The sequence below is a fragment of the Sphaeramia orbicularis genome, chromosome 1, assembly GCF_902148855.1.
Source record: "Sphaeramia orbicularis chromosome 1, fSphaOr1.1, whole genome shotgun sequence".
NCBI classification, from domain to species: Eukaryota; Metazoa; Chordata; class Actinopteri; order Kurtiformes; family Apogonidae; genus Sphaeramia; species Sphaeramia orbicularis.
The window spans coordinates 27126178-27241645 of record NC_043957.1 but is presented as its reverse complement, the minus strand read 5'-3'; the positions used below and the strand labels follow the sequence as shown (position 1 = coordinate 27241645).

At 37.2% G+C, this 115468-nt stretch overlaps 1 protein-coding gene across 1 annotated transcript; it reads left to right on the top strand.

Annotated features, from left to right (window-relative positions):
• The first annotated feature begins 27369 nt into the window (after positions 1–27369).
• Positions 27370–97051, top strand: mtnr1aa (melatonin receptor 1A a). Its single transcript, XM_030133709.1, has 2 exons — positions 27370–27852; positions 95324–97051. Exons 1-2 carry the CDS (start codon positions 27669–27671, stop codon positions 96190–96192), a joined length of 1053 nt encoding a protein of 350 aa, XP_029989569.1. The 5' UTR covers positions 27370–27668; the 3' UTR covers positions 96193–97051.
• Positions 97052–115468: the final 18417 nt, after the last annotated feature.

Sequence of the window (115468 nt, the reverse complement as noted above, 5' to 3'; positions counted from 1 at the left end):
TTCTTGAAAAACCTGATCTGCAGTGACATGTTTTAGTAGAAATCAGTTCCTAATTGTTATTAGACTGTATTTTTTTTTTTTTTTTTACAAAAAGTTGTTGTTTTTTTGCATACTATCACCATGAAGTGAATAATAATTAGCATTAGAGTATGTTAAAATGTGAGAAAACATCTGATTAGCAGCATTAAAAATGTTTTTATTGCATAGTTTTCCATATCACTTTCTGATATTAGGTTTTAAATACATGTTTCTTTGCTTCAAAAATTAAATGCATGGTGGGTAGCTAAGTGGACATTTTTGTAACTCCTTAAAAAAAAACTCAATCGCATTGGTTTTTTTGTGCCTACAGAAGAAGAAAAACACTCAGGAAAAATATACTGACTAAGGTTCTGATAATTCATGCATGAAAAGGTTAAAATGGGGTCACAAGCCAAAAAAGTTGGGAACCACAGCTGTATAATGTTCAAACCTTTATGACAAGGCTCATGAAAACTGACGGATCCACCACCCTGCAGCTGTTTGTGTCAATAAACTCTGGTTTCTTTTGACAGGCTGAAAAACTGACCTGACCCTGATCCATGAGGGCCCGGTCCTGTAGCGCCGTCCCACCGCCTCCTCATTGTTTGGCTCTGTTCGCTGTTTCTGACTCGGTCATGACTCCACACAGCGTTTGACTGCTCGTCCTTCTGGGCTTCATAGCAGTACAGTGACCTTTTGACCCGCAGAGACGACAACAAAACCAAAACCCGGTCTGTTGTTAGAGTCGGAGCGCTGCCAAGACACCTCACATGTCAGACCCAGACCTCCTGTTGAAATTATTTTATGGTGTGGTGCACAGTGCAAGTCAGTTTTCTGATGCGCTGTAACCACGGATCACCACTAGGATACACCAATGCACCTGCAAAACTATTTTTAAATAATACTTTAAATTCAAACACAATCACACAGTGTTTACAGTCATTTATTTTTTATGTGTAAATCTGTCTATCCTTCAAACAAGCACATTTTTCCATGACTCTATTGTTAAGTGTCTTTTCCACTGATAGTATGGGCGGTGCATTTAGACCAGAGGTGAAGGTAGTACAGGTGGATCCTACATAGCATTAAAACATCAGAAACTCTGTCACAGCAACAATGGATCAGTTATTTTCTAGATATAGTTATGATGGTGAGATGCATGCAGCCAGTGGAAAAACCCTTAGTGTGTGGGATGGTGTTTACATTCTGGTTAAAGAAAGAGTGCTACATAATTTGGGATGGGAACTGATAAGAATTTAATGATTCTGATTCCATTATCAGTTTTGCTTGTTGATCTGATTCCTTGTGGATTCTCATTGGGTGAGGGAATAAAAGAGTACAAACAGGTGTGTTTGCATTAACTGTCTTTTATATTTCCATCTCTGCACAGAAAATATAACATACACAGTATGGACAAATAATAATAACAGATGACACTGGGTCCAGTTCGAGGGGGGGGGGGGGGGGCACCGTACAGTGAAAGTGAAACTTAAGAAGCTTTACTAATTCCTCTATGTCTCCTGTTGTTGTGCACCTAATATCCTTTCCCCTACCTTCGGAAACTTTTATTTGAGGGGGGAGGACATTTGTTGCCTGCACTGGAGCCGGCCTGGTGTTCACTCTGGTGTTAGATACATAAGCGTCGCTAAAGAGCGTATTAAATACGTGACATTCCTGTAAATGAATCCCATGCTGTGGACAAATGTTTGAGCATATTGGAGGGATTCCACCATTTTGAAGAAATGGAAGCTCTGACAGTGTTCCAGTGGACCTGGTGTCTTCTTTTTGGACTATTTCTGCCTCAACGCCATGTTGGCTACATTCTGACCAAAACAATGCAGTGTGTGCATGATGTCATAACTCATTACGCATGCGCAACAAAGGCGGAATCGGTAAGCAGAATCATTAAGCAGGCAGGCAAATAATTCCAAGGAATCAAACTACTGGGAACTGGTTCTCAAAAAGAATTGGTTCTCGATTCCCATCCCTAAACATCACTGTGTATGACTATCCTGATCACCTATCTGTTTATATCTGTAAATGATATTCTCTTTCATCCATATACATGCATTTGGTTTTATTAGTGGTTTTCATATTCCAGTATTCCAGGTTGGGTTGGCATGGGGGTCACCATTAGTTCCGAGGGGGCGGGGTTTATACTTTGTGTGTCACAAAATCTTGTATCATAAAATGTGAATTTCTATCTTTTTTTTGTGTTGTACTTTTGGAGAATCACAATGAAAATAAATGTTAAAAATTGATGGAAAAAAAAAAAAAAAATCAGAAACTCGATGTAAGATTTCAATGTTACCACTCATGCCTGGATTCAAACTCTGGTTTCCTACAGAGAAGTTAGTCATGTTACCCACTGAACTATTCAGACACATTTAAGAACCTCAGTACCGGAAGGGAAGCTGAACTTCCTCTAACATTTCAGGAAATAAATGGGCAGAATCGATCTGGTGAACATATAATGAAGATACACTTCGGGCTTGGTCCCTAAAAAAACAGAAGAAAAGATGAAAATTTGTGTTGTGTGGTCCTGGATATTCAATTAAGATTCCTAATTTAACCCATAAAGACCCAAACATCCACTGTTGACCAAACCCGTCTGGGTGCTTCTATGAAGCTGCATTTACATTTATGCATTTGGCAGACGTTTTTTTCCAAAGCGACTCACAGGGGAAAAAACAAAAATGACAGAAAAATACAACAATAGATTAACAACATAAAACAGCTGTACAATTAAAACAGTGTCGTACAGAAGAATAAAAAGCAAAATAATACACTTAAATACAAGAATAGATTAAAAAGACATAAAAGCAGCTGTACACTTAAAAACAGTGAAATAAAAATACCAAGTAAAACCAACAGAATAGGCATGATAGTCCATTTAAAATGGAATGTTTGAAAGTGCTAGGACAGGAGGTGCTCTCTGACTGGGTTCATTTTGGTACCTGGCACTTTACCAGCTTTTTAGACCCAATAATAAAAGAGAAGTTTAGACCTATTTCCCCCCAGGATGTACCTAATGATGACCTTAGATTAAAAAAAATAAATAAATAAATTGAAAAAAATAAAATTAAATTAAATTAAAAAAAAAAAAAAAAAAAAAAAAAATATATATATATATATATATATATATATATATATATGTATGTATGTGTGTATATATATATATATATATATATATATGTATGTATGGTATGTATGTGTGTATATATATATATATATATATATATATATATATATATACTTTTGCTCTGAGCCATCCCAAAATTAATGAATTTTTAATAAAATATTGGGGGCAAAAAAAGGGCCAAAATTGGGATAGGAAGAACTACCTAAGTGTCGGTCCATTTGATCTGGAAAAATGGCTGTAAATGTATATAGCACTATAAATAAAGAAACTGTATTAAATTTGATGATCCTTGTGTTTTTTCTAATCCAGACATGTGGGTTTTTCATGAATTGGCACCCTCATTCCAGGTTTTGTATGTAACTCATTGCGTCCACTTGTGTTACATGCGTAACCTTCCCAGTTAAACACATATAAATCGCTTTGTCATCAGATAGGACCATTTGGACGTTCAGAGGCTCCTTAGTTACCGTGGAAACACCATCATCTTCTACAGCATTGATTCACCAGTAAAACCCATGGAGTTGGATAAATGACAGTGGTTTAAGAGACTCATTTTTTATGTTCGGTTATTAACATCTTTGCTGAGAAAGTAACTTTTTCTTCAGTTCTTCAACTTTTGACATAAAGTAAAAATTCTGCATGGACAATGAATTAATACGGAAAAATTTTGACTTTTATACATGGTCTAGGCAAAAAAAACCCATAAAACTCCCATGTTTCAATATTTTGTTGTACGTCCTTCATCTTTGCATTCACCATGGTGTCATTTATGTAACATCACATTCCTTTCCTTGACTTGACCGACTGAAGCAACCCCAGATCATAGCCCCGGCCCCAGAGGCTTGTCCTGTAGGCACTATGCATGATGGGTAATCACTTCATCTGTCTCGTGTCTCACCCTGATGTGATCTGGAGTCATCAGACCGCATGACCTTGTCTTCCACTGAAACACAAGCCGATCTTCAGATGATGCTCTCTGGCAAATCGAAGCCTTTTTCCCCCAGTTATCCTCACTGATAAGCAGATTTTCTTAAGGTCACAGCTGTTTAGTCCCAGTGCCTTGAGTTGTCTTTGTGTTGTGCATGTGCAAATGCTCTTACTTTCACTATTAAAGATACCTGAGTTCATGTAATCATCATCACAGTCATGGAAGATTTGGCTTATGATTCAACACTATCCTTTCAGCTTTTAACCCAATATTAGTAGTTTTAGTTATCTAATTTTTACCCTGCCCCCGAAAGGAAAGGCAAGGGGCATTGTTTTTGGTTCAGTTTGTTTGTTAACAGTCTAGCAGCAAAACTATTGGTTGAATTCATACCAAATTTGGTTTATACATTACCAGTGACCAAGAAAAGATCCCATTACATTTTGGGAACAGTAGGTCAAAGTTCAAATTTTAGTTTTAATTTTTAAAAAGCCCCCCCCCCCTTTACTTATAATGGGCGAAAATTCAAATGTCTGTAGCAGCAAAACTATTGGTTGAATTTATACCAAAATGGGTTTATAGATTGCCGGTGAAGCAGGTCAAAGTTCAAATTTTTAATGAATTTTTAAAATATTTTTTCTTCTCCCATTTACTTATAATAGGGCAACATTTCAAATGTCTTTAAAAACATTGATTGATTGACTGATGTATTTATTTTGAATATGAATCTCAAAACAGAAGAAAATAAATAAACTAAACACTTAAACATAAGACATATAATACATATTCCAAAAGGAGTGAGAAGAAATACAACTTAGAACAGTGTTTTTCAACCTTGGGGTCGGGACCCCACGTGGGGTCACCTGGAATTCAAATGGGGTTGCCTGGAATTTCTAGTAACTGATAAAAATAAAATAAAAACTTACTAATAAAAATATATGGTGAGTTGACAGAGACAATCTCAATCCATAAAAGACATGACAAACTGTGAAGCTGAAACTGAAGCACTGTGGTTCTGTTTATCTGTCAAATGTTCATTGTGGTCAGTTTCAGATGCTGCAGCTCTTTCATAATTCATAGTTTGAATTATTGTTTATTCAGTATTAATTGTCAGCCTTGTAAATCCAAGCTGGACTGACTGTATGTATCCTGACCAAGGAAAATGAAATTCTCACTTTGTGCAGTAATCTACACCTGGCTTTTCTGCCTCCATCCATAATAATATACATTATATAGACTAAATGTCGTCTAAAATTAATGTTTACTTGCAACATAGTATAGCAAACTATTACATGATCAGAAACAAATTTTGGCAAAAAACAAAAAAAAAAAGTCTCCATTTTGAATGTCTGGGGTCGCCAGAAACTTCGCAAAAATGGGGTCACAAGCCAAAAAAAGGTTGGGAACCACTGACTTATAAACTCCCACCCCTTCTCCTTATATAATTAGTAACAATAATAACCTTCCTAGTCTAAGCATATCTATACTATATACTATAATATGACTGATACTTATTAAATCATTTGGTTTCAGCTTAATATTATTATGAACAAATATAATATGATTTATATTAATTTTGTTTCCATTTACTACAAACTTATATAAACATATATAGAGGCAATTGATATGCAGACATCAGCACACGCATAGACATGAGGACATCAGATGGATCAATGCTGGTGTCCTGTCGAAACACCCTACCTGTCGAGTTGAGCTACCTAGCGCTACTGAGCATGTGCATGCCCCTAAGCGTTTTCACAGTTTAAATGCCCATCGATTTCTGCTACCCCCGGCAGAAATGAGTCATATTTTGTAAGTATATTTCTTTAATAGTGTCTTTTGAGCAGTAAGCATGGAAGCAATTATGTGCACAAAAGATAGGCGTAGAATATTGACGTTAGATGATAATAGCGTACGGAAGTTCTCATTGTATGATATAGCGTTAAGTATGTGGGTCAGGTGGGTGTTAATGGCGTTTAGATTATTGTTTAAGTTAGTTCAACAGACGCCAATAATGGTAGCCTGCCATTTAACTGAGTAAATCTATGTTAACAATTCCTGTAAGCAACTACATGTGCACGAAGGATAGACGTAGAATATCGAAGTGAGATGATAATATCGTAAATTATGGTGTTTCTATAGTAGGAGCTTTATTTGATAGATGTTATAAGCCTTTCGAAATGAGCTTCCTCTACCCATATTCAGATGAATAAGTAAATACTGGTGTTTTTCTACAGTCGAAGCAGTATTTCATTTTCAAATAGGCGTGTCGAAATGTAAGGTAGCATGTTTTGATGGGGTAGCGTCGATCGATAGATGTCGCTGTTGATATAAGCTACTGGTAGCTTATATCAACAGAGCAGCTCAACTCAACAGAACACCGGAATAAGTTACAATACGTGTGAGGGGCGGGGTTTGTTGTGCCTGGCACCACTTGTTTTCCTTTGCTTGATGCAGACCACTAATTTAACCCTTTAAATGAGTTACATCTTTTCCAACACCATGAGATGTGTGTTCTGACATGGTAAGAGGCTCCTCTTTTACTTCAGTTAGGGTTAAACAACTTGTTGCAGCTGAAACATATCAATCACTCCAGTAATTCTCCGATGGAAGGGTCTGAAATGTTTGCCTGGCTCTGTATTTTAGACAGAAAACAAAAACAGAATAGGAGTAGACTTTTCTTCATACCCTGCACACTTCATTTAACATCTGAACCACAACTATTGATTGACCACAGTACGGATTCCCATGCAGGATTCTTCTTCTAATTCTTTTGATTATTGCAGACACACCAGCTTCAACATGCATAACTGCACACATTTTGCACACATTAAAAAAAAGCATCCATAGTTGTCCTTATCAACTAAAACAAATGCATTATGCTGCAAAAGAATCAGAACAAAGATCAAATCATTCCTCGGTTGACCCTTCCAGTCTCTGTGGACTTTTCTTTCTCAGCTGCTGTGTGGAACAAAACCTCATTCAGGTTCCACAAGGTCTCTGAGGTCTAATGCAGAGAAACATATATCCTAAACTTTAGCAGCGGTGTATAATCGAACCTCTTTGCTGTCACTCGTGTGCTGTTTAATCTCATGCTTGATGGATCCAATTAACTCTGGAAAAGGCACCAGGTGTTTCTGTTAAATCAATTAAGAATTTCATACGTATTAATGCATTATTCATATTATGGACTCTGGAGCAGTACTGTGTAAAAGGAGATGTTCTGCTTCGAAGGCTGTGCTCATTAACTTAAGGTTTGGAAGCCGACAGGGTGTAGTACAAGATGATGACCACAAGATGGCAGCATGTGTCAACACAGGAGGAGTCTGAGAGGAAACAAACATGCACAGGGTTTCAGAGGCTTATGATGGATGGATGGATGGATGGATGGATGGATGGATGGATGGATAGATAGATAGATAGATAGATAGATAGATAGATAGATAGATAGATAGATAGATAGATAGATAGATAGATAGATAGATAGATAGATAGATAGATAGATAGATAGATAGATAGATAGATAGATAGATGTACAAGTTACATTTAATCATTCTAGTGCTTTCTAATTTGCAGTAAGTGACTCTTATTTTATACAACATGAAACATTTATATAAAAAGGTGCAATATGGGAAACATTTCACATTCTAGCTTTATACACGTAATATAAAATGCTCTTTAAAGGTGTCATTTGATAAAATGAACATTGTGTAATAATATAGTTTCATGTAATATATATAATTCACAAGTCAAAGTTACAATGTGTGACATATGCAAATAATTATCATTCTAGCTTTAAAGGTGCAATATATAATATTCTGTAATGTTTTGTCCAATATCCTACCATGTAACTATGTTGTTTTAAATCATCTGGCAAACCAATATAGGCTAGTTCATATTTAAGTTTTCACTATTTTAGTACAAAAAGTGTTGTATTTCAGGTTGTCCATTTGGCGCAAGTATTTTTGCACAAAATGTAAGATACCAAATTTTGCCCATATATATATATATATATATATATATATATATATATATATATATATATATATATATATATATATATATATATATATATATATACTGAACAAAAATATAAATGCACGACTTTTGTTTTTGCTCCCATTTTTCATGAGCTGAATTCAAAGATCGAAAACTTTTTCTGTGTACACACAAGGTTTATTTCTCTCAAATATTGTTCACAAATCTGTCTAAATTTGTGTTAGCGAACACTTCTTCTTTGCTGAGATAATCCATCCACCTCACAGGTGTGGCATATCAAGATGCTGATTAGACAGCATGATTTTTGCACAGGTGTGACTTAGGCTGGCCACAATAAAAGGCCACTCTAAAATGTGCAGTTTTATCACACAGCACAATACCACAGATGTCACAAGTTTTGAGGGAATATGCAATTGGCATGCTGACTTCAGGAATCTCCAGCAGAGCTTTTGCCTGTGAATTGAATGTTCATTTCTCTACCATAAGCCATCTCCAAAGGTGTTTCAGAGAATTCATGAAGAAGACTGTGTGAGGAACATGGTGGTCACACCAAATACTGACTGGTTTTCTGACCCCCCTGGACCACCCAATAGAGTAAAAGTGCACATTTTAGAGTGGCCTTTTATTGTGGCCAGCCTAAGTCACACCTGTGCAATAATCCTGCTGTCTAATCAGCATCTTGATATGCCACACCTGTGAGGTGGATGGATTATCTCAGCAAAGGACAAAGGAGAAGTGCTCACTAACACAGATTTAGACAAATTTATGAACAATATTTGAGAGAAATAGGCCTTTTGTGTACATAGAAAAAGTTTTAGATCTTTGAGTTCAGCTCATGAAAAATGGGAGCAAAAACAAAAGTCGTGCATTAATATTTTTGTTCAGTGTATATATATATATATATACATATATATATATATATATATATATATATATATATATATATATATATATATATATATATATATATATATATATATATATATATAATTTTTTTTTTTTTTTTTTTCCTGGAAACAAGCTTTGTTTTTGTTTTATTTTGGGTTTTTTGTTTTGATTTGTTTTTTTTCTGCTCATTAAACTGGAATTGTGTAGTGACTTTTTCTTTGAGTTTGATGTAAAGATTGAAATAATGTAGGTTCAAATTTGCACTATATTGCATAGTTGTAGAAATAACTAAATAGATAATGTTCTGTAAAAGTAACAAGATAGATAGATAGATAGATAGATAGATAGATAGATAGATAGATAGATAGATAGATAGATAGATAGATAGATGTACTACAGAAGCAAAAAAAAAAGCAGTAATTATGTATTTATTCACTGTATTTTACTGTCAGATTCATATATTTTGAATTGCTTATATGTATTAAAATGAACAATAGATAATGTTATTTCTATATGATCCCAAAACATGGCAATATGACTCATAGTGATGTCTATATTTTCACATTTTGGAATGAGAAGCATTGTACAACATTTTAGGCCACAAGTAGATTTGCTGTTTCAGCAAGAGTGTAAAGCAGTCATTCCCAACCTTTTTGTTTTGATTGACCCTTTTTTCATGACCCTTTTTTAAAATCACAAATTTCTGGCAACCCCAGATATTCAAAACAGAGGCTTTTTTTTGCTAAAATTTATTTGTTTTTGATCATGTAATAGTTTACTATACTATGTTGCAAATAAACATTAATTGTAGATGACATTTAGTCTATATAATGTATATTATTATGGATGGAGGCAGAAAAGCCAGGTGTAGATTACTGCACAAAGTGAGAATTTGATTTTCCTTGGTCAGGATATGTACAGTCAGTCCAGCTTGGATTTACAAGGCTGACAGTTAATACTGAAAAAACAATAATTCAAACTATGAATTATGAAAGAGCTGCAGCATCTGAAACTGACCACAATGAACATTTGACAGATAAACAGTACCACAGTGATTCAGTTTCAGCCTCACAGTTTGTCATGTCTTTTATGGATTGGGATTGTCTCTGTCTGCTCATCATATATTTTTTTATTAGTAAGTGTTTTATTTTTATCAATTACTAGAAATTTCATTTGAATTCCAGGTGACCCCACGTGGGCTCCCGACCCTAAGGTTGAAAAACACTGGTATAATGATATATTATAATGTAGGTATGCCTCTGTAACAAGATACAAATGAAACATAGAACAAAATTAAAAAGAAGAATTTCAGAGAAAAAATGACTTATGAATTATCCAGGATTTAGTGTGACCTTCCACTGCACTTGACATGTCTCGATCTCTTCTGCCTCTCAGACATTATTAGATTTACTGAACTAATCTTCTAGTGTTCTCCACTAGGTTTCATTCCACACATGTCCAATGTTTCTTCATGCTTGGACAACTTTTAGATCAAATTAAATACTGACTATTTCCTGTAGAAGTGCAGTTTTTATTTTTTGTGAGTATTTAATGCTGTGTGCTATTTCCATCTTTTATTGTTGTTGTATTTTAATAAACAGACTGATAAAAATGATGTTCAGTACAGCTGTGTAACAACAACATAGCTAAAAATAGGTAAAGGCTCCTGCACAGTACTGTATATTTTTTCTTTTCTTTAACTGAGTTACCAAAGGATGATAATCATTGTCGATAACATGGGATGTATTATACAGGGTGGGGAAGCAAAATTTACAATGAACATTTAGTTGTTTTTTCTCAGCAGGCACTACATCAATTGTTTTGAAACCAAACATATATTGATGTCATAATCATACCTAACACTATTATCCATACCTTTTCAGAAACTTTTGCCCATATGAGTAATCAGGAAAGCAAACGTCAAAGAGTGTGTGATTTGCTGAATGCACTCGTCACACCAAAGGAGATTTCAAAAATAGTTGGAGTGTCCATAAAGACTGTTTATAATGGAAAGAAGAGAATGACTATGAGCAAAACTATTACGAGAAAGTCTGGAAGTGGAGGAAGCAACAAAAAACGTACCAAAGCTTTTATTAAAGCTCTCAAATCCCAAATCCTAAAGGATCCAACCAAATCCATGAGAAAAATGGCAATTGAACTTGAGGTAGACAACAAGACCATTAGAAATGCAGTAAAATATGATTTGAAGTTAAAATCTTACACAAGAACACCAAAACACTTGTTGACAACAGCAACAAATCCAACTTTAGCAATTTTTGGGAATCATGTTTATGGCCGCCTTCTAGCCCAGATCTAAACCCTCTGGATTCTGCTATTTGGGGCGTTTTAGAACATGCTACCAATAGAACATCACACAGCAATGTCCACTTTCTTAAAGATACTATTAAAGAAGAATGGGAGAAGTTGTCACCCGAATATTTGAGGAACACTTGCGCAAGTTTCAGGAAGCGTGTGAAGGCAGTTATTGAGAAAGGAGGAGGACACATAGAATAAAAACATTTTCTATTATGTACATTTTCTTGTGGCAAATAAATTCTCATGACTTTCAATAAACTAATTGGTCATACACTGTCTTTCAATCCCTGCCTCAAAATATTGTAAATTTTGCTTCCCCACCCTGTAATAAAATGCAGGTTTTTACAGTAAAATAGAGTTAAGTCCAAAATAATGAGGCATTTTTGTGGATTGTAGCATAACATTTAGTACACTGATCATATATTTTGATTGCTTAAGTATAGTTAATTTATTTTAGGCTTCATATTTTATTGGAAGGTTGCAGTTTTTTCAGTATAAGCTTCATATCATGTGGCCACGTGATCCTGGATCTAAGCCAGATCATGGTGTAGTATGACACTAGACAAATAAGACATCCTAGTTTGTTGGATTTTAAAGCTTCTTCTGTTTTATATAAAAATTTATTATGCAAAAAAAAATCATCATTCTTTCAGTACATTCCATCTCATGTGAGCTCAAAATCACAGTATCAGGATTTCATCATCACAGTCTAAGGTGTTTAATTGTGTTTCCTTCTATGTACTGCGTATCCAATGTACTTGGATTAAAGGAGCTCTTAGAAAAACTTGGAAATCGTGTTAATTAGAGTTTCTGACAATGAGATTAGAGACTCATCAATCACACCTAGAGATTAGATTTGGTCTTTGCACTGGAGGTGTGTAAAAGACTGGATAAATATCAAATATGTGAGTTATGAAATCCACTCAAACAGAAGTGTTTGAGGAAAGAGGACAGTGAGGAGCAGGTTGTTTAACGAGGGAACAGCCTGGTATTTTAAGACGTCGACATGGTGTCAAATAGTGATGGTAAAACTGGGCTTTTTGAACCACTGTGTCAAAAAGTGGTTCTCGACTCAAAGTTTCATTCAGTTCACTTGGGTGACATCCACTAGCAGCCGTGGGTGTTGTAAAACCAAATGAAGCCCTGCAAATGTGACGCACCTTTCATGTGTATAATTAGACTTTTTAACATTTGTTGGGACAATCACTCAAAAGACCTGGCAATCCAACTGTGTTTTATGTATTTGGTGTTTGTGTCCCATATTAAAAAAGTATCTGAGTAAATCTATCTAGGAAATAATACAGGGTGGTGGTGCAGGACATCAGCAGCTCTTCCTGGGGTCCTCCCATAACAAGCAGACATAACAGTATACATTTACAAGCACAGAAACAATGTGATCCATACTGATATTACCTGCTTAAGTACACTTAACAGTCAAATGAAATAGCATTAACAATAATAATGCAAAATAAAACTTAAAATAATAATAATAATATAAAATAAACATAATGATAGGTATGTGTGTGCACGTGTTTGATAGTATCCTATATGTATGTCTATATGCACAGAATTGTTTACAGGGTTTATAGGGCTATTTGATGTTACTGCAGTTGTCTTTTAAAGTTTGCTTTTGTTTGCGCTTTACTGATCTGTTCTGGAAGAGAGTTCCATTCCACCATGGCTCCATATATAACTGTTCTTTGCATTGATTGTGTTCTTGCTTTAGGAACTGTATACCAGCCTCTGGTGGCATGTATGTATGTCAGAGCTACATGTCAGTTAGTTATATAAGCAATTCAGGCTCTTTAACACATTAATATTTCTAACAAAAACAAGCAGTGATGCTGTCAGCCTCTCAGTGACTTTCCTCCAGGAGAACTTGACATACATTTTATTTACATTAGATCTTAGTGCACGTCGAAGGGCCAGAAGAGCTGCTTTATTCTGAGCTAGCTGCGGCTTTCCTATCTCCTTCTTGTTTGCACCTGACCACACCACTGAGCAATAGCCTTGATGATCCCAGTCATCCCCTGTATGATGAGTTCAGGTTGCTTCCATCAGGTCGCAGATACAGTGTTCCTAAATGTAGGACCAATAGAATGAGGAATTCTTTGGTTCCGGCAGCCATTGTTCTGCTGAATAACTCTTTGTAATGTTGGCGCTATTGTCTTTAATGGACTATTTATTGTATTTATTGTTGGTTTGTTGTCCATGTGATACTGCTGGCTGTAGAACAAATTGCCTCTCAGGGATAATAAAGACAACACAAGAGTTTAAAGAACTTGCTTGGTCAGTTGTGGTGTCAGAAAAGCTGAGCACCTTTTAATAACAGATATGTTCCTTCTCATCTTCTCAACAACAGCATCTATTTGTCTCATCCATGACAAATTACTGGGTGGGGAAGCAAAATTTACAATGAACATTTAGTTGTTTTTTTCTCAGCAGGCATTACGTCAATTGTTTTGAAACCAAACATATATTGATGTCATAATCATACCTAACACTATTATCCATACCTTTTCAGAAACTTTTGCCCATATGAGTAATCAGGAAAGCAAACGTCAAAGAGTGTGTGATTTGCTGAATGCACTCGTCACACCAAAGGAGATTTCAAAAATAGTTGGAGTGTCCATAAAGACTGTTTATAATGGAAAGAAGAGAATGACTATGAGCAAAACTATTACGAGAAAGTCTGGAAGTGGAGGAAGGAACAAAAAACGTACCAAAGCTTTTATTAAAGCTCTCAAATCCCAAATCCTAAAGGATCCAACCAAATCCATGAGAAAAATGGCAATTGAACTTGAGGTAGACAACAAGACCATTAGAAATGCAGTAAAATATGATTTGAAGTTAAAATCTTACACAAGAACACCAAAACACTTGTTGACAACAGCTATGAAGGAAAAGAGATTGGAAAGGTGCAAGAAAATTATTACATGGTTCAAGAAAAAGTCCTCCATTGTAACGATCTTTTCAGATGAAAAGATCTTCACTGTCGATGCTGTTCTGAACCGCAGAAATGACAGATTTATCGCAAAATCTCCTTTGGTGTGACGAGTGCATTCGGCAAATCACACACTCTTTGCCGTTTGCTTTCCTGATTACTCATATGGGCAAAAGTTTCTGAAAAGGTATGGATAATAGTGTTAGGTATGATTATGACATCAATATACGTTTGGTTTCAAAACAATTGACGTAGTGCCTGCTGAGAAAAAACAACTAAATGTTCATTGTAAATTTTGCTTCCCCACCCTGTACAATCTGCAATAACACCCTTTAAATGGTTTCTCTTTGTTAAGACATCTCCCCCAGCCTTTGAGAACACTCTTTCACAAGAATCAATCAATCAATCAACCAACCAACCAATCAATCAATCAATCAATCAAATTTTATCAATATAGCATTACATCATACCAAAACTTATCTCATGACACTTCACATTTAGAGCTGGTCTAATCCAGACTCTTAGGTCAGTTCACAGCCATCCAACAGAATCCTGCAGGAGCAAACACTTGGTGACAGTGGTGAGGACAAACTTCCTTTGAACAGGCACAAACCTGGAGCAGACCCTGACTCAAACAGAAGAAGCTGGTGTCACCAGGAACTGTTTGGCCAACTGATACAAGGGTGGATCCACAGTTTTGTGCATTCCCTAGTATTTGACTGGATCTTCTGCTCTTTCCAGTTGAGCAGCAGCTAGATATCCCTGAACCTCGACTACAGTCATCTGCATTTTTGGATCTTCTAGAATCCTCTGCATCATCGTCAAGAAGCTTCCACTGATTAATACCTGGGATAAAAAAACACATTATAAAACATGTATATTCGATGACGTTAGCGATGTAATTTGGGCTTACTTGTGGAAGCTGCAACAAGCTGTGGCTTTGGTGGTGCTGATGAAGTAGATGGTTCTCTGATAGGCAGCGAAGGCAGCGAAGGCAGCGAAGGCAGCGCTCAACCTTCCGCCATGTCAGCATTTGCAGGATTATGAAGACCAAGTGAACCATGGATCAAGCAAATTTGCCAGTGAAATCACACTTGTGAATTCTCAAGTCTCAGCACCAGACAGTTTATCATTGAGTATTCCTCTTAGTTCTGTCCCTGTTGTTTTGCCAGGTCATGAATGGACTGACTTAAGATTTCATTCAGTTATGTCGGAGCATGTGGATCAGTAGTTCAGCAGTGGAGGCTTAAAATGGTGACAACATTTTTCTAAATTGTGCTGTGGCCTCATATTCATTGACTGTCAGAGGAGCCAAATGGGTATTAAATGTTGCCAGAGCTGCTGCCTCTGCTCCTCTCTGCTCATGGAGATGATTTAGCATCTCATAAGTGCTGTTCCACTGTGTTTCCACCTCTAGTATCAATTTCATGACCCGGCGGCCCATTTGCACCTGCATCTGCTGAAGTCTCTCCTTTGCTGTGGTGCTTGTTTTAAACTAGGCTACAATTTTCTGCACCCTTGACCCAATGTCATCAAGACCATGAGTTGAATCAATGGATTTTTTTTTTTCTAACAATCAGGTTTAGAGTGCTTAAGAGTCTGCTTTAGAGGGTTATGCAGACAGCATGCCCAACTTTTAGAATTTTGGCAGTGGCTATCATATTTTGGCTGCATCTGTCACCAAGCTGCTCACATTTACACAAATTCCCTTTTCCTCCATCAGCTCCAGCACAACAGCTGCGATATTTTCAACTTTGTGACAATTGGTGACAGGATGAACCCTCAATAGGCTGGCTGAAAGTTGTTAATCAGGGCCAACAAAATGCAGGTAAAACCCAGATATGTATCCATGTGAACGGAGGTCCACATATCTGCTGAAATGCTGACACTGTCAGTGGTCACTAATTCAGCCCAAACCTTCTCTTTTTCCTCCATATATCCAGGGGGCTTGCACAGGTCTTGAAAGTCTTAAAAAGTATGGAATTTTGAAACACTATTTTCCAGACCTTGAAAAATCTGGAATTTTGTGTGAAAGTCTTAGAGTATGGAAAAATGTTTCTCATATTTGACTTTTAGAGTATGCTCACAGTCTCATAATCTTATAAGATAAGAAATACATGAGGAAAGAATATAAAAAACTTGATATTTCACTAACCGGTTAGTACTGGAATGATTCTAGTGTGATATCCATGGACTTTTGTGATTTTCATTTGTTTTGAAAACGCTTCTGTCAGTAAACATAATTTACTGTGAATTATGCATTCATTCATTCATTAACATTAACGCTTCTGCTACACACAACAGATACAATCTCAACCAAAAAAGTAGGCACACAAGTATAAAAGTGCATAAAGTCAAGGTCTTGGGGAAAAAATAGCATAGTTTTGAAAAAGTCTGGAATTTTTATTTGGATAAATAGCAAGCACCCTGTATATCTCCTCGCCACCATGGATTTAACAGTATTCCTAAATGGGATCCAGTTTTGCCACAAATGCTCTGAATCTAAGATCACTTGCCACAGTGAAAGGCTGAGAATCCTTCACTATAAAGTCCACAAGTACCTCATGAAGCTCTTTTTTCCTGGTTCCTAAAATAATATATAGATAAATAGAATAAATCAACTTTCATTTTAAATAAACTGCATTTCATTGAAATAGTTAGCTGAAACAAATGATACAAACAGCATGTTAGTGCTATAATGCTTCAGTCAGTCACTATTTACATGTTGGCTAGAAGCATAAATGGTGCTTACCTTGATTGGTGGTATGAGGCTGAGTGTTCTCATGTTTGGCTCTGTAATGCATCAGCATTGACGACATGTTGTTATTGTACATCAGCTGCTGACGGCAAAGTAAACACTGCACCTGTAAAAGCAACATGACGTGTTGTTCAAAACATACTTCACCTTACCTTCGATTTAGTTGCTGTCAGTAAAAAAGGCACCTTTTGAATGACAAGGCACTATGAGTATTATATTTGAACACTGAGACTGAACTTATTTCACTTTCCTTGATGGCTCCATTACTGAAAAACCCGAAATTCGCACAAATGGCTATTAGTAACGCACAGTACATTTGGTCCAAAACGTGAAAAGGTGTTTCAAAGCTCCGCCTGTCAAATCAAACCAGTCAGCTGAACCAGTCTGAAGGAAGCAATGAAGTGGTTTAAACATCATCAGTGACTTCAACTGAAGCAAGCTCTGACCCACTGCTTCTCAATAAATCATCTATCGAGTTCGAGTTTGTTTCAAAGCCTCAGTGTTGGAAGTAACATCACTAGCACTAAACATCTGAGAGAAAATTCTCCTCCTGGGTCTGAAAATCTGCCCAGTCATTCATGTAAAATTATGGACAGAGCCACCCCCCAACCCCACCTCCAAGTCCCAGAAATGTCTGATCTATTAAAAAAAAGAAGACTGAGAGCTGTTATTAACATTGACCCACCTTGGTTATCTGCCCTAAAAAATTATCCTCGACAGAAAAATGCAGACACCGTGACCTGCTGTGAGACAATAAAGCCCTTGTTAAGTTGGCCGGCTCTAACAGAAGCAGCAGGTGTAAAAACAGAGCGAGCAAAGATAGCTGCCATGTCAGTTTGAGCTGCATTAGACAGCTTGATGACATGATGTTTTAGTGGAGGAACCAATTTAGCAGACGTCTGTTTGTTTGTAATAATATAGTCAGTCAGTCATTTCACAAAGAACTGGAGGAAGGAGAGAATGCTTTGTTTAAATACATTCATCCAGAATAAGTCCAAAGAAATGTACATCATCTGTAATAAAAAACAACAGATGAGGTCATTATTAGGAGCTTAGGGACAAATATTTAACTTAGTAATGGTGGTTTTGTTTTTAAAAGTTAGAATATATTGGACTCAGCTGCTTCAAATGTCATCATTTTTAAAGGGGCAATTTGTAACATTGGAACAACCTGCTGGTATAGTGGTTAGTACTTCCACCTTACAGTAAGAAGGATGTAGGTTTGATTTTTTGTTGGACCTGAAACTTTTTGTGCTGCATTTGCCTGACTTCACCATGTTACACAAGTTTAATCTGGGCCTTCCACTTTCCCCTGCCATTAAAAAGTTGTACACAGGTTCATTCTTCTATCAGTGACCTTTAACCTCTGTGCCAATGAAGATCTGGAGTAGATCCGGAAGTGCCTTCGATGGCAGCTAACTGCTCCTGATGTGTATGCTATGCGCTAATGCTAACGCTGCGTACTGTGTATGTGTTAGAATGGGTAAAATGCAGAGACTGAATAATCCTACAGGGACAATATGATCAGTTAACCTTTATCGACATAATAAACAGCTAATTGTGTTTATACTGCAAAGGTATCAGCATCGTCAAGTAGTACTAAATCATTTGCTAAGCTATCACTATTTAACAAACTTACAAGTCTAGAATAAACATTGTGAGTATATTATCAACTCCATTCCTTTATTCACTTAGAACTGTATTATTTTTAGTGGTGGAAAGCAATACCAATGTTGATGGTCTTCTTGAGTTTTGTAAGCTTTTCAGCCATTGTTGCATTTACTCTTTACTGCTGTGTTTACTGTCACCTCTCAGGGACTACCTGTCTTTACAAGCTATTGAAAAGAGACTAGAAAAGCCACCTCTTTCTTCTTCGTATGAAGGCTGAGGGCAGACTGGATAAAACGGTGACTCACTACACCTCTTGAAATGTGGGATGACTCAGGGACTTGAATGAAGAGCTACATCCTGACATACCACTTGTGGCGTGGCAGCCAAATAGCAACCTGTGGTCCAATAAATTTGGCCCAAATTCATACTGATATAAAACAAACCCTTTGGTGCATTAATGCATGATTACCACAAAGCCTGCCCATCTGTCATTTTCCATTAGGCTATGTTAAAACACAGTATCTTCAGGAATGACTTGACAGGATTTCTTAAAGTTTGGAACAAACAACATGTTCTGGTTCCGAGTGCTACTAATTGACAGAACTGCCTCAGATCATAATGAAAGCATAGTGAATGCATCTGATTGAACGTATAGGTGTTGTCTGGTGTATTTAACGGTTTTAAACTGGAAAGCATGGGCACCATTATGGAGTCCAATGATCACTTCTAATAATAAATCCATGACTGCAGCTAGCTAATTAGCATAACTTCAACAGATACTATCTATGCGACACAGTACATTGATGTCTTTGACATAACATTAAAGGTGTGATTTCTTCACACTTTGTTGGCTATTTTCTTTGAAGACAAAGTATGTAACATTTCCCAACACTATATAGATTTTTACAAAAATAACCCCTCTCAGTCTTCACTTTGGACCCTCTGTCAGTGTGCAGTGGTGAATTTACCTGCAGAGACCCTGTCCTCTTCTAGTATTTTCTATTTTCCTCTTATTTAGCTGGACATGGGGAGTGTCTGGGTGGTACATAATGGAACATGCATGGACAGAACAAAATAAAAACAGTGACTGGTCATCCAGCTCCCTCTTCATATTGCTTCTCACTTCCTTTCACTTGCCCCTTTTACACAGCACTTCTGTTACAGGAATATTTCGCCTTTATTCTGAAACGACGTCTGTGTAAACAAAATGGTGGGATCATTTGTTCCCACCTCTGTCATGGCTTTGTAACACCTCTGAAGGTAGTAACAGAGCTGTGATAAAGGTGGAACCATGATTCTGGAATGCTATGTAAAAGGAACACCTGTCGTTCCACAACCAAGGCATAATGTTTTGATGGCATATTGCATGAGCGACCCCCGTGCCAGGGGGTTTAAAAATGAACATGGGCTGTGTACAGAAAACAAACACATCAGTGTCACCAGAAAGATGTCAAACTGGGGAGACGCTGAGATCTACGAGCTGTTGTCACTTCGGGTGGAGGACTCTATCCATGCTAACATTTGTGGAACGGTTAAAGACTCTGGAGAGGTAAGCAACACCGCTATGCTCGGGGTATTTCCAACGCACAAGTTATACGTCACACTAAACGCTGTGCTGCGTCACTGCCCTTTGATTCCAGAATGCAGGTCTACTGTATAAAAGTCCAGCCTGTCTCACCTCTGTTACTCCTTTGGCTTGGCTGTGGAAATCACTCAGTGGTGGAAAAAAGGCGGGATCACCATCTCACCTTTTTTTCCAGGATCAAGTGGCTACTGTCTTAGGAGACAAATCTGTGGGAAAAGCACACACAGACTTTACATCCAATCACCTCTAACAGACCTGTCAGCAACAAGCACAGCAGAAATGTGCTTTGCCTACATATCACCCCTGGAATATTAGGATACAGTAGAGGTGTAGGGATATTTGTTTATGTTTGTACAAGGCAACCACTGTTCCAGAATCAGGAAACAACCTTTTGTTTTTCTATTACATGTGTTTTTTATTTCTTGCTCTGTCTTTTCAGATTATTGCTCCCGCAACCACCACCTTGTCTCCCTTGTTCACTGAGCTGAGAGGAAGTTTTAAAATTCTTTTTTAAAAACACAAGCAACCAATATTAGGTTCATTGCCTTTAACTTCTGTAATGTTTTAAAATAAAAGTGTAAGACTTTGGTCCTTTAACTTATAGAGTTCAGTATGTCTTGTGGTGCCCCAGGTCTGATTTTTGCTGATGTGTTTAAGGTATTTAAAGTATGTGGCTGAGCTTTAGAGGGATCATGGTTCCGGTTAAACACTGAGGAACTGAGCAGTTGGTTAAAGCAAGTGGCATGAGGTGTTCATTCTATGAACATTTAACTTGTATACCATTTCTTATACCTATTGTATGTAAGACTAACAATCACATCTCTATGAGCAGTGATCACAATAAAACTGAATCCCAATGCTTTTAAAAGCACAAATACTCATTGAAAAACAGTATTGTCACAACACCGTCAGCAGACACAATTGAATTCTCCAGTTCAACTCTCAAGGTTAATATCAACACAAACAAACACACCTCGTTCACATTTGCATTGGTTACTGTATTGTTATGTGTTTCTGCATAATCATATACTGTGAGAAAATGTGCGTGAGCGTGAGAGAGAGAAAGACACACACATGCAGAGATCACTGACCCCAATAATCCTCTTTCTCCCAGCATACACATCTCTTTCCTGGGTGGAGCTCCGCTGTTGTCATGGCAATGCTCCGAGAAGGAGGGAGGGGGGGCAGCAGATAAAAGCAAACACTCCTCTTTCTCTGTGGGATGTTGTGATGACCAGTGAAGCGGCAGAGACATGCCAGGGCTGTGTCAAGACCGTACTCATTACATTACTTCTGTCTCCTCTCCTTCATTTTGCTGACAGCTCACTCAAATGAGAGATGCATGAGGCGGGAGCATGTGCATGTGTGTCGGGGGTCTTCCGTGCTCCCTGTCCTCATCATCCCTGCATGTGCCCTTTCCCTCCCCCACATACGCCACTTCTCTCCCACTCTTTCCCTTTCACCCTTCCCCTTTTCGTCCCCCTGCTTCCCCCGCAAAACTCATAACAGCTCTCATGAACCTATTGCTCTGCTCATTGTATGCTGATGACGAACTATAGCCTAATGTATCTCCCCACCCTCACTCTGTGTCCTCTTTTTTTATCATTTATGAAATGATGTGAAGGAGGAACTTTAAAGGTACAAAATGTAGCACGAGCAATGACACACACGAATGAACTGTTTTTATATCCATGATTAAAAAGTGAGCTCAGTTAGAAATATCTTCATAAGAACCTGTAACCTGATTTCTGTGTAGGGGACTCGGATAGGATTTTCTGCAAATCCTTATGCTTATGTTGCCTGTCTGGCTGTTAGCTTAGAGTTTTAGTCTGCTAACATGAACAAATGAATGGTTCCCAGAACACAGACTCCAAAACCAACTTTGTGTTAACAAATGAACATGTGCAAATCTTACCTTTAAACCTTTAAATGAAATGTTATATAGTATACCTATTAGATTTTCATATTTAATAAACAGTTATGTATGGCATTAAACTTTACAGAATCTTACATTTTGCACTTTTATAGTTAGTCTAATGAACCCTAACATTTGGGACATAAGGTAACATAAACTTTTGAATATTTGTATTATGTTTCATAGAATTACACAATTACTTGTTACATATTCCATCCATCATTACAGGACAAAATGTTGCACCTTTAAGCTAGACTGAAGAAAAGTAATAGAACATACTATAAACGTTACCCATTTTATAAAATTACATGAACTGTTTCAGAATATTACAGATTTCACCTTTAAAGGTGCTGGAGACTTTCGTTGACCAATTTTTCATCAGATCTGTAAAACCTCAGTCATAGCCGAAGTATCACGAATCTGTAAGTCTTTCTGTGATTACTCACCTGAATCTCTTGCATTATGGTGAACATTTTCGAAGTGCCATCCACCGTAAACAAAACTCATGTGTTTACATTCAGACCGGGCTTGCACTGCGCGAACCTCCCAGCTGCCTGCAGCGGTAGCGGCAGCAGCAGCGCAAGCCTCAGTTTCCCACAATGCACATCACGACAAAAAATTCAGAAGATGTCCGAGTGACTTCCCGGTCTGAATGTAAACACATGGGTTTTGTTTACGGAGGATGGCACTTCAAAATTGTTCACCATAATGCAAGAGATTCAGGTGAGTAATCACAGAAAGACTAACAGATTTGTGATACTTAGGCTATGACTGAGGTTTTACAGATTTTATGAAAAATTGGTCAACCAAAGTCTCCAGCACCTTTAACCCTAGAATGAAAATGATAATGTTACTTTTACAGAGCATTATCTATATAGTTATTTCTACAACTATGTAATGTAGTGCAAATTTGAACCTACATTATTTCAATCTTTACATCAAACTCAAAGAAAAAGTCACTACACAATTCCAGTTTAATGAGCAGAAGATGACCCCCCATAAAAAAAACAAAACAAAACAAAACAAAAAACCCAAAATAAAACAAAAACAAAGCTTGTTTCCAGGAAAAAAAAAAAAAAATAAAATAATAAATAAATAAATTTTATATATATATATATATATATATATATATATATATATATATATATATATGTATATATATATATATATATATATATATATATATATATATATATATATATACACACACACACACATATATATATATATATATGGGCAAAATTTGGTATCTTACATTTTGTGCAAAAATACTTGCGCCAAATGGACAACCTGAAATACAACACTTTTTGTACTAAAATAGTGAAAACTTAAATATGAACTACCCTATATTGGTTTGCCAGATGATTTAAAACAACATAGTTACATGGTAGGATATTGGACAAAACATTACAGAATATTATATATTGCACCTTTAAAGCTAGAATGATAATTATTTGCATATGTCACACATTGTAACTTTGACTTGTGAATTATATATATTACATGAAACTACATTATTACACAATGTTTATTTTATCAAATGACACCTTTAAAGAGCATTTTATATTATGTGTTTAAAGCTAGAATGTGAAATGTTTCCCATATTGCACCTTTTTATATAAATGTTTCATGTTGTATAAAATAAGAGTCACTTACTGCAAATTAGAAAGCACTAGAATGATTAAATGTAACTTGTACATCTATCTATCTATCTATCTATCTATCTATCTATCTATCTATCTATCTATCTATCTATCTATCTATCTATCTATCTATCTATCTATCTATCTATCTATCTATCTATCTATCTATCTATCTATCTATCTATCTATCTAGTACCTTAATGTTAGAAATGCTTCATATCATGTAAAGTTACATAATTTCACTTTCTATACATTACATAACACATTAAAGAATATTATATTTTGCACGTTTAAGTGTCTAACCTTGTTCCATTTTCTGAAGTCTCTGTTCTGTTCAGTCTCCACTTAAAAGAGACTTTTTATCATAAAACACAAAAGGAATTCTGTCTCATCTCTTTACTTCTGCTGTTTTTCTGAAAATGACAATGTGGCACAAATCATTACACAAATTGACTCTTTCAGAACACTTTAATAAAAGTAAACCCTTGTAGTTGCAGGATGTATTCCTAAAAGCATGAGAGTCGAAACAAAACACAGTATCCCCTGCAGAAATGTCTCTCTTCCTCTTAGATGCTTGTTTTGTTACTTGTCGAGGATTGCGTTACATGTGCTTTGCCTGCTCCTTCACCACTGAAATTACTGATTTATAAACCATTCCATTATCCATTAGATCCTCATTCCTCTGCATGGTTACATATGCACAATGGAGACATGTGTAAATGACGGTTTCCAATAGGGAAAATGAGCATAAGAAGCACATACAGACAATAATTAGAAATATTGCTGCATGCATCATTACTTAAACTGCGTAAAACTAAAGTTAAGACGACACATCAGTGTGACACTTCAGACTAACAGGCATCTCTTCTCTATTGTATTCATGTGCAAATGGTATGTCTAAAATGATCTGACTGTAATGACTTAAACTGGGTTAGGCACAATGATGAAACACAATAAAAAGAACGGTACTTTTCCCATAAACTATATAATGTTGCACATGGTTCTATTGAAGTTTCAGACGTTCTACTCTGCTGATAGTGCTAAAGCCTCTTTTATCATCACAGGAAATGAGGATGATTGAGTGTTAGAAATTGACACATGAAAGATTTGCTCGTCCTCTCTCCTCTCCCATCCTGTCACCCTTTGCTGTTCATGGCAGTGTGTTTTCTGTACCCTCACTACGGTCTATAATTATTAAATTAATCATTATTGCTGCTTTAGTTATCTCCTACCATTTATTCTTTCCATCATTATGATACAGTGCTTGTGTCTGCAGTGTGATGATCAGTGATCAGTGGAGGAAAATATCGTGTATGCTGGCCTAAAGTATGAAATACAGACGGAAAAGAAAAGGCACAAATAATGATCATGATTTCCTTTCATGCAATCCACAGCACTTATATGATAAAGAGCCATTTTTATTTTAAAATGACAAAATGCAATAAGATGGAGGATAAAAGAGGAGTTTGGAGTGCAGCTTCTGATAATTATGGTCTCTCATTTTGGGATCTGGTGATAATGATGTTGAATATTGTATGAATGATAAAAAGAGAAATCAAAAAAAAATGGTAGCATCATCTTTACATTCGATTGTAAAGTTGCATTACTGACAGCATAATTTCTTCTTGGCAGATAAAGTGAGATGGATTTTTTGACAATAATGAGTTTGTCGTTGACATTTAGGGCGTTTAAAGCCAAATAGGACTGAGCTTCACATTTTCATCTCATTATATATCGAGTAAATGCAGATAGGAATATACTGCCCATACAGTGACACAGTACTAATGATCTCTATTAAAATGTGCTTTAGTGATGACCATTAGTGTGTAGACAGACAAGACAATACAAGACAGTATGGAAAATGGTGTCTTATTTGTACATAACACAAAGTATTTGTGTGCATAACAGTAAAAATGAGTTTCATGGATGATCTATTGATATATATCAGGGTCAAGTATACAACATTAACTTATTTAAAGTCAGGTTTTTTTCCCCAGGATTTGTGAATGGCTTATATGAGATGGCTGTTTATTTAGTTAGTTAGTTAAACATTTCTACTCTGCATTTCTACATAATTTCAAACTGATATTAATACTGTACCACTTCTGTTGATATATGCGCCTGGCCCAGCGAAAGTGGACATCAGTTTCAGTTTCTTTTTTCTCTAAATCAATATTTTTGATTACTTAGCATGAAAGACATATATCTCTAGTTTCTAAAACTTTGTTTATTTAATTTGTGCCTGAATTACAACTGGATATGTAATAAAATATATGAGAATACATAAATACATAAATTCATACATAATACATAAATATATAAATTCAGAATGTAAATAGCAATGTGCAAATAAATATGTTCAAAATATATGCCTGTGTCTAATCTTATATTTCTCAATAATCAAATACAATAATGATTTTGAATGTTATTTTTTATATAGAAAAAAAAAACAGTAGAAAGATGTGTATTAAATATAGTAATAAAACCTATGAGGTCAAAGACTGATAATTTTATCAGTATCTTAATAAAATCTTTGATTACAATTATGGTGCATCACACTGAACAAAAACCTCTCTCCGTTACTTTTTTGGATTCTCACTGTTACCATGAATTAATGTCTTTTAAAACTAAAATAAAAATGATGTCAGATTCATTTTTGGATATAATGTACTCTCATATATGAAGAAAAGTGTGGTATGCTAAATATTTGCACTTTCCTTGAGGAACAGCACTTTTGGGTATCTTTTCGAAATCTTGAATAACTGCTGTATATTTTTCCTCACTTCGTTGCTTTGTAAATGATGATAAATTCACGACTTTCTTAAATATTTGGTTATTATTCCTTAATGGCATGTTAAAGTACTTGCTTAGACCTACAATTGGAGCCATTATGGCTGCTGCTAAATTAATTTTTAAAAACAGATATGGAGTGATTATAATGCTGCACAGTGCTTTGTCACTCCGTTACTCACTTGGCCAGGCCCAGATATCTATCTATCTATCTATCTATCTATCTATCTATCTATCTATCTATCTATCTATCTATCTATCTATCTATCTATCTATCTATCTATCTATCTATCTATTTATATTAAGTCATTTTTTGCATGTATATTCTTACAAAAGTGTGTATCAGACTGAACCCTTGCATGACAGGTTTCTTCTGTTATTATGACAAACTGTTATTGTTCTAAATAGGTTACAGTGTGTGGAATGGGGGTGGGGGCCGACACCCATTTATTGTGAACTGCATTAACTCACAATACAAATCTGTCCATGCTCGTGAAGCCCATCCGTTCTCATATCTGTCAGGAGCTCTCCAAATGCTTACTTTAGTGGGTTGTGTCATTTGTAAGTTATCATAATTGTGATGATTTATCAGTGGTGTGCGTTCCAATAAAACATAAAAACACGGGCTGTTTTAAGGAAAATGGTTAAACACGAACGGTTGTAAATAATAATGAATGGGCAGCTGAAATAAGGCAACGGCAAAAGCCATGAATGAAAGGCGCATCTGCCTGGGTGGAAAAAGTAGGGCGCTGTGCGAGTCGTTGCTTTTCCTCCACTTCACCACCGAGCGCCAGTGTTTCTCCCTCGGAATAAAACCGCTCCTCTCCGGACTGTTTGATCACATGCTGGGAAGGTTTGAAGTTGCGGCTTCATGTCACACGCGCACCGACAAAGTGAATGGAACACCGGCGCAGAAGTGACACCGAGGCGACACAGAGCGCACGAGACGGCCGAAGCTGACCCACGGGGAAAAGAAATACACTCATAGGAAAAGAAGAAGAAGTAGTAGAAGAAGAAGCGGTGAGAGGATGAAAGCCGCGGGGGACAACAGTATCCCACCACCGGCGTCTCCGAAATCCGCGCTCTAGACCCCGTCGATTCGGCTCAGTTGAGAAAGTTCCGCGTGTGTGTACAATGGTTATAAATGGGTCTCACCTGAACAGCTCCACACCAGACCCCACCGACACAGTCCTGAACCGCCCGCCCTGGGTTACCACAACTTTGGGCTGCTTCCTCATCTTCACCATAGTTGTTGACATTCTGGGCAACCTCCTGGTCATCTTCTCCGTGTATCGCAACAAGAAGCTCAGGAACGCAGGTGAGTGGAGTCAGAGGCGCGCGTGACGGCGGACCGCTGCGCGCGCTATAGAACAGCTGTTTCCCAAAAACAAAAACAAAAAAAAGAAAAATATATAAAGTGAGTTGGGTTAAAGTATGTCACCGATTCTGTATTCTGTTTCCACCTCACGGCTTTATTATAAATGTTTTTATTTATTTATTTATTTTTTGTCATTAGTTGTCCATCTTTGCTCGCGAGCGTTAAAAACCCAGCGCGTGCTCACACCGGGGTATTAGACAATAATATCAAAACAAACCACAGCATCCCAGAGGGGAACGGTATTTTTAGTCTGATTTTTTTTTTTTTTTTTTTTTTTTTTGCCTGCTAGGGCTCAGCGTTCTATAACACGGCTGTCATTTCAGACATATTTCAGAAGTATAATGGGCTCGAATCGACGCGAACTCTCTATAGCCTACTTTTGGAGCGGATGTAATTTCAGTGACCTACTCCAAGCAGGCTATAGGAGCCGCTAAGCAGGCTCAGAGGAAAGGAAACACTATAGTTATTGACATAGTCCGAAGCCATGGGGAAAGCCCTGGCCCGGCACGGCACGGCTCAGACTAAATGCTCCCAGGCTTCCCCATCATCATTGGCAGATTAAATTTAATAATAACAAAAATAATGACAAGAGAATTCTGAAATCATTCCCAGCCCCTTTGGTGGAACTCGTATATTTCATACACTTAATGTGGATTTAATTGAATGATACAGGCTAGTGGAATTAAATTGTGCACCCCACCCCCTCCGCTTTGTCTAAGATTGACATAAGAGTGTTTGTCTCCCTCAGTGAAGGTAGTAAAACACTCTTAATTTAATAGTCAGAAGTCAGAGCGCTGCTGAGAAAACCCAAGGGGCTCCTGTCCTGTAGTGCTCAGGTCTGCCCACACTAACTGGCAGATACACATATCAAGGCTGTCATCATTTGGAGGTTGCAGTGGGATGATTTGTTAAATACACTCTTGACATCACCATTTCACTCACTGCAGAAATGTTAGGGGCACATTAGACTTCCATCATGTGGATAGAGAGTGGCAGAGAATATCTAGGATGGACAAGGATATGATTGCATATCACAGCGGTTCCTGCAGCCTCCCCATCATCAGCATTTGAGAGTTCACTGAGCAGTCGCATCCTCACAGAGCTGCACGCTACAGACTTAGTTGCTGAAGAAATACATCTATGGAATTTTCTGTGTCATGCTATCGCACCCCTAAATTGTGGAACAAAGTATGAGACAAATGCAAGATAAATTTAGGAAACAACATCTTTGAAGTTGTTCCATTAATTATAACTAATTACATGTAAGGAGGTCATAATGCAGCAGCAGCAAGAATTTAATCAAGCATGCATTTAACTTATGGTAGAATCCATATTCAACACTTTAATGTTATATATAGTTGAGTAATACCAGCTGGAATTGTGCGGGTTGGATTGGACAATTCAATTTTCTTTTTACGCAAGCTCATTTCCATCTCGGAGATAAGTCCAATCCAATGCCCGGGGATCAAAAGGAGCTGATGAAAAATCCCTCCATTTAATGTTTTCCAAAACTGTCAGTGAATACTAACTATGCAGGCTTGTGACGTCACTACTCAAGTTCAGGCTCTTTTAAACCCATTTGCTGCTTTTCATTCAAGTTCTGAAGATGTGTGTGCCTAACTCAAGGCTGTTAAAATTTGCACTCGGAGAAAAGCAAAATGTATGCAAATTGACAGACTATTGATTGATGTAAAAACTTTTCAAGGCATACTTTCTGGCTCTTAGAATGTTATGACGCCAGTAGGGCTGATACAGTTTGTTTTATCAGACTATCTCTATGAGAATTTGATGCCACAGATGATTGTTTGAAAAATGTGGCTTGGACTCAGTATCGGCCGGGTCTGTCAGGAATGTGTTTTAACAGCCATATTTTCCATCAAACAAGGATTCAGTTTTATGTTATTTGATAGATCAAATCTTCTTTACACAGGAAAGAAGTGGGCATAAATTTTCTTGGCATGAACTGAGTGCTTTTAGAGATTACACAGCAGTCTAAAAACTAGGTGATAAATTCAATAATAACGAGTAATGAAATCTACACAGTAGAGAACCTGGCAGGCGTTTGTGGTCACATATTGCAGGCAGCAGCACTGCTGTTTCTGCATGTCCAGACCCTCTGTCAGTGCATGAAATGGCCAGTGAGCGAGTAAGCGTGAATCTAACAACACATGGTGAGCTGTCTGAGCTGCATGGCTGGGTGCAGAATCAGTGCTGTGAGATCAGCTCAAAGCCAATAAATCATTTTAAATGTACCTGTTCTGTTGTAGATAAGGTTTTTGGAATTAATAGAAAGGAAAAGAAGCAAACGTCTGATCATTAGGAGCAAACATAGCCATGCAATGTTTTGTTTTGTTGGTGTGTTGTTATGTGTTGGGTGAGCTGTTCACATGTTGAATGTCAAAGAGGGCAATGAACTGATTCGACACGCTGTGAAAAGCGGTTAATGTTGAGTTTTCAGTGCCAAAGCAGAAATCTGTGCAGTCCGTTGTATTTGTCAACACTGCTGGATGTGGTGTCAGCAGTCCTAATTGGAAAACAGTGACTTGGCGTCAACCCTTTTTTCCCCTCATTATGTGTTAACAGAGTGAAAGACGGCACTTGTGTGAGCTATGATTTCATGACATATTTGTAATTAGTATCACGTCTCGTTGATACTGCTGTTATTTGGGCACCGAGTTCAACAGCTGAGCAAACTTTAAACGGTGTCTCTCCTACTGTACAAGTCACAGTGACACGTGTCAGATAAAAAGAAGATGTCTCAGTGTTCTGACACCTTCAGTTCTGCAGCTGCAAACAGTTCCACATTGCAGCAGGTCTGTCTGTTTTGGAGTGTGACAGAGTTTGTCTTTTTCCAGCATTGCTTGGCTTGGCTGTGTGCCGGCAGAATGTTATTTCCTATTGTTCACCTTCATTAACGCTGCTAGTATCTGCTCCAATGTTACTGCTCGCTTAGTATAATGAATATTTTGGTGCATTAATGCAGAATTAAATGCCATTTGCGTGTATCTCCAATTAAAATGGATATTTTAGGTTTTCTAAACATCCATTGGCTTTGTTGGGAGATTGTAAGCGGAAATTGGCTCAGTAATATGGAGCTTAATAAAGAGATGACTGTGAAAGGAAAACAAATACCCCTCTGTAGATGTTATACAGTAGATGTTGATTTCACAGCATCCTGTTTTATTTTCATCATGAGGAAGCTATTTGAAAGACTTGTTTTGTGAGAAACTGTAATCCGTCAGTGTGGGTTTTATCAGCAGTGTACGAAACTAGATCTAGATTGCAAGAGAGGAATTAACCTGGGGAATGCTGAGTTTCTAGAGTTGATTATGTTTAACTGGAATAGAAGTAAATGAAAGAGTGTGCCCGTGTATCATAGTGATGAAAACAGAGTTTTTATTTAATTAAAACTGTACTACAGTTGTTTTTGCATTTGTTTGGCTGATACTGCCTGGCAAGTGTTTTCTTTTTCTTTGCTGCAGTGTTTCACTTGGTTGTAAACCCAAGTGTGTTTCCAAACTGTCAACATGCATGAAGCTGCTCTAACTGTTGAAACGTTCTGGCTGAATGTAGGACTCTTAGGCATAGGTTTCAGGGAGATACAGGCACGAATAAGAACACAGTAATTAGAAGATGCACATTGTATTCCACTAATACAAGCCTAACAATAGTTTTTTTTAGATACAGATGCACATAATCCTGAAACATTATCTAAATGCATCATTGATCACAGCTTCACTAATAAGAACATAAGCAGAAATCTGGCTTTAACACACATGATCTGATAATGTCCAGAGATTTCTGAATGAATTAAGATGAAATGATTTAACATTGATGTGACGATGTGGCACATGCACATTTAAAGATGTTACTTCCCCAAACAAAAGACACAAAGAGGGGAGAAGAGTAGACTGTACCTACAGAATGTGCATAGAGGGGATTTTTATTAATGAGAAAAGCTGATCAACAGGAGAATAAATATCTGAAAGCAGTACTAAATGCCTGAGAGAGATACTGTATTATATTCCATTATATGTGATTCAGGACAATGGCAAGAGTGTAGACTGCCCTTACACTTAGACGTACCCCCCCCCCCCCCATTCCTGTTATAGCCTTTCACTTTCATATCTATGAATAAATCACTGTACTTGGCTTAATCATGCACTTCTTTTTTTCATTTTAATCTCTGTCTATTAAGTAATTACAGAATTAAGATGCAGTTTTTTGAGCTTATAACAGGGATTTTGAAGTTATGGTCAAAAATATTATGGTAAAACTTTTCATATAGCAAATGGTTATTGGTAGGTCTTATACTAGGGCTCTGGAACATCGCCACTACTCTGGTTGGGTGGGGCATTTCTTAGGAATCAAAAATACTAATGCAGTACTATTTACCATTTTTGTAAAACACTGTGAATTGCCCTGTGTATGAATTGTGCCATACAAATAAATCTGCCTTGCCTTGCCTTACTAGGGATAAATATTTTTTCCCATTGCGCTGAGTGGGGCATCACTATTGATATTTACACACTCATTTTAACTTGCAGTGTCATGGGTTTAATAATCCTATATCTTTTTATTCATAAAAGACTTAACATGATGAATTTAAGTAGCAAAGATCATAAAACAGAATGTAAAATAAGTTAACGTTGTAAAACTAGTGCTGTAATCGTGATGCATGAATTGGAACTAGGGATGTAAATAATTGACTATAAATTAATTGTCAATAAGAATTTGCTCGATTAAATTGCAATAACTGTCGGTTAATTGCCCTTTTCCACGACAGTATTTGTGGTGTCGACAGTAGGGGGCGCCACTGCCTAAACTAGGCTTCATCGCTGAGGTTGAATATCGGGGGGAGTCATCCTGTCCACCTGTCCCACACCTGTCCAACGGCTGTGGGACAGGTCGGGATCACCAGTTATCGAACTGGATCATGGCGTTGAGGAGTTGGAATTGTTTTAGAGGCGTGGTGCAGCGAAACACAGACTGACCCGTCTGTTTGTCCCACATGCTGCGGGTGGCCTGGTTGTGGGAGCGGTACACCCCCACCGGCAGGAGGAGGCCCAGATACAGGGTTGGTATTGCTCCAGTCCTAGACGGAGTGTTTTCCCTGGAGGTTGGAATAGTCCACGGTCATCTGGACTATCTGGTCAGTGAGACGGCATCTCCCTGCTCCTGGAAGATCGTCCCCTGCGTGAACCTCCTCGGTACTGAAATCTCACTCCACTGTGTCAGGTAGTGATGCAAAGTCAGAAATGCCCATTTCTTCTAAACTGCCCCTCTTCAGATCCTTTTATTTTATTGAATTTCTCTGCAGAACTTATTTAGTTATATTACATAAATGTCATTGCCTGTACTGTATCCAATGGTACATTAAATCAATCACTAAGGACTATGACATGCTTTTTTTTTAATCAAGTATATAAACAGTATTTAGCTTTTATTCTTATAGACCCTATTAAAAGAGAAATTCAGGTTCTCAGGAAAATCGCTGCTTATCAATTCATTGTTAATCGATCAACAAGGTCAGCCAACTAATAATTAATGATTTAATTGATAATTTGCATCCCTAACTGGAACCCACTGAACACTGTCCAAACTAGGTTAAAGTCTAACATTGTAAATTTACTGCAGAAAAAACACCTTATGCAAAGTTCTGCAGCTTAAAACAAAATAACCCAACCTTAAATGCTGACTCTAGAGACTCAGTACACAGACATATATGTAGTCATTTGTCTTACATGCATTACAGCAGCCCATGGTGCAGTGCTCTATGTACTGTGTCATCATAATGTTCAGAGATGTGAATACAGAAAACTTGCTGTGCTAAAATAAAAAAGGCCAGCGTTAGAACAGCAACATGCAAAACTGACTGATAACTCGTTAAATGAATACTTGAATAGACAAACATTTGAGTCCAGCACTATTCAGCATCTGAAAAACACTTGAAACTAGGGATGTCCGATATTGTCTTTTTTGCCAAAAACTGATATGCCGATATTGTCCAACGCTTTCCGATTCCGATATCTACCGATACTGCTGCTGATATTTGTGGGATATTAAACTAATTTTAGGTAACATCACATATCTCCTGTCATGGAATGAATACATCATGCCTAATTATAATGTGATGCCCCACTGGATGCATTCTCAAATGCAACAAGGCTTTCAAAATGTAAACACTGTCTGTGCAAAGAATACATACTTCAATTTAAGTTGTGGAAAAAATGCCATATTTATTTATTTTCTCTCCCTCCCTTCATGAGTCTATTACAGTGTGGCAACTCTACAGTACAATTTTGAAAACTTCACATTTCTTTCAGCTACAAACAATGCTTCATTTACGTGTTGGTAAATGCCGGCGAAATCAAGGCATTATTTTATCAGTTTTAATGATAGGCAAAAAAAACGATAACAATATTCACCGATATTACATTTTTATGCCAATATCGGTGGGCTGATATTATCGGACATCCCTACTTGAAACGTAAAATTGCTGAACATTTCAGAAACCATAACAGTTGATGATGATAAAAAGTTTGCTCACCACCGAGTAAAATTTACAACAAAACATTTTTTTTTTTTCGCTGACAGTATTAAAACAAAAAGACAACAGAAAATGCAGTATAGTTGACATTTTGTGCATGAATCATGTATCATTGTCATTTTATTGCCTAGCCCCGGGGTCAGCAACCCTGGTCCTAGAGAGCCACTAACCTGCATGTTTTAGATGTATCCCTCCTCCAACACACCTGATTCAAATGATAAGCCTATCATCAAGCTCTGCAGAAGCCTGGTAACGACCATCAGGTGTGCTGGAAGAAGGAAACATCTAAAACATGCAGGATAGTGGCTCTCTAGAACCAGGGTTGCTGACCCCTGGCCTAGCCCTTCCATAAACTATGCAAATATATGTTTGTCTGGCAGATGTATAAAACATCATATCTAACTTATGAATTTTGACTATTTCATGGTGTCTGGTGGCCGAATTTTGTATTTACCTTTTCATAGATCAAAGCAGAAAAGGCACAAACTGATGCATAAAAATGCACCAGAAAGCATGAACTCCCAGCCCCCCTTTAATATACCCCCCATGTTAAAATGAAACCTATGCATATTGTAGTACTGAAACAAGGACGTGATTTGGAAGCATGTACACCACCACCTGCTCGGTTTGGTTTTACTGGCTGTTAGAGTCTGTTTGTACTTGCTTAGAACAAACAGTCTCAAAGAGCCACCACCTGCCTGAGTGGTTGATTTAGTGGCTGTTACAGATGGTTTGGTCCCTGCATGCACAGAAAAATGTTTAGTATACACTTTACATAAGATTTGTGTCCTTAAAAATGTGGCAGATCTTGTTAAGGTACACTGCATCATGTATCCTGGGTGAGCAGTTTCAGTATCATATGGCTGTATCATGTGTTCCTGCTGTGCCCCCGCTGTGCCCCCCCTTGGACTCACACTGCTACAGTTTCAGCAGCGACTGAACAACTGGAGTGTAGAGTACAGCTTCCACCACAAACCTGACAGGATATTATTAGATCAAAAATTCAGTTAAAAAACCCAACCTGTTTTAATTATATTTCCTCATGAAAACCTATTGAATTGCAGTATCAATAAGAACAATGGTAATTAAAAGCAGCATTTTGCAAGTGTGTCACTGTGTATTATGTGTTAAAAGTAGCACTGGTAGGCAATTACAGGAGAATGATATTCACAATGAATATGGGTCTGATCAAGCGGTAACACGTGGACACATTTGGTGTTCAACAGTCTTTGTCATGTAAGCAGAGTAACTTATATGCATGTATTATACATATTTGAGTAGGTATCTATAAGCACTTTAACATTATGTAGAACAAAATTTGGGGGGATAACATTTTTAGGTGAAAAATGTCGAAGTACTGCTCGGTAACACGAGGACATCAATTTTTTAAGCTTTACACAAACATTTAAAACATGGCAGTTCTCGACAGAAATTGATATCAAGTAGGACAAAACCTTTTAGGTATTATGTTCAACGACGCTGAAAATACATTTTGGAGTAAAATATTGAAAAGTCTCTGTTTTATTGACATGAGAATGTGGTAGCACGTGGAAAGGATGCCACAGTAACACGTGGACGACTCTTTACCATTGTATGCATCACCCAAACTGTTGACTTATTTTTTAAAACAACAAACCACATATAATCACAATGCTTTATTTAATGTATTTAATACTAACACAGTGTTATTTACAACTTGTGGTGGTCCATACTGATACAGGTAAATTACAAATAAAGAGTAATTTTTCGTTAACAGTTCACAGGTAATCTTTTTACATGTGACTAATTGAATAAACGTTCAAATTTTTTTGATATTTTTAGCGTCAAATTCAAGCTACTTTTTTGTTGTCTGAGGCATGGCTGTGATATAAAAAGTACAATCAATAAAATCGTTGGTAACGTTTTCTACAAGTGGTATTTTAAACAGGATGACAGTTCCATAAAATAGAGATCTTTAGCCAAAAAATGACATCTCTTGATAAATAACGTGTGCAAATTTACTATTTCATGTTGATGTTCAATTTCGCTTCATCGGACCCTTATGCTCATTCACAAATCTAACACCAAACAACTTGTGATACATAAACCAATACTGAAGTGTGTGTATCAGCTAAAGCGACTAATGTTTTCTTGCTCACATTTCTTCTACTCATCAAAACATCTCTTAAAAGAAAAAAAGAAAAACAGACACGTTTGTGTCTCAGTGAAGTCAGTGTAATGAAATGTGCACTAATATAACAATGCACATAAAAATTGACAAATTTGTAGAATTCTGCCTTTGATCAGTGATCGCTGCTCAGCTCTCCAATTCCTGTTGGGAAATCGTTTTCTTGCTTAACACCAATTTTGTGATGTAGAGTTTTAATTTTAGTGTTGTTTTAGTACAACTCTATATCAAATTACTAAATAAATTTGTATTTAAACTAAAAAAAATCAGTTACCACCTTTAATCCAGTTAATCTGTTCCTTAGTCAGATTCTAACAAGCTTAATTCATTTTCCCACGGGTCAAACTCAAGCTGTTGTGTGAGTCTTTACGAGGTCAGTAATTTTTCCTTGTAAAACTGCTGCCTCAAGTGGTTCAGTTATCAGTTTTAATTGTAAATACTCTATAAAAACACTGCTGTGACACAACAACAGGCTACAGAATGGCTCCTTTTTAAGGGACATTTGGTTGGTTTAAGAGGCTTCAGTTTCCTGTAGGAAGGACCTATATGACACTAAGAAAAAAAACTGTAAAAACATTCCAAATATAACATATAAGTAAAATGATAGTTAAAGGAGGGACTTCATTTGGTGATAAACGCACCACAAAGACTCAAAATAACCCTCTCAGAGCTGCATATGATTATCTATCATATCGATGTGCCTGAACTCCTCCTGTCTCACATCCACACCTGAACATTCACACTAATCAACTTTATTTCAGCCTGTTTACGACTTTGCAGCCATTTGATGGAGTTAGACTCACTAATATACATTTCCTTAAGTAAACTGAGTGAATATAAACTGTCAACAGGTCCTTTTCTCTTCCATTATGCTCACACTGCAAAAACGCTGAGAAGTGAAATGTTGGTATCTGTAAATAAAATACAGTGTGTTCATTGCACATATTTATATTTATATATTTATAACCAGAGGTGTGCTTTGGGCTCCTGTGGCCACTAGAGGGCTCCTGAGAACCTTTGAATCTTCCCGTTACTTCTTTTTCGATGCAAGGAGTATCAGCTGGGTCATCAGTTTGTCCCCACTACACTGAAAACACTAGGGTCATTTCTCAATATCAAGTTTACCGAGTACGGTCTTGCAACTCGGCGAGTGCGGTCTTAGTAAGAACAATCCCAGAGAACGGACTTCCTAAGAACGCAAGTCTCTTTGTAATTGGAACGGTTCCATACTTGTGAACTTTGCTGTATTTCTACCATTGGCTCCATAACGTGTTTCCCTGAACCGAACACAAGGTCATTCAATTTGATTTCAAAACATTCGTACTATTTACATGTCATTTATATTTTTTACACATTTTGTATACTTAGCACCATTAAAAACGCACAGTCCAAACATGTGGTGTAATTTCCAGAAAATTATTTGCTCAGGTGCCTATTTTGTATATGTTGCTCACGAGATGTTAACAGTTAACAGCTGTATTTTTTTCATTCCTGACATGTGCGACGTCGGCGTTTGGACTAATCCCTTAATGTCGGACATTGAGTTGAATCTCTCGTACAGAGTCACGCTTGACTGGTAACTTTAGGTGTGGTCAATAGCCGATATAAAGGCAGCAAAGGAAACGCCAAAATCTTTTTGCCACGACTTATGATACAACAGAGAGAACATAGCATTGACATGTTACAAGCAGGTCTGAGACGTAGTGAAGTCGCTCGCCGTCTGCGCTGTCATTGCAGTACAATCAGTCGTCTGAGTGCCAGATCGGTGCCAGATCGGATCGGATCCCTCAGGACAGGATCATGAGACTGAGTTCCATGTGTTGTTGCGGCACTGCTTGTTTGGAAGCCAGAGGTGGACACACCCCCTATTGAATGATGACACTTTCAGTTTCTGAGTACCTGTATTCAGTGACTGAATAAGCGTGTTAAGTTGATCAGAATTTGTCCACAATCCATTCTCTAATCACCAATGCTTCTCTCTGTAATTTGAAGGTAACCCCAAACCAATTAATTTAATATACCTCCAGATATACATATTATTCTGACCTGTGCATTTTGAATGGCACTAAGTATGTATTTTTCTAAACTGGAACAATTTTCGTTGAATGCTATATCATGATAATAAAGACGTATCTTTTCGCTATTCTGCCTCTTGTACATGTTCCAATATTGTATCACATCATCTAGTTACAGTTATCTACTCAATAAAACATTTCTAAATTAAGTTTGTTGCATTTGAGAGTGGCACGAAACGCATCTGGGGATATTTTCCAGTCAAATTACCAACTAGTGCATCCTTGGTTTAAGCTAGCAGTTCAGAACAACATCCGGGTATTCCATCTGATCTTGGTGTATGTGAACTTTTAAATGGAACAGTACTTGGGCTGTGACTGATGATGTTTCACAAGATCACAAGAACAGACAAGAACAAGTATTGAGAAACCTATATCTAAGGAACAGTTTGACAGAAGGTTGCAAAATTGGGCACAAATATTTAACTGAACTCTAGGATGAACTAATCAGATTTCTGTGGTCAAAGGTCAAGGCCGATGTGACCTCGTGTCTGTCTGTTCTTATGCATGTGATGTCTCAGGAACACTCGGAGGGATTGTTTTGTACTTAAAATCACTCTGAGTCAAGGTTGGACTAAATGTTGGTAGCTAAAGGTCAAGGTTTTTTTGACCTTGAAAAACACAGGTTTTGGTCATAACTGCAAATAACTGACAGAACTGGATGAATATATGATGATCCAAGAATAGAGTTCAATTCAATTTCATTCAGTTTTATCTGTAGAGCCCTATGTCATGACAAGGATGCCTCACAGGGCTTTACAGAATTAGTTGGATATGAAACAACAGTCAAATAAACAGCAGATGAAGGAAATGGATTAATATCCCAGACATCCCCCATCTTTAGTATAGAGGATGCATCTGACTGAACAAACTGAAAGTCTTGTCTTGGTATGTCAATATAATTGTTCATATATGTAATGTATGTCAATATAATGTCTCTGTTACTAGTTCAGATGCTTCTGTCACATTTGACGTCACTATCATTGCGCACTGTAATTAGGGCTGTGTATTGGCAAAAATCTGTTGATATGATACAAATCACAATACTAGGATCATGATATGATTTATCACGATATATCATGATACTGTTAAATAGGCAACTTTTTGTTTGTTTCTTTTTTTAAAGTGATTATTTCCTGGAAGAATTGAATTACACCCGAAATATGCACAAATACTAAACACATATTTATTTGATCACAACAGGATCTAATGCTATATCACAAAATGTTCCTGTGTTAAAACTTAAATTGTGTTTTAATAACATCACAGTTTAAGATCCTGTTCAAATGTTCATATTCTATTAGTTCAACAAATGAACTACCATCTGCCTCTCAGACAGTAAAAAGTGCTTTTAGGATGATTGAAATAACCATTATTTAATAAAACAGTGTTAAATAATAATAAATATGACATAAACAATAAAGAAAAACAAAAAACAAAAATAAACCTCCGCCATATCTGCATTTGAATAAATACTTAAAAAATATCAATACAGTAGTTTTTAATACTGACACAGTATTATGAAATGAAATATCACGATATATTGCAGAACCAATATTTTCTAACATTGCCAAATGTAATGGACAACACACACAAAAACACATTGTATTTGGAATTGATCAAGAAAGCTCTCCAGAGGATGCACAAATCTCCATTTTTTGATTTCTCCCATAAATAAGAAATGGATTTTATTAAAGCCTAAATTATTGGAGAGGCTCCCAATAACAGTAAAAACAAAGTAAATAATATCCCTGTAAGCCAGAGTCAACATATAAGTAGAGCTATACTGTGCTTTTGTCAAGACTTCATCATATTTTACTTTTTTAATAAAATAAACAGAGTCCCAGAGCAGTCATATATTTCATAGAGCTCCACATGGTTGAAATATTGGTTTAAAACTCGATACCATCATCCAGTTTTTCACGATCTCAAGAAAAGTAAACAATGAAGAACTTTATTTATTTAAGCCCACATTTGCCTCACGGTGTCGGGTCATTTGTTCCTTCTGCTCTCATGCAGACGTACAAAGGTGCAGGAGTCATAGCCACTCACTGGACTGGCTTTGTCACTTTCTGTGGTGATTGCTGTGATAAGCATCAGAGCAGCTCAGTATGGTGGAGCAGCTTAACAATAATAAGTGAAAGCAAAAGGCTCAGTGGGTGAAAAATACAGACTAATTGGGGACCTGCAACAGCCAGCAGGTCAAGGCTCTGCAAATAATTTATAGTTTGCCCAAGCTGAAGAAATGAACATGGAGTGAGAACGGATAAGGATCTCTGCTCTTACTCATGAGACAAGTAAATCCGTGCTATAGATTAGTTAATGTCTCTGCTATCAGCCGGGACATACACACTCAAAAAAAAAAAAAAAAAGGAAGTGGAAGCTAGCATACCCCGAGGCCGCCGTGCACCTGATAAGTTAGGAGTCTGCATTAACAGTTCCTATGTCTCCTGAAATATGCGAAAGACTTTATATATTTTCATTAATTACAGCCTGCCTACAGATTTACTTTGTACAGATTTCCTGTCAGAGGGCTTCTTGACTCTCATAAGGATTAAAATTCAAGCATTAGATCACACAGAGATCTAATTAGGTAGCAAATATATGCGCGGTTAGCTCCACCACTGGGACTGTGTGCATGATGTTATCGTTGTCTGTGTTTCCAACCTTGTCCTGCTTGTTGCTGCTTCTCAGTCTTAGTGAGTGCGCAAGAGAGAGAGAGGTAGAGAGAAAGGTTCACGACTGTGTGAGAGCAAGAAGATAAACAAGACAACAAAAGGAAGCCCTGTCGTGCAGCGAGATAGAAAGAGAACTTATTTATTATTTTGAGAAAGACATTGAATCTCGATGTTAGTTTGTTGCATTCACCGCAGACGAGTGAATGTTTTCGTAACATTAGCCCTATTCATGAGAAAATTGCTTATTTTATTTACCCAATTGCACTGTTTAAGCCACAGTGACGGTGTTTACATGCAGAAAATGTCTCAGTGTTGCCTTTATTCTGAAGATGTTTAATGAATATTCCGCTAGTATTTGGCAAGGATGTGCATGGGTGTGTATGTACACTTAACTTGGGCTCTGTTTTTTTTATTTTTGTGGTTTACATGTTGTGATGTGGTGCATTACGTAACTGGGTCTTGGGAATGTGAATACAAAAAAAAAGTTCTAATTATTTATGAAGTATAGAGATTAAATAGATATACCAACAACTTTAATTTGGCTTCCTTTTAATAATCAAATGTTAATTATAGCAATTTATGTGTTATGAAGTTGGAACTGTTGGTAAAGATGTGCACACTCAATACATTCCACACAGCACTCTGTAGCATCTCTAGCTGCAAACAGTGTTACATAATTCGTTGCCTATTGAAGTATCGTAGCTGTTATTTCAGCAATGCTCAAGTATAACAGTATATGAAAAATCTAGACTGTGTGGGAGATTAAGACTGGTTTATCACCCAGTTTTGTGAAATACTGTTCTTAAACATAGATTTCAGTGTACTGCTTTATTCAGTAGAAAGCATAAAAAGCATATTTTATATTATGTATGTATTTTTTTTATTTTTTTATTCTTTTTTATGTCAGTGCCTAAGGTGCTTTTTACTGTAGTTCTGTTTTTCTTCTGGCAGCGGTGACTTCATTGTCTGCATTTAAAAATAGCGTTTTTGCTGCCACACTGTTTTGTTTCCACTGGTTTTGAACTCCTTCTTTCATGCTTTTGATCCATGTTGTGATATTTACACAACCTGTTGATACCAAAGTCTTCTCGCATTTCTACCACAGCCTCTCAAACTGTTGCTGGTTTGTGTACAACACATAACTGACGGTAAACAAGGAAGAGGCAATGTGTCGTGAAGAAGCCCAACTGAGATGTGTATTTTTAACATGCTGTGAACATGTCCAAAGAAGGCTCCAAAAACCTGAATAATATCAGCGTATCCCACATGTCTTATGTGGAAAACGCTGCTCATACCAAATCAGAATACAGTCGTACTCTGAATAATAGTAGATTATTAGCGTGCATGTAAACATAGTCATCCTCATCAGTCCTGCTGGGTTTAGGCTTCTTTCCAGGATCATTTGCAAAAGCCAGTAGTCATTTATTCTCATTTTTTACAGGGCAATATTTAAAGGATTAGCTATACACACAAAGCCTGCCAACAGTAATCCATTCTGTATATATGATCTTCATCTACTGTTTAAGAACGTAGGCTGCATTTTCCCAGAATGCTCTTCTGAGACAACACCCTTCTGTTCCTGTCTTTTTCTGTTCGGTGCAGTGCTGTGCCTTCAACTCGGCAAGTTTTGCTCCTCATCTTCCACCTTCTTTGTACTCTGTACCCGAGCTTACTCACCCTCACACACGCATGCTGCATTTTTTTTTTCTTCCTTTCACTTAAATTTGACCTTCCAGGCTTCATATTCCATGACACCCTGTCTGTTTGCATCACTCTGATCCAACACCCCCACCGTTCTCTAAGGACGCTATGTTGTCAGACTGCATACCTGTAGAGGAATTCTGCCAATAGCGCTTTGCATCAAGCCAGTCAGGCAATAAGACGGGTTATCACACAAACCCCGTGGATTACAAATTATATAATAGCTAAGTGGGCAAAAATGTATTAAACCTGTTATTTTGATAAGTGTTAAACAATGACCAGCCTGACACAGCCGACTTTAACAAGAACAGGCATTTGGCATCTGGTTTTCTCTTGCGACCCCCTACCCCTCACCCCCCCACCTCCATGCACACTTTCTTTCCTTTGCTCTCATTCTGTCTCTCGGTCTTGTGCACCCGCACACACAGAGATGTTATAACTTCAAAAGGAACATGTAACGAGCCTATAAATACGAATACATACAAGAAAACATATTTGCAACCATTTAAGACACCCTTTCCCCCCCACTCCAGGCAAACCCTTCCTCCCACTCTCCATGTTTCCCTGTGCTATTTTTAATCATTTACAATATTATACAGTGCAAACTTGTTTCTGCTTGATGGAAGCTCGGGATGACGCACATGGGAAGCTTAGGGCAGTGAGATCAAGTAAAACCTAATGCTCATCCAAGGGGAACTATGCATAACACATGCATACTGTAAAGTGCATACTGTAGAGCAGAATTTACACAAGGCAGCTGAAGCTCAGAGGTTAGAGAAGCTGGCTGGTGATGAGAAGGATGCCAGTGTGAGTCCCAGTTGGAAAACAGAGAGCGAAAGCTGCGAGAGGGAGATGCTCACTTCCATGTTCAAGGTGCCCTTGAATGAAGCACTTAGTCCACCATTGCTACTCAGCGGCCAACAGTGGAAGACTGTGGTTGGACTCAGCAGCTTCCAGCTGTGAATGCGTCACATTGTATGACTGTTAAAGCGGCTCTGATAAAAACAAGAAAAAAACGTAGCCCCAGTCAATCCTCTTCAGATATGGTCTGTAAAAAGGGCAGACACTCCAAACCACCTCCTTAGTGTCCATATTACAGCTCATTTTCCTCTTTTTTGCTAAATTTCTCTTTTTATCACTGTTGTGTTTCTGTTCATTGGGTGGTTCACCCAGTGGTGTAACAAGCCAACAGCTCTATCAAAGAGCCCCACGATGCTTAATGTGCCAATGGGATGATTCAGTTGAATGGCATTTAATGATGATTATTATGGCAGACACATGAATGCCACTTGATGTAGCCCTTTGAACACTGCCCTATTCAGCTTAAAGGCCCATTTATGCTTGCTTTACATACGTCAATAGGTACGTACGTCTCTAACATTGTCAAGCGTCACTGCCGTCATACTTTCGTGTGTCCATTGTGTTGGAATGCACGTTTCTCAATCAATCCACCAGATGGCACTGTTCCTTACATGCTGGCCGAATACCACAAAGAAGAGTAAAGTTTTATGAGAAGAAGAAGAAAGTCAATAATAATAACAATAATAATAATAATAATAATAATAATAATAATAATAATAATAATAATAATAATGATAATAATAATAATAACAATAATAATAATAATAATAATAATAATAATGATAATAATAATAATAATGAACATGGCGAGGACAGAGGAGGTTTTACTAATGTGGATACTAATGTTAATATTTATGGAACATCTCCTGTGGGACAACGGATAGAAACTAGCCTTTGGCTAAAATCTGGAGTGTTTACATTCGTGTGAATACATGTGTGTTCATTAATGCTCACTGTCCCATTCAAATAAATAAATTGAAATTGAAATTGAAAGATATTGAGAGGGCTAGTTGTCATAAAGATGTCGGTAGTTTTCCACTAAGTCACACAGTTTCTCTTCGAAAAGTTCCACTATTTCTGCAAATTATTCTCTTCTAATCTCAACACTGCCTTCATGGTTCCCGGTGGTACTGTTCCATATTCTCTGTTGGGTTATGCATCTGCAAGCTCCTAGAAAACGAATTACAGAATTACACATATAATGAACACAGAGGACTGACAGAATGCTCCGTCTGTATCTGTCTGCGTGTTTATTGTAGACCATGAATGATACTTTATCAGGCTGTTGTCTGTAGGTTCAGCATCATAATTTATAACTAAGATGCAGCTGTTTCATGCACACCAAATCAGCAACACTCTTTTAAACAGATAATAACACTGCCAATCAAAGAAGTGAGATTTCTAAGAATAATCCTAGGGTTACAGAGGCACATGTCTTTTTTGTTGAATCAGCTACGGAGTTCAAACAAAGTCAAATCTGAAATAGCAAAACATTTTTTTCTTCTGTTTGACTAACTCCTAAATTTGGAGCAACTATATTTATATTTCCAGAAAGTTTTTGCCCCCATTACAAAATACTGGATTACACAGTGAATATGATATGTTCATTAATGCAGCAGACACATATGTGACTTCTGTTTTTTGTGTTTTTGGGATCATTGTTTCCTCTTTTACACATTCACTGTGAAGTGTCATAAATGTTTGTCTTTTACTGCAATTTAATCCTTATCATGGGCAAATTATTATGATGGTATTGTATTGTGAATTACTCTGATTCCCAGTCCTTGTATTGCGAAGTAATGTGTCATTATGTTGAATGGTATTGTTTCAGAAAACCCAAGTATTTTATTCCTGTTTCATCTTTTATTTTTCCCTACAATGCTTCTCATTCCAAAATATGAAAATATAGATATCACTGAGTCATATTGCCATGTTTTGGGATCATATGGAAATAACATCTAATGTTCATTGTAATAACCGATTCAAAATATATGAATCTGACAGTAAAATACAGTGAATAAATACATAATTACTGCATTTTTTTTGCTTCTTTAGTACAGACATCTATCTATCTATCTATCTATCTATCTATCTATCTATCTATCTATCTATCTATCTATCTATCTATCTATCTATCTGTCTGTCTGTCTGTCTGTCTGTCTGTCTGTCTGTCTGTCTGTCTGTCTAAAGTGAATAATTATCACACATTGTATTAAGTGTTGCAGAATCCTTGTATTGTGATATTATACTGTAATAGTATTGTGACTAAATTCATAAGTTTATGTGGCTAATGAAATTAACATTCTTCTAATGCTTCCGTTGAAATGCAGATATGCATACTCTAAAGATTTTCTCAAAGTTTTCCACTCATGGTAGACTCATGTGAATGAATGAAAACAACCTTCTTTTTTTCATTCCACTGTGACTTTTGTATATATCCAAACATCTTTCACAGTGTTTACAAGTACTTGTTTCTCTGTCCGATCAGGATTGTGAGCTTTTCTTTGGCCATGCATCTCCACTTGACCTGAAAAAAACAAACAAACAACAACAACAAAAATTTGGTTCTAGTAATCTTGAATTACACATATAATTGACTGTATTACCAGAGAAAAGGCAAACTGAAAAATACTGCATTCAGAATAATGCCTAATTTGGACTATCAAAATGGAACATTAATGTGCACGTAAGTCCAATTTACTTACTAACATGTGCAGATTATGTCGGCAAAAAACAAAAAAAAACAAAAACAAAAATACAGGATGTGTATTAATCAAGAGAAAACAGATGGACAGATAATTTTGTGACAGTGAAAAAGCACATCTGTCAATTAAAATATGTTTACTATGATATCTCTTGGAGAAATAAAGTTTTCTTATTAGTCTGCAGCAGAAAAGATTCACAACAAATTTCTTCTACAACCGTCTTTGTAATACCCCAAAGCAGTTTGTTTTAGTGTATTCCATAATGGATCTAGGTAACCCTGCTGATGTCAAGGCTGGAACCTGGACCCTGAAAATAAAGATATAAATAAAAGGTTTCAACTGGGACACATGGGTAACAGGGTGACTGTTCAGACAATAAGGAAGCTTCAGGGGAGGCTGGAAACCATTACATGCCATGAATGGTGACATACCTGAGGGGGAGCTGCCCAGGGGTCTGTGGGTGTACTCAATCCATGGGAGGGGGGTAGACCAGGAGGCAGGGTGATGGGCAGCAAAGAGCCGATCGCAAATCCTGGTTATGCATCTGGCCATTGGTCTGGGGACGATAGCCAGATATGCCAGGTAAACTGAGGGCCTCTGTATGATACTGTCAATAGATATGCCATGCAGTCTGAAAACATGTCGGACTAGGTGGATGGGAGGTTCTAGGGCTGAAAGTAACTTGGGCAAGGGACAGAGTGCACGGCCTTGGAAAATCTATTAACAATGGTAAGTGTAACTGTTAGCTAGAGATGAGGATAATTGGAGGAAGGTGTTGCATGTCAGCACACCTCCTCACACACACCTGCAGGGGAGCGAAAACAGAAAAGAAGGGGGAGGAAGAGAAAACACCAACACAAAAACAGCACAGCTAATGTGTTTTAAGAAGGGACTTTTTAAGCAGTTCACAAAAGTAAAAGTATAAGACTTCATAGCCAGTAGTTCTTCAGTAATTGCTTGTTTTCAGGAAGAGAAATAATTGGCAATGTGCTTGGTGGGAGTAAAAGTGAAACCGCTGGTTGTTAAAATGCCAAAATGGTTTCTTTTTAAATTACCATCATTGTTGACTGATATGTTTCTAGTTTTAAGCAGTTTATGGTTATCATGCTGAGGATCAGCCATAATAGCAAAAAGCCTGACTGAGGTTTTACAGTTAAAATAGTTTATTTAGTAGTCCTTGATTTAATTATTAAAAACATTTCTGTGAATAGATCAAATTAATGCTTATTATGTAAGCCACCATAACTGATTGTTTTACCAAAAGCTGGTGTAGCTGGCAGCATAGGTTTTGTTCTTGCCTGGTGTTTTTTTTTTTTTTTTTTGGGAGTCAAAAGTGACCATATCTGGACACAGGGTCAAAGCTTGGAAAGAGCAGGGAGTTAAACACACCAAGCTAATGTTGACACACTGAAAACACAGACCATACTGCTAACCAGCGAACGGTTAAACATTGAAAAACTATTTCAGACATTTGTTAACATATAACACATTTGGTTGTGTTTTATAACAGTTATATCAACCTCTCATAATGTGTAAAAACACAATGAACAGTAATTCAGTAATTAATCTACTTATCATCTAGGCCACTAAATAAATACAAATATTTGTTCATGTAGTTAAGTAATACTAACAAGATGAGTTGTAATTATGACTTATTATGACTTAATTATGACCAAAATGAAGTTCCTGTATTAAAGTTAAGTAGTAAAATGAGTAAAGTTAAGTAAAACCTCTGACAGTTGCAGAATGCTGGTTCCACAAAGCTCTGGCTCCCATTGACTTACACTGAACTCCTCTTTAATAGTGCTCACTGTGTTTTTTTTCTCCCATTATTATTATTGTTATTATTATTATTATTATTATTATTATTATTATTATTATTATTATTATTATTATTATTAGCATTTTATTTATTTATTTATTTATTTATTTTCAGGAGTCACTTGGGTGTCATTGATTTTTAATTGGACCCATTAAGTGTACTGGTGGTTCTTCACCTGCCAAGTCAGACCTTTAGGGCTTTTGTTTATTAATACAGCTTTTTTTTCCTGAGCAGCAGGTCAAATGTAGTTCTGAGGTAATAGATTACACCGACAGCTACTGTCATTTACGAAACGACACAGAGTAGAATGATGCAAACTTAACTTCGTGCTATTGAAAGTATTTCTCTAGAGAACTCTGGGAGAAGTCAGTTGCAGCCATGCCTGTTTGGAGTCAACTGTCCTTGTTTAAATATACTCCTGCATTGGTTTTTGGTTGTACAGGGTGTCTGCAGATCCATGAAAAGTCTTAAATGTCCTAAATTAGCACCTTCATTATCTTTAAAATTGACAACTGATCCTCAAGTCTGATGCTCCAAGGTCTTAAAAATTCCACACACAATAAACAGTATTGCTATATTTACTTTGGAAATCTTTTGGAAAGCATTTGTCAAATTTATGATTTGATTAGTATTTAGCCACTAAGAATCATTCATGGGTGGAAGGGTCCTGGAATGAGCTTTGGCAGCTTCAACATCAGCAGCAGGAACATTACTAATGGAAATTTTTGTGAATGTAAGGTCTTAATCCATAAAGACCCAAACAGCAACTGGCGACCAAAATCATCTACTGATCTAAACTGTTTAATACCTGTTGATCCACTAATCCTATCAACACATGTAAATAATTGGTGTAAAATACAGTTTATCATCTTTTTATGGTCATCAGATATGACCCATTTGAACATTCAGAGACTCCATAGTTACCGTGGAAACACCATCATCTTCTACAACATTGACACACCAGTAAAACCCATGGAGTCGGATCAGTGATTTGTAGTTTCTTATTTTTGTATTCAGTTGTTGATATTGTTGCTTAAAAAGTCCTTTTTTTCCCACTTTTCTTTGATTTTTAACACAATAACTCTCAACTTTAATCTGACCTTTTATGAACATCTGCATGATCAGTGTAATCAAATATAAGAAAATGCATGAGTTTCACTGAAAAACAAGCAAAAATACAGAGGATAATATTAGAATAAATGGTGATAAATCATGTAAGGTTAAATCTAGAGGAAAATTGATTTGGGAACTGACACAAAAGTAGCTCTGGGTCTTTATAGGTTAAACTGGATCGAAGATGCCTTGATGACTGTTTTAAAAAGTCAAAAATTACCCCGGTTGTAATCACAGCTATAAACTGCCACTCCTCAGGTGGACAGAAACATGATTAAAATGGATAATACCAACCCATCAAGACTGAGTATGTAACTAAGAACCAGTGCACGTTATGGCCATTATCGGTACTTCGTGGAGGCTAGAAAAATAATTAGTAAACCACTATTGGGTTCTTCTAATGAGCACAAGGTCAGTATGTAAGATTTGTTCATCAGAGTCCACTGTTCATAAAACATTGTCCTTGTAATCATCGACTTAATGAGGTACTTTTAAGCCACGACTCCCTGCTTGAGTTTGTTCCATCATTATTGGCAAAAGTGTAAAAATAATGTGTCTAAAATGGCGTTAAAAAAGTGCTTCAAACATTTCTTTGGCATTTGTCTCTTGAAATTTCTGTCACAGATTGTCCTGATGCTTGTGTATTTTTGGAAAGCTATAATTGCCTAATGGTATGCAGACATATCAGTCGAGCTCTAGACAGAAAACAGTCACTGGTCTATTTAATTTAGTCTAATCAACCATGAATATTTTGATGTCATGTATAATATGCAGCCAGTCCAATTCAACGTCTCTTTGTGTCTGCTTTGTGCCATTGAATATCACTTCAATCCACTTTATTTAACTCAATTCCCTCCCAAGACTGTCGCTATTAAGGGCTGTTGTTGTGCATGTAGAGGAGGAGGGTTCTGAAATAGCTTTCCAATGTGTCCGTTCTGCTAAAACAAGTCATAGAAAGAGGTGCAGAGGTGCAGACTAATTCTCAAGAGGCAGATTATCACACATTCTTCGTGGCCCGTCACGTTTGTAAAGTAATTAGTCGAGTCCTACGCGTCCCTCTAATGAGCAGGAGCTTAGTGTGTGAGATTTCCTCATCACAGTATGCTTTCCTTTAATGACCCATAAACATGCTCCCTGTGATTATTGTCTAAAAGTGTGTGTTTTGTCACACTTTCAGACGCATTCACACATCGCTTGAGTTCCTTTCAGCGTTCTTTGGGTACCATCCAAAAGCAACAGGGAATTATGCAAGTAGGAAGTTAGATACTCTAAGCCTTGCCTTCTCTGAGAATATAAGAAGGAACTGTTGTGGCATGTGGTATTACAAAGAAATAATCTGATATAGTTTATGGAAAATATTGTACTGTGATAAAGTAAATACACGAGTATGATATGATCTGTATGATATCCCCGCTGCTCTGGGATACTTATTAAAACACTCCTGGCTGACTCTGCCATAGTAATCGGACAAATATCTTAGAATTTCTATTTCAACCAAAAGGACTGTGTGTGATTCAATGTCTGATCAGTTTTGACAGATTTGTTTTGCTGTTGGAGCTCTTTACTAATGGGGGTATAATATAAGGAGGAGTAATGGGTGAAGGTCAGAATTTGGTAATGCATTTAAAGGAGTCATATTTTGCTAAACCCACATTTTATTAGTCTTTGGAACATTTATTTGTGTATTTGGACCCTAACCCTCCAGGTAACTTTATATTAATTTTGGCAAAAATCAAGTGGATTAAGTCCTTCTTAATTTGTTACGTCTATAACTAGTTACGTCACGACATTTGCACATATAAGGTCAAGATTTACGACAAACATTTCTCCAAGTACGCCATAATTGTTTGTCAGCTGTAGCAGTTGTAGTCCATACTGAAAATATGTCCAAACTTCAAGTCGATTACCTAAAATGTTCAGTTGTTGGTTGAACGGAACAGAGCAGCACAGCCAACAACCTAGAGGGGGTGGGCTGTGAAGTGGCTCATGTGCATTTAAAGGGCCAGCGCTCCAAACGACCTTTCTGGTGTCGTTACTCAGAAATAGGGTTGAAGATGGACCTGTGGAGGTGAATTATTGAAGAATTCAGACCCAAGCAGAGCAATTACAATTTATGTAGACCACAGGGAAGTGTTTTAAAATGCATAATTCCATTTAAAAATAGCAAAATATCACTCCTTTAATACTTGATACAATATTCAAGATGGGCTTTTGATACAAGAAAATACAGTATTTATAGAGTAGGGCTGTGCAGCACATTCAGTGAAGCCGATGTGATACACATTTTAATGTAAAGCTAACCATTCTGTCCTTACAAAACACAATGCAATGCAAAAAAAAAAAAAAGTGATGCTGTGCAATACGATAAATTAATTTAATTTCTGTTCTTCTGAAGATGGTAACAATGATAAATGAACCATAAGAAAGCTCCGTTTCTACCTCATGCATTAGCTCCTTGTCAAACTCCTTTTGAACTTTATTGCAATTAAACTGACACAAATATTTAATGCATATCCAGGATTCACTAACCCATAAAGACCCAAACACCAACCATCAACCAAAACCATCAATTGATCTAAAATATTTAATTCCTGTTGATCCACTAATTCTATCAATCCATGTAAATAATTGCCGTAAAATGCAGTTTGTCATCTTTTCAAGGTCATCAGATATGACCCATTTGGACGTTCAGAGGCTCTGTAGTTACTGTGGAAACACCATCATCTTCTACAACATTGATTCACCAGTAAAACCCATGGAGTTGATCAATGACAGTTGTTGGAGATTTTTGATTTCATGATTAGTTTATGATATTTTTGCTGAAAAATTCACTTTTCCCTCGTGTTTTTTTTCCTATTTAATATAATAACCTTTAAATTTCCTCTGAGCTTTAATGATCATCTGTATGATCAGTGAATCAAATATAGGAAAATACATGATTTACACTGAGAAAATTTAAAAAGAAGAGGATCATATTACAGTACATGGTGATAAATTATTTGGGAACTGCTACAAAAGTACCACTGGACCTTTATGGGTTAAACTGGAGTAAAACATGTTCTCTGAGATGGAATGATTTTGTATATTAGTGACGTACTGAACTAACGATGATGATGCTGAAATAGAATATTGTGTAGCCCTATAATGTGCATGCATCGATTACAGACTGTACATTGATGGTATATAAATAGTGGATAAACCCCCCGTAACGTAACAGTCAATTTTTGAACTGTAATTTTCTGAAACATGAAAATTCTCAACCTTCCTTGGGAACTTATTGAAAAAATCATGTAAACTAACACCAACAAGTCATTTCAGTGATTTAATGTTAACAGACACAGTTGTGTTTCAAGGTCATGGAATGTACACTCACACAAATTACAGCTATTTCAGCTAATTAGCAGCTATCTGAAAGACGATAGTGTAGTTCAATACGTATTAATGCTAACATCAGCTAATGTAGCTAAACTGTCAGTTAGGGATGCACTGATACCACTTTTTTCCAGACCGAGTACGAGTACTTCCATTTGAGTACTTGCCGATACCGAGTACCAATACGAGTACTTAATAATCCCATTCCAGTTCTTAGTTCCTTTTGTAAATGTGCTTTATTGTCGTTGTTATTAGTCTGACTGGAAAAAAGTGCTGCTACTGAGATTTAATGTGTTGGAATGAGCGTTTCTCAATTAATCCACCAGGGGGCGCCGCTCTGAATTAACCATACTGGATAAATACCACGAAGAAGAGTAAAGTTTTTTGAGAAGAAGAAAGTCAATAATAACAAACATGGAGACGACAGAGGTAACACTACTGTGATACTAATGTTGCAGTGTTTTCGCTGGTAAGGTTTAACAGCTTAGCTTCAGCAGGAAGAGAAAAGAGAAACGAGCCATAAGTTTCGTTTTCACTTCCGCTGGCAGCAGTCTGCACTGCTCCGTACTCCTGGTGGTATTCTCCGTCTGGGTACACATCTGCCAGCACCTGGAAAACGGATGGAATGTACGCAAAGGATGGACAGAACGCTGCGTCCGTATCTGTCTGTGTCTGTAACGTTACTTGCAGTCAGCGTTACTTTTGTCACCGTCATTTATTTTTGAAAAATCTCCATAACTCTTCTCACTCCCCACACATTATTCCTCCTCCTCGTACCTGCTGCACTGAACTGTGAATGTCACATGGCCGTAAGTGGTATCGGTGCATTTGTATTGGATTACTTTTATGAGTATGAATACGAGTACACATACTGAGTATCGGAGCCGATGCCCAATACTCGTATCGGTATCGGTGCATCCCTACTGTCAGTTATTGCAATAAGCAACAGTAAGATTCATGACAGAATCTGCTGATGGTTTTGTTTGTGTAACTCCTTAAACACAATTCAACAGAACTGGTCAAGGTTTGGTCAAGTTTAAACAGCCAACACACTTGAAATCTTCAGTCAAAACATCTCAAAAGCTGAATAGCCTTGTTATTTGTACTCACATGTGTGGCCGTTTCCCTGGTGAACTGGAATGAGCTAAACCTCATTTACTCCTGAACATATAGGAGCCTGAGATTATGTACATAATGAGGCACCTTAAACTCTGAGATGGACCATGTTATTTACACTGATTGACCTACATAAGACCGTATAATTGTACTCTTTAATGTTGAGGTGGTCTGTTTTGTTTTTTGTTGAGGTTGTTTTACTTTACTTTTATATATTGCTGTCACCTAGGTTACTGATTCTATAGCTTTTCATATATATGAAGGCGTGTTGTGTACATGTAACCTGTGACTGAAAAAAAAAAAAAAAAGAAATAAGTTGAGGAAAAAAAAAACATCTCAATCACCCTGTGGCTGCACTGTAAGTCATAAATCCCACCCCTCCATATTATTCCAGCCAAACTAAAATATCAAAATACACATCCAATATTTTTTTGGACTAGATTTCATCAGGTTAATTAATGTTCAAACTGTCACCTCTCTGATTAGTTTGTTTTAATAAGTTGTTTGATGTTATAAAATTGGGTAATTCTTGATCTTGAACCACAGTTCTAAATTTGTCAGATGTTTCCATGAGAACCAATTGACTCTCCACTAGCACTGTTACAACATCCACATTTTATACAGTTTATGGTGCAGATAAATAATAAATTGTAGTGAAAGTCATTTTAGAGTTACTAAAATATCTCAGCTGTGAACATCGATGAGGGGATTGGTATGTTTTGTTCAGAGTAGAGCACAATGAGAGCAAGTCAAGAATGAGATCATTAGGGATGGAACTGATCTCAAACTGTCTTAGAAACTGTCATCTCTTAAGGTCTGCAGCTAAAACTCATTCTGAGGAACTTTCATTGATTGATTGGAAAGAAATACTAATAAGAAACAGAGGATAAAACAGTGCCTGAGCTCATAATGATGGCAAACAAATAACTGCTTGGACATCTGTCAAACAAAAAATCAACATATTTATGTGAAATAATTGGAGTTTTGTTGCTGCGTCCACCCACTCTCGAGAAAAATATAGTTTACGGTTTTTGCCCCCGACTTTTGTATGTTTACTCAGGATAAACTGAATATAATCATAGTGGGATTCTAAGAACTGCTGAGCATTTTCCACTGTGTAAACATCAACCTAATAAACTATAACATTAAACTAAATATGACAAAAGCTGCTTTCTGCTGCATTTGTTCTTGGAGGGTTCAGCGGTATTAACAACTTTCACTTGTGATATAAAGTAGTTTAATTTTATTGTCCAATTTAAAAGCTTCAGTAAATGGAGCTTTAATGTTTGGCCTTGAGACATGACAGAAAGAATAAAATATTCAAGACACTGGATACTTTATTTATTTAGCAGGGACAGTGCACATTAATCAAGTTTTCAGTTTAACACATCAGCGTGCCAGACTTAGTTAATGAGTTAACTTTCATCTGTAGTCCCTGGGCATGTTACAACAGAGTGGTGCCTAATGCTATCACTTCAGGACTTCCTAAAATACTACAAAACAGTACAGTATGACACATAACTATATTAGAGAAGTGAGTATGATGTTTACAAGTGATGTAATTAGTGCTGCTTCTTAAAAAATAGTATTTATTTTAGCATGTTTATTTGCAATGTGTGGAATGACTGTAATGTTTTGTCATTTTCAACATCATCTAACTGTATTTCTAAGTTATGTTTACCTCCTGAAAAATGAAGCCAACACAAAATTGTTAAAACTTGTATTTCTTATAATAGCCACTGGAAGGTGCTTCAAAAGCCAGTCAATCCTAGACCCACGGACGGATTAAAGTGCCAGACTGTACAGCAGAAATAAGTGTTGTTTACAGTTGTCTGTTAAAATACTAATACCCGTAGGTTTACTATGTAGGATTAACTCCTTTGCTTATATGAAGTTTACACCAGAGTCATGGGATGAGGACTGCCGCGTCAAAGTGTTGCTAGCATCAAAAAGCCTCATCTCCCATTTATAAAATTCAAATAAATTTTCTTTTCAAAATAATAGATCACACATTTTTTCCCAGCAGTCTCTCTGGCGTCATTTGTTTTATTTGGGCCCTCTAATGCATGCTCGGGGGCTCTAACTGTCTGTTGCTTAGTGAATAGAAAGCTTTGTCATCATAATAAGTTACACTAACAAAACTGTCAAATGATATGATGATGTTTACAGTTTTACCATGTCTATAAGCTAGTATTTATCAGTAGCCCACCCATCATCCACTGCCCTCATACAGCTCTGCCTTTTCTGTTTGTTACGCTGTGATGTCATTTATTGTGTCCAAATCCACTTCTGTTCATTTCTCTGCATTTCATCTGCTGTAGTTTTATCTCCTTCCGTAAAATATACCCAACGGTCATTCAGTCACTTTCCATGTGAAAATAAAGAGCACAGAAAGATTATGAAGTTGATAAGTATAGATATAAGTAAATATACAGCTCTGGAAAAAATTCAGAGACCACTGCAATTTCCTCTGAAATCAGCATGTCTGCTTGTATGACAGCCATTCCATTCCTGTGTCTGTTGAATTCCAACACAAACACACCTTATTCTACTGAATAAACACCTGATCCATGTCTTATTTAAGACTGAGAAGTATAAAAACCACTATTGTGGCCATCACTATCTCCTTACAATAGTGAAAAACAGTGCTATTAGTGCTATTAGTACTAGCAAAAGTAATTGGAATCCAAAAAATAACTATTGAAAACTATTGGACTTCTGCTCTGACAATGTTCCAAAACTCTGAGGACTGGTTTTTCTATCAGGACAATGCTCCTGACCTCAGCTAGGTCCATAAAGGTGTGGGTGATGGACCATCAGATGAAGACCCTGTCATGTTCAGCCCAATCTCCAGACCTGAACTCACTTTGAAAACTTCTGGAGGAAGATGGATGGTCACAAGCCATGGAACATTGCTGAGCTTCTTGAATTTCTATGTCAGGAGCTGCATAAAGTCATCCAACAGCAATGGAGGAGAGCCAAGACACGTGAAAGCTGTCATTGATGTCTGAACTTTTCCCAAGTTACAACATTAGTACTGTGTTGTTTAGAAAGGAATAGGAACTGGATTTCTTTCTTTTCTTTTTTAGTTCTGAGAACATCTGCATCTTTCTGTTATTTTGACCATGTTTTATGTTTCACAAATACATGCTTAAAATAACAATGTATTTATTAGAAATTTTGGAGAAATGTTGTCAATAGTTCAGAGAATAAAACACAAATGTTCATTTTACTCAAACACATACCTATAAATGGGAAAATCAGAGAAAGTGATCATTTTGCAGTGGTCTCTTATTTTTTCCAGAGCTGTATATACTGATATAGAATATGGCTTGTATAAGGTGTTTCACATCTTCATGCTTGTCAGTCCTTCAGCTGTGCTGTCCAGTTCAGGTGAAGGTGAATAATATAATGATTTATGTCCACACACAACTGAGCATTAAGTGAAGAGATGCACTGTTCTAAACACACCAAGGGCTTTAACAATGTTTAACACACTTAAATTGTGATCTACTGCAGGTGAAACACTGACTATGGAAAGGAGGAAAAGAAAGAAGTTGGAGTAAACAAGCATATTAATCACATTGTTGGATCAGAAAGTGTTACAGCACCATGACATCAAACTTGACAACAGTTTGTCTAAATATAGTCACTCCTGGCTCCAAACAGCCAAAATGATGATGAACAAAATCACAAATTCCTATCTTCAAACTGCACCCCAAAAGCACAGTCACTCCAACAGTATTAGCTACCATTAGCTTAGAAAGGGAATTAGCCAATGTCAACAAATGCGCGCAACACACGTGGTAACGCAAACTTCATGTGAGCACACGGGCATGAGAAAATGTTACTCTGTAACAGGGTTTTTTTAACTGTCAAATGCAAGCCTACAATCAGCCTACAGTCTTTGCTCTTGCTATGGATGTAATGTGAAGTATTTCTCATTGAATCAGGCCACATCTGCACTTTTCCATGTATATATGGAAAAGAACAGCTCCATATCAAGTGGAGGATATAAACCACTTTTTAATCTGTTTGGACAGACACTGCCCAGCAGTTTTATAATGAAAGCGTACTACCAAAGTGTTTATACAACAGCATAAAATTATCCTCAGCTTTGGGGTCAAGGTTATGTTAAAAAAATCCCCTGGTCTGGATTTGATGTAACCAAAGAGGAGACTTGGGTTACATCAAATGGTTACATCAGAATGCATTTTAGCCCACAGTGTTTTGGCCCACTCTCGAGAAGGGTAAGTTGAACTGGTGTGGAGAGATGAATAGTTGGCAATAGACCCACAGGGGAGAGGGTGACGATGTTGCCAGAGAATCTGAACAGCTTCCCCGCTGAGAGTGAAAAATGTTTAGAGAGCTGTGTGTCAAACTGTGGTGGAAGCACAATATGAGAATCTGTCCACGGCAGCTTTTGTAATTCAATTAGGCTTCACAAAGGATGCAGCAGATACTGCAAATTATTTTGTGATGACTGTTAAATACAGTATCACCACATCCAAAATGAGTAATTGATCATCATTCATCACACGTGTCTATTAATCTCACATATGCTAAATCATCCTGTCATGAGTCCAAATTACTGCCCTGCAAATACCTTCAGGCCAGGTAATTGTGTGTGCATGTACGTGTGTTTTTGTGGATATATGTGTGCTTGGACTTAAAAAGTGAGGTCATTTTGACCTGTTCTCATTTTTTTCCACGGTTAAAGTTGTTCTAATATAAGAATTCTGTTTGAATTTCTCGTAAATGTATAGTAAGGTTAGGTTAAGGTTGTGCTGAGGCTTGGTTTGGGGTAAAGTGTGTTTTTTGTGAGCTTGTGTCATGCATACTCAATTATACATGTATGTGTTAAAATTTTCAAGAGGCAGGAAATGATATTTGTCGGGGTAAATCGTTTTTACTATTTTCAGCACTCTCACTGAAAAATATTGGCTTTATGTAGTTTACATACATGAACTGGGTTATATATACATTTTTTTCCCCAAGGTATTTTCACAGATACAAGTTTCTTTACATCATATCTGATCAACACAGACAGTTATTTGAAGAACTGGAAAAACAAAACAAAACAAAACACATTGTTAATTAATCAAAAAGAATTAATTACAGACATTGTCAAGTCAACAAACATGTAAAAGTCACTTGAATATCAGTCAAATGACAGAAAAAACACTACAGGTGTTGAACCATACAAACTGATTTTTCACCAATCCAGTGCAAAATGTATAAATTCAGTTATTTAGTGTTACCAATGATGATGCCAATTCACACCTTGAAAACTTCAAGGTACAAAATGTGAGACTTGTTTACTGATGTTAAGCTTGCGTAGGTGTCATGTTTGTGCTGAAAGTTTGTTGTTTGCTGATGTTAGCTAAATCCATTTCAAAGAAAATACCAACAGTATATCCATCATAACAGCCTCCACAATTATATTCATGTAGAGGACTCTGATTATTATTATTGCAAGAGTCGCTGAGTTTGCTCCTGACTTCTTTAATACTTTCTGTCTTATTACAGCTGCAACAGTGTGCAACACTAGCTACTGTTAGGACAGAAACAGTCTTGGTTCCCTAAATCACTAATAACGGTCTGTACAGTGATTTCTATCTAGAGGACTGGAGTGGGTTTTCTGTGAAAATCTTGATGATCACCACCAAGTTTTAATGCTTTTTTTTCTGCTGCACCACAGTGGAAACAGTGTGCGACTCTAGTTACTGGTAGGGCCGTTTCATAGTCAACACAAGGGCATGTAGACGGGAACGCATTGTGACACATTGAGATGCATTGGCTGCCATAATACGTGCTTGCATCTAAAAATGTGTTGTCCATTTTTTTATATGCAACTCAGCAACACGTGTAATACCATAAGTCATCGGTGGGGGCAATATGCAAGTGATGTAGTTTAATTTAACAGAAAGTGAGCTAGTCGAGCCAGCAGGTCGGAGACAGACATTCAGAAACACTGGAAATCCCTCTCCCCATCTAGAACTCACATAGGCCAAATAAGAGATTGGAGATCCCCATCCTGATTCCATCTCTGCTGCAGTTCAGAGGCCGGACATACCACCATGGGACCCGTGGCATGAAGAGAGACAGCGGGTGCATATCGAGGCACTGGCATGGATTTCGCAGCACCCTGGGTGGCTGCTGTCTCTCCAGTTCAAAATCAACATTGTTATGTATTGCAATCTGTTGTGTGTTCTTTGTGCTCTTAAACTGAAGGGTCAAACAGGATGTTCACTAATAAAAAGTGACACGGGCTCAGTGAGTTCTGATCGAACGTTACCGATGGCTGTGTATGTGATTATTCTCCTGTGAATTGGGCGAGTTTCCACGGTATTCCGACCTTTAAAATGTCCGGTGCAACAAACACCAGAATACATTCTTCTTCAGTAGCCATTTTGACCTGAATATCACCCAGTCTGACACCTGAACTGCACCTGAGTCAGAGCTACCCCCTACTGCACGAGTGATGTATTACATTTTACACGTCACCCAGCTTGCTCGTGTTTAATGTGTTGGCTATGAAAGGAAATGTGTCGCATGCGTTGACTATGTAGGCAGCCTTAGATTAGAAATGGAGTCAGCTAACACGAACAAATGGCTAACACAAAATCTTATGTATTGCATCTTGAAAGGATGGGTACAGTTTGTAATGACTTGATGTTTATTATTTATCCTCTTTATAATGGCCTTGGGGAGATCTTTAATAAAAGTAGATTTCAAAAGATGTCCCATACTTCAGTCACAGCTAATCCATAGCTTATATAAATCAAAGCTATTGTCCTGGGTGTTCCATGTATTTTATTGCTCACTAAAGACAATAAATACTTCAAAATTAAATCAATTGGGTTTTTTTTTAAGTGTGAAGTATTCACATAAAGGCACAGTGAGATTATTCTTACTTCCTTGTCGGCAATTGATGGCAGGAATTCATGATATATCTCAACTTAATTTGAGCATTAAATCATCACGCATCATGCAATATGTTTTTTTTTTTTGTTTTGTTTTTACCAACCTTGAGAAATGATGTCTCCTGATCTCGCTGGCTGTGTTTACTTCTTTTACTCTGACAGAGACACACAGTGGGAAATGGATGTCTTGTGTGACAAATGTGGGTGGGTGATTGATGCTAGGTCTTGCAGCTGGTGTTTATTTACACATCATGCTTATTTTTCTGTTTTTAATAGATATCCATGAAGCTTTTCAATACACACATACAGTTCCTGTGTGATTATCAACATAGACACATGCACAACTTTTCATCTCGTCATTTTACATAATTATGAGGAGAAAGGCTGCACAGGATGTGATTTGAGGTTGAAAGACGCCTGATTGTGGAAAATACTATCGATATAGAAAAGATAGTGGTTTAATATAGGGATTAGTGAAAATATGCCATTCTGGCTACTCTGTATGTGACTTTGAAGAAGAGCTGTTACACACAGTAAATAGGAAATTAGAGACTGTGTCCAAGCTTATATGCTTAGAGTGACACTCATAAAAAAAAATAGTAAGATAAGCCGTTAAGCACAGCAATAAAATACTGCTCATTTTTCCCCTGCCTATGAATTTATGGTATGTAACTGTGAAAACAGTGAAATATCGACATTGAAAATATGCAGAAAGAATCCCAACTATGGTATAAGGAGATTACATTGAGCTCTTTGAGGTCAATTGAGGTCAGACAGGATGATGGAAATAGCTGGTGCACAAACTAATCATATATAATAAAGTTCAACAGATGCTAAAGCTTCAGTCTGACCTCAATTTTCCATGGGAACAGCAAAAATATATCAAAATATACAATGGATGGTTGGCTTTAGAACAGTTACATAACCCATTACATTACAGACTGGTAGAGATAAGTGTCAAGCATTTGAACTCCAGTGTGCACTTGGGACAACAGGGTAACTAACTACATGTTGACCAGTAGGGTTAACAAATAGGTCAACAGTTTATACTTGTAAGTCTGCTTTATCAAATGTGTTTACAGTCTGTGGAAGCTTGAAAGAGATGTATAGAGCTACAGTGTCAAGAGCAGAAGTGGAACATGTTTGTTTTGGAAAATGAGTCAATGAATAAGTGTGCAACCATGGCAAATTTTCAACACTGCTGGTATGAATAGTGGCAACGGTGGTAGACGATAGGCTTCTGCACCACACCCTCACAAGGACTAAGCAGTTCAGAAAGTGGATGGATGGTATGGCATTTTTCTGTTTTCATTTCGGGAGACACATGGAGCTCAAAAAGTGGAACATGTTTGTTTAGAGCAAGGGTGTCGAACATGTGGCCCGTGGGTCAAAAGTGGCCCTCCAAAGGGTCTAATCCGACCCAGGGGAAGAACCCACGAAGTACAAAAATGACACTGTAGATATAAACAGTCGAGGGTGTCAAAGTCATTTGAATTCAGGGACCACATTTAGCCCAAATATGCTTTTTACTAAAGGTTTTGTGTCTTTGTTGGATCCACTGTAATCTGGAAGTAGTAATGCACATGTGTAAATGAGAAGGTGATACATAAAATACCTAAAATTACTTAATTTTTTTTTTTTTTGGGGGGGGGAAACAAAGAGAAAACTTTGGAGTCATTATTTATAGATTATTATGCTGTTAATGCATTTTATACTGTGTATGATTGTGCAATGACCATAAAGACGTAATATAAAAGAGCATTTTATATTACGTGTTTAAAGCTAGAATGATGAAATGTTTCCCATATTGCACCTTTTTATATAAATGTTTCATGTTGTATAAAATAAGTCACCTACTGCAAATTAGAAAGCACTAGAATGATTAAATGTGACTTGTACATCTATCTATCTATCTATCTATCTATCTATCTATCTATCTATCTATCTATCTATCTATCTATCTATCTATCTATCTATCTATCTATCTATCTATCTATCTATCTGTATACTACCACACTGGATCTGAATTTTATTACTGACCTTTATTTAACTAGGAAAAAGGCTTGTTCAGATTGAAAATCTCTTTTGTGAGAATGTCCTAGCAATGAAAGTAATGAAGTAATAAAGAGGAAGTGACGAAATGAAGACGTGATTGACGTGTGAACAGCTTTAATTCAAGAGATTTAACAGAAATATTGCATTAGCCATTTAGGAATCACAACCATTTTCTATAGCGTCTGTTTTCAGAGGTCCCAAATTAAGTGGACAGCTGACTGACCAGATGTGGCCTTTGAATTAAAGCTTAACGTCCACACTTCAATCACATCTTGATTGCTTCTCTCCAAATCCACTGTGGTGGTGGACAGAGGCAAAATTACAAACTCACTGCATAACAACATACGGCATGTGAGCTCGCCTCTTTCAGAATGACAGTGCTTTAGAAGTTTTGACAATCAGCTTGTGACTGAAAGGTTGTCAGTTAGATTCCCAGGGCTGGTAGAGAAATTGTTGGCTGATGTGCCATTGAGCAAGGCACTTAACCCCCTATTTGCTCTATGGGTTCCTGACATGGCAGCCCACTGTTCCTCGTTTACATTGTGTGCACTCTGCTAGTGATGGGTTAAATGCAGACTCAGTTTAAGTGTGTGTTGCATGAAAAATAACTTAATAAAGGTTCTTCTTTTTGTAGTGTTAGTAAGGGTTACTATTACAGAATACTTTCCCTTAAGTATAATTTGTTTGGTGTTCCTTTTTATTACTACCAGTGTTGCATAGTAACGAAATAATAATACTTCACTACTGTACTCATGTATGTTGTGGGAGAATTTGTACTTTACCGAGTATTATTTATTCTGTTTACTTTCACTTTTACTTCACAACATTTCCTAACTCAATTGAATACTTCTGTGACCACTGTGACCCACCGTTTTATAAAAAACAGATGCGGAAGTTGACAGTAAATACAGTGATAGGTTAATCCACATGATGACAGCCCGCAAAACCATACCATGGTCAGTCAAGGAGATTCAGTCTTTGGTGGCCGACGTAAAAATTCAGCATTAGTTTGACGAGACAACACGCAACGAGCGAGTTTATTAGCAACTCTCTGAGCAGACGACACGGAAGTAACGCGCCACATCGATATGACGTCCAGGTACTCTAAAGTCGGTAGTATCCTGTCATGAAAATGGTCTCCAGGAATAGTACTTGGTACCCGAGTCGAGTCGAGTCGAGTCGAGCTGGTTCCACGTAATGGAAACGTGTCATATGAGAACACCATCTGTGTAATATTAGTCTGGCCATTTTTCTGCACTTTTCATTTCCCATAAAATCAAGTGTGAAAACCACAAAGATAAAAAAAAAAACAAAAAACATGTGCGTGTACAGTTCCAAAAGTAGAACACCTTTGATTTCTGAAGTGCATTTTGTTGCTTCCTCAGATCAAAATGGTACCAGAAAATGCAGGTAATTTTGCCATTCAGTCAACTTGATTGCCTGTTTCTAGTTCCATTTTCTGTGTCATATGTCAACTTGTAGGCTACAAAGTCTTCTACAGTTGAGATTCACTTTATCTATTTGTTTCACATGAGGGGACCCTGGGAAACTAATGATCAGTCCAGGTGATCTATTGCAATTTTAAAGAATGTTACTCAAAAATAAACGGACAAAAATCAAACATATTTACAAGATTTCACATGATCCATTTACAGTATTCTATGACAGCAGAGGCATTGGAGAAAAAACGTTTTATCCAATTAATAAGCATATTAGTATATTCAACTGGTCTTTGGAAAGAGTATTTTTGCAGTAAAGAGGCCAATTTGAATTCTTTTTCAGAATAGAATGTGCTGTAGGGGCAGACAATAAAATGGATTTCGTATCACAATAATTGCAATTACAATGGAACTAATCCTTTGATAAATATGGATATTTTAACATTTCATTATTCCAGTAGTATTTTTAAGGCTCTGCCAATAAATAGTTTGCATTACTACACTGTTTAGATCAGGGGTCACCAACCTTTTTTCTTCTGTGAACTACTTTTACATAATGAAGTTGCCGGAGGGCTACTCTAATTTAGCAGTCTTTATTTACATAGCGAATTGTCATACATACACATATTTTGTATAATACATTTGTAACATTGTGTTCTTTATTTATTATTTTATTTATTTATATTTCTTTGTTTTAACATTTACAATACTTAAAAAGTGTTAATATAAGTAAAATAATAGTTTCATATTAAGGAAATCAAAAGTAGAAAAAAAGCGAATACAAGCATTTGCATGCTGTATTCCTAAATATGTTAATACTACATCAAAAATTATGAAATGGAACAATCCTGCATATTTTTATAGAATTATTAAAAACAAATAATACACACCTGTATGTGCATTTTTAATACTTAGAAACTGTGAAAAGGAACATTGTCACTCACATAGTAAAATTTCACCAGCATGTGCTGCTGTATTTCTGAAGGATTTAACCTTTTCTAAATTCACATATGCTGTCAAAACATATCAATTAAAAACAGAACAACTTTGTGCACATAAATCCACCATCCCCTGTCACATCTACAGAGTCATCACACTGGAGTAAAACACAGAGGCACCTGTTCAGGTCCAACTCCAGCTGTCTGAGCGCATGCGCAGATAGTCCACATATGTTTGCGCTTGTCCAGGATGTGAACCACTTCACTGATGCCTCTGATGAAGCGCTGGTCTTGGTCAGTTTAGTGAACATGGACTGTTGTTTTGTGGTTTAGTTTTAAGCTCTTTTACCTTCTCTTTACGGAGGCTGATTCCCACTGGAGAATCTCCAGAAAAGTTGCTGTGAACTTTGGTGAAATTCCACTCCATGTTTCATCTTTTACCGACTGCCAGGCTCGCGCCACAGATCAGACACACACACTTGTCTTTCACTTTTGTCAAACAGAAGTCCGTGTCTCATTGTTGGTGAAAATAACTCCCTGACTATACTCGGCCCACATCGTTGCGGGGCTAAACCCACTACCTGCCTGGCATCTGGCTCATCCTGCTCCACCTGGGACCCGCTCCTCTCCAATGACAGACAGCAAACCAGCGCTAAAGTTTGACTGACAGCTAGTTGATCGTTTCATCTCGGGAGAGGGGCAGGACACTTGTAATTTTGATTGGGTGGAAATTTAGACTTGTTCAACTATATGACGAATCAACTTTGTATTCTTATATTACTGACCCTTGGTGAGCCACTGGTAGATCGCAAGCAACATGTTGGAGACACCTGGACTAGTTCCTTTTTTAGAACAGGCCTGCGGGCGACTCTCGTGGTCCCTGCAGGCAACCTGGTGCCTTCGGGCACCGTGTTGGTTACCCCTGGTTTAGATTATCCCTTTTAAATTCAGCTTACATTAGTGGTAGAATGTTGCATATAAATGTGTTCAATGTCTATGAGAAAAGTGAATTGAATTTTTACAGCTTAAACGCTGGTCCTCTGAAATCTTATCTATTTACCACAGACTGTATATGAAAAGGACACATGGCCTCTGTGAAATATTCCACTGGTCTGTGTTTTCAAAGGCTCAAGTTTGGCAGTTCGGCTTTGGCTATCATAATTTTTTGGAAACAGAGGCGTCCACATTCAGACAATTCAATCCACTTTTATTTATATCGCTGTGATCACAAGTCACTATTATCTCGATACACTTTACAAAATAAAGTTGATGTTTTCATCATGGAGAACATTTTTTTTTTTTTTCAGAATAGGGTACATTTTTCAGAACTTTCAGCTGCAGATAAAGGTGTCACTGAGTCACGCTGTTTTGAACGCGTCACATCAAGAAAACAATGGCACACCTGTTGATATTTTGTGTTAGAAAAAAGACAGAAAAATGATGAAGACAATATGGAGGACAACATGTGGAGTAGCAAATTGCTAAAACAGACAGAGGAACGAGTGAGTAATGTAACGTTGTTGTACAAATGATTTGTTCTACAAATTTGTCATCTGTAGTATAGAGTTAGCTTTCGTGTATGTCAGTAGTTTTTGTAATACTTAAGTAGCATACTGTATATATATTTAATATTTTATCGTGTACATTTTTGCACATGTCTACATTTTTCAGTATTTTGTGTGATTTTGTGTGAATTTTTATACAGTCTTTTTTAGTCCAATGGCCCAAAGGTCTGATGGACTATTAGTATCAGTTGTCATTCGTCTGTCCATCCGTAAACAATTTTTCAAGAAACTTCTCCAAAACTGTCAGCCACAATCAATTGAAATTCATAGCAGATGTTTCTTGGGGCTAGGTCTACCAAGTCTGAACAAACTCTCTATTTTATTTTATTAAAAAAAGTATCTAAGAGCTACCCATGGACACTAAAGTAGACATAAATCAGATCACATGAGCAGTAGATGAGGTTGAGAAGATCAATAATCTGGTGCAACCAATGCAAATTTTTAACACTAAAGGAATGAATAGTTTTGATCCATATACAGCAAGTTTTTGGCATTTTTATGTTTTCTTTTCTCCGTCATATGGAATACTGGTAGTTTTCCCAGTGGGACGATCAGCATTGGGGCTGAATGGCCAGCCATTTTTGACTGCTGGGGACGTGTTCCAGGGATGTCCCACCGGCAGTTGAAGATGGATGGATGGATGGATGGATGGATTTTGTAACTATGGTATCCCACTCGGCCCAGCGAGATAGATATGTAACTGGCCCAGTGGTTTGTCTTTCATTTAAAGTCCACAGAGCTGCAGACTCAGCATACAGGTGACAGTTGGTCCCCTGGTTTGCCCATTTTCAGAATAACTGGTCCAATGGCCCTATGAAAGAGGGTACTTAACCCATTCCATAATAGTCCTCTACTTATCATGTCCAGAGGTGTGATGGGCCCAGTACATCATCTCCAGTGGAGATTTTCTCACTAGAGGCCCCAAGTAGTCCAGCCATAGACTATTATTAGTGAGTAAAACACTTTTGAATCTTAAAACATTTTGTCAGTATTCTTCTTAATAGCAAGTGAGCTACACACTAACTATGGACTTATTTTATTGAAGGCTTCAGAATACAAAGGGATATTGTTCAGTAAAAGTGGTGCTATTAAGGCAGTGGTTCCAAACCTTTTTTGACTCGTGACCCCATTTTAACATCACAAATTTCTGGCAACCCCAGACATTCAAAACAGAGTTGTTTGTTGTTGTTTTTTTTTGCTAAAATTAATTTGTTTTTGATCATGTAATAGTTTGCTATACTATGTTGCAAACAAACATTAATTTTAGATGACATTTAGTCTATATAATGTATATTATTATGGATGGAGGCAGAAAAGCCAGGTGTAGATTACTGCACAAAGTGAGAATTTTATTTTCCTTGGTCAGGATATGTACAGTCAGTCCAGCTTGGATTTAGAAGGCTGAAAATTAATACTGAAAAAACAATAACTCAAACTATGAATTATGAAAGAGCTGCTTATTTTTATCAATTACTCGAAATTTCAGGTGACCCCATTTGAATTCCAGGTGACCCCGCATGGGGTCCCGACCCCATGGTTGAAAAACACTGTATTAAGGGCTTGTGTGTTTGTACATTAACAGGGTGACTCGGTAGAGCACCTGTATGTGGGTTGTGGTGGGCTGGTCTGGTCCAAAAAGTCCAGGGCTGAATTTGTGTCCCAGTCCAGCCCTGGTGGTGATACAGCTGTTTCTAAAAGCAGATGTTTTGGTGTCACTACTGGCATCAGCTGGATGAGGTTGTGTCCAGGCTGAGAAAGGTATGAATGAAATATGTGACTATTTAGCTGCTAAATGCTACACAGTGTTAACCAGCTTGTCACTACATTTGTCTGTCATCAGCTCAGACAGAAACAGAGCTGATGAGAAGTGTGAAACTTAACACTGAAGACCTGGCAGTAAAGCAGAACCAGTAAAGTAAATGATGTTAAAATGACAGTGAAGCTGAGAGAGAGACACATTTGGAGCGTTTTCTCAACTTTCATCGCTACCAATGTGTTGCCACGTTGATCTGTTGTTAATGTGAAAATATTGCAGAGCCATTAAGATGCCATCATCACTCACAGTATCTGCTGTATGTATGTAGAGACATGGTGGCTAAGACCAAACACCAAATATTTCACCCCAAACAGGATCCTAAAGTCGTACAGCAGCTGTCAGGAGGAAGTGGAGCAAACAGCACACACACACACACACACACACACACACACACAGAGAATCAGCTGTGGAGAGCGATAAGCTCTAACTTCCACCATGTGTGGAACTGGCTCCACAACCACTCTCAAGTATATTAATAGATGACTAAAAATAACTCAAACTCCAGGCATAAATATTTACTCTTTATTTACATCACATTTTCACCTTAAGCACAGTCCTCTGAGCAATTTAGGGACACTCATCTGTTCTCCATAATGTCGTGTTGAGTTAATATCAAATTATACAAAATCTTTCCTTTCTTTGTCATTTTTTAGTATAGTTTTAAAAATTACATTTCTAATAGAAGAAATGGCAAACTTAAATTAAACTCATACATGGAGACATATCTCAAAGATGCCTTTTCCCCAAGTTCTTTATATTGTCAGCGGTCCAGACTTTTCAGTATTTGTACTGTTTTAATTCCACAGTACTACAGAGTAAGTCCATTACTTAAAGAGTCAGTTTGTATTATGTGAAGTAGGATTATATGATGTGTCCGTAGCAGTGTAAACACTTTTACACTATGTTTAGAATATTTGTACCACTTTCTCTCTTAGACCGTTTGTGGGGGAAAGAAAAAAAAAAAAAAAAAAAAAAAAAAAAAAAAAAAATATATATATATATATATATATATATATATATATATATATATATATATATATATATATATATACACACACACACACACACACACATATATATGTGTGTGTGTGTGTGTATATATATATATATATATATATATTGCTCTCTTTAAAAGCCATAAGCCTCCACTGCAACAAACTATTTCTTTTCCTTTTTTCTTTTTTAATTGGCCAAATAAGACTTGCAGGTCTCTGCCTTGTGTGGTTTGTTTATGTTATTGTGTGACTTTGCTGTTTTAAAGGGTTCATTCAGTTCCAAACTACCAATCAGACTAACACATCAGGGTGTTCTTTGAGATAAAATCACTGTTTGCTCTGAAGAGCACTTAAGAGTTTCAGTTCCCTGCAAAGAAACGCGTTGAAATTTTTGTTAATACAGCATTTGTATATATATATATATAAATCATGTGAAAGGGATGAAAAAAGGATGATTTCTTCGAGATTATGACATTGTTAGGGAACCACAGCACAATGTTTTATGCTGGTACTTCGATGTGTTTCTCTAAATCAGTATCACACTGAAGGCCTCATCTAAGTACATCAAATCAGTCAAGTCTGATCTAGTCCATTAATTCTAAACCCACCACAGTGACAATCATGTACTTAAATAAGTCCAAACCTTGTTAAATCTAAGTAGATGTATAATAAATGTACGCATCACCCAATGTTCTTCACATTTGAAGTGGCAGCAGAAACATGGATCCTTCTGCAGCTACAGCTTGGCTTTTTATGTACAGTGACCTGGCCAACCTTGAAGCACGATGAGTGTGCTCATTTCATAATGAGTGGCAGTGGTTCCTCATTAAAGACTTGCTTCCAAGGGACCTAAATGACATAAATGGGATCAATCCAATCTTCTGACAGGATCAAGCTGCTTGGTAATTGCAAATGGGAATCCAAGCCACCCTGTATTTCATTGCTGTGTATGTGTGTGTGTATGTGTGTGTGTGTGTGTGTGTGTGTGTGTGATGTGAGTGCTTTTACGAAGCCAGTATTTTTGTTAATGCTTACTGTGTACATTTATTTTTACTGTTGTGTAGGCAAAAGGTTGGCATTTAAATTTTTTTTTGCAAAACAAAACTTTTCAGCAGCCACCACTGTACAGCTTCAGGTCTTATTATTATCTCTTATAATAAAAGTGTCAGTGTGTGCTTCATTAGTGCATAATATGCCTTTAAATTAAAACAGTTTCTAAGAAATCACGTTTTGTTCCTTCCTTTTGGCATGATCTATGGTTCAGAGCACAACAACAGCCATGAGCCTCCACTGGCCTCGCAATGAAGAGAAGAAGCAAAGCAGAAGCAGGCATCCATGCAGCAATGAGTTCAGAACACTGAATTATCCATAACTGACCCAGAATTAAAAATGAAACGATCAGTAAACTGATTAAGCTGCAAAGTCACTAAATCTTATCAGTGTGTGCGACACAAATTTAACCTCCATCACTGGTTTTTCAAACCAATAACTGATTATATATAGTTTACATGGACAAAATATTTCCTGCTTATACTCAGATGTGCTCTTGTTAACTTGTGCTATTTTTCTTCTTTTGCTTCAAAATGTGATTTGACACATTGGTGGAGCTGCTCTGCCATGCAAGCACAGCCCTCCTCTTTTGTTTCTTCAACCACCTTGTTCATGTCTAAAACCTAAGTATTCCACTGTATATAGAAGAGGGTGTGTTTCTCCTTCTGACCAGACCTGGGGGTTTCTTAGTAGTAGTCTCTTCACATATAAAGAACGTCCAAAGAATGCTTCTCAAACCCATATATCACCTTATCCCTATTGTCTTAATAGAAAAATGCAAAAGGATAAGGCCTTATTCAGATTATCCATTTGGAATGTGCTGAAGGTTCAGACAGTAAAATGGATTTCATATCGCAATAATTGCAATTACAATAAAACTAACCCTCTGATAAATGTGGATATTTTAATATTTCATTATTCCAGTGGTATTTTCCTGACTCTGGAAATAAATAGTTTACATTACCACACTGTTTAGATTACCCCTATCAAATTCAGCATACATTAGTGGTAGAATATTACATATAAATGTGTTGAATGTCTATGAGAAAAGTGAATTGGATTTTTACAATTGAAACATTGGTCTTCTGAAATCTTGTTATCTATTTACCACAGACTGTATATGAGAAGGACACATGGCCTCAGTGAAATCTTCCATTGGTTTGTGACCATTTGAAAGGCTCAAGTGGTGTTGTGGTGCTCGACATCGGTCTTGGTCTTGAGATTGCTTTTTTAACGTCTTGGTCTCGTCTCGGTCTCAGGTGCATTATTACTCAGTCTTGTCTCGGTCTTGGACTATGCGAACTTTGGATTTTAAGATGAGACCAGTTGAGACCACCACCGTTAAGTTATTTGCTCACACCACTGATTAGAGTGGAAAGGGATCTATTTCAAAGCAAACAGTTACTGGTTGCTTGATTTGTTTTCCACGGTTCCCCAGCAACGGCTGCGTACAGAAACACCGCATGAGTGACAACATTCCCCCCACCCCCTCCCTCACATATACTGTGAGAGTGAAGGAAGACCAGGAGAAGGTGTTTACATGTGTGGCAGCAGTGATGTCAGCAAACTCGTTAGTAATAAAGTTTGGGTTCCAAAACAACAAAGAATAAATCTGTAAAATGACATGCAAAGCCAAACTAAACCAAAAACCCTGACAAAAAAATAAAATATTCATGGGTTTTTCTGGATGGTGAAGACGTTTGAGTGTTTTGTCATTGCATTTTATTCAGGCTTGATATGTTACCAACATTTTAATGCTGTAATTCTGGGAATGAAACAGCTGCTGTTCAGTGGATGGATGCTGGATTTTTTACACAGAAAACAAAAAAATAAGAATTGAGATTTCCTGCATTGTGATGCTTTGAAAAAAGTGCAGAGACTGTTTTTCATCATTACTGTTACTGTAAAACAACCCTAAAATAGAGAATTCATACTTTGTTCACTCTTCTAATAATTTTTCATTGTATGTATGGTCTTGGTCTTGTCTCGGTCTCGACCTGACTTGGTCTTGGTTTTGACTTGGTCTCGACCCTTAAAAGTCTTGGTCTTGTCTTTGTCTCGAAACCCTCTGGTCTCAGACATGTCTTGGTCTCAGATGGTACGGTCTTGAATACAACACTAGGCTCAAGTTTGGCAATTTGGCTTTCGCTATCATATTTTTTTGGAAACAGAGGCACACACATTCAGACAATTCAATTAATTTTTATTTTTATTGTTGCGATCACAATTCACTATTATCTCTTGACATTTTACAAAATAAAGTTGATATTTTCATCACGGAGGAAAAACATGTCTGGGTAGGCAGCCAAGAAGAAGAGGAAACAGGAAATAGGAAAGAAAAGACCAAGAATAACAGACAAATACTGGACAGGTTGAATACAAGTAACAACGCAACACCTACAACAACAACAATGTACAGCTCAGGAATCAGAGATACCTGCAGAAAGGTACATGAAGAAGAGGACAGAAAAAAAAACAAAAAAACAAAACACCATTTGAGAGAAAGAAAACACAATATTACTGACTTAGAATCAGAATACTGTATTAATCCCAGGGGGGAAATTATTGGGTGTTACAGTCGCTCCATTCCAGTATAATAAAAAGTAGCAGGAAAGAAATTATCAACACAACAGAAAAAGAAAAGGGAAAATATATACATATTTAAATATATACATATATATGGCTCTAAATATACAAACATATATCGCTATGAATATATACAGGGTGGGGAAGCAAAATTTACAATATTTTGAGGCAGGGATTGAAAGACAGTGTATGACCAATTAGTTTATTGAAAGTCATGAGAATTTATTTGCCACAAGAAAATTTACATAATAGAAAATGTTTTTATTCTATGTGTCCTCCTTCTTTCTCAATAACTGCCTTCACACGCTTCCTGAAACTTGCGCAAGTGTTCCTCAAATATTCAGGTGACAACTTCTCCCATTCTTCTTTAATAGTATCTTCCAGACTTTCTCGTAATAGTTTTGCTCATAGTCATTCTCTTCTTTACATTATAAACAGTCTTTATGGACACTCCAACTATTTTTGAAATCTCCTTTGGTGTGACGAGTGCATTCAGCAAATCACACACTCTTTGACGTTTGCTTTCCTGATTACTCATATGGGCAAAAGTTTCTGAAAAGGTATGGATAATAGTGTTAGGTATGGTTATGACATCAATATATGTTTGGTTTCAAAACAACTGACGTAGTGCCTGCTGAGAAAAAACAACTAAATGTTCATTGTAAATTTTGCTTCCCCACCCTGTATATAATATATAACACTCTACTAAGGCACACAATTAGAACAGCAATTTGTACAATATGTACTAGACAATATATTATCAGTATGAATAAGAAATATACATAATAAGTGTGCAAATTATAATTCTGGAGTTAAACAGTCTGATGGCCACAGGCAGGAATGATTTCCTGTGTGGTTCAGTGGTGCATTTGGGTGGAATCAGTCTGTCACTGAATGTGCTCCTGTGACTGACCAGTACATCATGGAGTGGCTGAATGGAGTCCAATACTGTCTGGATTTTGGACAGCATCCGCCTCTCTGACACCACCGTCAGAGAGTCCAGCTCCATCCCCACAACATTACCGTCCTTGCAGATCAGCTTATTGATAATGTGTTATAGTGTATATAAAGTGCATCACTGTCCCCCAGCAGCCTAGGACTAAACACACAGTCATGTAAAACACTGCTATTGTCACGTGGCAAATGTTAACAATACAGTTATGCTTGGCAACAGTAATTTTTCATACCTTTATTTAACTCGGATTTCTTATTGAGATTAAAGATCTGTTTTGCAGGAGTGTCCTGGCCAAGACAGGCTAACATGGGGATCTACAGGGATTTACTTGCCTGTGGAGTCGTCCTCATGTGACCACTTAAGGGACTGTAGAGTCTGTCGTTTCTTCGTTAGCTTCATTTGTCAGTTCTGATCGTTTCTTGTTGCTCATTACGCAACTGCACTGATCAGCTAAGCTTTCTTTGTCCGTTCATAAAACTGCCTGTCCTTTTGTCAACTTGAATCACGGTTCATGTGTGATTGCAGTTCACATTTCATTGCTATTCATTTTTGTTTGTTAGTCTCTCAGCAACACACTTGATGTGTCCTTGACGATAGATGTCCAAGTGTCAGGTCCCGTGGCAAAAATACCAGATTAGATAAAGTGCATCATAAGGTGCTAGACTTCAGCTTATCATTTTAGCTATCAGACATTGGTATCCTCAGGCTCTTTGTCAGATTTCACTAACCTGCTAGAGTTTTAGCACCACTCGGAACAGAAGTAGCAGTCTCAATCCTCTCCATGTGACCATGTACAGACAGAACCACTGTTCATGTGTACAGTAGCTCTCTGTCTTCAGAGCTGGATTTGCATGACGTTATATAACCTACATGACGCCCTTTGTATTTTTGGCTAATTTTCCTTTTTGTCTTCAGAAAACTAAGCAATATCTACATATGGACTGTCGTGGTGTGTGATTTCTTCCTGTTCCCAGTGGAGTTGATGATTAAATCCACTGAAGCATAGATTAGGAAAAATATATCGGTGGAATAGAGGCAAATCATCCCCACAGTGTACTGTAGGTGTGTTGTATGAACTGTGGACTGAATTACCTTGAAGAGGTATGTGTGACTGTGATTATGTGTGAATTTGAGGGGAAAAAGGTTGGAAGAAATGAAGAGACATAAAAGCAGTGGTCACCATAAGGCTGTATTCACAGCCATCCCACATGTCGTGTCCTGAACTGTAAATCTGTCTCCCATTATCTGGGTCAGGCCATCAGTCCCCTGCCAGGCTCAGCACTACTCTACCTTTCAGACGTCTAAACTGCTACTCAGACTGCAATCACCTGTGGAATACAGAGGCAGGATGGAAAAATCATTAAACATAATCACAGATCATTTTTCTGCTTTGTGTTTAAACAGAATGTCTGTCCATTTTGTACTTTGCAGAATTTTCACACAAAAAAAAACTAAATCACGTGGAACTGCTGCCCTTTACTTTTGATTATAAAGTCTGTCTATTTTTTTTTTTTTTTTTAACTTAGAAAATCATTAAGAAAAGATTGGACTCATTATGGACTTTGTTTAATTTGTCCATCCAACTTGACCAAAGAGCCAGCTGTAAATTTGAGTTGCTGGCTACCGTCATATAAGACAATGTCATCAACATACAAAAGTAATGCCATTTAAATGGAAGAAGTCTATACTGCACATGATATGACAATATAGGGAGCTCATAAATTCTTGTAATGAGCAAGCACAGGTGGCCTTGGTCCTTTAAATGGAAATGGCAGATCATTAAAAAAAAAAAAAATAAATGCAGGGTATCCAAAATAGCATTGCTCAATTTGCAGCTGAGCAAGAATGGTCATTTTTAGTTTGCCTCTTCAAACCAAAAATTTACACACATCCTGAATTACACAGTGGTTTATATCCCTAAATATCTATTAATTTGCAATTGGATGTAAACAAATAAAAAATGCTGCACAAGTGTACATTACAGAGGGACTCCATCTGTCTAATAAATGCTAGACAAATGCAGAATCTGAAGACGGAAGTGTACGAAGACTGGTTCCAACATGAACGAAAGAATGCAGTGGTGGATAAAGATATAGTACGTGACTGGTGTAGTTAGTAATAATATTAAATATTATAATGCTAATAAACTACGTACATTCATGCCACTGACTTTTCAAGACAAGTGGTAGCAGTGTAGAAGTAAATGCATAATTGAGTTTAATTTTCAGTAACTATAAAAACAGTAAAAAAAAATTGACATTAAATCTCATTTCTTGATTATATTCAGTACTTACTTACTCAAGTTGATTTAGTGATGCTGTAAAATAATCCTCTAAAGTCTATGAATATATAGATTTAGCATTTGTGTTGAACTGGATTGATTTGTCTTTGTTTTTTTTGTGTTCTTTTTACTGCTGGTTTGGATTTTTGCGTAAAATTGTGTTTATATTTCTTTATGTGTATCCTGCTTCCTTGTGTGGAAGGAAAGACAATTCTCAGAATAGAGGATAATAAAGTTTAATCCAACTAAATAATGCATCAAAACTGCCCTTGTATGACACTCTTGGTGAACGTAGCAGCATCGGAAAGTCATCTTTAAAGACCTTTGTCAAATTTAACTGAGCAAAAGCTCTGAATGGTTGCCTGAAAATATAACAAAACAAAAAAATCGGAATCATATAAACTAGAAAAGCACTCAGAGAGCGCAGACCTCTGCCAAGGCAGATCCTTGTTCCTTGTGCCAGTATCAGCATTTCCTGAAAATTTCATCCAAATCCATCCATAAGTTTTTGAGTTATCTTGCTAACAGACAAACAGACAAACCCCGGTGAAAACATAACCTGTGCTGTTCTTTGGCGGAGGTAATAAAACTTAGAACGCAACAAACAGCAGCTTCTATTCCATGTAGCTGACATGGCTTCATCCTCCACCAGTCGGCTCTTACGTCACTACACTGTTCTTACTGGCGGCGTGAATGCAAATGTAAAAACAGCCTTTGAAGATATGTAGTTCTTGGGGAAATCCCTGGTGGGTAGTTACCCTCAGGGAGTCCCCGCAACTAATGACTGTTTGATGGGCCAAGAACTCAGCAGCATTATTCATTCAAGGACTCTCTGTAGCTTCAGATGCAGGTTTGTGTTAGCGATGTCCTATTTTCAATCCAATTGTAAAGTTTGAATGTAAGAAGACAAATAATATCTTAAAGTGAAAAAAACATCTTCAAATATTACTCAGTGCTTTTCTCTACTTTCCAGCAGATACTACAGCTGAGTATTGCTCACTGTGGAGCAGCTGTAAAGCTGTAAATCTTAGCAGCACCAGCAGCCAGAAAAGCTGTAGCCACATGGTTCACCCAACTCAACAGCTCCTCAGGGGATCTTAAGTACAGTAACCTCCATACAATAACACAAATGGTTGTCGAAAGTGTTATGACGGAAAGACGAATGGTCAGACATGGTCAAATATGGATAAGAGGCTGATGTTAAGCAGGATGAGTAAAGATACAAAAGAGTTTATTTCCATGTAGGGACTGACAAACAGGTTAATTTTTCTACCCTGTTTTGCCACCGGTTCATGACACATGAAGACTGTGTAATCAGATTGACAACATGACATTGGACAACTTGTCTGGGGGGCTTTATCTGGAAGACGTGACTGGACCTGTCAGGCTGTGTCAGGCCACCAGCTGTGGGGGCCTGGCTGACATCCAGTGTGACACCACCCGTGGTGTTTTGTCATCTCTGCTCCCTGACTAGAGAAAGTAAGTGTGGCGGACAGGTATTTTCACAACACATAATCCTCAAAATTGCAGTAGTTGCTGTGAGAAAGATCCCCAGCAATTTGAGATTGAGAACTTTTTTTTTCCGTTGTTGTTTTAACGGGATATGCACTTAGCGAATCTGGGATCCTCAAATTTCACATGGGATCTGTTAAAATCTCACTTGGGATGTAAACCCCACAGGATATCATGACAGTGCCATGCAAAAGGAACTCATTAATTGTTCCTTAATTAAGGGAAAGACAAAATACTTACTTGAGATCTGAAGTTTGCAGCTGTTGGCAGAATTCCTATCTTATCAGAGAAAGAAAGCACCACTGTTTTAAAATTTGTGCCTGACAAAGAACAATTTGTCCAAACCTGGTAGTCTCTCGAAGGAATCTCATACCAACCAGGAAACAGTTCCATCTGATGAAAGAGCTACACAGCAGCACATGTCGAGAAACATCCCCACATGTCTTGAGTCATGAATTAATCTTGATTTCAAACAGCCCACAAAAACAGTTTTTTTTTAATTAGTATTGCTGATGTGGTGCATAACTGTCATGATTAACACTTGATTCTGACATTTAAATGGTCTTCAGGCAACTCCGAGCACTGTGGTTTATGCAATCAGCCACAGTGTGGATGGTCATATGAACACGAATCAGGTTGGCAGTGCATTCATGCTGTTTTCCCCAGTGCTGATTGTGGCTTATACTCCCTTAGTGGAGAGGGCACTTCAGGTCACTTGTAAATCCCCTCTTTCCTTCGCCACACCAGGGTGGAAATAAAGCAGCAGTAAATCCATGTCAAAAGCACTTCTTTTTTTCCTCTCCATTCTTGCAACTACTGAAAACAGATTGTCTGTACAGTAATTCAGCTGAAGTGATGGGGCCATTTAATATTGTGGACAATATTGATTCATCATGTATGTTTTAGGGGAATTGTACAGATCTCCTCCTTAAAAAAGGAACATTGTTTATACTTCTTTTTTAAATACATTCGAAGTCATTCTAAATGAATGGGAAAAGGATAAATCAGGATGTAGATGTTTTTTTCTAATTGCTTGAATCAGGTTCTGCTTTGAGACGCTTTTAAGGAACATTGTTGTTATAACTTATTGATGGTGTTTTGTATGTATGTTCATAGTTTAATGATTTATGTATGGTTTTAGAACTGACTTTTATTGTGTTTTATGTATATTTTTAGTGTGGATGTATGATGGATTTTTTTATTTATTTATTTATTCATTCATTCATTCATTAGGGACAGTACATCTACAACAATTGCAGCCATAAATATGCCAGATTGTAGCAGCAGTGCTAATTTCCATCTGTACTCCCTAGGCAGGTGACAAGAAAGACAGTTGACATGAAGGCAAAACATCATAAAAACACACAGAACAACACAGTAATGTAAGATTTAATGTATGGCTGTGATTTTTATTTTGTGTAACTTCTGCTGCTACTGTCTTGACCAGGACACTCTTGAAAGAGATTTTTAATCTCAATGCAATTTTTCCTGGTTAAATAAAGGTTGAATAAAAAATAAAATTTCTCCACTAATCCACTCCTCCACTAATATTCATATTACACCATAAATATGCTATTTTAGTGAAGGCACTGCATCCTTGGTCATTTGTAGCCTCGGTATAATCTATGGAGTGTATTTAAGTGCATTTATAGTGATACTTCACAGCAGTGATTCTCAAAGTGGGATCCAGTGGTATTCTCGAGTGCGACGAGGTCTGTGGCCCCATAAAGCACAATCTGTCAGCATGAAAAGTATTTGGTTTGTCCACTTTGTGAAATATGTATTTTTGTCTGCTGCTGAGGATTGCAAAAAAAAAGCTCAGACTGCATTCAGTTGCGAGTGGAAAGAGACATCCAACTGTGCAGTAATCCTAGTTTTGCACAGATGCTTTGCTGAAGAAAAACACAAGGTTAAAATCTTATTATGATAAGTGTAAAAAAAAATTCTCGGTTCATTATGAAACTGTGGCAGGCCAAATAATACAGCGATTCTCATTAATTACCTGACAGCCGACAAGAAATTAATGAGAAATAACAAAACAATGATCTGTGGGGGAAAGCATGGAATTATAAATGTCATACCGTGTTCAAACAAGAGAAATCCATTGAGTTTCTGGTGTGTCAATACACCGTACATTTCAAACAGATATCAGGGCTCAAAATCTGATTTCTGAAATTAAAAAAAAAAAATAATAATAATAATAATAATAACCATATGATCCTCTAGCCATGTCATCCACATGTAACAGTAACTAAGAAAGCTACTAACATTTTGTGTTTTGTCAGTGTTTTATTCTCAGTATACTAAATGTTCAGGGTGTGTTTTTACTCTTGAAATAGCTTCTGTCAGAGAAATGAAGAGATTAAACCTGCCAGAAGTCTCATCATCCATGCCTGTCACTGACTTCATTCACAAACACAATATCTGCAAATCCAATAGTGACCCAGGGACATAATCACCCTTTAAAGGGCTGCACCCATGTCTCACTCTGTCATTTTCTCTCTTTTCCTGCACCGCTCGCTGTTCTCTCTCTCTATTTTGCACTATTATTATTTTTGTTATTGCAGTTAGAGTAAAGTTCCAACCCTGCAGTTGTGCAGTGTGCATTTTGTCACATTTCTGTGTGCACACCCGGGAGCTGCCACCCTGGATGGAGCGCCTTGATAATCCGATTTTTTTTTTTTTTTTTTTTTTTTTCTCCTGTCATAGTGGTAGCTGGGAGACATTTTGAGTGAATTTCACAACATCAACACAGGCACAGATTCTCACATAAACACATTATATCCCCTCATTCATCAAGGACTAATCTTTATTCAAGACTTTTGGCACAGTTTCTGATCACTGAATCATGTATGAGCTGTCACCTGGCACTCTAATGAAAGGGAATGTTTTCTTAGAAGAGGTTTATGTTGAAATAACACAATGCCAAATATAACACGCAAAGTGCTGGGTCATGTTGGCACAGATAATGAATGTACAGGTAATGCACAAAAGTTTATCCTCGGAGGCTGGGGGCGCCGATAAGGTGTGGTAAACATGACAAATTCATGGGGCCCAGCATTTGTGGGGGGCCCATAGAGCCGTGGAGGGGGTCCAGTGGATACAGGCTAGAACAGTGTTGGGGTCGCCTGATATTTCTAGTAATTGATTAAAAAAAAAACAAAAAAAAAAACATACTAATAACAAATATATGGAGAATTGCGAGAGAGAATCACAATTCATAAAAGACATGTCAAACTGTGAAGCTGAAACTGAAGCACTGTGGTACTGTTTATCTTTCATATGTTCATTGTGGTCAGTTTCAGATGCTGCAGCTCTTTCATAATTCATAGTTTGAGTTCTTGTTTGTTCAGTATTAATTGTCAGCCTTGTAAATCCAAGCTGGACTGACTGTACATATCCTGACCAAGGAAAGTAAACTTGTCAGTTTGTGCAGTAATCTACACCTGGCTTTTCGGCCTCCATCCATAATAATATACATTATATAGACTAAATGTCATCTAAAATTAACATTTATTTGCAACATAGTATAGCAAACTATTACATGATCAGAAACAAATTAATTTTAGCAAAAATAAGTCTCTGTATTGAATGTCTGGGGTCGCCAGAAATTTGTGATGTTAAAATGGGTTCACAAGCCAAAAAACGTTGGGAACCACTGGAGTAGAAGTTGTGAAAATTTCATGTAAGATTTGCTGTATAATAGAGGCATAGAAGTCAGGAGTCGAACGTTGAAAGCATGTTAAGTTTCAGTTTCATTTTCACGTTAGCGTAAATGATGTTATGTATGGACCGCACCCCCATATAACTACCCCCCCTGCTCCGACAGATCAAAAAGATCCTGAATTTTATGAAAGGGTCCATAATGTTTACCTTTCATGGAGCCCAAAATTGGTAGCAGCGCCCCTGCTCAGAGGCACAACACTGCATTCAATAGCATTAAACAATAGCATTCATTTTTACTTTTAACAATTTTGCTAGTTTAATTCATGTGGGGTTTTTTTTTTTTCTTTTTACAGTCTGGTGTGTTTTTTTGTTGCACAGTGATTCCAAAATGACTTATGAAATTATAAAAAGAAGCAGGAGAGGATGGAAAACAGACGAGTTTAGAGTGATGTTTTTAATTGTCCTGGGATTTCTCTATGTATGAAATGTTGGGTGCGTGACAGGATGTAATGCATAAATCCGGAAAGAACGAACTGTAGAGTTTGACATGCACGGCAGCACAGACATTTTTTTATGGTTGTTGTTCTTTTTTTTTTTTTCAGCAGTGTTATGGTTTAATAAGCAAAGTCTAAATATATCTATGAATGATGACAGTGCTTTTCAGGCCTGTAATTTCTGTCCAGTTTTCTAATTTGACTTTGTTTAAATACATACAGTGGATCCTTATCTTTTATTGTTTTGTTATTTTCTCAGGGGATTTAATAATGATAATAATAATGCTAATATCATAACAATATCTTTTTCAGTTCTACACAGGCTGATTTACACACTTTATTAAAACATCTCCAGTACCAGTGTAAAGGCTTTCAAGGTGTTTTACTGTTTTACTAAAGTCATATAAGATCATATTTTTGAAAAACACTTGTGAAAAAACATGCTTGACTGCAGTTGTTTTTTTTTTTTTTTGTTTGTTTGTTTTTTCAATTATCTGCTGTCCCTTTGGCCAGTTAATTAAGCTAATTTTGAACACCGATAATAAGCTAATTGAGCCATATTTTAACTTCAGGGGTAAGTTATATTGTTTTGGTAATTTAATAGTACTTTTATTTAGTTATCAGGTTTGCTGCTGAAGTAGTAAGGTGATAAAAAAAAAATTTCAACATTATTTGTATGAAACAATGGCCTTGAGAATGTGTTTTGTGTCCAATGTCTCCACTGGTCTAAAGGCCGACCTATTTGCTATCTGATTGTCTTGCTACTTTGAGGAAGTGACATTTACATCTAAGCTTCAGGGTTCATTAAGATTAAAGTGTATATTGTGTTGTGAAATATGACCGTAATGCACAGTATGTTCTATAAACAAAGCAAGCAGACTGCTGAGCCACTGCAACAATAATTGTACTGGATGCTTTTGACACATCTGAGACTCACTGTTCAACAAATGTTTTACATGTGCATGTTTCTCCCATCATGCACTGTGAATACAAAAGCAGACAATGCACTTTTCAAGGTCAGAAAAGCACCAGGGTAGTATGTATGGCCTCTCACTTCATACTTAACTTGGACTGCTTTGAAAATATCCCGTCATTTAAAATTGAAATTCATAGTATTAGATATGCATTTCTCTTTAGTGTCATTAATATCAGATTTTACATATTCCTGACATACTGAAATCTATTCATATTCCCTGGGTGTTTTTTCACACATTAACATACATTAAAATGAAGTTCTGTAAAATGATCACCCAAGGGCAGCAGACTCCAGGGCCCTGATTGGCTATTTGTGCATATTCACGGTCTGACCTCAGTAACTCCCCTTGACAAGGTATGCAGACTTCTGACCCTGGGTAATAAAATGCCCACTTCATTAGTGCAGTCAGCACTTAAATGCATTGTGTGTTCAGGCTGACATATTCAGCTCATGCACAGTAAATCTCACATGTGGCCTCACAATCCTCTGTTCAGATATGGATCCAATGGTGAAGGCATATTATTGCTAATTATCCACCATTCACAACCTGAGATGCATATGAACGGAAATTAGACAGTCATCTGCATAGAGTGTTAGGGGAATATGTTATTAAATATACAACAAGCAATAGGTGCAGTGGGTTTAGTATGGATAAATAAGATACATTTTTTTCCTCATATTTCATTTTTCACTTGTTTGTGGTTTTTCTACCTGTCTTTTTCTCTGCACTTGCTTGTTGCATGTTGCTGCTGTTATCTGTGGAATTTCTTCATGGTGGGATAAAAAAAGTCTTATCTTATCTTATCTTGTCTTATCATGTACATTTGTAGGTGATGATCATGTAAAAGAAGTGATTTGCTAAAAATGTTTAAAGTTGTAGAATAACTCCATCTCCCTTGCCTTCTTCTCATCCAACAAGTGTATAGAAGTGTGCATTTACACTTATGTATGTATGTATACTTTACAACAAACAAATAAAATACAAGGAATAGACGGGGCATAGGCATTGGTAAGAAAAGAACAATGAAAATATAACTAATGTGAGATTAAAACACTAGGGAGAAAATATAAACAAATTACGGAACTTTAGAAAATAAAGTAAATCAAGATTTGAAATTTCAACAAAATTTCTGCAATTGTTAAGAATAAAAACAATAATAGGCACAATTAAAAAAAAAAAAAAAAAAAACCTTGAAAATTGGTTAAAAATAGAAAACCATAAAATATAATTTCAGATTAAAATGCAGTATCGATATAACCAGCCATAGATTCTGTTAGGATGATCCACAGCCTAAAGGCAAATGTTTGGTCCCAGTTAGTTTTAAGGGCGAGGTGGGAACAGTGTGGATCAGACTGTGATAATTTGTAAAACAGCCAATAGGAACAAACCTCTTCTCTATGCAAAGACAGAGCCAAGAGAGGTGTCTAGTTCCCTCTTAGACCACTTGAATTACAGTATGCTGAAAGGTTATTAGTGGATTTTATTTATTTTTTGCCCAATTGAAGCCAAAAGCCACTGCTTTCCTCAGAGGTTTTGGCAATAGACCCAGGAAGTGAGCTCTCCATAAGAATATGACTTCACACTGCAGTATAATTTCAGATCAGCCTTGAACATAAAGGTGCCATTTACACCATTTATCAAAAAAGAGGAGGAAAAAAAAGTACTGTTTCCGTTTGGCAACAGTTAGGATGGTGACAAAGAATCTAAAAGTAATGAACAGAACTGCAGGAATTGCAGATATGGCACATTTTGAAAGGCAACAGTCCCTCCTGTCAGATGACTAAAGGCTCATGTCAGTGGAACAGTGACACTGATGTTTGCATGTGGCGTCATCCTGGTAATCAGGCAAATGGAGGAGGAGCTTGTTGTGGCAACATCTGTCTCTGTGGATGCTGCTTTGATAGATACAATAAACCTCATTCTATCCATACAGAGGACGTGGGCAAGCATCCTCCAGCTGGGGGTTAAGATGAAAAAAAAGCTAAAAGTATATAAAAAAAGAGTAATGCTAGTCTATTATACAATGACAGAATGGTGAAATCTAGTCATAGAAAAAATACCCATATGCATATACATTTTCTCTCAATACACAAGTGTCTCATCCCAGTTTACTGCCAACACTTTTCTGCCAGAAATACATTTTGAAAGGCCACAAGCCCGATAAGAGTTGTTATGCAACACAATATACTACTTTGTAGCTCTAATACAAAGGATTTTAGAGTTAGTGGGCAGCAATTTAACAACATCCTTGATGTGGTGTGAAGACTGCAATTGCTTCATACCACAAGGGACAGGTTGGAGGGCAGATAAATTTAGCCAAATGTAAAGGCTTCCAACAGGATTTACAGCTAGCAGATTCAAGAGAAAGTATGTTTATGATTTCCAAAGTGTCAGTGATTAAGCATAGATTAGCTCTTGGACTTTATTTCTGCTCCCAGTTCACATCCAAGATAATTCATAATTAGGTTGGAAAAACTGCCAAACTGATCAGACCTTTGACCAGTGTTGATGCTGGTAATGAGGGTAGGGTCTTTATTTTGGGATAGACGACAGTACAGTAGGCATTTTAAACAGAGATTATGCTTTATTGCTGTTAAGAAATGTCTTTATTTTGCTATCTTAACCTTTAAATAATGAACCAAACAATGTGATGGTGGCCAAGTGCTTTTAGTGTTCAGCAATGAGCACACCGCTGTGGCTTTCATAGAACTACACATTAAAAATGGCTTATTTTAATGAAGATTTGGACTGTGGTATAAGTCATTCCTTCTTGGTTCTTCGTGGTGTTTTCTTTTGCATCATGTCAGCCATGTTAATTCCAAGTTTCCACTCTTTGCACGCTCTTTGCAGAGACAGTGTCACTGCATCCCTTAGCGCTGCCAAAGATGATTATGAATTGCTGAAATACAGGGAAATACTAATCCTTTTACTATGAATGATAGGTTCAGGAATATATATCTTCAGCCCTGGCGCAGTACTAAAACAAAGTGTGGACACAGGCTGGCTATGCAGAACTCACTAACTTTTCTTCAGCGATTACTAAATCCCACAAAGACAGGTTGTACATCTCATTCCTTCTCAAGTCATCATATCCACAGCGGTAGCTCTGCATCTGGCCAAGAAGTGGATCAATAATGTCCCTGATTCTGAGGAGCATGCCAGAGGAAAGCCACAACTTGCCCACCTTAAACAAGCTGTGGAAATAGGCTGCTAATTAGATTGTGTTTCCTGCATGGAGGTAATAAGTGGGATTTTTATTTATTTATTTTTTATTAGATAATGTGAACAAAGAGATCATAACCTCTTAAACTGTAACTTTGACCCTAAGCATAGGAGACAAAATTTGTGAATGGAGAAGAGAAGTAGCAGACCTTGAATTATTACAGTAAATGGAAGCAGTCAATGAACAAGTGAAGGCAAAAGATTTAAGGGAAAAAATAGTCCCCCTGACTGCACTTATGCAAAGCTCCATATCAAATCACAGCCCTGCCATATCACTGGAATAGCTTTGGGACAGGAAAGTGACAGTCCCTGTATGACCCAGTAAAAGCCAGGTCTTAAATCCCTTTGGAAAATATGTGGAAACACCTCACTACATCTGCTCACCGATGCTTCACATTCAGCTTGGATAACTGTACCCTGAGAATTGAGGAAAATCCTCATTTAGATGTTCCAGCCTGATGGACACACAGAGATGTTATTACAGGCAAAATTATTTAATAATATATGTATTGTTTTGGTCATTAAAAGGTAATTTGGATGTAAATTATGTATTTCATTGTTAGGGCTTCTCAAAAACCTTTCTTTAAACATTACACCTCATAATCACTTCATCCCTCGTGCTGCAACAATACAGAATGTGACAATGTCAAGGTGGCTGGAATCCATCTAAAGACACCACATCTTTTTTATTTTGGCTGTTTATATCAAAATTCTTTGCCAGCTACAGTAGCAAAAAACACCTCAGATGTGCTTCACTTGTACTTAAATCCTAACAGAAATTGGTCCAAAGTGTAGGATTGTGGAAATGGAAAAGGGACACAGCACTGGGCTATCTCTCCTCGAGCCAAATGAAAACTCAGACTGATGCGTCAATCACAGGATTAGTCACAGCGACAGAGACAGTGAGCGAGAGAGTCCAACAGTCAAAAGAGCCAGCTGCCTGTGGGTCTTTCACCACATGACCTTGTCAAGGTCAGGGCTGTTAATACTGAGTGACTGGGAGTTTAAAATCCTCTAACAGTCTTGTTACAGTAAAGAATAGCCAAGGGATGCAAAGAGAACCCAGTGAAGCTGACTGTTCACAGCTTCTCTCAGCACCTTCTCTGGAAAAACATGGAAAACATGTTCTCATTCGGTAATAGGCATGGAGCTTTGTGTTCAACTCTTTACGCTCTACCAATCAATAGTTTTATATTAATTATGGATCAAGTACATGTGACTGTTGTGCACAGTTATGTGACAAATCCATAAAGAATAATCAACTGACTCTGCCTTTTCTGTCAGCTCAGTGAAGCTTTTAACATCCTTTGTGTTATTGTTTACTTTTACTGCTTTGGTGCAGTTTTACAATTCCCATTAACCTTGTATCCAGTTGTGGCAGGCGCTGTATGCACTGTACATAAAGGTGGTAATGTGTCAGCAGTGTGTTTACCAGTGTTGTCTGCTGCCTCTGGGTACCAAAACCTTACTATCACAACTAAATGACTACAACCTCTAAATAAGTCATGTAATGTGGAATGACAATTCAAGTCTCTATGGAACTCTGCAGAGTTTTAGGGGCACTACTCAGCTACATGTTGTATCTACATTAACACTGATGTACATAAACACAACATGACATACTCATGCCAAAGCATCATGCCATGCCATGATAGGTTAATTCCCCCAAAAATGATTAGACAGATTGTTGGTTTAGTGCCTCAAATTCCACAAAATGATGGATGCAGGCAGCAGGATAGATGACAGCCTAGAAGTCCTGGTTTAACCCAATTGAATGTTGCCATGATGGCAAGAAACTACAGTAAGTGTGGTTGAAGTCTATTCATTACAGTCAGGCTTACAGGATGTACTACTGGAAAAATCCTGTCTGTGGGTCACTATTTCAATCAGCATTCTCCTTCCATCCATTAGCTACATGTGAGTTTCTGCCATTATGTGAAAGAACAACAACCCGCAGCTGCAGCAGTTATATATGTGGGTGTGCGGCCCATAACTAACATAACTAATGCTGGTGTGAAGCGAAAGTGAAACTTTACATACTTTCAATGTCCAACTCCCGGGTTCTATTCCTCTGTTATAAAGCAGATCTTACATGACGTTTTCACAACTTCTAACTTCTATCCACTGGACCCCCTCCACTGCTCTATGGACCCCCCACAAATGCTGGGCCCTATGAATTTGCCCCCCCGCGCCTTTACGGTGCCCCAGTGCATTGGGACGTTCATGAATTCTGAGACTGGCAACAGTTCAGTTCAGGTGAACATTAGTGCCAGTAATGTAGGATATGGGTGGAAGAAAACTCAGTCCCAACCTGCCTGTTATTTCAGTTGGTTGGTTGTCCCCCCCGCCCCGAGGATGAAATTCATTGAGCAGAAGTAGGGATGTAAAAACCAGAGGGGGGGTTGATCCTCCCCACCCCCACCCCCCCAACAAATTGCACCATGGACATAGACAGATTAGACAAATTTTCTCCATTATAAGTAAATGGGAAGAGAAAAAAAGATTTTAAAAGTTCATTAAAAATTTAGACTTTGACCTACTTTTCCCAAAATGCAATCACATCTATTCTGGGTCACTGGCAATCTATAAACCCAATTTGGTATGACTTCAACCAATAGTTTTGCTGCTACAGACATGTGAAATTTTGCCCATTATAAGTAAAAACAATACTCCTTGCCTCCTCTTCAGAAGGCAGGGTAAAAATGAATATTTAGAATCTGTTCAATTGTCATATTGTACATTGATGGTTTGCATCCTGCATGAAATCAATAAAAGGATGTTTTTAAAAAAAAAAAAAAAAGAATATTTACTGTTGGTTTGAAGTGGATCACAGACGCTGGTTTTCCTGTGTTAAGTCCACAGGTCTATTATTGGGGTACGTCCACCCTGACCTGTCCTCCATATACGAGGAGCGTCACATCCCAGTCTGATTTGGGTTACAACCACTAGGTGTTGGAAACAGCAGGATGCAACAGTGAGTTGTAATAAACCAGGTGTAGGAGCACAACAGGATGTAACTGGGTGTAATTAAGTGGGTGTCTAAATGACCTATAAATGTGTTTGAACCGGAGGACAGGATTGTACACGACCACATGGGAGCAAACTCCACTGAGTAAATTCAACCTTCAAAAAGCCCTCTGAATGGACATTTTTTAAAAATGTCCTTACCCTGAAGCTCTTCACAAAGACAGAGCTACATGAGTATACACGTGATCGGAAACACACAGACATACAGTTAAGCTTCCTCAAAGCCACGGGATCCTGTGACAACAGCAGGTGCACCAAATTCCTTATAGAGGGCAGCTGAATGACATAAACAAAAAAGGACAAAACTTAATTAATAGCCATGTGCAGGCCGTGGCAGTAGAGCAGTTGCTATGTTCTACAGCAGATAAGAGGAAACTGGCCTGATCAGTGGTGAGCTTCTAATGCTCAGGTGAGAGTGACAGGTCTGCAGGCAGGTCCAGGGGATTGTGTCTGATACTGACAGACAAAATGTCAGCACAGGAATGAAATTGCCTCTTGCACTGCAGTGATTGCAGAGATATACAATGCGCTTAGTTGTCATCTGACATATAATAAATGCATCTTGTCATTTGTGATAGGATGTTGTCACGTAGGCAAAAGTGAATCTCAGCTTGTCATTAGGCAGTAATGTGCTGCTTACTGCCATATATACTGCTGATGTAAGTGACAGCTGTGAAAATGCTATGTGGCTGGGAGTTGGGAGTCTCCAACGTCTTCCTAACAGACCACTCAACAGTCAATAATGCACAAATGCAGAGGTTCATATAATTAAAAAAAAAAAAGTTGAGCATTTTAGTCGCTGTTTTTCCACCTCTTCACACTATGTCTTCCATGGTATGTGTAATTATGTTGCCATTGTTTCTAGAAACAGTGCATATCAACCTTATATGCCCAGGCTCACTAACACTAGTACTAGTGCAGACCCTCTTTTGATGAAACTGTCAAGATATACTAAAAAGGCATGGACACAGTTATTTCTGGGGGTAAGCCTTATATATATGAATTTGTAGGAGATTCCGTTTGAGAGCACCAAAATTTGTGGATGTGATTTATAACAGTTTACACCACTATTTAATGGCAAAATAAAAATGTAAAAACTGCTCATGACGTATGGTTGAAGGGGAATATTTTTCTTTACAAATGTTAATTTAATGTCAGAAATTGGGCACTGTGGTTGCATTTGCACTGCCCAATACAAGTCAGATTAATTGAAAAAATTCAATTCAATTCAGCCACAAGGTTTTCTTTTTCAAATTGTTGAATGATAGTATTTACCTTTGGATGTGGTGAAGAATGTAATTAGTGAGGAAATCTCTTTAATGAAAGGGTGAAAATGTTTTTACTGGCTGTCAATAATAATAATAATAATAATAATAATAATAATAATAATGTATAGTGTAAAATAAGTCACTGTAAAAATATTCACCCCCTTGAAAGTGCCTGACCTACTTCAGCAGAGGTCTAGCACAACTAAAGCAAAAGAGATTATGATTATTATGCGATTATTAGTGATTGTATCAGCTCAGAGAAAAGATTATTGAAACATTTAGCGTGTAAGTCACTAAACATCTTCTGTAGTTCAGTTAAATCCATCTCTAAGAAATGGAAGGAGTACAACACATGTGCAAATGTGCCTAGAGCAGGATGTCCTCACAAGCTTAGGGAGGCTATGAAGAGCCCTGCTACTCTGAAGGAATCAAAAGCCTCAGGTTTTGAGACTGTACGTACGACTAGTGTTGCAAAGACTCTTCACCAGTCAAAGGTTTATAGGCAACAAAAGAAGAAACCGTTGAAGAAATTTCCACAGGAGTTCAGTAAGACACATGTGGGAGACTCCAAGTTCAGCTAGGAGAAGATTCTTTGCTCTGATGAGGCCAAAATGGCACTCTTTATCCATTAAATATTGCACATCACCACAAATGTACCATCCCTTCCATGAAGCATGCAGGTGGTAGCATTGTGCTGGTCCAGGTGGTCCAGGTTGAAGTCCATCTGGAAAGACAATGACCCGAAGCATATAGATGAAAATTCAGGAGTGGCCGAGTCAAAGTCCAAACAGTAATCCAAAAGAGAATTAGTGGCTGGGCTCAAAAAAGGCTGTTTATGCTTGAAACCTGTTCAACTTGTTGACAGAGCTTGAGCTGTTTTACCAAAAATAGAGTAAAAATATGTCCAGATGTGAATGCCTGATGGAGACCTACTTACACAGACTGTGACTGTGGCTGAACTGCCTTGGCGGAGGTCTGCGCTCTAGTGTCTAGCTTTTCTAGTTTCAGTGATGTTTTGTTCAGTATTTTATTTATTTATTTATTTATTTTAACTTTTTATGTTTGTTGAAAGCTACCTCAAAGACCAAGTGCAGTTCAGTTTTTATGTTCAAGAGTGCACTTAATCAGAGTGTTGTTTACATTTTAGTATCTTCTTAGTGTATGTTCTTAGTATGTTCTTCACATTCTTGGCAAAATTGCACAAACTATTTAAATTAAAAATCTTCTGAAAGGTTCTTTGGGCTAAATTGTCTGTTTTATTTTTTTTCTTTTAGGGCTATGTTTTACATAAGGAAATTGTTTGGTTGCACTGTTCGGAAACTTGCAAATTAGTCTCAAAGATCAATGTAAAGAATCGTGATAAAATCAAGATCATGATTTTATTTTGTAAAAATCATGATATGATATTTTTGCCATATCATCCACCACTACATGGAGGTAAATACTTTTGTATAGACATTAGGGATGTAATGATATGCAAATTTCATATCGTGGTTATTGTGACCAAAATTATCACGGTTGTCATTATTATCGTGATATTGTTGAAATTGTGCTCAAAATGTTCAAAAAGTACTTATACACACACTGAAATAATTTAACCAAGTTGTATTTTGAAAAAAATAAAATAAAATGAAATAAAATAATAGCCACAATGTACTTTCTGTTGGCAGAAACATTAAAATATTAACATGTAAACAACCAAATATACAAATGTGCATTAAAGATGTCACCTTATGGCCACTGTTTGACCATTTTCCATATGAAGTTTGAGTTGTTTTAGTTTCTTTTTCATAGACAGACGGACGGACGGACAGACAGACAGACAGACAGACAGACAGACAGACAGACAGACAGACAGACAGATAGATAGATAGATAGATAGATAGATAGATAGATAGATAGATAGATAGATAGATAGATAGATAGATGGCTAGCTAGCTAGCACCTGGAGTGCTGCTGCTTCTCCATGAAATGAGCAGTAACCATGAGTTTTCAAAGTGCGGTAATCAAACACGGTTATCGTGATAATTAGAATTTAAACGGTAATACTAACCGTTGGGAATTTTACGGCGGTTTATCGTTATACCGTAATCGTTAAATCCCTAATAGATGCTGTGTATCCATTAATGACACAGTTTTAATGTGGAGATACGAAGTCTGACTACATGAAAAAAAAAAATCTAAAAACTTTCTGGATGTGATTTCCGATGTGTGGTGGCAAAGTCCTAGATTTAGTGTACCGTCCATCCATTTCATGTACCGCCTGTCTGTTGAGGAAATGAAAAAAATAATAGTGTATCCTTCAATGACACATTATGATTTTTTTTTTTTTTTTTTTTTTACTGTGGTGTGCAATGGCAGTGTTTTATTTTCCCATCACTTTGAACAAAAAATAGATTTGAAGATCACAATTGTCACACATGGATTATTTAGTGACAAGGTCCTTTTCGTTGTTCATTAACATCAAAAGTTAACAATCCACCAAATTATCAGGGGAAACTTTCACATGTATTTATGCAAATCCATCAGTCCCTAATTATACACAATCACACAAACACACGCAGAAACATTTGCACAAACCAGACAAAAATATGCAGATGCATGCCCTCTCAACATCTAGCCTTGGGGCCTTTACCCTGTGGCTTATTTAACAAAGCAGCAACCAAAACAAATACTGCTTTGTGTCTCTAAAGGCTTATGCGGGTGTTATGCATATTTTACCATATTTACTGAAAATGTACACTTTTATTATTGCCCAGAGTTCTTCACAGTATCATCAAAGCAGTACTTCAATGGTTCTTTTTTTTGTATATATCATATTGTCACGGATAGCAGAGTAATGCTGCTGCCTAAATGATTAATATCTTTGCTTGGGTGAAGGTCTTTAGGCTTTATATCCCCTTTACATCAAGTAAAGATCCAATACATCCACACTAGCTTTTGTACTCAGAGTGAAAATGTGCAGTCAGGTACAAACATCATTCATTCTCAGTTTAAATGATGCTGTATTTGTCGCTGGTATTATGTTGACTCCAACCCCCCCCCCCCCCCCCCCCCCCCAAAAGAAAAATACATCTGGGTTCTGTTTTTTCACTCTTTTCATGCAGAACTTCCATTTCCTTTCAAGCAGAGCTCAAAAATGATTGTTTTGGCAAGGAGTTTAAAAGGAGGAACGACGTTAAAGCAATAAGACAAGCTTTTATAATGATTTGCACCCATTTGTTAAAAAAAATTTGCAACCACTGAGAAACAATTTACAACAAACCTATAAATTATGAGAGAAATATGTGTATAAGTGAACATTCCTGACCCCTTTTTTTACTGCCATGTCAACATCACGTCATCAAGTAAACCAACCATTTTGAAGAGATGTATGGTAGGATGATAAATCACAACTCGGTACTTGGCGGGATACCAGATGTTGGTAGGTTTATGGCACCGATTTCTCAAAGCCTTTTGACATTTATGTTTGTAAAAAAAAAAAAAAAAAAAAAAGTAACTCTTCATAATAAGTACATACTATGAAGCATTAGTTAAGCATTAACAAACACTGAATTCATTATTTATAAAGCATATTTCTGACATGAATAATCATTAGTATATGGTTTATAAGCACAGTTTTAAATGTTTTACTAATCATTCGTAATCATTCATCCTTCAATCATGCAGTTTGTTTTAATAATCCCATGTGCTGTGTCTTTCCTTTGATAGAATAACTGAGACTTTTGTGAGTCTTTAGGCATTGCCAACCTTTAAATCTCATTTGTAAATGCTTTATATGTCATAGATAGTGCACACTTTAGATGAGCTCACACCATATACTTAATTAATGAGTATAAGTGCTTTATAACTACCTGAAATAATGAATTCCTGTATTAATAACTGTTTATAGGACATCTATTGGAAAAGAAAAGTGTGGGTTAGTATAAACACCCACTAACATATTCACTAATCATTTGTACACGTCTGAATTGTGTATGTGCAAGCATAAATGCACATCGTAACTGGTTCGTAGGTGATGCAATACTAAATTTTTAAATGCTGAATCCATAATTTATAAAGTATGAAAATACAGTCATTAAGCACAGTGTAGATGAGCTTATGAATGATGAGTAAAACCATTATAAGTGTGCTTATAAACCATATACTAATGAGTATTCATGTCAGAAATATGCTTTATAAAGGATGAATTCAGTATTTGTTAATGCTTAACTAGTGCTTCATAGTGTGTACTTATTATAATGTGTTACCCAAAAAAAAAAAAAAAAACAGAGCACAAATGTCTGCTAGAAAGCTGGGATGAGTAGGTCTACTAAAAAGTGCAAAATCCTTAATCTGTCAGATACTTCCATCCGGTTTGTGGATGAATAATTTGCCTCACTCACCTCACTTGTCTTGTCTTATTTATTTGGATGACTCTGCTGCCTCTGCTTCTCTTGCCAATGACTCATGGTGTGTGTTCTTGTGTGATTTTGTCCACAGGGAACATCTTCGTGGTGAGCCTGGCAGTGGCGGACCTTGTTGTGGCCATCTACCCGTACCCTCTGGTCCTCACCTCCATCTTCCACAATGGCTGGAACCTGGGTTACGTCCACTGCCAGATCAGCGGTTTCCTCATGGGTGTCAGCGTCATCGGCTCCATCTTTAACATCACCGGCATCGCCATCAACCGATACTGTTACATCTGCCACAGCCTCAAGTACGATAAACTGTACAGTGACAAAAACTCAGTCTGCTATGTGATGCTGATCTGGGCCTTGACAGTAGTAGCCATCGTGCCCAACCTGTTTGTGGGTTCGCTGCAGTACGATGCACGAGTTTACTCCTGCACGTTTGAGCAGTCGGCCAGCTCGGCGTATACCATCGCCGTGGTTTTCTTTCATTTTATTTTACCCATCATGATTGTCACCTACTGCTACCTGCGCATCTGGATATTAGTCATACAGGTGAGGCGGAGGGTCAAGCCAGACAATCGGCCCAAACTGACGCCGCATGACGTGAGGAACTTCGTCACCATGTTCGTGGTGTTTGTGCTCTTCGCCGTATGCTGGGCGCCGCTCAACTTTATCGGCCTTGCTGTAGCGATCAAACCGGAGGTAGTGGTCCCCCTCATCCCAGAGTGGTTATTTGTGGCCAGCTACTTCATGGCCTACTTCAACAGCTGCCTTAATGCAATTGTGTATGGTGTGCTGAATCAGAACTTCCGGCGTGAGTACAAGCGCATCGTAGTGTCAGTGTGCACGGCGCGAATCTTTTTCCAGGACAGCTCCAACGATGCAGGAGAAAGGCTCAAGAGTAAACCGTCACCTCTCATGACCAACAATAACCAGGTTAAGGTGGACTCTGTCTGAAGCAGAACTCCAGAACACGAATGGATAAGCTGCGACTGTGAAAGTAACAAGTAAAAATACCAAATATACATATAAAACAGCAGTTTCTTTTCTGCGAGCTGTCCACAGACTTGTCATAAGGTGCTATCTGACCTCTAAACAATCACAGTAAGAAAAAAAAAAAAACAAAAAACAAAAAAACAAAAACAAGGGTGCATATTATCTTTGTCTTTTATCAAGCACTTTTGTTTGACTTTTGCAGTACCTGTAGTACAGTAAATATATGATGTCTGTTTTGTTTTCATGTTTACAGTGATGATATACTGTACATGTATCATGCATTATATGAGTATTTATTTTGTATGAAATGTCCTGTAGATATATAGTAAGATATATCAGGTTCCAGTTAAAATGAAGACAAGATTTTATGAGGCCAACAAAATAATTTCTATAAAACAGTGGTTGAAAATATGAACAGAATTTTACAAAATGAAGTTAGAAAATTTTAATGATCTTATTTGTGACACTGTAACACTAATTGAGTGCAAAAAAAAACAAAAAAACAAGTGGGTTGCTGCTGTCTTATACCTTGCAATACTGTCCCTTTCATTAGGTGGAGTATATATATTTTAGTAAAATCTCTCTCTCTCTCTCTCTCTCTCTCTCTCTCTCTCACACACACACACACACACTCTCTCTCTCTCTCTCTCTCTCTCTCTCTCTCTCTCTCTCTCTCTCTCTCTCACACACACACACACACACTCTCTCTCTCTCTCTCTCATTCTATCTTTCTCTGCCACCCTGTGAGCTCATTTTACTGTATGCATGGATATCAGGAATTGTTCATATGCAAAATAAAATCTGATATTGACGAAGGATATACTTTATTATTGAGTTTGATTTATTTTCAACGAGGGAGATTATTCTATTTCTGTGAAAGCAGGTTGCAGTTATTTAGTTTATTACAACCTGTTTCTTTCACGGGCTAAACCTCTTCAGTCGAAGGTTACACTCAAGATCACAGATTGGATGTCGGTAATAATCCATTGTTCCACAGGAGAGCTGCAGTATTTATATAGTGAGAACAGTATGTTATAGTTGAACATCAGACTCTTATATGTTAATAATTTACGTTTTCCCCTAAAATACATTTAGTATTAGTTGTGTTAAGACCATAAAATTACCAATTGTGGATTCTGATGATGATAAGTCTGAGTTTTCTTTTAAGAGATTAGTATAAACACACACACACACACACACAAAGCAAATAATTGATTGAGCTCTAAATTTGTGTTTTATTTAATGGTCAAAAAGAGTGAAAGTATTTTTTTTTAAAAACTGAAATAAAACACAAACCCAGAGACTGAATGTGGTCATTCACCCGGAGAAAGAACCTGATAAAAACAACTGCATCAGTTTGAAGCTTTGTCTTAGAAACTATTACAATGTCTTGTGTGTGTTCAGTCCTGTGACGGGCATGCAGCTCTTGGCAGGAGGACAGAACTTGGCACAACACACACCTTCATCCAGCCCAATTTTCTAGACATGTTCTTTGTTTTGATTGGTTGTTTCACCAAATATAAAATTAAGTTAAAATGTGTCTTTAAATCAGTGCTCTCCAACCTTTTTTAACTCACGACCCCATTTTAACATCACAAATTTCTGGCGACCCCAGATATTAAAAACAGAGAAATTTTTTTTTGCTAAAATGAATTTGTTTTTGATCATGTAATAGTTTGCTATACTATGTTGCAAATAAACATTAATTGTAGACGACATTTAGTCTATATAATGTATATTATTATGGATGGAGGCAGAAAAGCCAGGTGTAGATTACTGCACAAAGTGAGAATTTCATTTTCCTTGGTCAGGATATGTACAGTCAGTCCAGCTGTGATTTACAAGGCTGACAATTAATACTGAACAAACAATAACTCAAACTATGAATTATGAAAGAGCTGCAGCATCTGAAACTGACCACAATGAACATTTGAAAGATAAACAGTACCACAGTGCTTCACTTTCAGACTCACAGGTTGTCATGTCTTTTATGGATTGGGATTGTCTCTCTTAACTCACCATATATTTTTTTATATTTTATTATTATATATTTATTATATATTTTATTTATTTTTTAATTATCATTATTTTTTTATTATCAATTACTAGAAATTTTAGGTGACCCCATTTGAATACCAGGCAACCCCACATGGAGTCCCAACCCAAAGGTTGAAAAACACTGGTTTAAATTGTTTGATCATGAAAAAAAAAAAAAAAAAAAGTTTTGAAGTCATTTATTTCTTCTTTTTTGGTTCGTATTTTGTATTATTATTGTTGCGGTATTGACATTTCTGTTCTTAAAATCCTGTTCTAAACCCCCCCCCCCCCCCCCAAGAAAAAAAAACATGAACTCAATTCACTTTCAACTCAAGTTACTATTTATGCTAAAAAAGTAAGAACTTTTATGTATATGAAAACCGTAAATTACATTATGTACAGGGTGGGGAAGCAAAATTTACAATATTTTGAGGCAGGGATTGAAAGACAGTGTATGACCAATTAGTTTATTGAAAGTCATGAGAATTTATTTGCCACAAGAAAATTTACATAATAGAAAATGTTTTTATTCTATGTGTCCTCCTTCTTTCTCAATAACTGCCTTCACACGCTTCCTGAAACTTGCACAAGTGTTCCTCAAATATTCAGGTGACAACTTCTCCCATTCTTCTTTAATAGTATCTTCCAGACTTTCCCGTAATAGTTTTGCTCATAGTCATTCTCTTCTTTCCATTATAAACAGTCTTTATGGACACTCCAACTATTTTTGAAATCTCCTTTGGTGTGACGAGTGCATTCAGCAAATCACACACTCTTTGACGTTTGCTTTCCTGATTACTCATATGGGCAAAAGTTTCTGAAAAGGTATGGATAATAGTGTTAGGTATGATTATGACATCAGTATATGTTTGGTTTCAAAACAATTGACGTAGTGCCTGCTGAGAAAAAACAACTAAATGTTCATTGTAAATTTTGCTTCCCCACCCTGTATGTTGTTTTGCTCACTCACATTTGTTTCAGGTCCATAAACACATTTAACATTTTAACATCCACACTTGTCATGGAACTTTCATCCTTGAAGAACTAGAAATATTTTTGTCAGAATGTTGCACATTGGTACTTTAGACGTCTTTTTCTCTGTCTCGCCTTTTCTTAGTGATTTGTTAGCATTTATTGTAATATTATTTTCTGTGTTCAATGAAAAGCAGATGCTTTCTTAAGTTCAATTTACTAATTATAGTGCAACACAGTAAATTCAAAGATCGTTAGAACAGAAATTCATTAATTCAGTGTTAAACAACCACTGCCATTTGTCAAATGACATGGGTTTTATTGAAAAAAAAGTCTCTGAATATCCCAATAAGACATGAGATACTGTTGATATTACACATTCTGATGAGTTAAAGTTACTAATTATTTTGGAGCTCTAGTTGTTTTTAATCACCAGTGAGTGTTTAGGCCTTAGGCTTGCAAAAGGAAATTGCTGAACCTTAAATCACAACCTAAACGGACGATATGAGAATGCATCAGCTGGAGGGTGGGCCTGATCAACTGTGATAGATTGATAGATTATTAATTATTGTTAATCCTGCCAGTACACTATATGTTAAAGGTGATTCATATCTTCACCTTAATACCTATACACAAACGCATTTAACTTTCTCAGGTTCTGGGTCAATTACTGATGGGTAAAATCTTAGTATTATTTTAGTATTAAGGAGGGTAATAATACATCAGTGAAGAGTTATGGACTTGACGCTTTACTTTAATTGCTGAAATGGATTGATTGATTAATTGATGTATTTATTTCGAATATGAAGGTTAAAACAGAAGAAAGTAAATAAACAAAAAACACTTAAACATAAGACATATAATACATATTCCAAAAGGAGTGAGAAGAAGTATGACTGATAAACTCCCACCCCTTCTCCTTATATAATTAATAACAATAATAACCTCCCTAGTCTAAGCATATCTATACTATATACTATAATATGACTGATACTTATTATTAAATAGTTTGGTTTCTGGCTTTATATTATTATGAACAAATATAATATGATTTACATAAACACATAATTCAATAACATATATGTAAATACATATACATACACAGATCTATACACACATACATATTTACATACACACACACACACACATACATATATATATATATATATATATATTTATATATATATATATTTATATATATATATACACACACACACACACACACACACCTATACATACATATACCACATACTTGTACATCTTTATAACACCCACTGATACCCAACACCTCTCTCATCCCCGTACCTCTGAAAAATTGTGTCTTTGTAGCTCCTTTCATATTCTTTTCATGAAATAATCTTTGAAAACTGAAGAACGGTAATTTTACAGCCTTGACTGTACCTCACAAAAATGAAAGGTTTATGAAAATTCAGAATATATACAAATTTGTAACTCAAACTGACACCATGGCAGTCCAACAATCCAAACCTGTAATTTATAAAAAATGATGTAGATAAAACTGTGAATTGTTCAAGTATTTTAGCTCTACTTTTACAGTTTAAGAAAAGAATGAAAAACATTTCCTTGCACGTTTCATATATTTGAATGAAGTGTAGTGAAGTAAAGCATAAAAAACATTCCTCAAATGTAATGACTGTCATGTTTGCAGTAGAAAAAAAAGAAAATAACACTTCAACTACTCTGCAACAATCACAGCAAACTGTCCTTGCATTCGAGAGACAACCCCACTTAAATCAGCTCAGACATGGCTCAAATATTCCTGTAAACCCCAAAGATGAAATACTGTTGAACAAAGTTTGATAAATTGTGTCTGTTTATGCTTTTGCACCAATCAGCTGTTATATATAAGTGAAGGTAAGATGAATCCCTGTGAAATGGGACAGTCATCATCATCATCATCAAACAATATGAGATGGTAATGGTATTTCTTTCTATATCATCTTACCTATATCTAGCTACTTCTATACATTCTGCAAACCAATACCTATCAGATTCTGTAAGCAAACAAATTTCAAGGTGATCATATAAAAGGTGTTGCATGGTAAGGGTAGGTGTCCTTCATGATGTGAAGGACATTTTAGTGCATATGGAGTAGGAATGTATGGCCTACACTGTGTGTCAGCCTTTGCGTGTCTGCTGCATTGCATGCGTGGGCAACACAGTTAGTGGAACACAGACAAAAGCATCATGCAATGTAGAGGAGAATAACTCAACTATCCATTTGAAATCCACTTGGCTTACGTAACGGCCGCTGACCATCATCCTCAAAGCAAGAGCTGAAAGACCCAGCTCCCAGCGGACTCCCTGCCCCCCTTCTCTATCCGTTTAATCCCAAGAGCTGTGTGTGGTAGGAAAAGACTGAATGGGTTGGGGATGAGCAAATGTAAAAATCCCAGGGATTTACACTGCCGCCAAACAGAGTTATACAGTAATCTGGGCCCAAAGATTTTTATAGCCCAGGAAGTACAACAAAATGGAAGGGAAAGTCAGGTGTTATCAGACCAATTGCACTGATTTAAGCCCTAATTCCTTTCCTGATTCCTGATAACAACAAAAGAAAAATGAATGTACCTTTTAGTGTCACAGGAACATAGATCAAATCTCTAACACCCCCCCACCCCCCCACCCAAAAAAAAAAAAAAAAAATTACCAACCAAGAAAGTCACAGTTTGTGTTGAAAATACAAAAGGAAAATCTGCTTTTGTGTTAAACTGCTCAATAGACTGCATCTGTTGTGATACACATTACCAAACACTAAAACAGCCGCTGCTTTGGTATATTTAACCTCAAGCTTTGAGGGTGTGGAAGAGTGGAATTGAATTAAAAACAGTGAAAATCTCTACAAGTCTGGTCATGTTGAGGCTGCAGAGAAATCTTCAGCAGCTCTGAATAGATTGCGAAGAAAGGAGGCTATGATGATGTGACCCCAGCAACTTTCAGGTGTGTAGTTTTTATACTTAAGCATTTTAACAGTCTGACACTTGACTTCTAAAATTACCTTTTAAATTGACAAACATTATATGTGTAAGTGACATGAGTTAAACAGGATCACAAATATTGTAAGATTGATTATGATACAATGTTCTTCCAAAGACTGGCCCTATGGGAACTAATAGAAGGAGCAGGATTTTGTCTCTGTTTCATTCTGTCTCTACATGCTTCTCGGTTGATCAGTTCAGACTGGATCTCACTTATGGATCTGCTGTATTAAAATGTACAAACTCATCCATGGCACAATATGTTAGAGTTAGTGATGGGTGAGTCATGAAGAAATCATTCAAAAGAATCAATTCATTTAAGTGAACGAGTTGAATCAATTAATAAATGCAACTGAATCGATTCAGCAGGACCTTGCTATTAATCTGTTTATTATCACATAAACTAGTCAGAATCACTCATTAAGTCGGAAGTGCTGTGTGATGAAGAACTCTGCACTTGTCTTCACCTACAATGTGAACTTGTTCATCCTATTTCTACAATTTCTTTGTGTTTTGATCATTTGGAAAATGGAGCAGAAGAAGAGAACCTACAAAAAGCAGATGGACGACGAGGTCTGTTTGCTAAATACACTCTTTTGTGTATTTAAACTTGCTTTTTTGAGTGTATTTAAACCGCTTCTACCAGTGCATGGCAATCATCTGTCTGTCCATTACATGTTAAAGAGCATATTTGGCAAATACGCTCAAGAAAGCCTGGACTTGCTTTACATGTTTCCGTCCATTATTTGAGTTCTTTCGGAGTACATATGTACGTTATGACATAAGACGTACACTTCCTGTTATTTTCAAACCATCCGGTCTTGTCTTGGACATTCTAAAGGACAACTTTTGGAATGTGTCTCCATGACTGTATTTCCTCCCATCAACTAGATGGAGGATGTTGAGAGTTTTCATTTATTGTAGCATGAAATTTGTTTCATCTTCCCTCCAGAAGTGAGTCTTTGCCGACTTTTCACTGCAACATGCCACGTTTGTTTACCTTCTTCCTTAAGCTCATGTTGTCACTGTGTAACTTCCACTCACATACATTTTTTTTTTTTTTTTTTAAACAGACACAGATGTAAAAGAATGAAACAAATCAGATTAACCTGTATACATGCACGAAGACATCTGAGTATTGGGGAGAAATCTAGGTGTGTTAATCCGATTTCTCATAATCAGATTACTGCCGTTATCGGATAAAGCCTATTAGATTATACTGTTCTCATGATCACTTGAATAATCTGTTAACTCCAGAAATCGGATAATGATCGGAGTATTGGTGTGCATGTAAACGGGCTCAATGAGTCAAAACAACGAAGCCTGGTCTGAATCAAATTCCCTGAACTTTGAGGTATGGTGGAAACCATACAGATTACCAGGAACTATTTTACCCAGGTAAATAAATTCCTGGTACTAAAAATTCCTGGGAATCTTGGTGTAAAAAGGTCTGTCTTCATGTTTACATTGCTGAAAGAACATGGATGTGTCACCTGTGAAAATAGTCTGATCAGGTCTGAGATCACTTTGCAAACAGGGCTCGTGTTATTTCCTGGTCTGAAGAAGGACTTAACCCATAGGGACCCAGTGTTACTTCTGTGTCACTTCCCAAATAAATTTTTCTCTATATTTAACCTTCCTTAAGTGATTTATCACCATTTATTGTAATATAAGCCTCTGTATTTTGTGGTTTTCTTTGTCGAAAATCAGATATTTTCCTACATTAAATTTGCTGATCATGTAGATGTTCATAAAACCTCCAAGTAAAGTTGAGGAACATTGTATCAAAAATGGAGAAAACTGAAGAAAAAGTGCCTTTTTTTTTTTTTTTTAGCAAAGGTATCAATAACTGAACATAAAGCAAGTGTGTCCATCCACTGTCATTTATCAAACTCCATGGGTTTTACTGGTAAATCAATGTTGTAGAAGATGACGGTGTTTCCACAGTAACTATGGAGCCTCTGAATGTCCAAATGGGTCATATCTGATGACCATGAAAATATGACAAACTGCACTTGACACCATTTTTTTTTTTTAACAAGTATTGATAGGATTAATGGATCAACAGTTATTAAACATTTTACATCAGTAAATGGTTTTGGTAGGTGGTGGATGTTTGGATCTTTATGGGTTAAAGAACTGTTCAAAATCTTTATGATCATGTTTCAAGCCACTGGAACTGCTACTGGTGTGATGTGAGAACTGGAGAAAGGTTCATTGAAAAGTTTATAATAGCACTAATATTCAGTTGCCGTTGCTATGGAGGGCTTTGGAATGACAAAAGAACAACAATAGCCTCATGTGTTGGAGTGAACCAATCCAAATCCACACCAGGCTATTTTGGGGTGTCAAAACAAACACCAGAGCTCCTTATTAAATTGTGTGTGGGTGTGTTTATCAGTATGTAAAAGTGTGAATGTGCACTGTGCCGTGTGTGTGCGAGGACAAGAAGGGACGCCGGCAGTTGAGGTTGGGAAGCGAGTCAAAGGCTGAAACGTGTACAGAGAAACAGAAATACAGGACACAAACACACACTCAGACGTTAAGATGAGAATGAAAAATAGCTTGAATGCATCACAGCAGCTGACTTCATGGGTATCAGATTCATTCCACTGCTGCAGCAGTCCACATGAACTACTGACACTGCTGGCAGACTGGCACTCTTATTTTTTTTTTCCTTTTTACTCTTATAAAGAGGCGATTCAAAAAAAACAAATGAAAAAAAAAAATACCGTACCTCTGAGCTATTCCATCCAAAAATACATTAAAGCAATGATGATACAATGAGCTACTTTATCATCCAGAGAGCTCTTTTCATCTGAGGAAAGATGTGCAGTCAGTTGATGATACTTGTGTCTCCATTGCTATCGCCATATGGTCTTTCATAAAAGATGAAAATTATAGTCATACAGCAGTAGCTTAAGCAAATTATTGATTAATAGTACATTCCATAGCATTGAATGTAGAAATATATTCATTTTGATAAGAATTATTCTCATCAGAGAGAATATGAGGCAATATGAACAGAGTGGTGATGAAATTATGTGCAGGGCCTGATATTTGATGTTTCAGTCAGCTGATAATGTGTTGGCATGTCAAGAGCCTTTTGGGGATGGGAGGGGGGGGGGGTGAGAAGGGAAAAAATCCATCTCATAGCTCATAGGATTCAAGAAAACCTACCCAGTCATCCACCAACCAGCCAATATAAGTGGCATTTTACCTCGTCATCCATAACAGTAACAGTAAAACCCAGAGCTAGAACAGGCTCAACAGAGGTGCACTTTGTCACCTGTAACATTTGGAGCAGGTTAATCATATTCTTTACGTTCACTCTGGAGTCCTAAAAGCATCTGTGTCTCACTCCAGGCCACATGGAAATGAAATCATCTAGTCGTATGAGGACAAGAAAAGAATAATGGTATAGAGATATAAAGTCCAGCACCTTCTACTGTATCCCATTGGACCTTGCTTCAGAAAAACTATGAACAGTGGTCAATGGCAGGACAAAAGTGACTTTTGTCATTGACTGTTGTGATTGTGTCACCCTTTACATAGACATTTGTCAATTTAAGTGGTAATTTTACACATTCCAGTCAAATATAGTAATGAAACATCTAGTTTTGTGTTAAACAGCTGAATGAACTGCATCCTTCATCACTTGTGATAAATGTCACCAATGGCGGAGTGGCTAATCGGGAGCATCGGGAGGATTCCCGATGGGCCACCTCATGTCAATCTGGACTTTGGGCTGGTTGGATGAGAAAAATAAGTTTGACACTTATCTGTCACTTTTCTAATCTTCTTCTTGCATTCCTTCTCCATTCATCTGACAGTGCAGCCCCTACATCACAGTAGATCTGATGGGTTCTACCATCTGAGGGAATTCTTCCCTCCCAAATGTTTCAGTTGATTTGGCCGACGAGTCGTCTTTTCTGGAGCGGTAGTGCAGCGCGATTCAGTGGGTGGTGATGGAGGGCAGGAAGAGGCCAGGTGGAGCCAAAAAGACCAGGTTAAAGAAAATACAGCTACTGAAGAGTTTAGTGTAAACCTGGCGGATTTACCTACTGGCGCCCTCGGTGCCCCCCACCCCCCCACCCAATTAGATAATCTGCAGAAAAAAATTGCTGGGATTCAAACCTCAGTCTTCCACATCACAGTCTGAACCTGCTACCTGTTGAGCTAAATCTCCGTTGGCCAAAGGCTGACCTGTCTGATTGTCTTGATACTTTTCAGGCTCTGTTTATATTTAAGCTTCAGGGTTAATTAAGATTAAAGTGTATATTGTGTTGTGAAATATGACGGTACTGCACAGTATGTTCTGTAAACAAAGCAAGCAGTCCTGCTGAGCAGGAATATGACAATTAAGAGAAGGATATCATATATGTACAGTATGTATATATTTTTCTCTGAATCTGCCACTACCTAAAAATAGAGCACCTCTCTGTTGGGAAGAAAAATGCAATTTTGCTCCTGTACAAAGGTAAATACGTTTTCATCTTTATCATATTTTTTTTTTTCCTTATAAATCTTTATCTGATTTAAATTTGAATTAAACATATTGTTAAAGTGAATTGTTTTCTGTTAACTTACCAACATATTCCTGAACTTACACCCAAAAAAATGTATTCTAAGAGCTAGCTGCAGTTTCATTTATTCAAATTCCTCCTCCATGGAAAATGTGGGCCAGTTTGGGCATGAACCTCCTGGGCTGAAAAAGGGGCCCACTCCAGTCCTGCATGTCACCGACACTAAAACAGCTGCTGCCTCTGCACGAATTACTTCAATCTTTGAGTGTGAAAAAGTGCAAAAAGAAGTGAGGGTCACTTTAGTGTGGTCATATTGAAACTTTAGAGATGTCTGTGGTGGCTCAGAGAGTCTAAAACTGTATCAAACTAAAAGTGGATGGAAACCTGCCTAATGACCGGACAACGGCTGATGTGAAAAACTGTAGGAAGGTTACATAAATGTAATAAAATTATTTATTTATGTAGTTTTAAGATCTCCCACATCAACATGATTTGTGCATGGATAGAAATAATCCAGACAATAAAACCACTCATGGAAAATTCCTTTCACGCATAAATTCTTTTCTTAACACCAAGGTTTAAAGGCTTAGATACATCTTTATGGAACTGTTTTACTGAAATCAAAACTCCGTCAGGTTCTTTTTAATTCAACTCAGCTGAACCATGAATCATGAACATTTCATGGCACATGTTTATGAGAATTTCATGATTGAAGTTTTTAAATAACATATGAGAAACCTTTGTGTAGCACTTATTAATCATCTACAAATGCAATGTTTTGGAAATGATTAGTTCATCATCATCCAAATGTTTATAAATGAGTTATGATTGAACATAGAGTGCTAGCAGGAGAACTGTTTACGCACTAATTCACACAGTGGGAGGACAGTGTCTGCCAGCAAAATAATAGATACTCATTTCTTTCTTTCTTCTTTTCTTCATTTTCTATGCCTTGTCATCACCTTGTGAAAAAGTCAAGTTTTTGGTTTTTTTTTTCATTTTAATGTAAAATGTTCTTATAATGAGCTTTTCTAGGGGAAATAGATGTGTTATACATGGCCATCAGAGATAATGACAGTGGTTGAGATGCTGGCATAGTTCAGATGAACACACATAGGTTTTCTGCAAATACTATGCGAATATTATACGTGTGTACAGTCACAGCTCAGTGAAGTGCCTTGGTTGAATGTCAGACATCACCTCTAACAGGGGCCCCCAGTTTGTGTCGGAGCTTTGGTCGGCGTTGGTGCGGTCTTTGGGTGTCCAGGTACACCATATGACCACCCTCAGGCTAATGACCTGTCTGAACGTTTTCACCGGTCCCTCAAATTGACACTGCATGCTGTGCTCTCCAACGATTACTGGGTGGGCCATTTGCCTCGGGTTACATACAGTGTTGTGCAGGTTACTTACAAACTGTAATACATTACAGATTACTTGTTACTGTTATTTAAAAGTAATTCCTTAAAATAGAATATTAGAATATTATAGTCTTAGAATTGTTATGCATTACATGACTTTTGAGTTACATACAGACTCTCATGATAAATGGTGTGTACCCCCCCCCCCCCCCATACAAGTGATAGGAGAGCCTTGGGACGTATACATTTGCACCCCAAAGTGCATGTGGACGAATATTTCAGTGAGTACCATTATGTTCTATGATGTTCGAATCCCAGCAGGAACACTTTTTTTTTTTCAACATTTTACATGTTCAAACAAAGGGACAAGGCGCCGAGGACAACAGTAGATAAATCTGCACTCGATAAAGAATTCCAACTAGTCATAGAAATGTTAGCTTACTTTGTCATTACTGATCATATGGATCACGCTAAGTAGCTTCTGTAAAGCAGGGTGAGGGTTAGTAATGAGCATACGTCCATGTGGACAATGGACTGTCGTCTGCCATCTTCACCCATTGGATGAACACGAACAGGAAATAGAACTTTACAGATGCATTTTCTCACTATCACCATCAGCACCATCTTGCTGTATTTTTTTATTTTTGTTGTTTTAATTTGAGCTATTAAATTATTGGTGAAATATGTGTTGTAACGGACAGTAAAATATTAAATTTTCAGTAAAATATTACTGAAAATTGATTAGTAATGCCTTACACTAATGCGTTACAGCAAGTAATCTGTTACTGTAATGCATTACTTTGGTAACGTGTTACTCCTAACACTGTTTGCACTCAGGTTGCGTTCGGCTCCTAAGGAGGACCTCGATGTGTCACCTGCTGAGCTGGTGTTTGGTCAGCCGCTCCATGTCCCTGGGGAATGTTTGCCTGAAAGTTCCACGCCGTCCATGTGGACGCCCTGGACGCTCGACGAGGTTCACCTGCAGTTTTGTCTTAAGGACAGTGCAGCTGTTTTAGCGCCTGATTAGGCCTCCAGTGAGTGACTGATTGCTTTTTCCAAGAGTCCCTTCTGGGTGTTCAGGGGGGCGTGGTTTTACGTTTCCGTTTTTTATGGTGCACTTCTTCTTGTGTCAGAGTTGGTTTGGCGGTTTTGGAATAAAGGTCAGACTCACCTTCAACTCCTGTGTTTTCTTCATCCTGCCACAGTATGTTTTTTTCTGCACTCAATTGTTCTGACCTTTTCATGAGAGCACTTTGGGTAGGTTGTAGTTTTGTACCATGTCACTGTTCACAGCACACAAGTTCACATACATTACAGCCTTTTTCAGCTGTACGCAAGAGCTAGATTTTGCATGAAATGAAAAAAAAAAAAAAAATCAACAAGTGGTGCCAGGCACAACAAACCCCGCCCCATGCATGTATTGTATCTTATTTTGGCATCGATCCAGCTGATGTCATCATGTCTGTGCGTGTGCTGATGTCAGCATATCAGTTGCCTCTGTATATGTGCCAAGTTTAGAGTAAATTGAAACAAAATTGATGATTTTATATGTGAAATTTCACCCATTATAAGTAAATGGGAGAAGACTTTTTTTTTTTTTTAAATTCATAAAAATTTTGAACTTTGACCTACTTTTCCCAAAATGTAACCACATCTATTCTGGGTCACTGGCAATCTATAAACTCGATTTGGTATGAATTCAACCAATAGTTTTGCTGCTACAGACATGTGGAATTTTGCCCATTATGAATATATGGGGAAAAAAGGATTTTAAAAATTCATACTAAAACTGAACTTTGATCTACTGTTCCCAAAATGTAAACAGATCTATTCTGGGTCACTGGCAATCTATAAACCCAATTTGGTATGAATTGAAGCAATAGTTTTGCTGCTAGAGTGTTAACAAACAAACAAATAAACTGAAGCAAAAACAATACCCCTTGCCTTCCCTTCGGGGGCACAGGGAAATAAACACAAAAAAACTACAAGTCTTAACATTTACCAGGATGTGATCACTACAAAAAGTTTCAGTAGAGTGAAAACCAGGTCATCCACTTGGAAAATAGATACATCAATGTGTATTTTTCACCAACTTTTAGGAAATGTACCAACTTTTAAAATTCAAAGGGCATGGCTACAGGACAGTAAAAAATGATTTATGTTCCAATTAGCTCAGAGGTAGAGGTAGCCTGGAAAGGAAAAACTGTGAAAGAGCTGGACCTGAGGGGTGTCTCACAAAGCCAGATTACTATAAGTCTGGTCTGGTCAATTTAAACCCTCTCTCCCTGTCTCAGTCTGTAAAATCTGGAACATGCATGGAAGTAAACAGAGACTCCCTGAAGCGAAGTCTGCAGGATGACAGACTTACTGAAAGTATGCATAAAGTCTTCCAGAAAAGCCCTGAGGCACATGTCGGTTTCAAAGAGAGACATTTTGACACTATTTTCTTATCAGGACTTAAAGTGTGACGTCATCAGGGTGGATTATATGAGATGATATCTGACATGATTATGATGCCACCATGTTTTGTTTTGACAACACAGTATTTAAACGTATTAGAAGACATTAAATGGAGTTAAATGATCCTGGTTAAGCAATGCTCCCTCTATATGACTTCAAAATTAGTAGTATTAAATTAAGCTGAATAATAAATATTGTAGGTCAGCACAAGGACAGATGAAAGATTAGACAGAAAAACTCCAACTTGATTTCTGATATGAACAAGTAATGATAAGAGTCAGTGTGTTGGGATTACAGAGTCTTATTATTGATATTAATATTATTTCTCTTGTCATTATAATTGTGTAGTGCCTTTATGTTGTTGTTCCTTCATTTTTCTATTTGTATATTTTAACCCTTATGCCCTCCTCAAATTTACTATGCTCTGGTCACCCTCATGGACAAAAGGTACACACAAAAGCAACTATAAAATCATCATATATCAGCATTTTTTTGAATAAAAGTCTCTTAAACAACTTCTGCTTTGATCAAAACTACCAAACATTCATCAGTTTTCAGGATTTTAACCCTTCAAATGCCAGTTTAATCATTAATATTCTGAGTGATTTATTACAAAAAAAAAAAAAAAAAAAAAAAAAATTAATATTTTCCATAAAATAAATAGTAGGTAGGGGGTGACACGGTGGTGCAGTGGTTAGCACTTGTGCCTCACAGCAAGAAGGTCCTGGGTTCGATTCCAACACCAGTCGACGGGGGGGTGGGACCTTTCTGTGTGGAGTTTGCATGTTCTCCCTGTGTCTGCGTGGGTTCTCTCCGGGTACTCCAGCTTCCTCCCACCATCCAAAGACATGCACTAATAGGTTAATTGGTTAATCTAAAAATTGTCCATAGGTGTGAATGTGAGAGTGATTGTTTGTCTCTATATGTTCAGCCCTGCGATGAACTGGCGACTTGTCCAGGGTGTACCCCGCCTTCGCCCCTATGTAGCTGGGATAGGCTCCAAGCGACCCCCGTGATCCTAGTGAGGATAAAGCAGGTTCAGAAAATGAATGAATGAATAAATAGTAGGTGGATGAAACATTGGTGGTGATTAGAGCCTTAAATATGTCAAAGATTAGCAACAAAATGGATTTGACTGCATTAGTATTGTTTCTGTAGCAGCAGATACTCCCTCTGGTTACCCTCCTGGACAAATATGTGCACACACACGAAAACTACAATAACATCATCATACATTCACTTTTTTTTATATATGTCTCTTAAACAACTTCCACCCTGTGCAAAACTACCAAACATTCAACAGTTTTCAGGATTTTAACCCTTTAAATGCCGGTTTAATCATTTGAATTTTAAGTGATTTATTACACACACACACACACACAAAAATTATATATATATATATATATATATATATATATATATATATATATATATATATATATATATATATATATATATATACAGTTATTTATTTATTTATTTTCCATAAAATAAATAGTAGGTGGATAAAAAACCAGTGGTTATTAGAGACTTGGATATGTCAAAGATTAGCAACAAAATGGATTTGAATGCATTCGTATTTTTTCTGTCGTGTCAGATACTCCCTCTGATTTCTGGTAGAGGAGGGGTAGGACCTGGCCTCACCTGTCAGGCCACACCCAACCCTATAAGAGGCTGGACCACGCCCACCACATCCCCTTTTCCTTTGTTTAACAGAGGATGCACCTGAGTAAGAGACTAAGGGTGTATTCACACCAGGAAAGTCTGATAGTTCACTTACTTTGGACCGGACCAAATTTTTTATTTTATTTATTTATTTATTTTAATTTTGGTGCGGTTCGCTTTCACATTGTAGATTTTTGTAAGTGGACCAAAATCTGTAAACAAAACCATGTGTGCTGAGGTTGTTCAGCCATTGGACAGAAATGAGCAGTATCGATTAAAGCGCGAAGTCCAAAGTGAAAGGAAAGAATCATGGAAATTTTGTGTGCTGTTTTTGTTATCGTCATAGCGATATGGTTTTTATAGGTGCAGATGTTTGTACAAATGTTTGAGCAGCAAGAACGTTTGATGCAACGTCAGGTTTACAATATTGTAGAATTAATTTCTCAACGACGAAGACACAGGGCAAGACGGCTACGGAGGACAGCGCTCATGTGCACACATCATGTTGTGACTGTTGCTCTTCTTCACACAAGACATAACATGTATGAAGTTGGAATTCTGCTAGTATATCAAAAGACTGTTATCAAAAAGCATTAGTGCTACGTACTGCTGACCTCTGTGTATCTATCCTATATCACCGTTCAGTTTAGCCAGGTACAGAATTCCTTAACGCGGGTAAAGTTTGCTGGGGGAGATGAAGTCGTTTATTATTATTATTATTTTCTTTTCAAGCTCAACAGACAAATCTAACCGGAGTTCTGAAAAGGAAATGTCCGCATGTTACTGTGTTGGATCTGTTTGCATCTATCTGTCTCGACACATGACGGGAGCTCGTTAGGTACAAAAACAACAACTGTGTCGGATCGGGTCCAGGCTGCTTTCACACCTCAAACGAACCACACCAGGGTTCGTATGGTACCACACTGAGACCACCTCTTCAGCTGGGTCTTGGTTCGCTTGTTTGGTCCGGAACAGAGTTCAGTGGTTTTTATTCACACCAGCTCAGAAGGTCCAAACCAAGGGCGCAAACAAACTCTGGTTCGTTTTAAACAAACCAAACAAGGCAGGTGTGAATACACCCTAAATTTAACGCATTGACCGGACGTAGATGCATATCTGAGTAGGTTGTATTTTATGTTGTGGTTATTTGAATTTTCTTCAGTATGTTTGGAATTGTATTGATAATAGAGCTATTGTTTTCTTTTGTTTAAGCTTTACATCAACTGATGAGTGTGAACATCTGATCTGTTCATCCTGTACATAATCCTGCTGAAGACTAAAATAAACTCATAAACTGAATCCTTGACCAGTTTCATATCTGACTGTATCTCAGTGCAGAAGCTTTAATTATTCAATCTAAACCAGAACTTCCACAGCACCCTTCGTAGTTTTTACAATATTATAAGAATTTGAGCACCATGATCCTCTGTATTAATATAAATGTGTGGAGTTCACAGAATTATCAACCCAGAGTCAGGAAAGCCAATATAAAGCCTCCTTGTGTGACTCTGCTAGTGTTCTACTGATACAGACAACTGTCTCAAACCCTTATCTTTTTTATTACTTCTGGGGCTTTGTACATTCTGTGCAGCACATGTGGACGCCGTTTCATTGGAGCAGTGTTTGGTGATTCAGTGTGTGATGTAGAACTGTTGATTCATTCACCTTTAGTGTTCTTGAGAAACGCTGTGGTTACACACGCACACACACGCACACACATGCACGCACACACATGCACACACACACATGCACACACACACATGCACACACACACGCACACACATGCACACACACACACATGCACACACACAGTGAGAGTGTGAGGCTGATGTCCTAATAGAATGAGGTGAAATGTCTGTGCCCTAATTAGTGTAATACCTCTTTCACTTCTGGAGATAATTAGATTTTATTTAAAAATCACTTTGCAGGTGATGTCATTATCTACCGTGAAAAAGTGACCCATGTTCTTTCTCTCCTCTCTCTCCCACACATCCATGGGAAACACATACTCATAAGCTCCTTTTCCACCAATCATTCCCACGAACGTTTATCACCAGAAAGCTATGCACCTGATGTAACAGTTTGAGAGACAGTGTGGTCATTAGAGAGTACAGTGTTATGTGTTAACAGAGTATTAAGTGTTAAATTCATGATTTTATTTGTGTTTAAAAAGGATTTCTAGTTTGTGTTTTAAAAATAAGATACTGCCTCATGTACCTTTTAAAAAAGAAAATCCATTTTATTTAAGAGTTTGTTATGTAAAGGTCATAAAAGGGTCATGACAAGAGGATTCTGGGAAGAGCGCGTGAAGAGGTGCAGACCAGTTAAAGACTCTTTGTTTGAAGAAAAAAACAGACTCTGCATTTGGTTTATGGTGCTAATGTTGTCACAGTGTTTTTTGATTATTATTTTGGAGTTTGTCAGAGATCAAGAAAAAATAACTCTTCATAAAAACATCAGTATGACACGTGGCTGTTTATTAAACCAATGCAGCTACACCTGGGTAAAAGACTTTGTGGTAATCTGTGTGCTTTGTGATTCCACCGCGCCTCAAATTTCTTGAAAATTTGTTCAAATCAAACTTGGTTGTTTCAAGTCACCGATTTGAAGTCCTGCTTAAGTTTAAGCAGAATTACTATTGCAACAACACATCATCAGTTTGGTAAAACTAACCTGTGTCATGACGGTCTGTTTGATTCATCAAAAACGTTCAGCAAGGTCCAGGTACTTTTGATTGTAGTACGTTTTGAAGGGTGGATGGGCAGATGATTGTACTTGTAGGAGCAAGCTGAACATGCTCAAGAATGTATTTAGCAAATGGACATTTTTGTCTGTCCACTTCTCGCAGCTTCTTTTCCTTTGCTTCATTTTCCCTTTTTTTTTTTTTTTTAATTTTTCTTACCCCATCCCCTGAAAGGGAGGGCTAGGGGTATTGTTTTTGGCTCGGTTTGTTTCTTTATTTGATTGTTAACACTCTAGCAGCAAAACTACTGGTTGAATTCATACCAACTTTGGTTTATAGATTGCCAGTGGTTACATTTTGGGAAAAGTAGGTCAAAGTTCAAATTGTAAAGAATTTAATTTTTTATTTTTTTTTTCCCAATTTACAGGTACTGGGCGAAATTTCAAATGTCTATAAAAACATCAATTTTGTTTCAATTTACTTCAAACTTGGCACATATATTGAGGCAATTGAAGAGTTAGAAGAGTGTGACAT

Excerpts from the sequence above, each read along its gene's own strand:
- mtnr1aa (XM_030133709.1), top strand. The coding sequence starts at position 27,669 with ATGGTTATAAATGGGTCTCACCTGAACAGCTCCACACCAGACCCCACC. Across the intron at positions 27,853-95,323 it reads CAAGAAGCTCAGGAACGCAG|GGAACATCTTCGTGGTGAGC; the intron begins GTGAGTGGAGTC and ends TTTTGTCCACAG.